The following is a 144,179-nucleotide window of genomic DNA, read 5'->3' as shown; positions in this document are numbered from 1 at the left end:
ACTTAATTGATGAGGAAGACTTGGATTCAAGTCCTGGCTCTTCCATTGACCAGCTATATAACTTGTCACTTGTCATTTAGCTTCAATCATTTTTGTTTTCCTTAAGTGTTAAATGGGTATGCTGGTCATGTCAATTTCACAGGGTTATTTTACAGGTCAAGTGAAGTGACATGTTACTATACATTGCCTGTAAAGTACTATATACTATATATTTTAAATGAAATTATTGAGGCCCAAGAAAGCAGAGTGCCTTATTGCTTGCTAAAATATCAAAGGGTACTCTGGGAAACAACAAAGGTTCCATAACCAGATGAGTTGTGAACTTCTTTTCAGTCAAGTTAAAAATATTTACTTACTGCAGGACATGTTGGAGCCTTTGATATGCTAATATGTTATGAGTTTCCAAAACAGGGCAGAATCCAGGCAGAAACAGAGATCATATTCACTTAAAATATAGTTATGAGGTTTAAATAACAGATGTTAAAGTGCCTGGCACTTCGTAGGCACTCATTTAGTTTCCCCCCTTCCTTTCCTCCTTCCCACTGCTTTGTGCCTATGTTGAAGGTGGACAGTATAGACATGCCCTAGAGATACTCTTGTGATCCATTATTCTAGCCAGAAATAAAAAATGCCCTGAACCTGAAAATCTTGCCCATCAAAACCTATTATGCCTGAGAGTAGGAGAAAGTGAGTTCTGGACTCATTTACCTCCTGTGAATAGTTTTCCTAGCCATCAGAGACTTGAAGTTCAAACCTGTCCTGCCTTAAGGGCATTTCTAGCTGGAGATCTTGAGAGTATTAAATTTATTCAGTCATGCTCTAAAAATTGTCCTGCTCTGTACAAATAACAAAAAAAAATTGAGTGCTTTCTATATGCCAAGCTCCACCTTAAGCACCCTGACATACATTGTCTCATTTAATCCTCAAAATAATCTATGAGGAGGCACATATTTTATTGTCATTTTCAAAATGAGGAAACAAGCCTAGAGAGGTAAATGATTTACTGAAGGTCCTATAGCAGTAAGTTACATCTTCCTATATTAAATTTCTTCTAAGATGGATTGTACATTGCCTCTGTTCTTACAGAGATTCCTGAGAGATGGGTAAGAGGAACAAATATTTGACAGACAAGTGCGATCAGAATTTCTTTGTCCTTAAACATCCCAACAATCCCCTCCTCACATCATATCTCACCCTTCCACATCCAAACACCAAACTGACTAACCTACCTGCCCTGCTACTCACACTTTTACCTTCCCTCATGTTGTTACACTGGATAAAATTTAACCTCTCCACCTATGCTCTGGATCTGATCTACTTTAACATTTCTCAAAATCTTCCTTTTTGCTGTAATCTTTTTACTTCTTATGGTTTTTCATACTAGATTATTTTCATCAACTATAAATATGCCTTATTATCTCCTCTTTGTATGACACCAGCAATATCTTGGCTACTTTTGGTCAATTATTTTTCTATGTAAAGGCATATAATCAGATGTGGAGTTACATTAAATAATTGGGTAAATTTTTATAGAAATTACATTTTTTTCTATATGTTAGATTGTGGATATTTGGCATACTTTATGAGAACTTCCACTTCAACTTAAGTAGCAATGACTGCCTGTGACAATGAATATGGTTATGTCTCTCAATTTATTGATATCTTCTGCAATGCCTTTCAATAAAGTTGCATATCTTTAAAATAATGGGCTTTCACATTTTTGTTAGATATTTTCTTCAGATGACTTAAATTTTTCTTGTTACTACTCTAAAAGATATATATTTTTTATTAAACTTCTTAAGATAATTGTAAATTCATATTCAGTTTTAGGAAATAATAGACATCCCATGTTCCATTTACTCAGTTTCCCCAATGATAACATCTTGAAAAATTACCATATAATATAACAACCAGGGTATTTACATTGATTCAACAAGATACATAAGAGTTCTAATACCACAAATTTCCCTCCTGTAGCCCTTTTATAGCTATACCCACCTTTCTCCCCACAACAGCCACCACCCCATTATCCCTAATGCTTGGAAACCACCAATCAGTCCTCTGTTTCTATAATTTTGTCAAGGATATTTTATAAATAGAATCATACAGTGTGTGACTTTTTGAGATTAGTTTTTTTCAGTCAGCATAGTTCTCTGAAGATTTCATCCAAGTCATGTGTCACTAGTTTGTGAGTTATTATTGCCAAATAATATTCAACTGTATGGATATATCACAGTTTGTTTAAGGACATCCAAGTTTTTTCAAGTTTTTGACTTTACAAATAAGGCTGCAGTGAACATTCATCTACAAGTTTTGTATGAACACAAGTTTTTATTTCTCTGGAATAAATCCTCAGAAGTGCAATTGCTCCATTGTATGTTAACTGTATGTTTATAAAGAAACTGCTAATTTTTTTTCCAGAGTGCTGTAGTATTGTATATTCCCAATAGCAATATGTTTGATCTAGTTTCTCCCTTACTATCAACAGAAGTCAATATTGTCAGTGGTTTTTAATTTAAGCCATTTTGGTAGGTGTGTAGTGGTGTGATTTTAATTTGCACTTTTTTAAAGCTAGCAATGTTTAACGTCTTTTCATGTGCTATTCTGCCAGTTGTATATCTGCTATAGTAAAGTGACAATGTCTTTTTCTCATTTTCTTATAGGATTGTTTATTTTTTTTAACTGAGAAGTTTTGAAACTTTTTTTTAACATTTTTTATTGATTTATAATCATTTTACAATGTTGTGTCAAATTCCAGTGTAGAGCACAGTTTTTCAGTTATACATGCCAAGACATGGAAACAGCCTAAATGTCCATCAACAGATGACTGGATAAAGAAGATGTGGTATATTTATACAATGGAGTACTACTCAGCCATAAAAACCGACAACGTAATGCCATTTGCAGCTACATGAAACTTCTTTATATAGCCTAGATACTAGTTATTTGTTGGATACATGGTTTGCCGGTATTTTCTTATAAGTCTGTAGCTTGCTTTCATCCTCTTTACAAAGCATTTCACAGAACAGAAATTTGTGGGTTTTTTTATCACAGGTTGAGGTCCTATCAAATTTTCCTTCTATGAGTCCTACTGTTGGTGTCAAGACTAAGAACTTTTTAAGTAACCCTAAATCCTGAAGATTTTGTCCTATTTTGTTTCCTAAAAGTTTTATATCTTTGTTTCTTATTTAAGTCTGTGACATACTTTGAGTTACTTTTCATTATTAGGTTATTAGCCTTAGGTTCACGTTCTTTTCTTATACCTATATATATTCAATTGTCCCAGCAACATATACCAATTTGTGTAATTGTTGAATTATTTTTGCATTTTTTAAACATCAGTTTGTGATACTGGTGTGGGTTTATTTCTAGATTCTGTATTCTGTTCCAATGATTTATGTATCTATACCTCCAAAAATATCACACTGTAATGATTACTATAGCTGTATATTGTGTCTTAATACGAGTTAGAGTGATCCCAACCTTTATTTTTCTTTGTCAACATTGTCTTACCTATTCTAAATCTTTTGCCTCTCCACAGAAATTTTACATTAAACTTGTCTATGACTATAAAAACCTTGCTGGAATTGAAAATAATTTAATTAAAACTATAAATCTCTTTGGGGAGAGAGCTAACATCTTTACTATGTTAAATCTTGGAATTCTTGAACATGGTATACCTCACCATTTATGTAGATCTTTTTTTGATTTCTTTAATCAGTGTTTCATAGTTTTCAGCATACATATCCTGTACGTGTTTTGTTAAGTTTATACTTAAGCATTTCATTTTCTTTGGAATGATTTTAAACGCTATTTTATTTTTAATTTATTTCCACCTGTTCATTAGTATATAGAAATGTGAATGATTTTTGCCATGCTGGTCTTATATCCTGCAATCTTGCTGAACTCACTTATTAGTTATAGGAGGGTTTTTATAAATTCCTTAGGATTTTCTATATAGACAATCATATCCGCAATTAGGGACAGTTTGATTTCTTTCTTTCCAACCTCTATGTCTTATATAAAATGGAATTTTTAAAATAAACAGTAGTTCCTTATTTTTTTCCTTGATGATTTTCCAAAATGCAATTGATTTTTGTGTAGAGATTTTACATCAGGAATCCTTAGGTCTCTTTTCAATTTTGATAATGTGTCAAAGAGTTTCCTTGGATTTTCTCTGTGGACAGTTGTATAGTCTGCAAATAGTAACCATATTTTCTTTACTTTCCAATTCCTATTAGTTTTTTTTTTTCTTGTTCTATTATTCTGGTAAGGACTTTCAGGTCAGGAAGAAATAAGTGATAATAGTAGTACCTCTTGTCCTATTCTTAATTTTAAAAGAGATATTTTTAATTTTTTTAAATTGTTATGATATTTTAGTAGATATTTCCCTGGATATCCTTTATCAAGTTGAGAAAATTCCCTATTACTCTTTTTTTGCTAATAATTTGTTATCAGAAAGAGATACTGAATTTTACTAAGTTTGTTTTTTACTCAATGAGATAGATAATCATATGGCTTCCTCCCTTAAACTGTTAATGTGGAAAATTACATTGATTTTTCTAATGCTGAACGCACTTGCATTTCTAATATAAATCCAACATTGTGGGGGAGGGTATAGCTCAGTGGTAGAGTGTGTGCTTAGCATGCATGAGGTCTTGAGTTCAATCCCAACAGTACTTCCATTAAAATAAATAAACCTAAGTACCTCACCCCCCCAAAAAAAAAATCCAACATGATTTACTTTTGAGTGATTAGTTATATTCTGTTTTTTAAAAAATATATTCATTATTGAAAATGGCTGCAAAATTCCCTAAAAATTTTTTAACTATTGTATTTTTTGTATGATAGCTATTTTAGACTCATAAAACGAGTTGAGGAATATACCTTCTTTATTCTGTTTTTGGTTCATGTAAAATAGGAATGGTTTATTCCTTAAATTTTTGATAGAATTCGCCTATAAAATCATTTGAATCTGATATTTCTTAGAAGGAAAAATTTCAACTACACATCCTGTTTGTTAAATTGTCATAGAAACATTCAAATTTCTATTTAGTCTATTTTTATCTATCCTTTTCTAAGAATTTGTCCATTTCACTTAAATTTTCAAGTGTTTGGCATATTTTCATAATATAATATTATTGTTTTAATCTCACTTGCCTCTGTACCTATGGCTTCTTTTGATTCCCAATATTATTTATTTGTGCCTTCTCTTTTTTCATGTATAAATTTAGTAGAGGCTTGTCAATTTTCAGTAGCTGTTGTAAAGAAACAACTTCTGATTTGATTGTTCCACTATTGTGCCTTTGTTTTTATTTCATTAATGTCTATTCTTATATTTATTATTTCTTCACTTTCTTTTAATTTATTATTTTTGACAAATGAATAAAGGCTGAAAAATAATAAGCAAGCATTAGATTTAACACTTAATTTAGATTTATACCTAAATATTTTAAATCTAATGTTTAGATCGCTTTTTTCAGTCTTTACTCATTTCTAATATCAGAGATTATGGCTATAAATTTCAAACTAAGTACTGCTGTAGCTGCATTACACATATTTTTATAAGTTTATTTTCATTATTGTTCAATGAACTTATAATTTTCATTTAATTTCTTCATTGGCTTTTGATTTATTTGGAAGTGTGTTTTTTAAACCTCAAATGTAAATTAAGTAATTTGAACTTATCCATTTATTTTTGATTTCTAATTTCACTACATAATCAGAAAAGGTAGTCTGCATGATTCTAATCTGATATATATTAAAAACACTTTTATGGCCTAGTATGTACCAAACATTTGTAAATGTTGCATGTAAGCCTAGAAAGAATACATATATTCTGCAATTCTTGCACTCAATGTTCTATATATGTTCAATAAATCAAACTTGTCAGCTGTGTGGATCAAAACTTCTGTATTCTTAGTTATTTTTTAAAATATATTTTTAATTGAGTTAGTCAGTTTACAATGCTCTGTCAATTTCTGGTGTACAGCACACTACTTCAGTCCTATAGGAACATACATATATTCCTTTTCATATTCTTTTTCACAGTAAGTTACTACAAGATATTGAATATAGATCCCTGTACTATACAGTATAAACTTGTTGTTTATCTATTTTACATATAGTAGTTAGTATCTGCAAATCTCAAACTCCCAATTTTTCCCTTCCCACCCCCTTTCCACTCTGGTAAACATAAGTCTATTATCTATGTCTGTGACTCTGTTTCTGTTTTGTAAATGAGTTTATTTGTCTTTTGTTTGTTTGTTTGTTTGTTTTAGATTCCACACAAGTGCTGTCATATGGTATTTTTCTTTGTCTGGTTTACTTCACTTAGAATGACGATCTCCTGGTCCAACCACGTTGCTGCAAATGGCATTATTTTATTCTCTTTTGTGGCATAATAGTATTCCATTGTATAAATATACCACTATTTCTTTATCCAGTCATCTGTCGATGGGCATTTATGTTGTTTCCATGTCTTGGCTATTATAAGTAGTGCTGCTATGAACATTGGGGTGCATGTGTATTTTTCAATTAAGGTTCCCTCTAGATATATGTTTAGAAGTGGGATTCCTGGACCATATGGTAAATCTATTTTCAGTTCTTCAGGAATCTCCATACTGTTTTCCATAATGGCTGCACTAAACTAAATTACCACCAACAGTGTAGCAGAGTTTCCTTTTCTCCTCACGCTCTGCAGCATTTATCATTTGTAGACTTTTGAATGATGGTCATTCTGACTGTTGTGAGGTGATTCCTCATTGTAGTTTTGATTTGCCTTTCTCTGATAATTAGTAATATTGAGCATTTTTAATGTGCCAATAAGCCGTTTATATGTCTTCATTGCAGAATTTCTTGTATAGGACTTCTGCCCATTTTTCGATTGGGTTATTTTTTTTTTTCTTACTAAGTTGTATGAACTGTTTATATATTCTGGAGATTAAGCTCTTGTCAGTCTCATCTTTTGCAAATACTTTCTCCTATTCCATAGGTTGTCTTTTTGTTTTTGCTATGGTTTCCTTTGCTGTGCAGAAGCTTGTAAGTTTAATTAGGTCCCATTTGTTTATTTTTGCTTTTATTTCTATTGCTTGGGTAGACTGCCTTAGGAAACTTTGCTAAGAATTTATGTCTGATGTTTTGCCTGTTTTCTTCTAAGGGATTTATAGTGTCTTCTCTTATGTTTACATCTTTAAGATGTTTTGAGTTTATTTTTGTGTATGGTATAAGGAAATATTCTCACTTCACTGATTTACATACAGCTGTCAAGTTTTCCCAACACCATTTGCTGAAGAGACTGGCTTTACTCCATTATATGCTCTTCCCTCCTTTGTCAAAGATTAATTGACTAAAAGTTTGTGGGTTTATTTCTGAGCTCTCCATTCTGTTCCATTGATCCCTGTGTCTGTTTTTGTACCAATAACCTGCTGTTTTGATGATTATTGTAGCTCTGTAGTATTGTGGGAAGTCTGGGAGGGTTATTCCTCCAGCTTCATTCTTTTTCTTCAGTACTGCTTTGACAATTCTGGATCTTTTGTGATTTCATACAAATTTTAGGATTATTTGTTCTAATTCTGTGAAAAATGGCTTCAGCAATTTTATAGGGATCACATTAAATCTGTATATTGCTTTTGGGACTATGGCAATTTTAACAATATTAATTCTTCTAATCCAAGAACGTGGGATCACTTTCCATTTCTTTAGGTCATTTTTAATTTCCTTAGTCAATGGTTTATTGTTCTTTCTACATAAGTCTTTCAGTTCCTGGGTCAGATTTATTCATAAGTACTTTTTTTTGGGTACAATTTAAAAAAAGGAATTGTTTCTTTACTTTCCTTTTCTGATATTTCATTGTTAGTGTAAAGAAATGCCATTTATTTCTGTATGTAAATCTTGTATCCTGCTACCTTGCCAATTTCTCTTCTTAGTTCTAGTTCTTTTTGTGTAGAGCCTTTAGGGTTTTCTATATATAATATCATGTCCTCCACATATAATGAAAATGTTACCTATTCTCTTCCAATTTGGGACCCTTTTATTTCTTCTTCTTGTCTGATTGCTATGGCTAGGACTTCTAATACTATATTGAATAGAAGTGGTGAGAGTGGGCATCCTTGTCTTTTTTCTGAATTTAGCAAGAAGGATTTCAAATTTTCACTGGTGAATATTATGCTAGCTATAGGTTGGTCATAAATAGCTTTTTTTATGTTGAGATATGTTTCCTCTATACCTACTTTGGTAAAACATTTTATCATAAATGATTGTTGAATGTTATCAAGTGCCTCTTCTGCATCTATTGAGATGATCATGTGATTTTTGGCCTTTATCTTGATATGGTATATCACGTTGATTGATTTCTGTTTGTTGAAACATACTTGTGTCCCTGGAATGAAACAAACTTGATCATGGTGTTTGATCTTTTTTGTATGTTGTAGGGTTCTGTTTGCTAAGATTTTGTTGCAGATTTTGCATCTATGTTCATCAACGATATTGGCCTATAGCTTTCTATTTTGGTAGTGTCTTTGTCAGGCTTTGGTATCAGGGAGATGGTGGCTTCATAGAATGAGTTTGGGAATATTCCCTCCTCTTCAATCTTTTGGAAGAGTTTGAGAAGTGTTGGTATGAGCTCTTCTTGTTATGATTAAGATAATTCCTCAGTAAAGTCATCTGTTCCTGTTTTGTTTGCAGGGAGATATTTTACTGCTGATGGTATTTCACTTCTAGTGATTAGTCTAATCAATGCTCTATCTCATATTGATTCAATTTTGGTGGACTGTACCTTTCTAGAAACTTGTCCATTTCTTCTAGATTGTCCATTTTATTGCAATAGAGAAATTCAAAATATTCTCTTATGATTTTTTGTATTTCTGTGGTGTTAGTAGTAATCTCTCCATCTTCATTTCTTATTTTGTTTATTAGTGTGTTCTCTCTTTTCTTCTTGGTGATCCTGGCCAGAGGTTTGTCAATTTTGTTTACTCTTTCATAATACCAGCTCTTGGTTTGATTGATTTTTCTATTGTTTTTTAAATCTCTATTTTATTTATTTCCTCTCTGATATTTATTGTTTCCTTCTGCTGATTTTAGGTTTTATTTGTTCTTCTTTTACTAATTTTATGAGGTGGTAGTTTAGGTTGTTTATTTCAGATTGTTCATTTTTTTTAAACATTTTTTATTGATTTATAATCACTTTACAATGTTGTGTCAAATTCCAGTGTAGAGCAAAATTTTTCAGTTATACATGAACATATATATATTCATTGTCACATTTTTTTCTTTGTGAGCTACCATAAGATCTTGTATACATTTCCCTGTGCTATACAGTACAATCTTGTTTATCTATTCTACAATTTTGAAATCCAAGTCTATCTCTTCCCACCCCCCAACCACCTTGGCAACCACAAGTTTGTATTCTATGAATGTGAATCTATTTCTGTTTTGTATTTATGCTTTGTTTTCATTTTTGTTTTTGTTTAGATTCCACATATGAGCGATCTCATATGGTATTTTTCTTTCTCTTTCTGGCTTACTTCACTTAGAATGACATTCTCCAGGAGCATCCATGTTGCTGCAGATGGCATTATGTTGTCGGTTTTTATGGCTGAGTAGTATTCCATTGTATAAATATACCACTTCTTCTTTATCCAGTCACCTGTTGATGGACATTTAGGCTGTTTCCATGTCTTGGCTATTGTAAATAATGCTGCTATGAACATTGCGGTGCAGGTGTCATACTGAAGTAGGGTTCTTTCTGGATATAAGCCCAGGAGCGGGATTCCTGGATCATATGGTAAGTCTATTCCTAGTTTTTTGAGGAATCTCCATACTGTTTTCCACAGTGGCTGCACCAAACTGCAGTCCCACCAGCAGTGTAGGAGGGTTTGCTTTTCTCCACAGCCTCTCCAGCATTTGTCATTTGTGGATTTTTGAATGATGGCCATTCTGAATGGTGTGAGGTGATACCTCATTGTAGTTTTGATTTGCATTTCTCTGATAATTAGTGATATGGAGCATTTTTTCGTGTGCCTATTGATCATTTGTATGTCTTCCTTGGAGAATTGCTTGTTTAGGTCTTTTGCCAATGTTTGGATTGGATTGGATTTGGTTGTTTCTTATTAAGTCTTATGAGCTGCTTATATATATTCTGGAAATCAAGCCTTTGTCAGTTTCATTTGCAAAAATTTTCTCCCATTCCGTTTGTTGTCCTTTTGTTTTACTTATGGTTTCCTTTGCTGTGTAGAAGCTTATAAGTTTCATTAGGTCCCATTTGTTTATTCTTGCTTTTATTTCTATTGCTTGAGTAGACTGTTCTAAGAGAACATTTTTGAGATGTATGTCAGATAATGTTTTCCCTATATTTTCTTCCAGGAGGTTTATTGTATCCTGTCTTATGTTTAAGTCTTTGATCCATTTTGAGTTGATTTTTGTGTATGGTGTAAGGGAGGGTTCTAGCTTCATTGCTTTACATGCTGCTGTCCAGTTTTCCCAACACCATTTGCTGAAGAGACTGTCTTTATTCCATTGTATATTCTTGCCTCCTTTGTCGAAGATTAGTTGACCAAAAGTTTGTGGGTTCATTTCTGGGCTCTCTATTCTGTTCCATTGCTCCATATGTCAGTTTTTGTAACAACACCATACAGTCTTAGTGACTGTAGCTCTATAGTATTGTCTGAAGTCTGGGAGGGTTATTCCTCCAGCCTCTTTCTTTCTCTTCAGTAATGTTTTGGCAATTCTAGGTCTTTGATGGTTCCATATAAATTTTATTATAAGTTGTTCTAATTCTGTGAAATATGTCCTGGATAATAGATAGGAATTGCATTAAATCTGTAGATTGCCTTGTGCAATGTGACCATTTTAACCATATTGATTCTTCCAATCCAAGAGCATTGGGTATCCTTCCACTGTTTAAAGTCTTCTTTAATTTCCTTTGTCAGTGGTATATAGTTTCCTGTGTATAAGTCTTTCACCTCCTTGGTTAGGTTTATTCCTAGGTATTTTATTACTTTGGGTGCTATTTTAAAGGTGATTGATTCTTTGCTGTCTTTTTCTGTTCATTTCTCATTAGTGTAAAGAAATGCAACTGATTTTTGAATGTTAATCTTGTAACCTGCTACCTTGCTGAATTCTTCGATCAGCTCTAGTAGTTTTTGTGTGGACCTTTTAGGGTTTTCTATATATAGTAACATGTCATCAGCATATACTGAAACTTTTACCTCTTCTTTTCTAGTTTGGATCCCTTTTATTTCCTGTCTTGTCTGATTGCTGTGGCTAGGACTTTCAGGACTATTTTGAATAGGACTGGCGACAGTGGGCATTCTTGTCTTGTCCCAGATTTTAGTGGGAAGCTTTTGAGTTTTTCACCATTGTGTACTATACTGGCTGTACGTTTGTCATATATAGCTTTCATTATGTTGAGATATGTTCCCTCCATATCCTCTTTGGTGAGAGATTTTATCATAAATGTGTGTTGAATATTATCAGATGTTTTTTCTGCATGTATTGAGATGATCATGTGGTTTTTGTCCTTTCTCTTGTTGATGTGATGTATTACATTGATTGATTTGCGTATGTTGAACCACCCTTGTGTCCCTGGGATGAACGCCACTTGGTCATGATGTATAATCTTTTTTATGTGTTGTTGGAGTCTATTTGCTTATATTTTGGTGAGGATTTTGGCGTCTATGTTCATCAGTGATATTGGCCTATAATTCTCTTTTTTTGGTAGAGTCTTTGCCTGATCTTGATATCAGGGTGATGGTGGCTTCATAGAATGAGTTTGGAAGTATTCCCTCCTTTTCAATCTTCTGGAAGAGTCTGAGAAGTACTGGTATGAGTTCTTCTTTATATGTTTGGTAGAAATCCCCTGTGAAGCTGTCCAGTAGTGGACTTTTATATATAGGGAGGTTTTTAATTCCTATTTCTATTTCATTTCTAGTAATCTGTTTGTTCAAGTGGTCAGTTTCTTCTTGGTTCAGTCTTGGTGGACAGTATGTTTCCAAAAACTTGTCCATCTCCTCTAGGTTATCCATTTTGCTTCCATATAGTTTTTCCTAATATTATCATATGATATTCTGTATTTCTATTTTATTTGTTGTAATTTCTCCATTTTCCTTTCTTTTTTTGCTAATTTGTGCTCTCTCTTTTCTCTTCTTTGTGGGTTTGGCCAGAGGTTTGTTGATTTTATTTACTTTTTCAAAAAAACAGTTTTTCATTTGATTGATTTTTCCTATGGTCTTTTTAATCTCTCTTTAATTTATTTACTCTCTAATCTTTATAATTTCCTTCCTTCTGCTGCCTTTTGGCATTTTTTGTTCTTCTTTTTCTAATTCTCTCAACTGGTGGGTTAAATTGTTTATTTGAGATTATTCTTCTTTTTTGAGGAAGGCCTGCATCACCATAAGCTTCCCTCTTAGTACTCCTTTTGCTGTGTCACATAAATTTTGTGTGGTTGTGCTTTCATTTTCATTTGTCTCAAGGTATTTTTTTTAATTTCAGGTTTGATTTCCTCATTGACCCATTGGTTTCTTAATAACAAATTTTTTAATCTCCATGGTTTACTTTTGTTCTCCATTGTTTCTCTGTTGTTGATTTGTAGTTTCATGGCATTGTGGTCAGTAAAGATGCTTGGGATAATTTCTTTCTTCTTAAAATTGGTGAGGTTTCTTTTGTGCCCAAGTACATGGTCAATCCTGGAAAATGTTCCATGTGCACTTGAAAAGAATGTATATCCTATTTTTGGGGGTGTAATGCTTTGAAAATATCTACCAAATCTAGTTTTTCTATTGTATTATTTAATTTCTCTGTTGCCTTGTTTATTTTCTGTCTGGAACATCTGTCTAGTGATGCTAATGCAGTGTAAAATCTCCAACTAAAATTGTATTCCCATCAATATCCCTTTTTACCTCTGTAAGTAATTCTTGTATGTACTTAGGTGCTCCTATATTGGGCACATATATATTAACAAGTATTATATCCTCATCTTGTATCACTCCTTTAATCATTATGAAATATCCTTCTTTATCTTTCTATAAGGCCTTTGTTTTAAAGTCTATTTTGTCTGAAATCAGTACTGCAACACCTGCTTTTTTGGCTTTTCCATTTGCATGGAATATCCTTTTCCATCCATTCACTCTTAATCTATATGTGTCCTTCTCCCTTAAGTTGGTCTCTTATGTGCAGCATATTGAAGGTTCTTGCTTTATTATCCAGTCTGCCACTCTATGTCTTTTGACTGGAGCATTTAGTTCATTAACATTTACAGTAATTAATGATAGATGTGTGTTTATTGCCATTTTGAACTTATCTTTGCAGTTGAATTGGTATTTCTGCTTTGTTCCTTTCTTCTTCCTTTTGTGGTTTGGTAATTTTCCTTTGTATTATAATCAATTTTATTTAGCTTTTGTGACTCCCTTGTAATTTTTTGGACAGTGATTACCCTTTTTTGTAAGTCTATTAGCCCATTAGTAGAATGTTTTTATTAAACTGATAATAATGTGATCTCAAGCCCATCCTACAGAGAACAAAAGATTTAAAAAAGAAAGAAAAAAATTATATTTTTCTGCCTCCGTCTCCCACTCTCAATGATTTGTATGTCTTCTTTTATAATTTTGTGTTCATTTTATTTGTAATTCATGAGTTATCACCTTTTCAGTTGTGAGTTTCCCATTTCTGTATCATCCTGCTGCTTTTCTATTTAGAGTAGACCTTTCAATATTTCTTTTTAGCATGGATTTAGTGTTGCTAAACTCTTTTAGATTTTCTTGTCTGTGAATTTCTCTATGTCTCCTTCTATCCTAAAGGACAGACTTGCTGGATAAAGTATCCTAGTCTGCATCTTTTTGTCATTCAAGACTTTGAATATATCTTGCCACTCCCTTCTGGCCTGTCGTGTTTGTGTAGAGAAATCAGCTGAGAGCCTTATGGGGGTTCCCTTGTAACTCACTCTTTGATTTTTCTCTTGCTACCTTTAGGATCATTTTTTTATCCTTGACTCTGACCATCTTGATTATGATATTTCTTGTTGTGAGTCTATTTAGTTTCTTCATGTTTGGGACCCTCTGAGCTTCCCCTACTTGGATATCTGATTCCTTCTTTAAGTTTGGGAAGTTTTCAGTCATGATTTCTTCAAAAACCTTTTCAATTACCTTTGATCTTTCTTCCCCTTCTGGGATACCTATTATGTGAAGTTTGTCACGCTTTATATTTTCCCATAGTTCCCTAATGCAATTTGCATTTGTTTTTATTTGTTTATCTTGTAGCTGTTCTGATTGGGTGCTTTCTATTGTCTGGTCTTCTATGTTACTAATTCGTTCCTCTGCATTATGTAGTCTGCTTTGCGCAGCCTTTAGATCATTCATCATCTCGGCCAATGAGTTTACCAATTCTACTTGGCTCTTCTTTCTAGCTTCAGATTCATTTTTGACATACTTTATATCTCTAAATGCTATCTCTTTTAGTTCCTTCAGTATTTTGATCACTCCTTCTTTGAAATCTTGATCTAGTAGGCTATCAATGTCTATTTCATTGGTTATTATTTCAGGGGATTTCTCTTGTTCTTTTAGTTGGAAATGGTTTCTCTGCTTCTTCATCTTGCTCATACCTCTCTGGCACTGTGTTTTATGGAGTATCAGTTATCTATTGTGGTCCTTAAGGAGTTTATCTATCTAATGCTTATGTAGGAATAAAACTTAGAAGAGAGAGAGAGAGAGAATTTTAAAAGAAGGGAGAAAAATGTTTTGAAAACAGTATATAGAAGACGGAGAAGATGGCGGAGTAGAAGGACACTAGCAGGTCACCCTCTCCCACAAATACACCAAGACCCACATCTACAAACCCACTCAGCCAACCAGAGCACCTGTGGAACTCCGACAGAACATCACACTCTTCAAAAGATAAAGACGCCAAAAATCTGGTAGGAGAAAAGGAAAAAAGAAAGAACAAAAGGCAAAGCAGTGCAGGACAGGTCCCGCGGGGAGGGAGCGGCAAAGGAGGACTGGCGCTGGCTCTCTGGGTCTCCCCTCTCCAACTGAGAGGCCAGCGGGACGGAGGGGGAGCCTCCGAGTTACAGATCTGTACAGAGCAGCCCTTGACTAACAGAACTAAGTTAAACGGGGACAGAGCGTCCCCCCGACACCCAGCCTGAGACACGGGCCGGCAGCCGCGGGCAGGGCCAGGCTGCACAAGCCGGGCGGAGGACAGAAGTGGCTGCACGGAGGCAGCCCTGGGGGAACGCAAGGAGCTGCGCGCCGTGGCTGTGGGTGCACAGGGCAGAACAACCTGGGCCCTCCATAAAACAGCAAGGTTGATGTGCTCTCGGGGGAAGGGTGCACACCCCCATCTCTGAAAACCCGCGGAAAGTTTTTGGGGGAAGAGAGGTGGGGCTCAGGCACAGCCGCCATATCCTCCACGCTGAGCACTCAGGCGGGGGCTGGGGCAAAACCTGCATCTGCACCAAAGGGCTTAGCAGCCTCAAAGGCCAGACTGAGACTGGCCTGCACCCCGGGGCAGATAGGATCCTTCCATTCTGGACCCTCAGAGAACTTGCTCCACAAAGACAAACAAGGAGCTGGGTTTTGGCTCGGAGCAGGGACAGGGCTGTCCCTCGGTCTTCCCTGAGCCCACCTGCCGAGCGCCGACCAGGGCAGAGCGCCAACCAGGGCTGAGTGTGCAGCCGCACAGAGCAGCGGAGCTACCGGCGGCGGCACAGGTAGAGCCAGAGCGGCCCCCCGCCTTTCGGGCAGGAACACAGCCCCTGACTGAGGTGCTGGGAGGGGGCACGTCCCGCCCTCCTACCCGGACATTCTGCAACATCTGACTGCAGCATCCGGAGAGGCAGCGACCCGCCCGCCCACAGCAGAGAGCTGCACCTGACCCAGTGTTAGGAGGAGGTGCAATCTGCTTGCCTACAGGTGCTGGGAGCAACACAGAAGTGGGAGCCAATGGAGGGCCTCTGAAAACAGCAAGCTGAGCTTCCAAAACAGGATGAAGACAGAAAGACTTCACATTAAAAGCACACAGACTCCAGGAGAACACTGACAAACCCCCCCCCTTTTTTTTTAATCTGTTTTTACCTGTTCTATTTTCTATTACTCTCTTAATCTTTACTTCTTAATTCATTTCTATTTCTCTTGGGTTTTGATGTCCTGCTATTGATTAGACACAGGTTTCAAATACATCTATTCATCTCCCCCCCCCATTTTTTTGTAAAGATTTCAAAAGGACGTCTCAACCCGATTAATACTCTGCTTCAACTCACTCTTCTATTATTCATTATACACTGTTTTCAAACCCTCTTTTTCCGTTCTTTTAAAATTGTCTCTCTCTCTTTTTTTTTTCTTTTTTTCCTAAGTTCTATTCCTAAATAGGCTTCAGATAGATAAAATCCTTAAGCACCAAAATAAACAACTGATACTCCATAAACCACAGTGCCAAAGAGGTATGAGCAAGATGAAGAAGCAGAGAAACCTTTCCCAATTAAAAGAACAAGAGAAATCCCGTGAAAGAAAGATCAACAAAATAGACATCGATAGCCTACTAGATCAAGATTTCAAAAAAGGAGTGATCGAATTGCTGAAGGAATTAAAAGAGATAGTGTATAGAGATACAAAATATGTCAAAAATGAAATTGAAGCTATAAACAAGAGCCAAGTAGAATGGGTAAACTCATTGACAGAGATGAGGAATGATCTAATAGCTGTGCAAAGCCGACTAGATAATGCAGAGGAATGAATTAGTGATCTAGAAGACAGGGCAATAGAAAGCACCCATTCAGAAGAACTACAAGAGAAGCAAATAAAAAATAATGAAAATAGCATAAGGGACCTATGGGATAATATAAAGCGTCCGAATCTTCGCATAATAGGGGTCCCAGAAGGAGAAGAAAGATCAAAGGGGATTGAAAAGGTTTTTGAAGAAATCATGACTGGAAACTTCCCAAACTTAAAGAAGGAATCAGATATCCAAGTACAGGAAGCTCAGAGGGTCCGAAACAGGAAGAACCCAAATAGACCCAAAGCAAGAAATATCATAATCAAGATGGCCAGAGTCAAGGATAAAGAAATGATTCTAAAGGCAGCAAGAGAAAAGCAAAGAGTAAGTTACAAGGGAACACCCATAAGGCTCTCAGCTGATTTCTCTACACAAACACTACAGGCCAGAAGGGAGTGGCAAGATATATTCAAAGCCCTGAATGAAAAAAAGATACAGCCTAAGATCCTTTATCCAGCAAGGCTATCCGTGAGGATAGAAGGATAAATAAAGAGTTTCACAGACAAAAAGAAGCTGCAGGAGTTTAGTAACACTAAACCCATGCAAAAAGAAATATTGAAAGGGCTATACTAAATAGAAAAGCAGCAGGATGTTACAGAAATGAGAAACACACAACTGGAAAGGTGATAACTAATGAATTACAAATAAAGTAAACATGAAATTATAAAAGAAGACATACAAATCACTGAGAGTGGGAGAGGGAGGCAGGGAAATATAGAATATTTTTTTCCTCATTTTTAAATTTTTTTAACAGTAGGATGGGTTTGAGATCATGTTACTATCAGTTTAACAAAAACAGTTATAGTAATGGGTTGATAGATTTACAAAAAAGGGCAACCACAAGCCAAAAAATTACAAGGGAGTCACAAAAATTAAATAAAATCCATTATAATACAAAGGAAAATTACCAAACCACAAAAGGAAGAAGAAAGGAACAAAGACGATATTCCAATTCAACTGCAAAGATAAGTTCAAAATGGCAATAAACACACATCTATCATTAATTACTGTAAATGTTAATGGACTAAATGCTCCAGTCAAAAGATACAGAGTGACAGACTGGATAATAAAGCAAGAACCTTCAATATGCTGCATACAAGAGACCCACTTTAGGGAGAAGGACACATATAGATTGAGAGTGAAAGGATGGAAAAGGATATTCCATGCAAATGGAAAAGCCAAAAAAGCAGGTGTTGCAGTACTGATTTCAGACAAAATAGACTTTAAAACAAAGGCCTTATAGAAAGATAAAGAAGGATATTTCATAATGATTAAAGGAGTGATGCAAGAGGAGGATATTACACTCATTAATATATATGCACCCAAAATAGGAGCACCTAAGTACATACAAGAATTACTAACAGAGATAAAGGAGAATATTGATGGGAATACAATCATAGTTGGAGATTTTAACACTGCATTAACATCACTAGACAGATCTTCCAGACAGAAAATAAACAAGGCAACAGAGAAATTAAATACTACAATAGAAAAACTTGATTTCGTGGATATTTTCAGAGCATTACACCCCCCAAAAATAGGATATACATTCTTTTCAAGTGCACATGGAACATTTTCCAGGATCGATCATGTACTTGGGCACAAAAGAAACCTCAACAATTTTAAGAAGATAGAAATTACCTCAAGCATCTTTACTGACCACAATGCCATGAAACTGGAAATCAACAAGAGAGAAACAAAGGAGAAAAAAAGGAAAGCATGGAGATTAAACAATATGTTATTGAGAAAACAATGGATCAATGAGGAAATCAAAGCTGAAATTAAAAAATACCTTGACACAAATGATAATGAAAGCACAACCACTCAAAACCTATGGGACACAGCAAAGGCAGTGCTAAGAGTGTAGTTTTTAGGAATGCAGGCCATCCTCAAAAAAAGAAGAACAATCTCAAATAAACAATTTAACCCACCACCTGAATGAATTAGAAAAAGAAGAACAAGAAACCCCAAAAAGCAGCAGAAGGAAGCAAATAATAAAGATCAGAGAGGAATTAAATACAATAGAGATTAACAAAACCATAGAAAAAAAATCAACCAAACCAAAAGCTGGTTTTTTGAAAAAGTAAATAAAATCGACAAACCTCTGGCCAAACTCACAAAGAAGAAAAAAGAGAGAGCACAAATTAGCAAAATAAGAAAGGAAAATGGAGAAATTACAACAAACAAAATGGAAATACAGAATATCATACGAGAATATTATGAAAAAATATATGGAACCAAACTGGATAACCTAGAGGAGATGGACAAGTTTCTGGAAACATACTGTCCCCCAAAACTGAATCAAGAAGAATCTGAATGCTTGAACAATCTGATCACTAGAAAGGAAATAGATATAGCAATTAAAAACCTCCCTACAAATAAAAGTCCAGGACCAGACGGCTTCACCAGAAAATTCTACCAAACATACAAAGAAGAACTCATACCAGTCCTTCTCAAATTCTTCCAAACGATTGAAAAGGAGGGATTACTCCCAAACCCATTCTATGAAGCCACCATCACCCTGATACCAAAACCAGCCAAAGACACTACAAAAAAAGAGAATTACAGGCCAATATCACTGATGAACATAGACGCCAAAATTCTCATCAAAATTTTAGCAAATAGAATCCAACAACACATAAAAAGATTATACATCATGAACAAGTAGGGTTCATCCCAGGGACACAAGGCTGCTTCAACATACGCAAATCAATCAGTGTAATACATCACATCAACAAGAGAAAGGACAAAAACCACAAGATCATCTCAATCGATGCAGAAAAAGCATTTGATAAAATTCAACACCCATTTATGATAAAAAATCTCGCCAAAGTGGGTATAGAGGGAACATATCTCAACATAATTAAAGCTATATATGACAAACCTACAGCCAGCATAGTACTCAATGGTGAAAAACTCAAAAGTTTCCCACCAAAATCTGGGACAAGACAAGGATGCCCACTATCACCACTCCTATTCAACATAGTCCTGGAACTCCTAGCCACAGCACTCAGGCAAGAGAAAGAAATAAAAGGGATCCAAATTGGAAAAGAAGAGGTAAAAGTGTCATTATATGCTGATGACATGTTACCATATATAGAAAACCCTAAAAGGTCCATACAAAAGCTTCTAGAGCTGATTGAAGAATTCAGCAAGGTAGCAGGTTACAAAATTAACGTTCAAAAATCAGTTGCATTTCTTTACACTAATGATAAATCAACAGAAGAAGGAAGTAAAGAAACAATCCTCTTTAAAATAGCACCCAAAATAATAAAATATCTGGGAATAAATCTAACCAAGTAGGTGAAAGATTTATACGCAGAAAACTATAAACCGTTGATGAAGGAAATTAAAGAAGACTTTAAAAAATGGAAAGATATTCGATGCTGTTCGATTGGAAGAATCAATATGGTTAAAATGGTCACACTGCCCAAGGCAATCTACAGATTTAATGCAATCCCTATCCAATTACCCAGGACATATTTCACAGAACCAGTACAAATCATAATAAAATTCATATGGAACCATCAAAGACCTAGAATTGCCAAAGCATTACTGAAGAGAAAGAAGGAGGCTGGAGGAATAACCCTCCCAGACTTCAGACAATACTATAGAGCTACAGTCATCAAGACAGCATGGTATTGGTACCAAAACAGACATATAGACCAATGGAACAGAATAGAGAGCCTAGAAATGAACCCTCAATCTTTTGGTCAACTCATCTTTGACAAAGGAGGCAAGAATATACATTGGAATAAAGACAGTCTCTTCAGCAAATGGTGTTGGGAAAACTGGACAGCAGCATGTAAAACAATGAAGCTAGAACACTCCCTTACACCATATACAAAAATCAACTTAAAATGGATTAAAGTCTTAAACATAAGACAAGATACAATAAACCTCCTAGAGGAAAACATAGGCAAAACATTATCTGACATACATTTAGAAAATTTTCTCCTAGAATAAATAAAAGCAAGAATAAACAAATGGGACCTAATGATACTTACAAGCTTCTGCACAGCAAAGGAAACCAGAAGTAAAACAAGAAGGAAACCTACGGAATGGGAGAAAATTTTTGCAAATGAGACCGACAAAGGCTTGATCTCCAAAATATATAAGCAGCTCATAAGACTCAATAAGAAAAAAATAAACAACCCAATCCAAAAATGGGCAGAAGTCCTAAACAAGCAATTCTTCAAGGAAGACATACAAATGATCAAAAAGCACATGAAAAAGTGCTCAATATCACTAATTATGTGAGAAATGCAAATCAAAACTATAATGAGATATCACCACACACCAGTCAGAATGGCCGTCATTCAAAAATCCACAAATGACAAATGCTGGAGAGGCTGTGGAGGAAGGGGAACCCTCCTACACTGCTGGTGGGAATGCAGTTTGGTGCAGCCACTATGGAAAAGAGTGTGGAGATTCCTCAAATGACTAGGAATAGACTTACCCTATGACCCAGGAATCCCACTCCTGGGCTTGTATCCAGAAGGAAATCTACTTCAGGATGACACCTGCACCCCAGTGTTCATAGCAGCACTATTTACAATAGCCAAAACATGGAAATAGCCTAAATGTCCATCAACAGGTGACTGGATAAGGAAGATATGGTATATTTATACAATGGAATACTACTCAGCCATAAAAATTTACAACATAATGCCATTTGCAGCAACATGGATGCTCCTGGAGAATGTCATTCTAAGTGAAGTAAGCCAGAAAGAGAAAGAAAAATACCATATGAGATCGCTCATATGTGGAATCTAAAAAACAAAAACAAAAACAAACAAACAAAAACAAAGCATAAATAAAGGACAGAAATAGACTCACAGACAGACAATACAGACATGTGGTTACCAGGGGGGTGGAGGGTTGGAAGGGATAGACTGGGATTTCAAAATTGTTGAATAGACTACACTGTATAGCACAGGGAAATATAAACAAAATGTTACGATAACTAACAGAGAAAAAAATGTGACAATGAGTGTGTATATGTCCATGAGTAACTGAAAAATTGTGCTGAACACTGGAATTTGACACAACATTGTAAAATGATTATAAATCAATAAAAACTGTTAAAAAAAAAAAGAAAACAGTATATAAAGAATAATAGAAGAGCAAATTGAAGCTGAATAGCAATCAGGTTGAGACGTCCTTTAAAATGCTTTAAGAGGAGAAAAGAGGAAAAAAATGTATTTGAAATCTGTGTATAATCAATAACAGGATATCAAACCCAAGAGAAATAAAAATGAAATTACGTGGATTTTTAAAAATAATAATAATAAAAATATTTTTTTAAAAATTTGAAAGGGATTAAAAGTGGGTGTATATATAATTGTTTCAGAAATAAAAAGTTGTGGAAAACAGTATGGAGATTTCTCAAAAGACCAAGAATAGACTTACCATATCATCCAGGAATCCCACTTGTGGGCTTATATCCAGAAGGAACCCTACTTCAAAATGACACCTGCACCCCAATGTTCAAAGCAGCATTATGTACAATAGCCAAGACATGGAAACAGCCTAAATGTCCATCAACATGTGAATGGATAAAGAAGAATTGGTATATTTATACAATGGAATACTACTCAGCCATAAAACCCGACAACATAACGCCATTTGCACCAACATGGATGCTCCTGGAGAATGTCATTCTAAGTGAAGTAAGCCAGAGAGAGAAAGAAAAATACCATATGAGATCGCTCATATGTGGAAGCTAAAAAACAAAAAAACAAACAAAAAAACCAAACAAACAAAGCATAAATACAGAACAGGCATAGACTCATAGACATAGAATACAGACTTATGGTTGCCAAGAGGATGGGGGTTGGGAAGGGACAGGGACAGACTGTGATTTCAAATTTGTAGAATAGATAAGCAAGATTATACTGTATAACACAGGGAAATATATACAACATCTTATGGTAGCTCACAGAGAAAAGAATGTGGCAATGAATATAATATGTTCATGTATAATTGAAAAATTGTGTCCTACACTGGAATTTGACACAACATTGTAAAATGATTATAAATCAATAGAAAAATGTTAAAAAATAAAATAAAAGGGTAATAGAAAATAGAACAGGTCAAAGCAGATTTAATAAAAAAAGAAAACATAGTTTTGGGATTGGTGTTCTCCTGGATTCTGTGTTCTTTTAATACGTAGTCTTTCTGTCTTTGTCCTCATTTGGAAGCTCAACTTGTTGTTTCCAGAGGCCCTGCATTGGCGCCCTCATCTGTGCTCCTCCCAGTGCTTTTCAGCAAGCAGATTGCACCTCCTCCCAACAGTGGGTCAGGTGCAGCTCTCCTTTGTTTTGGGCGGGCAGGTCTCTACCCCTTCCGATGCTGTAGTCAGATGTTGCAGACTGGCCAGGTAGGAGGGTGGGTCGAGCCCCCTCCCAGCACAGCGATCAGGGGCTGCATTCCTGCCCGAAAGGCTGGGGGCTGCTCGCCCTCTCCCAGCACCGCTCGCTCCACTGCTCTGTGCTTCTGTGCCCTCGGCCTCGGGTCGGCACTCCACAGGTGGCCTCGGGGAAGAGGGAGGAACAGTCCTGTCCCTGCTCCAGGCCATAACCCAGCTCCCTGTTTGTCTAGGCAGAGAAATTTCTTTGAGGGACCAGGACGGAAGGATCCTATCTGCCTTGGGCTGTAGACTAGTCTCCGTCTGGCCTTTGAGGCTGCTAAGTCCTTATGTGTGGATGCAGGTTTCGCCCCTGCCTGGGTGCTAAGCGCCAGAGGATATAACGGCTGTGCCTGAGCCCCGCCTCTCTTCACCTGAAAACTTTCCAAGCTTTTTCAGAGATGGGGGTATGCACCCTTCCCCCCAGGGCACATCAGCCATGTTGTTTTATGGAGGGCCCAGATTGTTCTGCCTTGTGCACCCACAGCTATGGCACTCAGCCCCTTGCAGTCCCCCAGGGCTGCCTCACTGCAGCTGTCCCAGTCCTCCGCCCGTCTTGGGCAGCCTGGTCCTGGCCCCAGCTTCTGGGCTGCATCTCAGGCTGGGTGTTGTGGCGACCCTCTGTGCCCATTTAACTTAGTTCTGTCAGTCAAGAGCTGCTCTGTACAGATCCGAGCCTTGGACACTTCCCCTCCATCCCGCTGGCCTCTCAGTTGGAGAGGGGAGACCTAGCGAAAAACACCAGTCCTCCTTTGCCGCTCCCTCTCCACGGGACCTGTCCCACTCTGTTTTGCCTTTTCTTCTTTCTTATTTCCTTTTCTCCTACCAGATTTTTGGCGTCTCTATCTTTTGAAGAGGACAATGTTCTGTTGGAGTTCCACATGTGCTCTGGTTGGCTGAGTGGTCTGTGGATATCAGTCTTGGTGTATTTGTGGGAGAGGGTGAGCTATGAACGTCCTTCTACTCCACCATTTTGGCCTCCTTTGTTCTTTTTTTTTGATGAAGGCCTATTTCACTATGAATTTCTCTCTTAATACTACTTTTGCTCCATCCCATAGATTTTAAGTGGTTATGTTTTCATTGTCATTTGTCTCAAGGTATTTTTTTAATTTCTTCATTGATTTTAACATTGATCATTTTTTTTTAGCATGTCGTTTAGTCTCCATGCTGTTTGTTATTTTGTCTCATTTGTTTTTCTGTGGTTGATACCTGGTTACATGGCATTATGATCAGAGAAGTTGCTTGAAATAATTTCTATCCTTTTAAATTTGTTGAGGTTCTTTTGTGCCAGAGAATCTGGTCTATCCTAGAGAATGTTCCATAGGCACTTGAAAAGAATATATATTCTGTTTTTTAGGGATGTAATATCCTAAAAATATCAGCCAAATCCAACTGTTCTATTGTATAATTTAGTATCTCCCTTACCTTATGATATTCTGTATGGAAGACCTGTTCAGTGATGTTAGTGGTATGTTAAAGTCTCCTACTTGTTTTCCTATGAATTTCTCCCTTTATGTGTGTATGTCTTTTATATATTTAGCTGCTCCTATATTGAGTGCATATATGTTAATGAGTGTAATATCTTCATCTTTTATTTTTCCTTTGATCATTATATACTATCCTTCTTTATCTCTCTTTGTTGCCTTTGTTTTAAAATCTATTTTATCTGATATGAGTATTGCTACTCGCACTTCACTGACATTTCCATTTGCATGAAATTTCTTTTTTTCCATCTTCTCACTTTCAATCTATTTGTGTCCTTCACTCTAAAGTGGATCTCTTGTTTCCAGCATATTGTAAGATTTTATTATCCAATCTGCACTCTATGTCTTTTGGTTGGAGCATTTAGTCCATTGACATTTATACTAATTTTTGATACGTATGTTTTTATTGCCATTTTGAATTTTGTTTTCCAGTTTATTTGTTATTTGTTTTTATTCCTTTTTTTTTCTTTTTTTGTGGTTTGATAACTTTCTTTGGTTTTAGCTTGGTTTGTTTTTGGCTTTTATGACTCTGTTGTATGCATTTAACTTGTGGTTACTTTGTTTTTCAAGTATGCTAACCCCTTACTATATCTGTTTGCTTTAGACTCATAATCATGTAGGCTCAAACACATCCTAAAAAGAATGAAGAAAAAAAAGAAAGAAAAGAAGAGAGATAAAAAAGAATCTATATTTTCTTGCTCAATTCTCCCACCTTTAATGGTTTTGGTATTTTTAATTTTTTATTTATTTTTTTACATCTCCATGTTTATTCTATTACAATTCACTCTAGTTATCACATTTCCACTTATGGTTTTCTCATTTGTATAGCTTCCTTTTTCTTTTCTATTTAGAGTAGACATTTCTATGTTTCTTTTAGCATAGTGTTAGTATTGTTGAATTCTTTTAGTTTTTGCTTCTTGTTCAATTCTTTATCTCTCATTCTACTCTAAAATGTAGTCTTGCTGTATATAGTATTTAAGTTGCATCTTTTCTCATTCAGGACTTTGATATATCTTACTTCTCCCTTCTGGCCAGCAGTGTTTGTGTAGAGAAATCAGCTGAAAGCCTCATGGGGTTCTCATGTAAGTATTTGTTTTCTTGTTGCTGCCTTTAGATTCCTCTCTTTTTCTTTACCTTTGGCCATGTTAATTACAATATGCCTTGGTGTAGGTCTCTTTGGGGTCTTCTTGTTTGAGACTGTATGTGCTTTCTGTACTTGGATATCTGTTTCCTTCTTTAAGTTTGGAAAGTTTTCAGTCCCAATTTCTTAAAATACTTTTTCAGTCCCCTTTGCTCTTTCTTCTCCTTCTGAGACTCCTATTACGAACAGTTTGGCACACTTCATATTATCCCATAGGTCTCTTATCTTGCTTTCATTGGTTTTTATTTGCTTTTCTGTCTGTTTTCTGATTTGGGGACTTCTATTATCTTGTCTTTTAAGTTACTTATTCTTCCCTCTTCATTATTTAGTCTGTTTTAGACTGCCTTCAGCTCAGCTCTTATCTCAGCAACTGAGTTTTCTGATTTTAATTTGCTCTTCTTTATAGTTTTAACTTCCTTCTTAAAGTATTCTCTGTCTCTATTCATAGTCTCCTTTAGTTCCTTCAATACATTGATCATTTCCTTTTTGAAGTCATGATCTAGTAGACTATTGAGGTCTGTTTCATTAATAGTTCTTTCAGGGGATTTCTCTTGTTCTTTATTTGGGAGTAGTTTCTCTGTTTCTTCATTTTACATATATTTCTCTGGCTTTATGAATTTAGGAGTATCAATTGTCTACTGTGGTTTGAAAGGTTGTTTTTTTTTTTGTCTTTATTTAAAGTAGGAGTGTTCCTTTGTAGTTGTGTGTATCTAATAGTTTTGTTGTGATTGTTCTTATTATGTTGGTTGCCACATCTTTCTTCCATGAGTGTTGGGTGTTATCCCTTTGATTGGGGATGTGGTTTGTGTTGTGGTCTTCAGAGCCTACCCTGATCATTGTTGTTGATCCAGCCTCCATTTTGTTCTGTAGTTGTCACAGACTTGACAGGGGCCAGGAATAGAGGCTTCTAGATCCATTTCTGAGCTGTGGTGTGTAGTAGGCAGGGTTGAAATTCTTCACCTGGGAAGAAGAATAGGCAGAAGTTGTCCACCTGGACGTGCCCTCAGTGGTATTGTCTGTCACTTGTTATGTGGGCTTACAAAGTACTTTTTGTTGAGGCTGCCTTTATCCCCACATTAGCTATGGGAATGTTGGCCACCTGCCCTGTTGTCTCCCAGGTTCTGAGCCCCAGGAACCACCAGTGAAGATCCACCAATGTCAGGTGTTTGGACCTGCCATAGCATGCATGCAAACACCTCAATTTGTAGTATGCCACAGGTCAGTGTAGACACCAGCCCTGGCTCTGCATACATTACAGTACCCAGGCCTATGGTAAATACCCATACTTGGCCCTGCCATGTGTCAACTCCCTGTTTGTCACAGAGGCATGGGTCCACAAAGTGTCCAGAGAGAGCAAATCTACCCTCTCTGCCTGGGGCTGTAAACAAATATGTCCCACCTATGGAGTTGCAGAGCTGCTGAGTCTGGATTCAGCATTCAGCCCTACCTCCATGCAGCAGTGATGACTATAATCAACCCCTACCTCTTTTCTGATGAAAATACACCAACAATGGAGCCAGCTGGAGAAAGTGGCTATGGCACAGCTGTGTTGTGCCACTCCCCCCCCCCCACACCAACAGTGGTGCTTTTTTATGATAGTCTCAGGCTGTTATGTCCACAAACACCCCCAGCGAGGGCTCATACTGCCCCCCAATCCCCTGAGGCAGCCTCTGTGCAGTGGGCCCAAGCCCTCTGCCTGGGCTCCTCATTGATCTCCAGCCGCCAGTCCTGGCTCATCCCTTCCAGCTTGTTTTTAGGGCTAGGGATAACAGTAACCCTTTGAGGCAATTTCCCTTAGTTCTGTCTGCCAAGCATTGGCCACTTTCTCCTCTGAGCCTCAGAAGCTCTGCTTCTGTCCCCACTGACCTCCTGGCTAGATGGAAAGGGGGATTCCCAGCATGATGGTGCCTTTTTCCTATTTCACTCACTCCCTACAGGACTGTTCCTGCACTGATATTTCCTTCTTCCTTTTTTTTTTTTTTCCTCTTACCAGATTTTGTGAGAATCCTTCTGTATTTGAAATGAGAGATATTCTGCTGGAGTTCAATAGGTGTTCTGTGCAATTCAGAGGGAATGTAAATGTAATTCTTGGTGTATTTGTAGGAGACGGTGAGTTGTGAGTCTCTCTACTCTATCATATTGGCTCAACCCCTGTATCATTACTTTTTATCCATTACTTTTACATTTAAATTATTGAAAAAAAAGTACTTGTAGACTTTAAAATTTTTTGTGTGTGTTCCTGTCAATTCTTATACTGTATATTTGAAAGGAATATTAATACATTTATAAAATTTTAGAATTTTCATTTTGGTGAATTTCAAATTCCTCTAATATGTCATGACCATCTTTATCTCTGGTAATACTTCTAGTGTTAAAATCTAGTCTACCTAATGTCAGTAGTGTTATCACTCTTAATAGCATTTTCCTAGTACATTTTTTCGATCCTTTGCCTTTTAAACTTTCTGTGTCTTCATGTCTTAGGTGTTTCTTTTGTAAATATCATGAATTTTAAAAATATGATATCTGAAAATTGTACTTGGAATAAAATTTATTTCAAAATGAAATTTATTTCTTCTCTGTTCTTGAAAGATGCCTTCTTTTGGTATACAATGCTAAGTTGACAATTTTCTCTTGCCACCTCTTGTAGCTTCTTTTGTTGGCCTTATGAAGACAGTTATTAGTCTAACATCCATTGCTTTCTAGGTAATCTGTCTTTTCTCTCTGGAGGTTTTTCAGATTTTCCCTTATTTCTTAGGGTTTTTTAAATTTCATTACAATGTGTCTAGTTGTGGCTTTCATTTATTTATCCTGTTTGAATTTGTGTGTGTGTGTGTGTGTTGTAGAGGGAGTTTTCTGAATCATTAGATCGATATCTTCATAAATTTTAGTATGTTCCCATTTATGATCTCTGCAAAAATTGTCCCTTTCTCATTCTCTGTATTCCCCCCTCAGAACTGTGACTAGATATGTGGCAGACCTTTCAGTCTATCCACCATGCTTTTAAATTTATCTTACTTTTATTTTATATCTCAGTTTTTGTGATGAATTTTGGATAATTCATGTGTAACTCCCAGTTAACCAATTTTTTTTTTCAGTTTTGTCAATGATTTCTCATTTTAGTGAAAATTTTTCCCTTAGAGCTTCTATTTTCTTTTTAGTAATGTCTGCTCATTTTTGATAGCCTCTTGTTTTATCATTTTTTATTTCTTTAGACATATTAAATTTACTTATTTTCCATTTTATTTCTAGTAAGTCTAGTATTTAACATCTTTATGAGCTTGTTGCCTATAGTTTATTGTTTCTACTGACTCTTGCTCATGGTAGTTTTTATGCCTCTGAGTTTTATGATGTTTTTTGAAAACCAAGATCTAATGTTCCTTATAACTTGCTTGCTAATGTGAATTCTTTGAGACCAGATTAAAAAGAGTGTTTTTTAAATAGAATTTACATTTGATTTTGCAGGTACAACTTGCTGAGAATAAAAGGGAAGAGACATGGTGAGGGTCATGAAATTGTCAATTATGGTTTTAGTCATTCAGGCATGAATTTGGTCACACAGGTATACGGTATATGAGGGTATAGTCAAGACAGTAAAATTTTTACTGAAAGTGAGACGTGGCTGAGTTACAACCATTAACATGCTTGATAACTCTCTGCTGCTTTCAATGTCATATATTTGCAAATTAAGATTACAAACTCTTACATACATTAAAGGCAAGAAAAGGAATAATGTAGTTAGTGAACTTGTATGCCAAATGAGTGTGGTTTTATGTTTTAGTTTGCTAATGGTAAAATAAGAAATAAAACCTAGACTCAAGAATCATGTTAAGGAGATCGGCCAAGATGGCAGAGTAGAAGGACACTCATAGCTCACCCTCTCCCAAAAATACACCAAAACTCACATCCATGGACCCACCCAGCCAACCAGAGAACTTACTAAACTCCAACAGAACATCACCCACTTCAATAGGCAAAGACACTATGAATCTGGTAAGAGAAAAGGAAAAAAGAAGAAAAAGCAAAACAGTGCAGGACTGGTCCCAAGGGGAGGAAGCAGCAAAGGAGGAATAGCGCTCTTCCATGGGTCTCCCCCTCTCCAACAGAGAGGTCAGCAAGATGGAGGGGGATCCTCTGAGGCTCAGATCTGTATGAAGCAGACCTTGACCAACTGAGCTAAGTTAAATAGGCATAGAAGGTCTCTGCAACATCCAGCCCTAGAGGGAAAGAATCAGGTGGTGGGATGGGAAAGGCTGCCTGAGCAGGGTGGAGGACTGGGCCAGGCTTCACAGAGGCAACCCTGGGGGACTGCAGGGTGCTGCATGCCATGGATGAGTGGGTACACAGGGCAAAACAACCTGGGCCTGCATAAAATAACATGGCTGATGTGCCCTGGGGGGAAAGGTGCCATACCTCCTATCTCTGAACACTCACTGAAGGTTTTCAAGTGAAGAGAGGTGGAGCTCAGACACAGCTGCCATATCCTCTTGTGCTTAGTACCCAGGCAGGGGCAGGATCGAAACCTGAATCCATACCTAAGGGCTTAGCAGCCTAAAAGGTGAGATGAAGACTAGTTTACAGCCCAAAGCAGATAGAATCATTTGGCCCTGGTAAATCTGAGAACTTGTGCCTCCAAGACAAACAAACAAGGAGCTAGGTTTTGACATGGAGCAGGGGCAGGGCTGTTCTGCCATCTTCCCTGAGCCCGCCTATGGAGATAGGACCTGAGGTACAGTGGGCATCTGCACAGAGCAGGGGAGAGACTAGTACCAGGAGAGAGTGGGTGGCCACCAACCTTCCTAGCAGGAGCACAGCACCTGACTGTGGTGCTGGGACGGGGCACGATCTGCCCGCCTACCTTGTGTTAGTGCAACATCTGACCACAGCATCAGAAGGGGGAGTGACCCCCTAGCTTACCATGCTGTTGGGAGAAGGCACAACCTGCCTCTCTACCCTATGCGACTGCATCATCAGGAAGAGGCGTGACCCACCTGCCCACCTCGTAAGAGCACAGCACCTGACTGCAGTGTTTGGAAGGAGTGTGATCTGCTTACCATCCTGCACTGGGAGCAGCACAGACCAGTACACCAATGGAGGGACTCTGGAAGCAGCGAGCTGAGTTCATACAGCAGGACAAGGACAGAAAGACCCCTCAATAAAATCATTAAGAGCATACAGCCTCCACAAAAACACATCCCCCTTTTTTTTTCTGTTTTTTTTTAAATCTGCCATATTTTTAATTAACTTTTTAATTTTTACTTTTTAAGCAATTGTATATGTCTCCAGTTTTAATCCCCTTTAAATTTTTCTTATAAGATATTTTTATTATTATTGTTTTTTAAAATCCACCTCATTTCATTTTTATTTCTCTTGGTTTTGATCTCCTGTTATTGATTACACTCAGGCTTCAATTTTTTTTTTGTTCTTTTCTCTTTTTGTTAAGGTTTTTTGCTTCAACTTGTTCTTCTGTTACTGATTATACACTGTTTTCAAGAATTTTTTTCTCTCCCTTCTTTTAAAATTCTCTCTTTTTTAAGCTTTATTCCTGAATAGGCTTTAGATAGATAAATAAATAAACTCCTTAAGTACCATAAGAGATTACGGATACACCGTAAGCCACAGTGCCAGAGATATGATCAGGATGACGAAGCAGAGGAACCATTCACAACTAAAACAACAAGAGAAATCCTCTGAATGAACAATCAATGAATTAGACATTGACAGCATATTAGATCAAAATTTTAAAAAAGGAGTGATCAAAGTACTGAACAAACAAAAAGAGATAGTGTTTAGAGATATAAAATATGTCAAAATTGAAATTGTAGCTATAATAGGTCAATGATGAAATCAAAGTTGAAATTAAATATAAAAACCTAGAGACAAATGAAAATGAAAACACAACCACACAAAATTTATGGGATGCTGCAATGGCAGTGCTAAGAGGGAAGTTTATAGCAATATAAGCCTTCCTCAAACAAGAATAATCTCAAATAAAAATCTAAACTACCAGCTAAAAAACTAGAAAAAGAAGAACAAAATCTCCCAAAAATCAACAAAAGGAAGAAAAGGATAAAGATCAGGGAGAAAATAAATAAAACAGAGATTAAAAGAACAATAGAAAAAATCAATCAAACCAAAAGCTGGTTTTTTGAAAAAGTAAATAAAATCGACACACCTTTAGCCAAACTCACAAAGAAGAAAACAGAGAGAGCACAAATTAGCAAAAAAAGAAAGGACAATGGAGAAATTACAACAAATAAAATAGAAATACAGAATATCATATAAGAATATTAGGAAAAACTATATGGAAGCAAAATGGATAACCTAGAGGAGATGGACAAGTTTTTGGAAACATACTGTCCACCAAGACTCAATCAAGAAGAAACTGACCACTTGAACAAAGCAATCACTAGAAGTGAAATCAAATTAGCAATAAAAAATATCCCTACAAATGAAGGTCCAGGACCAGATGACTTCACTGTGGAATTCTACCAAACATACAAAGAAGAACTGATACCAGTACTTCTCAAACTCCTCCATAAGATTGAAAAGGAGGGAATACTTCCAAACTCATTCTATGAAGCCACCATCACCCTGATATCAAGATCAGGCAAAGACTCTACCAAAAAAAGAGAATTATAGGCCAATATCACTGATGAACATAGACGCCAAAATCCTCACCGAAATGTAAGCAAATAGACTCCAACAACACATAAAAAAGATTATACAACATGACAAAGTGGCGTTCATCCCAGGGACACAAGGGTGGTTCAACATACGCAAATCAATCAATGTAATACATCACATCAACAAGTGAAAGGACAAAAACCACATGATCATCTCAATACATGCAGAAAAAACATCTGATAATATTCAACACCATTTATGATAAAAAAAGTCACCAAAGTGGGTATAGAGGGAACATATCTCAACTTAGTAAAAGCTATATATGACAAATCTACAGCCAGCATAGTACTCAACAGTGAAAAACTCAAAGGTTTCCCACTAAAATCTGGGAAAAGACAAGGCTGTCCAATATCACTGCTCCCATTCAACATAGTCTTGGAAGTCCTAGCCACAGCAATCAGGCAAGAGAGAGAAATAAAAGGGATCCAAACTGGAAAAGAAGAGATAAAAGTCTCACTATATGCATATGACATGATACTATATATAGAAACCCTAAAAGGTCCACACAAAAACTACTAGAGCTGATCAAAGAATTCAGCAAGGTAGCAGATTACAAGATTAATGTTCAAAAATCAGTTGCATTTCTTTACACTAATGAGAAATGAACAGAAAAAGAAAGTAAAGACTCAATCCACTTTAAAATAGCACCCAAATAATAAAATACCTAGGAATAAATCTAACCAAGGAGATGAAAGTCTTATACACAGAAAACTACAAACCACTGACAAAGGGAATTAAAGAAGACTTTAAAAAATGGAATGATATCCCATGCTCTTGGATTGGAAGAATCAATACTGTTAAAATGGTTACATTGCCCAAGGCAATCTACAGATTTAATGCAATCCCTATCAAATTACCAAGGACATATTTCACAGAACTAGAACAAATCATAATAAAATTTATATGGAACCATCAAAGACATAGAATTGCAAAGCGTTACTGAAGAAGAAGAAAGAGGCAGGAGGAATAACTCTCCCAGACTTCAGACAATACTATAGAGCTACAGTCATCAAGAAAGCATGGTATTGGTCCAAAAACAGACATATAGACCAATGGAACACAACAGAGAGCCCAGAAATGAACCCACAAACTTTGGTCAACTAATCTTTGATGAAGGAGGCATGAATATACAATGGAATAAAGACAGTCTCTTCAGCAAATGGTGTTGGGAAAACTGGACAGCAGCATGTAAAACAATGAAGCTAGAACCCTCCCTTACACCATACACAAAAATCAACTCAAAATGGATCAAAGACTTAAACATAAGACAAGATACAATAAACCTCGTAGAAGAAAATATAGGCAAAATATTATTTCACATACATCTCAGAAATGTTCCCCTAGGGCATTCTACCCAAGCAATAGAAATAAAAACAAGAATAAACAAATGAGACCTAATGAAACTTACAAGCTTCTACACAGCAAAGGAAACCGTAAGTAAAACAAAAAGACAACCTACAGAATGGGAGAAAATTTTTGCAAATGATGAAACTGACAAAGGCTTGATCTCCAGAATATATAAGAAGCTCATACGACTTAAAAAGAAAAAAAACAAACAACCCAATCCAAACGTGGGCAGAAGATCTAAACAAGAAATTCTCCAGGGAAGACATACAAATGATCAATAGACACATGAAAAAATGCTCCATATCACTAATTATCAGAGAAATGCAAATCAAAACTATGATGAAGTATCACCTCACACCAGGCAGAATTGTCATCATTCAAAAGTCCACAAATGACAAATGCTGGAGTGGCTGTGGAGAAAAGGGAACCTTCCTACACTGCTGGTGGGAATGCAGTTTGGTGCAGCCACTGTGGAAAACAGTATGGAGATTCCTCAAAGGACTAAGAATAGACTTACCATATGACCCAGGAATCCCACTCCTGGGCTTATATCCAGAAGGAACCCTACTTCAAAATGACACCTGCACCCCAATGTTCAAAGCAGCATTATGTACAATAGCCAAGACGTGGAAACAGCCTAAATGTCCATCAACATGTGAATGGATAAAGAAGAACTGGTATATTTATACAATGGAATACTACTCAGCCATAAAAACTGACAACATAACGCCATTTGCAGCAACATGGATGCTCCTGGAGAATGTCATTGTAAGTGAAGTAAGCAAGAAAGAGAAAGAAAAATACCATATGAGATCGCTGATATATGGAATCTAAATAAATAAATAAAGAAAGAAAGAACATAAATACAGAACAGAAACAGACTCATAGACATAGAATACAAATTTGTGGTTGCCAAGGGGGCAGTGGTGGGGAAGGGATAGTCTAGGAGTTCGAAATTTGTAGGTACTGACAGTCATATACTGTATAGCACAGGGAAATATATACAATATCTTGTGGTAGCTCACAGTGAAAAACATCTGGCAATGAGTATATGTATGTTCATGTATAACTGGAAAATTGTGTTCTACACTGAAAATTGACACAACTTTGTAAACTGACTATAACTCAATAAAAAAGTTAAAAAAAGAATCATTTTAAGATAAGTATTTATTATTATAATTTGAGATTATTATTTTTGCATATTGATATTACTTTCAGATTAAAAATTATCATTTATACATATACAATTTATATCTTAATATGCCATGATAAATTGAAAGATTTATTTTAATTTTCTAAAACTGGCTTTTGTCAAACTCATTTTCATCTTTGAAGACTTTCATATATATAACTCAAAACTCTCGTTTCTTTTGGAAGTGTACCACAAGCACTAAATATTTGGGGAACAGTAACCAAAGGACAGTTTGAGATCCCTCAGCGTGTTTCATATTTCACCTTTATCTTTGTGTTGAGGAAGATGTGAACAAGGGAGGTAAGTGCCCCCAGCCTCCACCTAGCATAATGTCATTTAACACTGACCATGAAAATATTTAATTATTAACATTCTATTGATGCAGAAACAGAATCAGAAAGAAAAGGTGGAGTCAGTATTTGTACCAAGTTCTAAAATTCAGGTGAATTTGTGGTGAGGAGTGAAGAATAGGAATATAAAGAAGTGTTGTGTATCACTGGAGCATCCAGCTAACATTCCTCTAAATTATTGCTAGTATTTCTATCAACCACTGCTAAGAATTTAAAAATTAAACTGAAAATGAAATGGCCCTGTGAGTGTCCAGGAGAATTAATAAAATAGAGTTTATTCTCAAACTAGCAAACCTAGGAGGTTTGCTTAGTCAGTGTCATTGCTGTTCAAGAGGCAGCATACTGTAGCATTACTTAGAGCAGAGGCTTTGGAATAAGCCATCCACTGTTGGAATTCCAGCTCTGCCTCTTATCCTTGCATGAAGGGCCTTGAATAAATTAATCAGTCTCTGTACCTTAATGTTCTTATCTATAAAATTTGCTAATAAAGTACTTACCTCAGAGTTACTGTGAATATTAAATAAGATAACACATTTAAAGCAGAATACTTGCCATGTTTTAAGTATTCACTAGCTGTAACCTGCCTTTATTACTAAGAAAATGATAATAATGATGATTATCATTATGAAAATGGACACCCAATTTCTGGTGTCATTATAGTGACAATGGACAAGTCAACTACTGGGCAAAATAATTATAGATGAAATTCAGGATTCAGCCTCTGGTATGGGGGAAAAAGCATACAACTTACTGAAGAGGCCAGCATTTGAATCCTGGACTAAATGAGGTCAATACTGAGATTCTATGAATCTCTGGATTTCCTTCTATTCACAACTCTCATCTTTGTGAAGGCGTGAAACCTGGTATAGAAAGGACTGAGGCCCAGAAGAGGATGGATCATCCTATTGCATCAGGATCTGGGGCCCAAGTTGAAGAAAAGTGAGAATTTAAGAATGAATTAACACAGACAAATAATCAAATGTTCTTTGTACAAATTACCTGGTTTATTCACACCCATTAACTAATTTAATTCCTCTCAATAGTTCTCTAAGGTGAAGATAATGACCACCATTTTATTTCTTTAGAAACATTCTTCTTATTGCTATTATTACTATTTGTGTGATATATAGCTCAAGAACATATTCCATGGCTAATTCTAAACTAGGCAAAATTATTTTCCTACAGGTGTATATTTTCATTCTTAAGATATAGTTATGAATAGTATTGCTTTGATTAAACTTACAAGAAAGAGGAGAAAATAGGAGGAAAACTACTCTGATTTCATCACCTTATTATGATTACTGTTAGCATAGAGATATACTTTTCCCAGTTCACTAGTCTGAATATTTTCACATAGTTTCAATCATAGATACCACTTTGAGTCTCACTTTTAATAAATTCAGCATAGTAAGTATTTTCCCATTCTGATAGTTTTCATATTTATAATATTAATGGCTGAAGAGAATTTCAGTGAGAGCTAATGTTGAGTTCTTTTTTTTAACCTTTTTTAGTAATTTTCATTAGCCCCACTTACTGTAAAGATGAGGACAATGAGGTTCAAAAAAGTCAATCAATGTGCCAAAGGTCACATAGATAGTGATAAAGTTACAACACAAAACCAGATGTTTATTTCAAATATTGTTTTCTTTCCAATAGGCCTCTCTGCCTCTCTTTTACACAAAATCAAGGAATGAGAAACTGTGAATAAACCTTCATGTTATCCTACAAAAAGGACAGAGGGAAAGTGTAGAGAAGCAAAGCTTGGTACAGAACAATGTTCAAGGCACCCATCTTGCCAAAGTTTCTCGATTTTCATCTACAGTTGATGCGTGTATTATTACATTTATCCCCTGATATGATAGTTTTGGTTTGGAAAACAACATGGAATCCAATATATGCACAAGTGTCACTTCTTCTTTCCTCTCTTTTATGGGAAGATTATAGTCATATTCTTGTTCTTTGACAGTCAGTGCTTAGTCCCACTAATCCTCTTTGGCTGTACCAAGCTTGTCTATTGAATTTCATGAACTGATTGCCCTGAAATCTTGGAATAGGTAGAATTTTAGGGTAGAGGAGTCCTAGGATAGAAATTCCAGTTCATCCTAAGGGTGGAAATGATCAAAGATCAGACTCTGGATCCAATTTACTGGGTAGAACCCATTAAGAGGGAGTAAGGATACTGGAGGAAGGATCAAGATGGCAAAGAAGGAAGACCCTGAGTTCATCATGAACATATCAAAACTACAACACCATATAGAGGATCTCTTGCTGAGAATGACCTGAAGACTAGCAGAACAGCTTGTCCACAACTAAGACTGTAAATAATGACATGGAAATAGTAGGAGAGGAGAAGAAGTGATCTAGTTGGGTCCCACACCCGTAGTGTGTGACCCAGAAAAGGAAGGGAAAAGACCGGCTCAGGAATCCTCCCTCTGGAGTGAGGGGATTGAGCCCCATATTAAGCATCCCAGCCCTGGATCTGACACTAGGAAGACAAGTCCCATTAGTTGGTTTGAAAACCAGTGGGGCTTACCTGAGGGCTGTAAGAAAATGAGACTCTACTCTTGAAAAGAAGACACACTGACTTGTTTGCTCCCAGTTCCAGCATAGAGACAACAGACTGAAATCTGCCTGATGCTCTGGAGGGCTGCCAGTACCATCCCAGTGCACTCTTCAGCCCACACCAAGTGTCTGCTCCAGCACCTTCTACTCTTCTTTTGCTTCCCACTTAGGCAGAATCTGCCACTACTGATGTGTATTCATGCACTGAGGAAAGAGCAGAGTTAGCTCAGGCACTGGTCCTGCCTCTCGCCAGGGTAGAGACTGCCATTGTCATCATGTGCACATGCATGCACCAGGGAAGGAGAAGAGCCAGCCCAGTAGTGCATCTCCAATCCCTTTGGCTCCAGCCCTGCCTCTACATAAAATGCATATGTCTGGAAAAAAAGTAGAGCCTGCTTATAAGTGCAGCCCCGAGCTCTCAGGCCCAGTCAAGGCACTCAGACAAGGCAGAAACTTCTCTTCATTGTCCTGGAGAGAAACCCAATTCCTTCAGGGCTCCTACTTCAGTCCCTTAGGCCCTGACCCCAACCCCAGTAGAGCAGTGATTGCCATGGAGACTAGGAGAAAACTCAACAGACACCTGGCTCTTTCTTTAACCCATCTGATTTTATCTCTCCCTCTCTCCAAGGCAGTGGCTGCCAGTGCACCCCAGGAGAATATGTGGCCTATACTCACTTTACATCTAGCTCTCTCACCAAAGCCACTGGGCACATGCAGTCTGCTAGGGATGCTTCCACACAAGGACACACTTTTAACATCTCAATAGGTAATTATTTCACCTAATTTCATAGAGACAGAGAATGTTAAACAAAATGAGAAAAATAGGAATATATTTCATGTGAAAGAACAAAATAAAACCCCAGAAAAACCCTAATAAAACAAAATTTGAAAATTTACCTGATAAAGAGTTCAAAGCAATAGTAATAAAAATGCAAACTGAAGGAAAAGAATAGATGAACACAGAAAGAAATTCAACAAATAACTAGGAAATATAAAAAAGGACCAGCCAGACATGAAGAATTCAAAAACTGAAAATAAACATACACTAGCAGGAATTAACAGATTAGTGGATACAGAAGAATGCATAAGTAACATGGAAGATAAAATAAAGGAAATAACCAAATTAGAACAGCATAAGGAAAAAAATTTAATGAAGATAGTTTAAGGGACCTCCAGGACAACATCAAGGATTACAATATTTGCATCACAAGGGTCCCAGAAGGAGAAGAGAAAGATAAATGGATAGAAAATGTATTTGATAAAATTATAGATGAAAACTTCCCTAACCTGAAGAAGGAAAAAAAATCCAGGTCCAGAAAGTTGAGAATCCTAAACAAGATGAACCCGAAGAGACCCACACAAAGGTGTATCATAATTGAATTGACAACAGTTAAAGAGAGAATTTTAAAGGCAGCAAGAGAAAAAAAATAAAGAGTCACATACAAGGAAACCCCCATAAGGTTATTAGCTGATTTTTCAGCAGAAACTTTGCAGGGCAGAAGGAAGTGGCATGATATATTTAAAGTGCTGAAAGGAAAAAAAAGCCTACAATCTAGAATACTCTACCCAGCAAGGTTATCATTAGAATTCAAAGAGACATTAAGAATTCCCTGGACAAGCAAAAACTAAAAGAGTTCATGACCATTTAACTGACCTTACATGAAATGTTAAATGATCTTCTTTAAGTGAAAATGTAAAGATTATGACAAGAAATAAGAAAATATGAGAAAGGAAAATTAAAATTATAAGGCAGTGGGCTTTGCTATATCATCCCAATGAAAAATCTAGAGAGTGGGAGGAGACTCAGAAATAAAACCCCACCCCAGTACAAGCCTTTCTTAGGGCACTGACTGACTTCTGTGAGGAAAATCTAAGACTGTCTCAGCAACTTGACCACAAACTCCTGCAGTGATTGTTGTAGGAATAGCTTGAATAGGAAGAACTTTTGAGTTTAATGCTCAAGATGCTTCTACAGACTTTTCTAAAATTCTAACCCCAAAGAATCCCCCCAAAATGCTTATTGATCTGAGAGATTCACAATCAGACATGAGAAGACCGTTCCATATCAAGCTTCAGGATTTTCCTTCTGGGCAATTGTTCTTAGAGTCTCAAGAGATAGTTCAACAATATCTTTCATCTCAGGGCCAGGCAGCCTGGCTGGGGAGAATATCAGGGGCAGATGCAACAGGCCTAACTATCCATATCCCAATATCAGCAGCTGCTGCAGGGCCAGAGAGAACAATAGGGGCAGATCCTATATGCCTGCCTGCCCACATTCTGGTATTGGTAGAAGTCTCAGGGCCAGCAGCCCGGCTGGATTAACTATCAGAGGCAGATGCTTCAGGCCTATCTGCCCCTATTCCAGTATCAGCAGCAGCCACAGGGTCAGCCTGGTTAGGGAGAACAGCAGGGACAGATGTCACAGGCTTACTTGTCCATATTCCAGTATCAGCAGCAGTTGCAGGGCTGACATCCTCGTTATACAGAATAAAGACAGATGCTACAGGCTTATCTGCCCATATCCCAAAGAATCATCAGAATCCCCAAGGCCTGGTCTGTTGCAGGAGCAGCAGCAGTAGCCTAAATTGGACAAGCAGGAGTCAGAAATGCGATAGGCCTATATGCCTACATGTCAGTAACTGAAGAAGCACAACTGAGAAGTCCAGCAGTCCCTGGGAACTGCAAACCCATCATCTTCCTTCCCAGGGCAGCGAGCAAGGCAAGGTAAGGCTGCTGCCAATTTTTCAGTAGCTTCTGATACTGGAGAACCTGATGTAATTCTATTATCAATACATCCTAAATTAGCAGTCCTTTTGGAGACTATCCTCCAGATACATAAACTTCCTCACATGAACATCTCCATTAATTTCTGCCACTGCAAGAATCAGAGGAGCACTTATAATCTCTAAAATTGTGAAGGAATTGCCTATTCTGGAAATTCTAAAGTCACTTTAACAAACTCAGAAGTAGATTTACACTCTCTCCAAATCTGATGTCTCAAGCATAAGATGGCTAAGTTCCTTCACATGCAAGGTTCTAGATGGCATACTGAAGCAATTATTGGTAAAGGAGTTTCCAAAGAAAGGCATGTCCTGCTGCCATGGTCAGCCGTCCACAATATTGAGAGTGCTAAGGTCGTCCAAGGTCAGTGTCAATCTGAAGTGCTTCTAACTAAGATCTAAATATTAGGTTCAAGTGATTCACAGCTATATAAGGGACAGCTGTCTCTGGTTCCCACAACCTCACAACTGCATCTGTAGGGATGGTTGGACACACTTCACCTCTATGGGGCCTGTCACTACTGAGGTTTCTATCATTTAATTGTTCCACAAATTAACTATGAAGAACAAATGGAGAGGAATAGACCCCACACAATGCTCTTCTACTTACATATATTGTTCAATACAGGACACAGGTCTAAATTATTATCCTAACATATGTGAAAAAACACTATTTAAAATCTTATTTCCAGGAGAAATCGTTGATAACAGTTATCTTTACACATAAGGAGAACACCAGTATTTAAACTTAAGAACCATAATCTATGCTAAAGGGTTTAGCCTAGACGATGGATACTAGTTAACTTGTAGCTGTATTTTTCTACTAGATCTCTGAAATTGTTATACTTATGTTTTTTTAAAGAATACCTATCCTGCTCAAAATGTTCCAAAAATTAAAGAGGAGGTAACACTTCCAAACTCATTCTATGAGGATATCATTACCATGATATGAAAAAAAAGACACTAAAAAAGAAGAAATTACAGATCAATATTTCTTTTTTTTACATTTTTTACTGAGTTATAATCAGTTTACAATGTTGTGTCAAATTCCAGTGTAGAGCACAATTTTTCAGTTATACATGAACATACATGTATTCATTGTCACATTTTTTTCACTGTGAGCTACCACAAGATCTTGTATATATTTCCCTGTGCTATACAGTATAATCTTGTTTATCTATTCTGCATATGCCTGTCAGTATCTACAAATTTTGAAATCCCAGTCTGTCCCTTCCCACACCCTGCCCCCTTGACAACCACAAGTTTGTATTCTATGTCTATGAGTCTATTTCTGTTTTGTATTTCTGTTCATTTTATTTTTAGATTCCACATATGAGTGATCTCATATGGTATTTTTCTTTCTCTTTCTGGCTTACTTCATTTAGAATGACATTCTCCAGGGACATCCATGTTGCTGCAAATGGTGTTATGTTGTTGGTTTTATGACTGAATAGTATTCCATTGTATAAATATACCCTATCTTCTTTATCCAGTCATCTGTTGATGGACATTTAGGCTATTTCCATGTCTTGACTATTGTAAATAGTGCTGCTATGAACATTGGGGTGCAGGTGTCTTTTTGAAGTAGGGTTCCTTCTGGATGCATGCCCAGGGGCAAGATTACTGGGTCATATGGTAAGTCTATTCCTAGTCCTTTGAGGAATCTCCATACTGTTTTCCACAGTGGCTGCACCAAACTGCATTCCCACCAGCAGTGTAGGAAGGTTTGCTTTTCTCCACAGCCTCTCCAGCATTTGTCATTTGTAGACTATTGAATGATGGCCATTCTGGCTGATGTGAGGTGATACCTCATTGTAGTTTTGATTTGCATTTCTCTGATAATTAGTGATATTGAGCATTTTTTTTTCATGTGCCTACTGATCATTTGTATTTCTTCCTTGGAGAATTGCTTGTTTAGGTCTTCTGCCCATTTTTGGATTGGGCTGTTTGTTTTTTTTTTCTTATTAAGTCATATGAGCTGCTTATATATTCTGGAGATTAAGCCTTTGTCAGTCTCATCATTTGCAAAAATTTTCTCCCATTCCATTGGTTGTCGTTTTGTTTTACTTATGTTTCCTTTGCTGTGCAGAAGCTTGTAAGTTTCATTAGGTCCCATTTGTTTATTCTTGCTTTTATTTCTATTGCTTGTGTAGACTGCCCTAGGAGAACATTTTTGAGATGTATGTGAAGTGTTTTGCCTATATTTTCTTCTAGGAGGTTTATTGTATCCTGTCTTATGTTTAAGTCTTTGATCCATTTTTAGTTTCTTTTTGTGTATGGTGTAAGGGAGGGTTCTAGCTTCATTGGTTTACATGCTGCTGTCTAGTTTTCCCAACACCATTTGCTGAAGAGACTGTCTTTATTCCATTGTATATTCTTGCCTCCTTTGTTGAAGATTAGTTGGTCAAAAGTTTGTGGGTTCATTTCTGGGCTCTCTATTCTGTTCCATTGGTTCATATGTGCAGACCAATATTTCTAGTGAACATAGGAGCAAAAAATATAAACAACTCAATAAATTGTTAGAAAACCAAATTGAAAAACACATCAAAAGGATCATATACCATGATCAAGTTGAATTTATTCCAGTGATATGTGTGGTTGGATATTCACAAATCAATCAATGTGATACACTGCTTTAAATAAAACAAGAATAAAAATCACATGCTCATATCAGTAGATGCAAAGAAAGCATTAGACAAAATTCAACATCCATTCATGATTAAAGCTGTCAACAAAATCATTATAGAGGGAAAATAAAAGGCCATTTATGAGAAACCCACAGCTAACATCATACTCAATGTTGAAAAACTGAAAGCTTTTCCTCTAAGATCAGGAACAAGACACAGGTGCCCACTCTCACAATTACCGCTTAACAAACTATTGGAAGTCCTAACACAGCAATCAGATAAAAAAAAGAAATGTATTTTATCCAATTTATACAAATTTGAAAGGAGGAAGTAAAACACAATTTTCATATTTCATAAGGCTATATATAGAAATCACTAAAGACTTCACCAAAAAGCCATCAGAACTAATATGAACACACTGAAGTTGCAAGGTACAATATCATCATACAGAAATCTGTTGTTTTTCTATGCACTAATAATGAACAATCAGAAAAACAAATCAAGAAAACAATCCCATTTACAATCACATCAAAAAGAAGAAAATGCCTAGGAATAAAGTCAACTAAAGAGGTGAAAAATCTATATTCTGAAATAAAATACATTGATGAAGGAAATTATAGATGATGCAAATAAATACCTTGTGTTCATGGATTGGAAGGATTAGTATTGTTAAAATATCCTTACTGCCCATAAAAATCTGCAGGTTTAATGGAATCCCTACCAAAGTATCCATGACATATTTCACAGAACTAGAATAAATAATCCTAATATTTGTATGGAAACACAAAAGACCACTAATAGCCAAATGAATCTTGAGAAAAAAAGAAAAGAACACAGCTGGAGGTATCACACTTTCTGATTTCAGACTGTACCACAAACTACAATAATCAACACTGTAGGGTACTGGCATAAAAACATACACATGTATCAATGGAACAGAATAAAGATTCCAGAAATAAACTCATTCACATAAGGTCAATTGCTCTATAACAACGTAGACAAGAAAATACAATGGAGAATAGACAGTTTCTTCAATAAGTGGTATTGGGAAGCTGTTCAGCTACATGTAAATGATAAAATTAGAATATTTTCTCACACCATATACTAAAATAAACTCAAAATGGATTAAATATGTAAATGTAAGTTCTAAAACCATAATACTCCTAGAAGAACACATGGGCAATACATTCTTTGACACAGAGCTCACCAATTTTTTTTTGGATCAGTCTCCTCAGGCAATGTAAACAAAAGAAAAAAATAAACAAATGTGACCTAATTAAACTTGAAAACTTTTGCACAGCTAAGGAAACCATCAACAAAACAAAATAGCAACCTATAGTATAGGGGGAGATATTTTCAAATAATATGTTTCATAAGTGTTTAATATCCAAAATATGTTTTTTGAAAACTCAAAAAGCTCAGTATCAGAAAAAAAAAAATGCCAAACAACCCAAGTAAAATATGAGCAGAGGACCTCAATAGGCAGTTTTCCAAAGAAGACATACATATGTCCTTCATGCACATGAAAATATGCTGAACATCTCTAATAATCAGAAAAATGCACATCAAAAACACAATGAGATATTGCCTCATACCTGTCAGAATGACTATTGTCAAAAATGCATGAAATTACAAGTGTTGAAGAGGATGTGGAGTAAAGGGAATCCTAGTACACATTTGGCAGGAATTTAAATTGGTAAGTCACTATGGAAAACAGTACAGGGTTTTCTCAAAAAATTAAAAAATGGATCTACCATATGGTTTAGCAATTCGACTCCTGGATATATGTCTGAAAAAAACAATTAGAAAAAATATATGTATTCCAATGTTCATAGCAGCTTTATTTACAATACCCAGGATATGGAAGCAACCTAAGTATCAACAAGTAAAAAGGTAAAGAAAATATTATATATAAACTATATATATTTGCTTTTGTTTCCCTCACCTGATGAAACTGATGGAAAACAACAACAACAACAAAACGTGGCTAAGCCTTATGTCAAAGAATGTACTGCTCAAGCTTTCTTCCAGGAGTTTTGTGGGTTCAGATCTTACATTTATGTATTTAATCCATTTTGAGTTTATTTTTGTATATAGTGTGAGAAAATATTCTAATTTCATCTTTTACATGTAGCTGAACAGTTTTCCAACACCACTTATTGAAGAGACTGTCTATTCCCCGTTATATGTGTGGGGGTGTATGTGTATAAATATATATATATATATATATTACTCAGCCATTAAAAATTGATGACATTTCACATTTGCAACAACATAGATGAACCTGGAGGGTATTATACTTAGTGAAATAAGTCAAACGAAGAAAGAAAAATACTGTATGTTTTAACTTATATGTGGAATCTAAAAAAAAAAAACACATAAATATATATAACATAATAGACTCATAGGTACAGAGCACAAACACTGGGACAGTGTTGCAGGCAAGGGCATGATAGAAGAAGGGGATTAAGAGGTACAACTACTAGGTATAAAATAAATAAGATACAAGGATATAATTACAGCACAATGAATATAATCAACATTTTATAATAACTTTATATGGAGTATAATATATAAAAATATCAAATCACTTTCTTGTACTCCTGAAACTGATATGATATTGTAAGTCAACCATACTTCAATAAAAACAATAAATAAATTATAATAATAGAAGGTGTGAGGATTTTGTTCAAAGAGCACTTGCTCTTGTTGGGCTAGGCCAAGCCACTCCTCTCTGCTCCTGGGACAATGCGAATTAGGCAGAGAAAAAATCTTGGGTCTGAAACTTCTGCTTTGTTTTGAGCAAATATATACAGTCTTGCAAACAACTACTTGTTCTTTACTCAGCCAATACAAATGTGTTCTCAGCAGGGGGTAGGAAAGGAATAAATTCTGCAGTCTTCCTACTGGGAATCCCAAAACATCAGTGTTTACAGAACTCTCTGAAGCCATCCAGTTTTTACCCTTCATGTTACATATGGGGAGACTGAAGAAAAGACTAGAAAGTCACTTGTCTAACATCACAGAATGAGCTCGTCTCAGAGTTAAGAGTATAATTGAAAAGTCCTGAATATTAGTCCAGTGTTTTTTATATTATACCATAGTTTCATTCTTGATGTATCTAAGTGGAGTAGGTTGGTAGGCAAGAGAGAAGCAAAACATACTCACTTCATACATGCTTACAACATTACATATATGATCTCTTGCCATTGCCACAACCTATCACTTTTAAGTAGGATAATAATGTCTACTTCAGAGTTATTGTCAGACGTAAATGACTTAATATTTGAAAAGTATTAAGAAAGAGAATGATGTCAGCAAAATGGTGTACTGTAAAGCTCCAATTTCTTGTACCTCCACAGAAAAAGTGAATAACCAGAACTGTCTGAATCAACTTTATGGGCGATCTGAAAAATGCTAAAATGTTTACACTAACCAAGCAAACCCTCAGTCAAGAAAAAGCCATCTTTGAAATGGTAGGAATGCCTTATTATTTAGTTATTTGTCCTTGCTTAACCCTGTCCCCAATTCAGAAATCTTAGTCTTGAGCAGGTGGCATCTAGGTTTCCAGTTCCCTCCCTGGAGCCAGAGGGTACAGAGTGGCATTTCATCTGTTTTAACAATTCTGGAGAATATACAAATAATAATTAAAGGTACTTGTCTCTGTTTTGCTTATTCAGAAAATCAGTATGAAAAGCTTTAGGTACTGTTCATGAAAGATACAAGTCATACTGAAAAGCCATAGACACTTGGAGCAAGAGATTGTAGTTAGGGACAAACAAACAATGGACCATCTAATACCTGTAGAAGAAGCCAAGATGAAATCCTTTGGGTAATTAGGACATTCAACAACAGCCATATATATGGGGGAATTTAGAAAACCAGGAACATATCACAAAGAGATGTGTTCACAGAAAAGTCCTTAGAAGATCTTAAACTTTCACCTCAGGCTGATTCTCAGGCTCATAGAAAGCCTAACTAAGTAGTAAAGGAATGCCATTGGAGTCTGTAGACTAGGAAAGTTGTTTTCTCCATTTTGTTGTTTCCTTGCTTGTTTTATTTCCTTAGATTTCAAGGAAATCTCTGTCAAAACAGGACCTGAAATAAGCTAAAGGAACAGACATTTCAGTTGTTACATATGGCAAGGGATAATCTTTGAAAACAAGTTGGAAAAAATATCAAAACAAGAAAGCTACTACAGTTTTAAACAATAAAAATAGAAAACAATGGGGAGTCATGGGAAATTGGTTTCAATTGTTGCCACATTATAATGGTCAAATGTCTAATTTGAAAAACAAGAAAAAATTACAAGGCATACAAACAAAAAAAAACCAAACAAACAAAAAATGCTCATCCAGAGGTACAAATACATTGATAAAAATATCCTTGAAAAAGCCCAGACAGTAGAGTTTCTAGTCAAAGACTTTTAAAAAATTGTCTTAAATATGCTTAAATTGCTAACGGACAACATGGACAGAGAAATAAAACAAACCTGGAAGATGATATAGGAACAAAATTAGAATATCAGGAATGATTTAGAAATCTTTTTAAAAAGCAAGCAAAAATACTGGAGCTGAAAAATTTAATAACTGAAATAAAAATATTTAGTATAGAAGGTCAACAGAAGATATAAACAAACAAAAGAAAGAAACAGTAAACTTATTTATAGGATGATTGAAATTATTGAGTCTGAGAAGAAGAAAGAAAAATAGAATGAAGAACGTGAACAGAGCCTAAGGGATTTGGGGAAAATCATTAAGGGAAAACCATTATGGGAGTCCCAGAAGGGAAGGAAAAAGAGAAATGGGCAAAAGTAATATCTGAAGAGTTAGTGGCTAAAAACTATACAAATTCGTTGAAACACATGAAACTACAAATCCAAGAAATTCATCAAAATCTGTGTAGCATAATTCCAAAAAAGAGCCATACAGAAACACATTATAATCAAACTGTCAAAAGCCAAAGCCAAAGCGAAAGAAAGAATATTGAAAGTAGCAGGAGAGAAGTGAATAATCCTGTATAAGGGATCCTCAATAGGCTTATTATCAATTTTCTTATCAGAAACCTAGGAGATCAGAAGGAAGTAGAATGACAAATTTGAAATGCTAAAAGAGGAGTTTCAGTCAAGATGGTGGAGTGGTAGGACTACGAGCTCGCCTCTCCTCATGACTACAATGAAACCAAAACTGAATACTAAACAACCATCAAAAAAAGACAGGAAACTAGCAAAAAAAAGATCTTCTTCTGCAACTGGAAACATAAAGAGGGAACCACATCAGGATGGTAGGAGGGGCATGCTTGTGATATATTTGGGCCCCATACCCCCTAGTTGGGCAACCCACAAGCTAAAGATTCGTTAAATTGCAGAGGCCCTCCCACAGGAGAGAGAACTCTAAGCCCCACGTCAGGCTCTCCAGCTCGGGTGCTGGCATCAGGAAGAGAAAGATACCCCAGGACATCTGTTTTGAAGGCCAAGGGGCTTGGCTCTTGAAGCCTCACAGGACTGAGAGAAACAGAGACTCCATTCACTTGAGAAGCATACTCGGAAACTCATATGCACCAGGTCCAAGGGCAGAGGCAATTACTTCATAGGATCCTGTGACAGATCTGCCTGCTGGATTTGGAGGGTCTCCTGGGGACATGGGGGACGGCTGTGGCTCAACCAGGGACAAAAAACCTGGTGGTGGACATTCCAGGAGTATTAATCTACATGAGCTTTCCTGGAGGCTGACATCTTGATTGGATCATTAGCACCAAGACCTAGCCCCACCCAACATCCTGTAGGGAAGCCTCAGGCCAAAGAACATATAGGGTGGGAACACAGACACACCCATCATCCGACTTCATAAGCTACAACTGCCTCTAGACACAGCCCTACCCACCAGGGTTCCAGGACCAAACTTCACTTAGCAGTGGGCAGGCATTGGCTCTTCCTGCCAGAAAACCTGCATAAGCCTCTAGTCCAGCCTCATCCAACAGAGGAAGATACTAGAAATAAGAAAAGAATAATCCCAAAGCCTGTGGAAGGAATCCACAAACACATAGAAAAATAGATGATATGAGGAAGCAAAAGAATATCTCCCAGGCCAAGGCACAAGGTAAAATCCCAGAAGAAGTAATAAGTGATGAGAAGATAGGCAATTTATCTGAGAGAGAGTTTAAAGTAATGATGGTGAAGATGTTCAGTGAACTCAAGAGGAGTATAGATGCACAGAGTGAAGTTTTTAGCAAAGAATTGGAAAACATAAAGAATACCCAAACAGAGTTGAAGAATAAAATCACTGAAATGAACAATACACTAGAAGGAACCAAGAATAGCCTAAATGAGGCAGAAGAACAGATCAGTGAGCTAGAAAATAGATTAGTGGATATCACTACTTCAGAAGAGAAAAAAGAAAAAAAAGGAATAAAGATAGTTTAAGAGAACTCTGGGACAACGTGAAGCACACTAATATTCGCATTATAGAGGTCCCAGAATGAGGAGAGAGAGAAAGGACCTGAGCAAAATTTTGGAGAGATAATCACTGAAAAATTCCCCAACTTGAAAAAGGAAACAGTCACCCATGTCCTGGAAGTGCAAAGAGTACCACACAGAATCAACCCAAAAAGGAACACATCAAGGCACATAGTCATCAAATTGACAACAATTAAGGATAAGGAGAAAATATTACAATTAGCAAGAGAAAAGCAACAAATAACATACAAGGGAACTCCCATAAGATTATCAGCTGATTCTTCAGCAGAAACTACAGGCCAGAAGGGAGTGGCACAATATATTTAAAGTGATGCAAAGGGGAAGCTTACAACCAAGAATACTCTATCCAGCAAGGCTCTTGTTCAGACCTGGAGAAATCAAAAGCTTCACAGATAAACAAAAACTAAATATTTCAGCACCACCAAACCAGCTTTACAACAAATGTTAAAGGGCCTTCTCTAGTCATCAAAACATAAGAAAAGAGAACAAAAAGAAGGAAGAGGAAACAAAAGAGACCTACAAAAGATTGCTTTGGCTGTTTGGGGTCTTTTGTGGTTCCTTATAAATTTTGGAATTGTTTGTTCTAGTTCTGTGAGGAATTTTGTGAAAATTTTGATGGGAGTTGCACTGGATCTGTGGATTGCTTTGGGTAGTGTGGTCACTTTGATAGTGTTGATTCTTCCACTCCAAGAGCACAAGAAATCTTTCAATTTCTTTGTGTCACTTTGGTTTTCAGAGTGTAGGTATCCTCCCTGGTTAAGTTTATTTCTAGGTATTTTGTTGTTTTTGATATAATGGAAATGTCTCTGCCAGTTATAGAATTCTGGCTTCTGAAGTGAAAAAAAAGTGAATGAAGGGCCGCAAATGGCAAAATATCCCTCTTTTTTATGGGTGAGTTGTATTCCATTCCATATATATATATTGCATCTCCATTATCTATTCAACTATTGATGTGCACTTAGGATGCTTCCATATCTTGGCAATTATAAATAATGTTGCTGTTAATAGCAGGGTGTATGTATTTTTGAGTTAATTCTTATTTTATGGTTGGCTTTATTCCTTTGGTAACTATGGAAGTTTAAAAACCTAAAGCTCTAAATGTTCTTAGAGACAATGAATTCATATACATAAATTTAAAAATATATATGCATTAAGAAAATGATATACCAAGCCAGGGAAGAAATAGAGGAAACTTAAAAGACAGATTACTAAATGAAGGAAGTCAGTCTGAAAAGGCTACAAACTGTACGATTCCAACCAAATGACATTCTGGAAAAGGCAAAGCTGCAGAAACAATAAAAAGATCATGGTTTCCAGGGGTTTGGTGAGAGGGAGGGATAGAGGAATGAATAAATGAAGCACAAGGGATTTTTAGGGCAATAAAATTATTCTGCATGATACTATAGTGGTGGCTATATGTCATTATGCATTTGTCAAAACCCATAGAACTTACAACATCAAGCGTGAACCCTAATGTAAACTGTACTCTTGGTTGATAATAGTGTGCCCATGTTGGTTCATTGATTGTACCAAATATGCCACACTGATAAGGGATATTGAGGGTAGGGGACTATATATGTGTGGGTGGGGAGGGCTATGTGGCAACTCTATTTTCTGCTCAGTTCTGCTGTAAACCTGAAACTGTTATAAAAATACAGTCTATTTTTTTAAAAGATAAAATGCTAAAAGAACAAAAGGTATCAACTAATAATTCTATGTCCAAAAATAACTTGTCCTTCAAAATGATGGAGAAATTATGACTTTTAAAAGTAGCAAGAGCTGATGAAATTCAATACAATTAGATCTACTCTATATGAAATACTAAAGAGGGGTCCTTCAGGTTGAAATAAAAAAAAAAAAAAACTCAAAGATATAGGGAGACAAAAACATCTCCAGTAAAGTTAAATATATGGGCAAATATAAATGGCAATATTAAGGTAATTTTGGTTTGTAACTCCACGTATTTTCTACAGGGTTTAAAAGATAAGTGCATGAAAATAATTAAAATATACGTTATTATTTATACAACATATAAAGATGTAATTGGTAACATCAATAACCTAAAAGAAGGACAGAAATGTATAGGTGTATAGCTTTTTAAACAAATGAAATTAAATTGGTATCAATTTAAATTAAATTTTTATAACTCTAGCATGTTATATATAATCTCACTTGGAACCAGAAAATATCTATAGAATATACACAAATGAATGAAAAGAGAAGCAAATATATCACTATAGAATGATCAAAGTACAAAATTATACAGTAATGGAGGAAATAAATGACCAAAAACATCTATAAGACATAGAGAAACAAATTGCAAAATGGCAGTATAAATCCTACCATATCAGAAATTACTTTAAATCTAAATGGGTTAAACTTTCAATTAAAAGGGATAGATTGGCAGGATGGATGAAAAAACATAATACAACTATATGCTGTATACAGGGAGTTCTCCAAGTTGAAATGAAAGAACATTTACTAATAATGTGAAGTTATGTGAAAATATAAAACTCACTGGTTAAGGTAAATATATAGACAGAATACCCCAATATTTTAATAGTTATGCATACATCATTTTTAACTCTAATATACAAATTCAAAGACAAAATTATTAATTATAGTTATAACTACAATAATTAGATAATGGATACACAATATAAAATACATGAGTTGTGACATAACATCAAGTGTGAGTAGGGGACTCAAAGTGTAGAGTTTCTGTGTGAGAGAGGAATTAATTTGATACCTTAAAATAGACTATTATATTTTTGTGATCCCTATAATAATTACAAAGGGAAAAGTCCTTGTAGTTGATATACAGATATAAAGGGAAAAAGATAAAGCCATATCCCTACAAAATAATCAATAAATTACAAAAGACAATAAGAGCAAAAAAAGGGACAAAAGAACCATAGAACATACCAAAAATTGAACAAAATGACAATAGTACATACTTACCTATCAATAATTACCTAAAAGTTTTAACAATTTCTTTTACTCAATATATTTAAAATATTATTATTTCAACATGTAATCAACGTTAAGAAATTATAAATGAAATATTTTACAATTTTGTTTTTCATACTGTTTTTGAAATCTGGTGTGCAAACTAAAAGCTCGTCACAATGCAGAAGCCAAATTTTCTTTTCTCTTTCAGTGTAGATTAAGGAGTTTAATTGTATAAATAAAATCTATATATTTAAAGTTCACAACATTATGACTATATATATATATATATATATATAATTTATATGTTATATATAATATATAATGTCACAGCATTATGACTTTATATATTTATAGTATATATTTTACATATAAATAATTATACTACCATTAGGAGTATTAACATATCTTGTCTTCACAGTTACCTTTTTTGTATGTGCAATGAGACCTCCTGAAATCCACACACAGCAAATTTCCAGTATTCAATACAGTATTATTAGCCACAGTCATCATGCTGTACATGACATCTCTAGATTTTTCATCCTATGTAACCATAATTTTGTAGCCTTTGATGAACAACTCCTCATTTCCCTCACCACATGACCCTGGTAACTACTGTTCTACTTTGTCTCTATGTATTTGACTTTTAGATTGCACATATAAATGATAGCAGTATTATTTTTTCTTTTGGCAAGAAACGTATTTCACTTCGCATGATAACTTACAGGTTCATTCATGTTTTTCCAAATGGAGGAAATATTTTTAATACTTAAATAATATTCCTTTTTAATGTATATACACTAGTTTCCTTATCCTTCTATCTGTTCTCAAATACTTCATCTGTTTCCATGCCTCGGCTATTGTAAATAATGTTGTAATATATATGGGAGTTCATATTTTTTTTCAAGGTACTAATTTCCATTCCTTTGGCTATATATCCAGAATAGTGAATGCTGGATCATATGATAGTTCTATCTTTAGGATTTTGCTTGTTTGTTTTTCAAAATCTGAATACTGTTTTCCATCATAGTTGTACAAATTTACTTTCACACCAACAGTGTGCAAGGGTTCCTCTTTTCTCACATCCTTGTTAACAGTTGATATCTTTAATTTTTTTGATAATAGCATCTTAACAGCTGTAAAATGATATCTCATTGCTTTTATTTGCATATCCTTGATGATAAGTGATGTTGAGCACTTTTAATACACCTATTGGCTATTTATATCCTTTTTTTGGAAACGTAAATACTCAGATCCTTTACCCATTTTTAAAAGAGTTACATAAATCAACAGCAAGAATTCAAACTGTTTTACTGTTTAAGTTCTTATGTTTAAGTATTTAATATATTTAGGTTGATTTTTGTGTATGGTGTAAGATAAAGGTTCAATTTATTTATTTTGCATTCCAATACCATTTGTTGAAGAGACTATATTCTCTCTCCATTGTGTATCCTTGGCATCCTTGTAAAAAAATTAGTAACTATTTATGCTTTAGTTTATTTCTAGGCTCTCTATTCTGTTCCATTGATTCATGTGTCTGTTTTTATACTAGTTCAATACATTTTTGGTTACTATAGCTTTGGAACATGATTCAAAATCAGGAAGTGTGATGCCTCCAACTCTATTCTTCGTTTTCAAAATTATTTGGTCTTTTGCTTTTATTTGGGGTTCCATACACATTTTGAATTTTTTTTTAAATTTCTGCAAAAAATGTCTTGAATTTTGAAATAGTGTTGAAGTTGTTGATTCCTTTGGGGAATATAGATATTTTAACAATATTCATTCCTCGAATCCATGATCATGAGGTATTTTTTCATTTATCTGTCTTCAATATCTTTCATTAATGTTTTATAGTTTTGAGTATACAGATATTCCATATCCTTGGTTAAATTTATTCCTAAATATATTATTCTTTACTTATGATTTTTTTTTCTTGATTTTCTTTTCAGAGAGATCACTGTTGGTGTAAAGGAATATAACTGATATTTGTATGTAAATTTTATATTCTTGAACTTTACTCAATTCACTTATTCTCACAGGTTTTTGGTGGAGTCTTTATGGTTTCCTATATGTTATCTACAAACAGAGATCATTTTACTCCTTTCTTTCTGAATTGGATGAATTTTATTTATTTTTCTTGTCTGACTGCTGTTAATAGCACTTCCATTACTATGTCGAATAGAGTGGTAAGAGTAGAATTCTTACCTTGCACTAGATCTTAGAGGAAAATATTTCAGTTTTCTCCTATTGGTTATGATGTTAGCTGTGGGCTCTTCATAAATGGCTTTACTGGGTTGAGGAAATTTCCTTTCTCTAAATAATTTGCTGATAATATTTTTCAAAAATGGATGTTGAACTTTGTCAAATTGTTTGTCTACATCTATTAAGATGATTATGTAATTTTTCACTTTTATTTTGTTAATGTGGAGTATCACATTGATTTGTATATGTTGAATTATCTTACATCCCAGGAAAAAATTCCATTTGGTAATGCTGTATAAATTTTTAAGATGCTGTTAAGATAAGTTTCTTGAATTCATAGAAGATTTTTGCATCTAGGTTTATCAAAGATACTATTCTTTAGTTTTCTTGTGGTGTCTGTGTCTAGCTTTGGTATCAGGGTGCTGCTGGCCTCATAAAATATTTTGGAAGTATTCTCTATACTTCAATATTTGTGAAGGATTTAAGAAGGACTGGTGTTTATTCTTCCACTATTTGTTAAATATCAACCATGAAGACATCTGGCCCTGGACATTTTTTTAGATGTTTTTGATTACTGCTTCAATCTCCTCATTTGTTTTTGGTCTGTTGAGGCTTTCTGTTACATCTTGATTCAATATTGGTAGGTTGTATACTTACAGGAATTTATTTCTCCAAAGTTATCCTATTTGTTTACCTTAACTGTTCGTAATAGTACTTTATGATCTTTTTCATTTTTGAGGCATCCTTTGTAATTTTCTCCTTTCATTTCTTATTTTATTTATATGTGATATTTCTATTTTTTCTTGTTAGGCTAGGTGACAATTTGTTGATATATATTTATACGTATATGTGTATATATATATACATATATACATATAATTGAAATATAGTAGACATACAATATTACATGTTACAGGTGTAAAATATAGTGATTCAGAATTTTAAAGATAATATTCCATTTATAGTTATCATAAAATATTTTCTATATCCCTCATGCTGTACAATATATCCTTATAGCTTATTTTATACCTAATAGTTTGTACCCTTTAATCTCCTACTTCTATATTTCCCCTCTCCCACTACTCTCTCTCTACTGGTACCACTAGTTCATTCTCTATATCTGTGTGTCTACTTCTTTTTTGTTATATTCACTAGTTAGTTGTATTTTATGGACTCCACATATAAGTAATATCATGCAGTATTTGTCTTTCTCTGTCTGACTTATTTCACTTAACAATATGCCCTCCAAGTCCATCCATCTTGCTGCAAAGGCAAAATGTCATTTGTTTATAGGCTTAGTAGTATTCCATTGTGTGTGTGTGTGTGTGTGTTTGTGTGTGTTTGTGTGAGTGTCCATCATATTTAACCCATTCATCTGTCATGGGCATTTAGGTTGCTTCTATATCTTGGCAATTGTAAATAATGCTGCTATGACCATTGGGATACATGTGTGTTTTTGAATTAGAGTTTTTGTTTTTTCAGATATATACCCATGAGTGGAATTGCTGGGTCATATAGTAATTTTATGTTTAGTTTATTGAGAGACCTCCATACTATTTTTGAGAATGTTTCCATCAATTTGTATTCCCAATAACGGTATACAAGGATTCCCATTTGTCTACAAAATTGCCACCTTTTAAAAATGATGTAGAGTCAGCTTACAATGTTGTGTAAATTTTTGGTGTACAATATAATAGTTCAGTTATACATGTACATATGTATATTTGTATTCATATTCTTTTACAATATAGATTACTACAAGATATTGAATATAGTTCCCTGTGCTATACAGTATAAATTTGTTATTTATCTATTTTACATATAGTAGTTAGTATCTTCAAATCTCAAAATCCCAATTTATCCCTTCCCACCCTCTTCTCCCTGGTAACCATAAGTTTGTTTTCTATGTCTGTCACTCTGTTTCTGTTTTGTACATAAGTTCATTTGTCTTTTTGTTTTTCAGATTCCACTTATAAGTAATATCACATGGTATTTTTATTTCTTTATGACACTTATTTCACTTAGAATGACAATCTCCAGGTAAATCTATGTTGCTGAAAATAACATTATTTTATTATTTTCTTTATCATTGAACAGTATTCCACCGTATAAATATGCCACAACTTCTTTATCAGTCATCTGTTAATGGATATTCAGGTTGATTCCATGTCTTGGCTATTGTAAATAGTGCTGCTTGAATATTAGAGTTCATATATACTTTCTTTTTTTTAAACCATTTTTTAAAACTGAGTTATAGTCATTTTACAATGTTGTGTCAAATTCCAGTTTACAGCACAATTTTTCAGTTACACATGAACATACATATATTCATTGTCACATGTTTTTCACTGTGAGCTAGCACAGGATCTTGTATATATTTCCCTGTGCTATAAAGTGTAATTTTGTTTATGTATTCTGCATATGCCTGTCAGTATCTACAAATGTTGAACTCCCAGTCTATCCCTTCCAATCCCCCACCCCCTTAGCAACCACAAGTTTGTATTCTATGAGTCTGTTTCTTTTTTGTATTTATGTTCTTTTATTTTTTTAGATTCCAAATATGACTAATCTCATATGGTACTTTTCTTTCTCTTTCTGGCTTACTTCACTTAGAATGACATTCTCCAGGGACATCCATGTTGCTGCAAATGGCATTATGTTGTCAGTTTTTATGGCTGAATAGCTTTTCATTGCATAAATATACCACCACTTCTTCATCCAGTCATCTGTTGATGGACATTTAGGCTGTTTCCATGTCTTCGCTTTTGTAAATAGTGCTGCTATGAACCTTGGGGTGCAGGTGTCCTTTTGAGGTAGGGTTCCTTCTGAATATATGCCCAGGAGCAGGATTACTGGGTCATATGATAAGTCTATTCCTAGTCTTTTGAGGAATCTCCATACAATTTTCCACAGTGGCTGCACCAAACTGCATTCCCACCAGCAGTGTAGGAAGGTTCCCTTTTCTCCACAGCCTCTCCAGCATTTGTCATTTGTAGACTTTTGAATGATGGCCATTCTGGCTGATGTGAGATGATACCTCATTGTAGTTTTGATTTGCGTTTCTTTGATAATTAGTGATACTGAGCATTTTTTCATGTGCCTACTGATCATTTGTATTTCTTCCTTGGAGAATTGCTTGTTTAGGTCTTCTGCCCATTTTTGGATTAGGTTGTTTGTTTTTTTTTTCTTATTAAGTCATATGAGCTGCTTATATATTCTGGAGATCAAGCCTTTGTCAGTTTCATCATTTGCAAAAATTTTCTCCCATTCCATTGGTTGTCGTTTTGTTTTACTTATGGTTTCCTTTGCTGTTCAGAAGCTTGTAAGTTTCATTAGGTCCCATTTGTTTATCCTGCTTTTATTTCTATTGCTTGGGTAGAATGCCCTAGGGAACATTTCTGAGATGTATGCCATATAATGTTTTGCCTATATTTTCTTCTAGGAGGTTTATAGTGTCTTGTCTTATGTTTAAGTCTTTGATCCATTTTGAGTTTCTTTTTGTGTATGGAGTGAGGGAGTATTCTAACTTCATTGATTTACATGCAGCTGTCCAGTTTTCCCAACACCAATTGTTGAAGAGAATGTCTTCACTCCATTGTATGTTCTTGCCTCCTTTGTCAAATATTAATTGATGAAACGTTTGTGGGTTTAGTTTTAGGCCCTCTCTTCTGTTCCATTGATCCATATGTCTGTTTTTGTACCAACACCATGCTGTTTTTATTACTGTAGATCTGTAGTATTGTATGAAGTTTGGAAGAGTTATTCCTCCAGCTTCATTCTTTTTCTTTTTCTTGGCATTGCTTTGGCAATTCTGGGTCTTTTGTGATTCCATATAAATTTTAGGATTTCTTGTTCTAGTTTTGTGAAAAATATCCTTGATAATTTGATAGAAATCACATTAAATCTGTAGATAACTTTGGGTAGTATGGTCATTTTAACAACATCAATTCTTCCAATCCAAGAACATGGGATATCATTCCATTTCTCTAAGTCAACTTTAATTTCCTTAGTTAATGTTTTACAGTTCTCCACATATAAGTTTTCCACTTCCTTAGTCAGATTTATTCCTATGTATTTTATTCCTTTGGATGGGATTTTAAAAGACATTGCTTCTTTATGTTCCTTTTCTATCAATTCATTGTTCAAAAAAAGAAATACCTTTGATTTTTGTATGTTTAATATTGTATCCCAATACCTTGTTGAATTATTTTATCAGCTCTGGTAGTTTTTGTGTGGAATTTAGAGTTTTCTATATATAATATCATATAATCCACATATAGTGACAATTTTTCCTCTCCTCTTCCAAATTGGATCCCCTTTATTTCTTTTTCTTGTCTAATTGCTATAGCTAGGACTTCCAATACTATATTAATTGAAATAGTGAGAGTGAGCATCCTTTCCTTCTTTCTGGTTTTAGCAGGAAGCATTTCAAATTTTCACTGGTACTATGCTGGCTGTAGGTTTATCATAAATAGCTTTTATTAGGTTGAGATGTGTTTCCTGTATTCTCACTTTCATTAGACTTTTTACCATAAGTAGGTGTTGAATTTTATCAAATGCTTTTTCTGCTTTTATTTAGGTGATCATGAGATTTTGGCCTTTCTCTTATTGATGTGGTATATCACATTGATTGATATGCATATATTGAGCCATTCTTATGTCCCTAGGATCAACCCAACTTGATCGTGGTGTATAATTTTTTATGTGATGTTGCATTCTGTTGGCAAATATTTTATTGAAAATTTTTATATGTATGTTAATCAATGGTATTGGCCTATAACTTTCCTTTTTTATAGTGTCTTTTTCTGACTTTGTTATCACGGTAATGTTGCCTTTATAGAATGACTTTGGGAGTATTTCCTAGTCTTCAGTGTTTTGGAAAATTTTGACAAAGATTGGTATGAGCTCTTCTTTGTATGTCTGATAGAATTCCCCAATGAATCCATCTTATCTTGGACTTTTGTGTGCAGGGAGTTTTTTTTTTTTTATTGCTAATTCCATTTCACTTCTAGTTATTAGTCTATTAAAATAATCTATTTCTTTTTGATTCAGTTTAGAGGACTGTATGTTTCTAGGAACTTGTCCATTTCTTCTAGTTTGTGCAAATTATTGCCATATTGTTGTTCATAGTATTCTTTTTTTTTTTGGTATTTATGTGGTGTTGGCTGTAATTTCTCCATTTTCATTTCTTATTTTGTTTATTCATATCCTCTCTCTTTTCTTCTTGGTGAACCTGGAAAGAGTTTTCTCAATTTTGTTTAGTCTTTCAAAAACCCTGTGCTTGGTTTGATTGAATTTTTCTATTTTCCATTTTATATATTTTCTACCTGATTTTTATTATTTCTTTCCTTCTGCTGACTTTAGATTTTGTTCTTCTTTTCCTAATCTTTTACGTGGTAGGTTAGGTTGCTTATTTGAGACTGTTGTTTTTTGAAGAAGACCTGTATTGCCATGAACTTCCACCTCAGGATTTCTTTTGCTGTATACCATAGATTTTATGTGATTGTGTTTTCATTGTCATTTGTCTCAAAGTATTTTTTAATTCATTTCATCGTTGAACTATTTGTATTTTAGTAGTGTGTTGTTTAGTCTCTGTGCAGTTGGTTTTTTCTCATTTGTTATTCTGTAGTTGATTTCCAGTTTCATGCCACTGTGGTCAAAAATATGCTTGAAATAATTTCTATCCTCTTGAATTTATTGAGGCTTTTCTTGTGCCTGAGTATGTGGTCTATCCCAGAGAATGTTTCATAAGCACTTGAAAAGAATATATATTTAGGTTTTTTAGATTGTAATGTTCTTAAAATATCAACCAAGTCCAACTGTTCTATTTTATCATTTAGTATCTCCATTGCTTTATTGATTTTCTGTCTGGAAGACCTGCCAATGATATTAGTGGTGTGTGAAACTCTCCTATTTTTATTTTGTTCCCATCAACTTCTCCTTTTCATCTGTTAGTATTTGTTTTCTATATTTAAGTGCTCCTATATTGGCTGTATATATGTTAAAGAGTATAGTATGTTCATCTTATATTTCTCCTTTGATCATTATATAGTGTCTATCTTTACCTTTCTTTATGGATTGTGTTTAAAGTCTATTTTGTTTGATATGAGGATTGCTACTCCCATTTTCTTATTTCTATTTGCATGAAATATTTTTTCCACCCTCTCACTTTCAATCTATGTATGTCCTCCACCCTAAAGTGGCTCTCTTGTAGACAACATATTGTAGGCTTTTGTTTTATTATCCAATCTGCCACTCTATGTCTTTTGATTGGAGTATTTTTCCACTGACATTTACAGTAGTTATAGATAGATATGTATTTATTGCCATTTTGAACTTTGTTTCCCAATTGATTTGGTATTTCTTCTTTGTTTCTTTCTTTTCCTTTTTGTTTTTCTTTTTGTGGTTAGATAATTTTCTTTGGCTTGGTTTCCTTTTGTTTTTTGTGACTCTTATACACTTTTGATTTGTGATTATCCTGTGTTTTAAGTATTTTAACCCATTAGTATATCTGTTTACTTTAGGCTGGTAGTCATGTAGGCTCAAACACATCCTATAAAGAATGAAGGCAATAGAAGGAGAAAAAAATCTATATTTTCTTGCTCCTCTCTCCCACCTTTTATGATTTTTATATTCCTTATTTTTATTCATTTATTTTTTTACATCTTCATGTTTATTCTTTTGCAATTCAATGTAGATTTTCCAACTTTTGATTTTCTCATTTCTATAGTTTCCTGTTTCTTTTCTATTTAGAGTACACCTTTCGATATTTCTTTTAGGATAGTTTTAATTTTGATAAACTCTTTTAATTTTTGCTTGTCTGTGAAATTCTTTATCCCTCCTTCTATTCTAAAGGAAAGTCTTGCTGGATAGAGTATCCTAGGTTGCAACTTTTTCTCATTCAGAACTTTGAATATATCTTGCCACTCCCATATGGCCAGCAGTGTATGTATAAAGAAATCAGCTGAAAGTCTTATATGGGTTGCTTTGTAACTAACTCTGTTCTTCTCTTGCTGCCTTTAGAGTCATTTCTTTATTTTTAACTTTGGTCATCTTAATTATATATGTCTTGGTATAGGTCTATTTTGAGTTCTTCTTGTTTGGGACCCTCTGTGCTTCCTGTTCTTGGATATCTGTTTCCTTCTTTAGGTTTGGGAAATTTTCCGTCATGATTTCTTCAAATACCTTTCCGACCTCTCTTTCTATTTCTTCTCCTTCAGACCCCTATTAAGTAAGACTGGCACACTTTATATTATCCCATAGAGCCCTTATATTGCTTTAATTGTTTTTTACTTGCTTTATTGCCTGCTGTTTTAATTGGTTGACTTCTGCTTTCCTGTTTTCTAAATCTCTTATTCATTTCTCTGCATTATCTTGCCTGCTTTGAGTGCCTTTAGCTTTGCTTTAATCTCTGCTATTGAGTTTTCTGCTTTTTAATTGGCTCCTCTTTATGTTATTCTCTGTCTCTGTTGAGGCTCTCTTATTTCCTTCAGTGTTTTTATCATCCTCTTTTTGAAGTCATGATCTAGTAGGTTTTTAGGGTATATCTCATTGTTCACTCTTTTAGGGGACTTCTGTTGTTTTTTTAATTGGGAGTGGTTCCTCTGCCTCTTCATTTAACATACATTTCTCTGGCTCTATGGATTTAGGAGTATCAATTATTTACTGTGGTCTTGAAGGTCTATATAAAATTTTTGGTATTTAAAGTGGGAGTCTTCCTATGTAGATTGTGAATGTCTAATCTTTTCATGAGGGTTCTTAGTATGGATGGTTATCATGTCTTTCTTCCATATGAGTTGGCTGTTATCCCTTTGATTGGGGAAATGGTTGGTGTTGTGGTACTCATAGCCTGCCCTGATTGTTGTTGTTGAGCTGGACCTCCTTTTATGTTCTGTGGTTGTCACAGCCCTGACAAGGGACAGGTCTGCTCCCCTGCTATCGAAATAGAGGCTTTCAGATATGTTTCTGAGTTGCAATGTGTGGTAGGCTGGGATGGAGCACTTCAGCTGGGAAGAACTGTTGAGTATACCTTTATGGGAGATGTCCACCAGGCAGTGCCCTCTGTGGTGTTGTCTGTCACTTGTTATGTGAGCTTACAAAGCTCTATTTGTTGATACTTCTCTTGTCCCTACCTTAGCCATGGGAATGTCAGCCACTTGCTCTTGTGATCCATAGGTTCTGCGCCCATCAAGCCATCAGTGCAGATCCACCAATGTCCGGCACTAGGACCTGCTGTAGTGAGCATGCAGTCATGCATCTGAATTTGTGGTGTGCCACAAGGTCAGTGCAGACCCCAGGCCTGCTTCTGCATATGGTAAGGTATGCTGGCCTGTTACAAATGCTGGACCTTACCCTCCCACTTTGTGTGCCAGAACTCTGCTTGCTACTTGTTTGACTCAGAGACACTGGTCCACAAAGGCATTAGTGGAGCAAATCTGCCCCATCTGCCTGAGGTTGTAAATAAATCTTAGTCCTGCCTGTGAAATTGTAGGGTCCCTGGATATGTCCTCAAGTTTTAGCCCCGCTTCTGCCCTGGAGATATGAAGCAGGGATGTGATGACTGCAACCAAACCCCACCTCTCTTCTCATGGGTATATACCAACAATTGGGCCAAGCAGGGATAGCAGCTATGGTACAGCTGTATTACACCCCTCCCTCACATATGCACAGCAGTGATGTTGTTCTGTGAGGATCCCAGTCTGTTCTTTTCTGCACACACTCCTAGCCACAGCTCACACCACTCTCCAGTCCTCTGAGGCTGCCTCTGTGCAGTGGGCCCCAGCCCTCTCCCCAGGCTCATCACTGATCTCCAGAACCCAGTCCCAGCCCATCCCCCCTGGCTTGAATCTAGGGCTGGGAATTACAGAGACTGCCCTGCCAGTTTTGTCTGCCAAGGGGTGGCTATTTTCTCCTATGAGTTTCGGAAGCTACACTTCTCTCCCTCCTGACTTCCAGGCTAGAGGAGTGGTGTCTCTAAGTGAGGGTGCCTTTCTTTCTTTGCCACTCCATTCCCACAGGACCAATCCTGGACCAATTTTCTTTTTCTTATTTTTTTCTTTCTTTGTGAGGAATCCTTCTATAATTGCAAGTGAGAGACACTGTCAAAGTTCAGTTGTTGTTCTGTGTGATTCAATTTGTCTGTAGATGCAATTTTTGGTGTATTTGTGGGAGGGGACAAGCTGTGAGTCCTTCTACTCTGCTATCTTTGCACCATTCTGCCAATATTTGTTATTTGTGTTCTTTTTGATGCTAGCCTTTCTGACAAGTGTACTGTGGCATCTCACTGTAATTTTGATTTGCATTTCCCTTATAATTTGTGATATTGAATATATTTTCTTGTGCCTGTTAACCTTCTTCATTTCTATAGTGGAAGACTGTCTATTTAATATTTCTGCTCATTTTGAATTAGGTTGCTTGTTTTTTGACTTTGAATTGTATGAGCATTCATATATATTGGATATTATCTCCTTATTAGTCATAACATTTGCAAATATTTTCTTTTTCATTACATTATAGTCAGTTTACTACCTTGTGTCAATTTCTGGTGTACAGCACAATTCTTCAATCATACATGAATATACATATACATTTTCTTTTTCTTTTTCACCATAAGCTACTACAAGATATTGAATATATTAGTCTGTGCTGTACATTACAAACTTGTTTATCTATTTTTATATACCTGTAAGTGTCTTCAAATCTCGAACTCCCTGTTTATGCAAATATTTTCTAATATTCAATAGGTTGTCTCTTCATTTTGCTGATGGCTTCCTTTGTAGTGTAAAATTCTTTAAGTTTAATTCAGTTACATTTGTTTACTTTCGCTTTTATTTCTTTTGTTTTGGGAGATGGATTTAAAAATATTGTTGTGATAAATGTCAAAGAATGTTCTGCTAATGTTTTACTCTTGAAGATTTATGACATCCAATCTTACATTTAGGTCTAATCCATCTTGGGTCTACTTTTGCATATGGTATTTGAGAATGTTCTAACTTCATTTTTTTACGTATAACTCTCCAGATTTCTGAGAGAAGAGACTCTCTTTTCTCCATTCTATATTCTTGCCTCCTTTGTCACAGACTAATTGATCGTATGTCCATGGGTTTATTTCTGGGCTTTCTAGCCTATTCCATTGAGCTGTGTGTCACTTTCTCTGCCAGTATCATACTGTTTTGATTACTGTAGCTTTCTAGTATAATCAGAAGTCAGGAAGCATATTTGCCTCAGCTCTGTTCTTCTTTCTCAATATTGTTTTGACAATTTTGGGTCTTTTGTATTGAAATACAAATTTATAATTTATTTGTTCTAATTCTATGAAAAATGCCATTGGTATTTTGATAGTGATTGCATTGAATCTGTAGATTCCCTTGGTTAGTGTGGTCATTTTAACAATATTAATTCTTCCAATTCAAGAACACGGTATATCTTTCTTTCTATTTGCATCATCTTCAGTTTCTTTCATCAGTGTCTGATTTTTTTCTGAGTACAAATTTTTTACCTACTTAGGTAGATTTATTGTTAGGCGTTTTATTCTTTTTAACACAATGGTAAATGTTATTATTTCCTTAATTTCTCTTTCCCATACTATGTTGTTTGTGTATTGAAATGCAACAGATTTCTGTAAACTAATTTTTGTATCCTGCAACTTTACCAAGTTCATTGATGAGCTCTAATAGTTTTCTGGTGGCATTTTTCAGATTTTCTATGGATAGTATCAAGTTATCTGCAAATAGTGAGAGTTTAACCTCTTCCTTTCCAATTTAGATTCCTTTCATTTATTTTTTTCTTCTCTAATTGCTGTGGCTAGGACTTCAAATAATATTTTAAATAGAAGGAGAGAGTGAGCATCCTTGTCTTGTTTCTGATCTTAGAGAAAATATTTTCTGCTTTGTATCACTGAGTATGATGTCATATATGGCCTTTATTATGTTGATAAGAGTTCATTTTTTGCCCACTTTCTGGAGAGATTTTATCATAAATAGGTATGGAGTTTTATCAAAAGCTTTTTATGTATCTATTCAGATGATTATATGGCTTTTATTATTCAATTTGCTAATGTAGTGTATCACATTAATTGATTTGCTGGTATTGAAAAATCCTTACATCACTGGGATAAATCCCCCCTGATCATTTCTGGGATCCTTTTAATGTATTGTTGGATTGGGATTGTTAATATTTAATTGAAGATTTTGGACCTATATTTATTAGTGATATTGTACTTTAATTTTTTCTTTTTTGTGTGGTGTCTCTGTCTAGGTTTGGTATCAGGGTGTTGCTGGCCTTATTGGATAAGTTTAGAAGTGTATCTTCCTCTGTAATTTTTGGAATACTTTCAGAAGGATAGGTGTTAACTCTTCTCTAAGTATCTCCTAGAATTCAACTGTGCAGTCATATGGTCAAGGACTTTTGTCTATTGAGAGTTTAAATTACTGATTCAATTTTATTACTGGAAAATTGTTCATATTTTCTATTTCTTCCTGGTTCAATTTCAGGAGTTTGTACCTTTGTAAGAATGTGTCCATTTCTTCTAGGTTGTCCATTTTATTGGCATATAGTTGTTCATAGCAGTCTCTTAAGATACTTTGTATTTCTGTGCTTAACGTAGTTTGTAACTTCTTTTTCATTTCTGATTTTATTCATTTGAGCCCTCTCCCTATTTTTTTTTCAATGATTCTGGTTAAATGTTGATCAACTTTGTATATCTTTTCAAACAAGCAGCTTTTAGTTTTATTGATTTTTTTTCTATTTTTTCTATCTCTTTCATTTATTCTGCTCTAATCTCTATAATTTCTTTCCTTCTACTAAATTTGGGTTGTATTTGTTCATCTTTCTCTAGTTCCTTTAGGTGTAAGGTTAAGTTGTTTATTTGAGATTTTTCTTGTTTTTGAGATAAGCTTGTATCAGTGTAAATTTCCTCTTATAACTGCTTCTGCTGTGTCCCATAGGTTTTTGGATTATTGTGTTTTCATTTTCTTTTTCCTCTAGGTATTTTTTGAATTCCTCTTTGATTTCTTCAGTAATGCATTTGTTGTTTAGTAGCAGCATATTATTTAGCATCCACATATTTGTGTTCTTTGTATTTTTTTTTTCTTGTAGTTGATTTCTGGTCTCATAGCTTTGTTATTGGAAAAGATGCTTGATATGATTTCAATTTTCTTAAATTTACCAAAGTTTATGTGTATGTGTGCATGTGGATCTATCCTGGATTATATTCTATGTACACTTGGAAAGAATGTGTATTCTTCTGCTTTTAGATGGCATGCTCTACATATATCAAGAATGTTCATCTGTTCTATTGTGTCATTTAAAGCCAGTGTTTCCTTATTGATTTTCTTTCTGAATTATCTATCCATTGATGTAAGTAGGGTGTTAATGTTCCCTACTATTATTGTGTTAATGTTGATTTCTCTACTTATGTCCATTAATATTTGCCTTATATATTAGGTGTTCCTATGTTGGGTGCATATATGTTTATAATTGTTATATTTTCTTGGATTGAATCCTTGATCATTGTGTAGTGTCCTTATTTGCCTCTTGCAACAGCCTTTATTTTAAAGTCCATTTTGTCTGATGTATGTATTGCTATTGTGGCTTGTGTGATTTCCATTTGAATGGAATATCTTTTTCCATCCCCTCACTTTCAGTCTGTGTTTCTCTAGATATGAAGTGAGCCTCTTGTAGGCAGCGTATATATGGGTCTTGTTCTTGTCTCCGTTCATCCACTCTGTGTCTTTTCTTTGGACCATTTAGTCCATTTACATTTAAGGCAATTATTGATATGTATGTTCTTATTGCCATTTCATTCATTGTTTATTTGTAGGTCTTTTTTTCCCCTTTTGCCTTCTATTGTTCTCTTCTTTTGTGATTTGATGACTGTCATTAGTGTTGCATTTGGATTTCTTTTTCATTTTTATGTATATCTATTATAGATTCTTGGGCTTGGTTAACATACATTTTTTAAATAGCAGTTTCTCTCTCTGTCTCTGTCTCTGTCTCTCTGTCTCTCTCTCTACATATATATATGATTTTCTTGTTTTTGATCTCTTAATACATTACATTTAATACAAATACATTTTAAAAATCATACATTTGTACTCTTATCCTTTCATGATTACCATTTCTGATTGTATAGCTTACACCTAATTGTTTTGTGTATCTACTAACTGCTTATTGTGGACATAGATGATTTTTACTACTTTTGTCTTTTAACCCCACTATTAGCTTTGTGTGTGGATGATTTCCTACCTTTACTATATGTTTGCATTTATCACTGAGCTTTTTAATTTCTTAACTTTCTTGTTTCTAGCTGTGGCCTTTTCTTTTTTACCCAGAGAATTTCCTTTAACTTTTGTGTAAATCTAGTTTGGTGCTGCTGAACTTGTTTAGTTTTTGCTTATTTTGTAACATTTTAATCTCTCCATAAATCTGAATAAGAGCCTTCTTAGGTAGAGTATTCTTGGTTGTAGGTTTTTCCTTTTCATCATTTATAATATATTGTACCCTCCCTTCCGGTCTGTAGCTTCTGCTGAAAAAAAATGTTACTTTTCCATTGCTGCTTTTATTATTCTCTCTTTATCTTTAATTTTTGTCACTTTGATTACAATGTGTCTTGGTGTATTCTTCTTTGGGTTCAACCAGTATAGGACTTTCTGCACTTTCTGAAATTGGGTGACTATTTCCTTTTCCAGGTTCAGGATGTTTTCAGCTATTACATTTTCAAATATGTGCTCAGTCCCTTTCTCTCTCTACTTTCCTGGGACCTCTATAATGCAAATATTAGTGTATTTGATGATGTCCCAGAGCTCTCTTAAACTATCATCATTTCTTTCCATTCTTTTTTTCTGTTCAGTGGCAGTGATATCCACTATTCTACTACTCAGTGATAGCCAGATCACTGATCTGTACCTGTGTATCATTTAGTCTACTATTGATTCCTTATAGTGTATTTTTTTTATTTCAGTTATTGTATTCTTCATCTCTGTTTGGTTGTACTTTATATATTTCTAATTCTTTGTTGAAAGCTCCTAAGTTCTCTCTCTGTGAATCCATTCTTCTCCCAAGTTCTTTTATCATCTTTATGCTCATTAATATGAACTCTTTCTTGGGTAAATTGCCTATCTCCATTTCACTTAGTTCTGGGGTTTTATCTTGTTCTTTCATCTGAAACATGTTCCTCTGCTGCCTCACTTTATCTATGTTGCTATTGTATGTTATATACATGATGTGGTATGTTAGTTACTTTTCTAGACCTTGAATCAGTGGTTTCTGTAGGGGAATTCCTTTGCATCCCAGCAGCACACTCCCCTCTTGTTACTCAAACTATGTGTTCTAGGTATTCCCACTAATAGGGCTGTGTGGGTCATTCTGTTTTGGTGGGCTTACTATATGGGCAGTCTGTTAGATTTGGTTGGCCCCTGGCCTATTTTGTTACCCGGTTCTGCCTTTTGTGGATGCTGCTGTCTGCTGGTTAGTGGGGCTGTTCACAAGGTGGCTGACTTCAGAATCCCAGGTGAACTTGGGGTTAGTGCTGTATCACTGGTGGGCAGAGTCAGGATTCAGAAAGCTCCAAGGCTGTTGTTCCTCCACCAGTGGCTGAACTTATGTCCTGAAGTTAGTGCCAGACTACTGGCAGGTATAGACAGATTCTGGAGTCTTTCTGTAGGGTTCAGAGACCCCAGAACTGAAGTCAGAGTACTAGAAGGGTGTGGTTCTTGTCACAGTTAGATATAGGTCAAGGGTATCCCAAAGCTTGTGCTGATCTGCCAGTGGACAGGGCCAGGGTCCAGGTGGTCCCATGCTAGGGTCTGTCCTGCTGTGTGCAGGCTGTGTTTACAAGCTGCAGCTTTGTGGTTTTCCTTCATCTGTGACCAATTCTACCCACTCTTGGCTGTTTCATGACTAGAGGTTAGTGCAAGCTTCCTGGAGGGCAGGGCCAGTGCCTTCTCACTGATGGGTGGAGGCTTATTCTGGGCAGTGCCGTGTATGGAGGGAGGTCTAGGGGCAGCTATGGGCTCAGGAAGGCTTTGGGTAGCCTATTTGCTGATGGTTGGGGCTGTGTCACAACCCAGTTAGTTGTTTGGCTTGAAATGTCCCAGCACTGGAGCCTACAGTCTGTTGGAAGGGATCAGGTCTTGTTAAAGATCTACAGAGAGTGGTCCACAATGGTGCCTGCCAGCGCTGGCTTCAGCATTGTGGAATGAGCTCTAGAATATGGTTGTTATCAGTGTTTGTGTTCACATGGTGAGCTGCAATCACCCACTGCCTCTCCAGGAGACTCCCCAGGAAAAGCCGGTAGGTCTGGGCTAGGCTACTATCAAATTGTGACTTTTGCACTGTCCTGGTGCTCATAAGATTTTGTGTGTGCCCTTTAAGAATAAAGTCTCTAATTCCCACAGTCCTCTGGGACTCCTGAAATTAAGACTCGCTGGCCATGAAAGTCAAATGCTGTGGGAGCTCATCTTCCCACCAGGCTGGGAAGCCTGACATAAGGCTCAGAACTCTCACTCCTGTGGTAGAACTTCTGCACTATAATTATTCTCCATTTGTGGGTCTCACCTACTCTGGGTTATGGGACTTGATTATATCATGAATCTGCCCCCTCCTAGTCATATTGTTGTGGTTCCTTATTTATGTCTTTAGTTGTACATCTTTTCTAGTAGGTTCTGGTCTTTTTCATAAGTGGTTGTTATGCAGATAATTGTGATTTTGCTGTGCTCATGAGAGGACGTGAGCTCAGTATCTTTCTACTCTGACATATTTCCATTGTTTCCTTATTATTATTTGCTTTTAAAGAAATCATTTAGTTTTGACTTTTCCATTGCTTTTCTATTTTTTATTTGATTTTTTCCTGCTCTGGTCTATTTATTTCCTTCCTTCTGCCAAATTTGTGTTTAGTTTTTTCTTTTTATAATTTTGAGGTGAAAGTTAAGTTTTGTATTTCAGATATTTCTTCTTATTTAATGTAGGATAGTTTTTCTTTGTATAATGTTATTGGTGGGCATTCTTTCTTATTTCAGAGCTTGAATCTATCAGTCCACTCCTTTCTGATCAGTCAGATTTTGCTCAAATATTTTACTTTTAATATTATGGGGTGTATCCTTGTATTTAATAAGTTGTTTCTTCTTGCTGCTTTCTAAAATATCTGTCTTTAACTTTTTGCTTTCTTCTCACTGCTTTCAAAAACATCTCTCTTAACTTTTGACAATGTGATTATATGTCTTTGTGTCAGTATTTCGGGGTTCTTATTTGTTCTTTGTTCGGTTTCTGGAGTTGGATATCTATTTCATTCCTCATGCTTGGTAATTTTAGAGTCACTCTTTCTTTGAATAAGCTTTCTGACACTTTCCCTCTTCTTACGGTTTTCTTATAAAACATATATTTGATGTTATTCCATAAGTTGCTTCCTATCTTCACTCTTTTTAATTATTTTTATTCTGTTTCTATAATTAATTTATTTATATAGATTTATCTTCAAGTTCAATGATGCTTTTTTACTTAGTTATAGTAAATTTACAATGTTGTGTCAAACTTGTGTACAGCAAAATTCTTTGGTCATACATGAATATACATATGTTCTGTTCCATATTCTTCTTCATCAGGTGCTACTACAAGATATTGAATATATTTCCTTGTGATATACTATATAAATTTATCTATTTTATATATAGCAGTCAGTATCTGCAAATCTCGAACTCCCAGTTTATCCCTTCCTCCTCAATCCCCATTGGTAACCACAAGTCTGTATTCTATGTCTGTGAGACTGTTTCTGTTTTATATATAACTTCATTTGTCCATTTTTTTTAGATTACACATATTAGTGATATCATATGGCATTTTTCTTTCTCTTTCTGGCTTACTTCACTTAGAATGACATTCTCCAGTGTCATCCATGTTGCTGCAACTGGCATTATGTTGTCATTTTTATGACTGAGTAGTATTCCATTGTATAACTATACCTAAGATTCTTTATCCAGTCTTCTGTTGATGGACATTTAGGCTGTTTCCATGTCTTGGCTATTGTAAATATTGCTGCTATAAATATTGGGGTGTAGGTGCATTTTTGAAGTAGGGTTCCCTCTGCATATATGCCCAGGAGTCAGATTGCTGGATCATATGGTAAGTCTATTTTTATTCCTATGAGGAATTGCCATACTGTTTTCCACAGTGCTGCACCAAACTGCATTTTCACCAACAGTGTAGGAGGGTTCCTTTTCCTCCACAGTCTTTCCAGCACTTATCATTTGTGGACTTTTAAATAATCGCCAATCTCTGTCTGGTGTGAGGTGATACCTCATCATAGTTTTGCTTTGCATTTCTCTGATAATTAGCGATATTGAGCATTTTTTAATGTGCCTATAGGCCATTTGTATTTCTTCATTGGAGAATTGCTTGTTTAGGCCTTCTGCTCATTTTTGGATTTTTTTTGTTATTAAGCCATATGAGCTGTTTATATATTCTGGAAATCAAGCTCTTGTCAGTTTCATCTTTTGCAAATATTTTCTCCTATTCTGTATTTTGTCAAGTTTTTTGTTTTGTTTTGTTTTGTTTTGTTTGTTTGTTTGTTTGTTTTGCTTATGGATTCCTTTGCTGTGCAAAAACCTGTAAGTTTAATGAGGTACTATTTGTTTATTTTTGCTTTTATTTCTATTGCTTGGACAGAATGCCCTAGAAGAACAATGCTGAGATGTATGTGAGATAATGTCTTGCCTATGTTTTCTTCTAGGAGGTTTATTGTGTCTTGTCTTATGTTTAAGAATTTAAACCAATTTGAGTTTATTTTTGTGTATGGTGTGAGGGAGTATTCTAATTTCATTGATTTACTTGCTGCTGTCCAGTTTTCCCAACATCATCCACTGAAGAGACTGTCTTTATTCCACTGTATGTTCTTGCCTCCTTTGTCAAAGTTTAACTGACCAAATTTTTTTGGGTTCCTTTCTGGTTTCTTTATCTGTTCCATTGATCCATATGTCTGTTTTTGCATGAATACCATGTTTTGTTGTTGTTGTTGGTTGTTGTTGTTGTTGTTGTTTATTAATGTGGCTCTTTAGTATTGTCTGAAGCCTGAGAGGGTTATTCCTCCAGCTCATTCTTTCTCTTAAGTAATGCTTTGGCAATTCTGGGTGTTTTCTTATTCCATATACATTTTATTATGATTTGTTCTATGTCTTTGAAATATGTCCTGGGTAATTTGATAGGGGTTACATTAATTCTGTAGATTGCCTTGGGCAATATGATCATTTTAACATTATTGATTCTTCCAATCCAGAAGCATGGGATATCTTTCTATCTTAAAAAGTCTTCTTTAACTTCCTTAATTGATATTTTTTAGTTCTCCTTTGTAGTCTTTCACCTCCTTGGTTAGATTTATTCCTAAGTATTTTATTACTTTGGGTGCTATATTAAGGTAATTGTTTCTTTATTTTCTTTTCCTGTTGACTCATCCTTAGTGTAAAGAAATGCAACTGATTTTTGTACATTAATCTTTTATCCTGATACCTTGCTGAATTGTTTGATTAGTTCTAGTATTTTTCATGTGGCGCTTTTAAGGTTTATCTATATATAGTATCATGTTATCTGCATATTGTGACAATTTTACCTCTTCTTTTCCAATTTGGATCTGTTTTATTTCTTTTTTTTGCTTGATTGCTATGGATAGTACTTCAAGACTATGTTGAATAGAAGTGGTGAGAGTGGGAAACCTTTTCTTGTCCCAGATTTTAGTGGGAACATTTTCAGTTTTTCACCATAGAGTACTATACTAGCTATAGGTTTGTCATAAATAGCTTTTGTTTTGTTGAGATATGTTCCCTCTATACTCATTTTGGTGAAAGTTTTTATCATAAACAAGTGTTGAATTTTATCAAATGCTTTTTCTGCATCTGTTGAGATGATCATGTGATTTTTGTCCTTTCTCTTGATGTTGACTACTACATTGATTGATTTGTGTATCTTGAAACATCCATGTGCTCTGGGGATGAACCCCACTCGATCATGGGGTATGATCTATTTATTTGTTGTTTGATTATTTTTTGCTAATATTTTGTTGAGGATTTTTGCATCTATATTCATCAGTGATATTGGTCTGTAATTTTCTTTTTTGGTAGTGTCTTTGTCTGGTTTTGGTATCAAGGTGATGGTGGCTTCATAGAATGAGTTTGGGAATACTTCCTCCTTTTCAATCTTCTGGAAGAATTTGAGGACTTGAACGAGTTCTTCTTTGTATGTTTGGTAGAATTCCCCAGTGAGCCCATCCAGTTCTGGACTTCTGTTTGCAGGGTTTTTTTTTTTTTTTTTAATTGTTAATTTGATTTCATTTCTAGTGATCAGTTTGTTCAAGTGGTCAATTTCTTCTTGATTCAGTGTTGGTGGACTGTATGTTTACACAAACTTATCCATTGCTTCTAGGTTATCCATTTTATTTCCATATAGTTGTTCATAGTATTCTTATATAATTTTTTGTATTTCTGTGGTACTCTTTTTAATTTCTCCATTTTCCTTTCTTATTTTGTTTATTTGTGCTATCTCTTTTCTCTTCTTTGTGAGCTTGGCTAGAGGTTTGTCAATTTTGTTTACTCTTTCAAGAAACAAACTTCTTTTGATCGGCGTTTTGTATTGTTTTTTAACCTCTATTTTATTTATTTCCTCCTTCACCCTTTTTATTTCCTTCCTTCTGCTAACTTTTTGTTTTATTTGCTCTTAGTTTCCTAACTCTTTTAGTTTGTATGTTAGATTGTTTATTTGAGATTGTTCTTCTTTTTTGAGAAAAGCCTGTATTGCTATGAATATTCCTCTTAGGACTGCTTTTGCTGCATTACTCAGATTCTGTGTGATTTTATTTTCATTGTTGCTTGTCTCAAATTACTTTTTAATTTCTTCTTTGATTTCATCATCGACCCATTGGTTTTTTAATACCGTGTTGTTTAATCTCCATGCTGTCATTTTTTTCTCCTTTGTTTTTCTATAATTGATTTCTACTTTCATGGCATTGTGGTCAGAAAAGATGCTTGAAATAATTTCTATCTTCTTAAATTTGTTGAGACTTCTTTTTTTCCTGAGTACATGATCTATCCTAGAAAATGTTCCTTGTGCACTTGAAAAGAATGTATATTCTCTCTTGTGGGGGATGTAATGCTCTGAAAATATCAACCAAGTCTAATTGTTCTATTGTATCATTTAATTTCTATTTTGCCTATTTATTTTTGTCTGGAAAGTCTTTCCAGTGTTGTCAATGTGACATTAAAGTCTCCTGCTGTGATTGTATTTCCATCAGTTTCTCCCTTTATATCTGTTAGTATTTCCTTCGTGTATTTAGATGGTCCCTTATTGGGTGTATATATTTTAGTGACTGTATTATCTTCACCTTTTATTGCTCTTTTAACCATTATATAATGTCCTTCTTTATATTTCTTTATGGCCTTTGTTTTAAAGTCTAGTTTGTCTGAAATTAGTATTGCTACTCCTACTTTATTGTCATTTCCATTTGTATGGAATATCTTTTTCCTTCCTCTCACTTTCAATCTATGTGTGTCCTTCTCCCTAAAGTTGTATGCAGCATATTGTAGGTTCTTGTTTTATTACCCAGTCTGCCACTCTATGTCTTTTTGTTGGAGAATTTAGTTCATTGGCATTTACAGTAAATATTGATAGATGTGTGTTTATTGCCTTTTTGAACTTAACTTTGCAGTTGATTTGGTATTTCCTCTTTGTTCATTTTATCCCCTATTTGTGGTTTTATAACTTTTCCTTTGTATTTTCTTGGTTTCTTTTTAGTTTTTGTGACTCTGGTGTAAGCTTTTGGCTTGTGGTTACCCTGTTTTGTATATATATTAATCCATTACTTTATCTGTTTGCTTTAAACAGATAGTAATATAAGCTCAAACCCACCCTACTGAGAACAAATAGTTAAAAAAACAAAAGAAAAATAAAAACTCTATATATTTTTGCTCCCCCTCCCACCCTTAATGATATTGATATCCTATTTTACAATTTCATGTTTGTTCTGTTGTAATTCATGGCAGTTATCACCTTTCCAATATCATTTCCTCCTTTCTGTAGCACCCTGCTTCTTTTCTATTTAGAGTGGATCTTTCAGTATTTCTTTTAGCATAGGCTTAGTGTTGCTAAATTGTTTTAGGTCTTGCTTGTCTGTAACATTCTTTATCTCTCCTTCAATCGTAAATGATAGCCTTGCTGGATAACGTATCCTAGGCTGCATCTATTTTTCATTCAGGACTTGGAATATATCTTGCCACTCCCTCTGGCCTGCAGTGTTTGTGAAGAGAAGTCAACTGAAAGCCTTATTGAGGTTCTCTTATAACTAACTCTTTGATTTTCTCTTGCTGACTTTAGAATCATTTCTTTATCCTTAACCCTGGCCATCCTGATTATAATATGCCTTGGTGTGTGTCTGTTTGATTTCTTCTTGTTTGGTATCTTTTGTGCTTCCTGTACTTGGATATCTTATTTCCTTTTTAGATTTGGGAAGTTTTCATTCATGATTTCTTCAAATACCTTTTCAAACCCTTTTGCTCTATCTTCTCCTTCTGGGACTCCTATTATGTGTAGATTGGCACACTTTATATTATTCCATAGGTCCCTTATGTTGTTTTCTTTGACTTTTATTTGTTTTACTCTCAGTTGTTCTGATTGGACTATTTCTGTTTTCGTGTCGCCTAAGTCAGTTGTTCATTCCTCTGCATTATCTAGACTACATTTTACTGCCTTCCACTCAGCTCTCATTTCAGCAAATGAGTTTTCCAATTCTACTTGGCTCTTCTTTATAGTTTCAATTTCCTTTTTGACATGCTCTCTGTCTTTATTAGCAATCTCTTTTATTCCCTTCAGTACTTTGATCACTTCTTTTTTAAAATCATGATCTAGTAGACTATCAAGGTCTATTTCATTGATCATTCTTTCAGAGCATTTCTATTTTTCTCTTAATTGTGAGTGGTTCCTATGATTCTTCATTTACTTATATCTTTCTGGCACTATGGATTATGGAGTGTCAGTTATCTACTGTGGTCCTGAAGGTGTCTATCTATCTATCTAAAGTGGATGCAAAAATAAAACTTAAAAATAGAAATTTTCAAAAGAAGAAAAACAATTGAAAACAGTATAATCATTAACAAATCAAACAAAAATAAAAATTGAGTTGAGACAAATTTTAAAAAATTTAAAAAAAGATTTTATTTTTTATTTTTTTATCTGTTAAAATGAATTTATTCTTTTTTTAACATTTTTTATTGATTTATAATCATTTTACAATGTGTCAAATTCCAGTGTTCAGCACAATTTTTCAGTCATTCATGGACATATACACACTCATTGTCACATTTTTTTCTCTGTGAGTTATCATAACATTTTGTGTATATTTCCCTCTGCTATACAGTGTAATCTTGTTTATCTATTCTACAATTTTGAAATCCCAGGCTATCCCTTCCCACCCTCCACCCCCCGGTAACCACAAGTCTGTATTCTCTGTCTGTGAGTCTATTTCTGTCCTGTATTTGGAACCCTCCTACACTGCTGGTGGGAATGCAGTTTGGTGCAGCCACTATGGAAAGCAGTGTGGAGATTCCTCAAAAGACTAGGAATAGACTTACCATATGACCCAGGAATCCCACTCCTGGGCTTGTATCCAGAAGGAAATCTACTTCAGGATGACACCTGCACCCCAATGTTCATAGCAGCACTATTTACAATAGCCAAAACATGGAAACAGCCTAAATGTCCATCAGGAGGTGACTGGATAAAGAATTGGTGGTATATTTATACAATGGAATACTACTCAGCCATAAAAACCGACAACATAATGCCATTTGCAGCAACATGGATGCTCCTGGAGAATGTCATTCTAAGTGAAGTAAGCCAGAAAGAGAAAGAAAAATACCATATGAGATCACTCATATGTGGAATCTAAAAAACAAAAACAAAAACAAACAAATAAAAAAAGATTTTAAAATGGAGTATAATCAATAACAGAAGAAAACAAAGAGAAATAGAAATCAAATTGAGACAGATTTTAAAAAATTTAAAAGAAGAAAAAATGTTTGAAAACAAAGTATAATTGATAACAGAACAAAACAAAGAGAAATAAAAATCTTATTGAGACAAATTAAAAATAATTAATATAAATATTTTAAAAGAAAATTTAAAAATGATTAAAAATAGAAACATTAAACTTTTTTAAATGGAAGATTAAAAAAAAGAAAGATAAAAGAAAAAAAAAGTAGATGTGTTCCCATGGAGACTGTACACTCTTAATAATTGTGTGAAAATTTCCTTCTTAATTATGACTGTTTTCCAAGTCTTCCTTTAGTGCCTTTTGCTTGTTGTCCCTTTGACTGGGGTGTGGCCAGTGTTCTGGTGGCCAGAACCTGCCCTGGCTATTGAACATGGCCTCCTTTTTGTTCTGTGGTTGTCACTGCTCCTGCCCTCTCCCTGCTGTACAAACTCTACTCACTGGTTCCAGAGGTCCTCTGTCATGCCCCCGATCTGTGCTGCTCCAACTGCTGTTAGGTGGGTGTGTTGCATCAACTCTTGATGCCCCAGTTTGGAGCCAAGCTCCTGCATGTAGTTGGGCGGGTCACTCCTCAGTTCAGTGCCGCTCCCTGTGTCACATCAGGTCCATGCTCCATAGGCGGGCTTGGAGAAAATGGCCACACCAGCCCTAGCCCCTGCTCTGTGCCAGACTTCTGCTCCTTGTTCATTTGTATTAGAGGAAAGAGTTCTCAGAGGCAACAGGACAGAATATTTCCCTCTGCCTGTGGCTGTAAAGAAATCCCAGTCCCACCTATGTGGTTGTGTAGCCCCTAGGTATGGATTCAGGTTTCAACTTCACCTCTGCCTGGGAGCTGCACACTGGAGAATTTGGTTGCTGTGTCTGAGCCCCACCTATCTTCTCCCAAGAAGCATCAGTAATGGTGTGGTGGGTCTTTGGAGACAAAGGCTAAGGCACCCTTCTCCCCAGGGTACACCAGCAGTGTTGCTTTGCTTTATTTATTTATTTTTTGTATTTTATGGGGGACATAGGCTGTTCTGGTCTATATACCCTCCCATCAATAGTGCACAGCACAGTTCAGTCCCCTAAGGTTGCCTCTGTATAGTCAGCCCGAGTCCTCAGGCTACTCAGGTGGCTCAGGCAACCTGTTCCATCCCACCCCTGCCTGTTTGCATCTAGGCCTGGGGGTTGTGGGGACCCTTTGTGCCCATTTAACTTAGTTCTGTCAGTCAAGGGCTATTCCATAAAGATCTGAGCCTTGGAGGTTCCCCCTACTTCCCTCTATCCTCTCCCTGGAGAGGGGTAGACACAGTGAATGAGCACTGTCACTTCTTTGCTTCTCCCTCCCTGTGAGACTGGTCCTGCACTATTTTCCTTTTTTTCCCTTCATTTTTCTTTTCTCTTACCAGATTAATAGCATATTTTATCTTTTGAAGAAGGCCATGTTCTGTCAAAGTTCCGCAGGTGTTCTGATTGGATGGGTGGGTCCATGGGTGTCACTATTAATGTATTCATGGGGAGGGTGAGCTATGAGCATCCTTCTACTCTGTTGTCTTGGACCTTCTGATTCTATTTTTTTTTTTTATTTAATCTGATCTCCTCTAGAATCCCTTTACTGAATTTTTATTTTAGTTATTATTTTCTTAGTTCTATGATTTCTATTTGGTACTCTTTTTATGTTTTCTATCTCTTTGTTGAACTTCTCACTTTGTTCTTGCATATGTCTCCTGACCTTAGTGAGCATTTATAGAGCCATTATTTTGAGTCCTTTGTCAGATAAATCACATCTTTATTCTAGTAGGGTCAGTTTCTAGTTTTTTATCTTGTCCTATTATTTGGAATATATTTCCCTGTTTATTCACTTTTACTAATTCCTTGTGTTGGTTTCTTCACATTGAAAACACAGCAACTTTTCCCAGTTTTCACTGACTGGCTTCATGTAGAAGATGAAACTCATCAATCATCCTGACCAGAGATTCTCAGGGTTTCAAAACTTTGTGTTTATCCAAACTGTTCTTTGTTTTAGTGGCCTTCAGGCAATTGGCATATGTCTAGTCTAGTCAGTGACCCAAAGGTGAGTGAAATACCTGCACACTGGTACAGGATCCTGGAGGAGTACTAATTTCTTGTTCCATCAGCTCCCTGACACAGGTTAACTGTAAGCCTGATCTTCAGGCAACATTTGGGAAATTCATGACATCGTATAAGAGACCTATTCCCTTTCAACTGGGAACTGGAATCCAAGTGGTTTTGCCTACTCACTCTGTGCTGAACCAGAAGGAACAGCCACTGGGAGTGCTTGTGCATCCATTTAAAACAGTTTCTTTATTCTTTGCAGTCCCAGGGGACATATAATTCTTGACCCTCATCAGCTCCAGAGCTAGCTAATTTAGGAGCCAATCACTTGTGTGGCAGCTATAAAAGTTGAGGTGCTAGATATGTGGACAAATTGTTTCCAGGGAGATCTTGGAGAATTGGTTTTGTTGCTGTCATGAGCCTGGGGAGAGAAGGTGATGGAATTGCCTCCTGCCTACATAAGCTCTCAGGGAATTAACTATTACCTGCTCTGTCAGTCTCAGATGACAGCTAATTGGAAGTATGACCTTTGCATACAGGTTGAAAAAGTATGCATTTGAACTACTTCAGGGAGAAACTGAGAGCTGTACATTTTTGTCAGGCTCCTCTCTACTAAGTCCAAAGTTATAGCCATAGGAAGTGCTCATGCATCCATTTAAATCTTCATTTTTGTCTTCTATAGTATCAGTGGAAATAAGAATGCTGAGCTTCATGAGATCTCATAAGCTAGATGATTTGGGATCCAGTGTATAGGGTGGCAGCCATAAAAGCTGAAAGTGTGAACAAGCCTTCCATGAACTAGCTGAAGTTTTGGTATTATCATTGTATTGATCCAGAGGGAGATACTTTAGAAGTTCCCATAAGCTCTTTCAGGATCCCAGAAGAGCATTGTCAGTTTCCAGATGCATAGTGATTAGAAGTCTGATCTCAGGTAGCAGCTAAGAAAGTATGCAGTCAAACTTCTTCCAGGGAGAACCTAGAATCTGGGAATTTTTGCCTGCTCCCTCTGTGCTGAGCCCAGGGGAAAGTTGCAGGATGTGCTCTTGCATTGGTTTAAAAGCACTACTTTGTTTTCTGTGCTCCTGAGTGACTCATAAATGCTGAACCTTGTTGTCCCTCAGATACAGGGTATATGGGAGCAAGTAACTTGGGCTGCAGCTGTAAAAATTAAGGTTCTGAAGGGTCTAAACCCTTCACTTTTCATAGAGAAACTTGAAGTTGGAGGTTTCCTCCCAATTATAACAGTACCATGGTTGGGGTTTATGGTGAAATTGTGTGTTAGCTTTTCCTACCCATTTGTATGTAGGTATTTTCACCCAGTGTGTCATAATCTCTCAATTAGTTCCTGGGTTTCTGTCAAAGGGAATTAATCCATGTGCAGATGTTTATTCAGTGCATCTGTGAGAAGAGATAAGTCAGGAGCCTCCTATTCTGCCAACTAGCTGACATTTCCTCACTTATGTTAAAAGTAAGTGGACTAAATTTTTCAGTCAAAAGAAATAAGGTGGCTGAATGGATAAAAAAATAATTTAACTGTCTTCTGTCTACAAGAAACTCACTTTAAGAATGTACAGAGACTGAAAGTGAAGGGATGAAAAAATATATTCAATTCAAATAGTAACCAAAAGAAAGCAAGTGTGTCCATACCTATATCTGAGAAGGTAGACTTTAAATAAAAAACTGTCACAAGAGATCATGAAGTTTAAATAATGATAAAAAGGTCAATTTATTAGGAATATATAACAATTATAATTATAAAAGTATCCAACATCAGAATACCTTAATAAGTAAAGAAAATATTAGCAGAACTAAGGAAAAAATAAATGACAATTTGATTTAGATCAAAGGACACAGGTATGTTGAAAATGAAATAATGGAATATTATTCCATAAAATAATATCTGAAAGACAGTAGGGACAGTTATAAGAATATCAGACAAAATAGACTTTAAGTAAAAAAGTCTTGCAAAAGACAAGAACATTATATGTTGATGAAAGTGTCAATTCACCAAGAAAATGTAACAATTATGGAGATATATGTACCAAACCACAGATCTCCCAAACATATGGAGAAATCATTGACAATATTATCAGGAAAAATAGTTTTACAGTAATAGTATGAGACTTCAACATATCATATTAAGTTATGGATAGAAAAGCAAGACAGAAGAACAATTAGGAAATAGAGGACTTGAAGAACACCATAAACCAATTAGACCTAACATATATATATAGAGCTCTTGACAACTCTCAACACCCAACAACAGCCTGCTATATCCACTTTATACAACATTCTACTGGAAATTCTAGATATAACAACTTGGCAAGAAAAATAAATAAAAGACATCCAAATTGGAAAGGAAGAAATAACATTTTCTTTGTTACCAGTTCACATGATCTTATATGTGAAAAACCTAAGGAAACTACAGAAAAAGAACTTAGAGTTAATAAACTAGTTTAGCAATGTTCCAGAATACAAAATCAACACAAAATTTTACCTCTCTGTCAATAAATATGAACAATCATAAAAGTAAATTAAGGAAACAATTAAGTTTGTAATAGTATTTAAAGAATAAATTGCTTAGGAAAATTTTAACAAAGGATGTTAGAAACTTGTAAAACAAAAACAAAAACAAACAAACAAAAACAAAGTGTAAATACAGGACAGAAATAGACTCACAGACAGAGAATACAGACTTGTGGTTACCAGGGGGGTGGAGGGTGGGAAGGGATAGACTGGGATTTCAAAATTGTAGAATAGATAAACAAGATTACACTGTATAGCACAGGGAAATATACACAAAATGTTATGATAACTCACAGAGAAAAAAATGTGACAATGAGTGTATATATGTCGATGAATGACTGAAAAATTGTGCTGAACACTGGAATTTGACACAACATTGTAAAATGATTATAAATCAATAAAAAATGTTAAAAAAAAAAACCCTACAAACTATTCTGGAAAAAAAGCACTAAAATAAATGGAAAGACTTCTCATCTTAATGTGCTAGAATAATTAATTTTTTGCATGACAATACTTAATTAAATACTATATAGGAATTCAGTGCAATCCCTATCAATATATCTACAGTGTCTTCACACAAATAAAAAAAAATCTCAATCTAAGAATTTTATGTAATGTAAAGGAACCTCAGGTAGACAAAACAACCTCGCAAAAGAATAATAATTTTGTTGGACTCATAATTTCTGATTTCAAATCATACTACAAAACTACAGTAATAAAAACAATATAGTATTGGCATAAGGACAGATATACAGACTAATGAAATAAAAGAGAGCCCCAAAATAATCCATCATATATACGGTCAATTAACTTTCAACAAGGATGTCAATACCATTCAATGGGGAAAGAAGAGTCTTATAAACAAACATATTGGGAAAACTAAATATCAACATTCAACAGAATTAAATTTTATCTTTTACTTTCATCATGTACAAAAATTAACTCAAAATAGATCAAGTAGCTAAATGTTAGAACTTAAACTCCAGAACTGCTAGAAGAAAATTTAGGGTAAAATCTTCATGATATTGGGCTTGGCAAAGATTTCTTGGACATGACACCAAAGCGCAAGTAACAAAAGAATTAAAAAACAGATTGAATTTTATCAAAGTTAAAAACCTCTGTGCATTAAAAATCACCATGAAGAAAGTGAATAATTACCTGTAGAATGAAAGAAGCTATTTGCAAGTCAGATATCTGATAAGGGCTTATTATTTGGGATGTATAAGGAACTCTTACAACCCTACAACAAATAATCAAACAACCCAATTCATAAATGGAAAACTTACTTGAATAGACAGTTCTCCAAAGAAGATACACAAATACCTCCAAAACACATAAAAAGATACTAAACATCATTAATCAAATGTGGTAAAACTAGAGCCCTGATGCATTGCTACTGTGCGTATAACACAGCACAGCCATTGAGGAAAATTTATTGGGGTTTCTCAAAAAGTTAAACATAGAATTACTATATGAACCAGGATTTCCATTTCCATTTTTACATCCCAAAGTATTAAAAATAGAAACTCAAATATAGTCCTGCACAACAATGTTCATAGCAGCATTATTTACAATAGTCAAAATGTGTAAATAACACAAATATCCATCAGCAGATAAATGGATAAAAATATAGTATATACATTGTTTGGAACACTATTAAGTATTAAAAAGAAATTCTTTTACATATGCCAACATGAACCTTAAGGATGTTATTCTATATTAAATAAGCCAGTTACAAAGAAACAAATAATGTATGATTCTACTTATATGAGGTACCTATGGTAGTCAGATTCAAAGGGGAAAGTGGTAGAATAGTGATTGCCAGGAACTGGGAGGGAAGAATGGGAAGTTCCATTTTAATGGGTACAGAGTTTCTTCCTGGGATGATTAAAAATCTTTTCGAGATGTGTAGTGGTAATAGTTGCAGAACAATGCAAATGTACTTAATTCCATTAAAAAATACACTTAAAATTGTTAAAATGGGAAATAGTTCATATAAGTTACTGCAATAAAAATGTAGAGTGAAATAGTATTCATGGAACGCTGCCATTTGAGTGGAAAAAATAATAATACATACTTTAAAAATAAATAACTTGCAAAAACATGACCATTATAAAATCATTATAAAGCATTCATAAAATATATTTTAAAAAGATAATAAAAATTATAAGTAATTCCCCAGTAAGAAATAATCACTCAATTAGTGATATTGAGCATTTTTTCATGTGTCTTTTGATCATTTGTATGTCTTCCTTGAAGAATTGCTTGTTTAGGTCTTCTGCCCAATTTGGATTGGGTTGTTTATTTTTTTCTTATTGAGTTATATGAGCTGCTTATATATTCTGGAGATCAAGCCTTTGTCGGTTTCCTTTGCAAAAATTTTCTCCCATTCCGTTGGTTGTCTTCTTGTTTTACTTCTGGTTTCCTTTGCTGTACAGAAGCTTGTAAGTTTCATTAGGTCCCATTTGCTTATTCTTGCTTTTATTTCTTCTCGGAGAAAATTTTTGAAATATATGTCAGATAATGTTTTGCCTATGTTTTCCTCTAGGAGGTTTATTGTATCTTGTCTTATGTTTAAGTCTTTGATCCATTTTGAGTTGATTTTTGTGTATGGTGTAAGGGAGTGTTCTAGCTTCATTGTTTTACATGCTGCTGTCCAGTTTTCCCAACACCATTTGATGAAAAGACTGTCTGTATTCCATTGTATATTCTTGCCTCCTTTGTCGATGATTAGTTGACCAAAAGTTTGTGGGTTCATTTCTGGGCTCTCTATTGTGTTCCATTGGTCTATATGTCTGTTTTGGTACCAATACCATGCTGTCTTGATGACTGTAGCTCTATAGTACTGTCTGAAGTCTGGGAGAGTTATTCCTCCAGCCTCTTTCTTTCTCTTCAGTAATGCTTTGGCAATTCTAGGTCTTTGATGGTTCCATATAAATTTTATTATGATTTGTTCTAGTTCTGTGAAATATGTCCTGGGTCATTTGATAGGGATTGCATTAAATCTGTAGATTTCCCTGGATAGTGTGACCATTTTAACAATATTGATTCTTCCAATCCAAGAGCATGGAATATCTTTCCATTTTTTAAAGTCTTCTTTAATTTCCTTCATCAATGGTTTATAGTTTTCTGTGTATAATTCCTTCACCTCCTTTGTTAGACTTATTCCCAGATATTTTATTACTTTGAGAGATAAATGCAAATCAAAACTACAATGAGGTATCACCTCACACCAGTCAGAATGGCCATCATTCAAAAATCCACAAATGACAAATGCTGGAGAGTCTGTGGAGAAAGGGGAACCCTCCTAAACTGCTGGTGGGACTGCAGTTTGGTGCAGCCACTGTGGAAAACAGTATGGAGATTCCTCAAAAAACTAGGAATAGACTTACCATATGATCCAAGAATCCCACTCCTAGGCTTATATCCAGAAAGAACCCTACTTCAGTATGACACCTGCACCGAAATGTTCATAGCAGCATTATTTACAATAGCCAAGACATGGAAACAGCCTAAATGTCCATCAACAGGTGACTGGATAAAGAAGAATTGGTATATTTATACAATGGAATACTACTCAGCCATAAAAATCGACAACATAACGCCATTTGCAGCAACATGGATGCTGTCATTCTAAGCGAAGTAAGCCAGAAAGAGAAAGAAAAATACCATATGAGATCGCTCATATGTGGAATCTAAAAAACAAAAACAAAGAAACAAACAAAAACAAAGCATAAATACAGGACAGAAATAGACTCACAGACAGAGAATACAGACTTGTGGTTGCCAGGGTGGTGGAGGGTGGGAAGGGATAGACTGTGTTTTCAAAATTGTAGAATAGATAAACAAGATTACACTGTGTAGCACAGGGAAATATACACAAAATGTTATGATAACTCACAGAGAAAAAAATGTGACAATGATTGTGTATATGTCCATGAATGACTGAAACATTGTGCTGAACACTGGAATTTGACACAACATTGTAAAATGATTATAAATCAATAAAAAATGTTAAAAAAAAGAAATAATCACTCAAAATGTTGATATATATCCTTTTAGAATTTTTTAATATATTTACACATACATGCAAGCTTATGCTATGGAGGCAGGATTATAAATTTTAAATCTACATATTATCATTTTTCCATGTCAATGTATAAAGATCCATATCATGATTTTAAAGAGACCATAATATTCCATTGAATGGATATGGTATATTTATTCAACCTGTCCCTCACATTTTAATAACAGCTTTAATAAAATATGTTCCAAAAATAGTATTTTAAAGTGTACAATTCTGTGGTTTTGGCTATATTTACAGATTGTTCACCCACAGCCACAATTGCAGAACATTTTCTTCACCCCCAAAAGAACCCTCATTCCCATGAGTGATCGCTTCCCATTTTTACCTAACCATCCCCAACACTAGGCAACCAATAAGCTATTTTCTGTCTGTATAGATTACCCTATTATGGACAATTCATATAAGTGAAATCGTAAATATGTGATCTTTTGTAACTGGCTTTTTTAACTTAACATACTATTTCCAAGATTTATCTATGTTGTAATATATATCAGCACCTTATTCCTTTTTATGGTTGAATAATACTTGATTATTTTATTTTAAAAATCTATTCATCAATGGAAGGATATTCAATTTGCTTCTATTTTTATCTATTTTTTATATTCTGCTATTAAACATTCATGCAAAATTTTTGTGTTCATGTTTTGAATTTTCTTGAGTACATACTAGAAGTGGAATTTCTGGCTCATATGGTAACTCTATGTGTAACTTTTTTAGAAACTGCCAAGCTGTTTTCCAAAGACTGCAACATTGTATATTTCCACCAGAAGTATATGAGCATTCCTATTTCTCCACAATATCACTTTTTATTATCTCACCTTTTGATTATAGCCACCTTAGTGGATATGAAGGGTATAGCACTGTGGGCTTGATTTGAATTTTCCTGGTGCCTAAAGATATTGAGCTATTTCCATGTATTTATTGTTTATTTATATATCTACTTTGGAGAAATGTCTATTATGATGCTTGCCCTTTGTAAGTTAGGTTTTGGTCTTTTTATTATTAAACATAATAGTACCTTACATACTCTAGATGTAAGTTCCATATCAGATATATGATTTGCAACAGTTTCTCTCATTCTGTGAGATATCTTTTTATTTTCTTGATGCTGCCTTTTGAAGAATTTTTTTCAAATTTTCATTATTCTAGTTTAACTATTTCTTCTTTAGTTGAGTGTGTTTCCTGTTTCATATCTAAGAAACAATTACCTAATCTGAGGTCACAGATGTTGAGACACCTAAGTTATTTCCTAGCAGTTTTATAGTTTTTGCTATTACAGCTAGGTATTTGATGCATTTATTTATTTTTAAACGGTATACAGTAAGGGTTCAACTTCATTCTTTTGCATGTGGTTACACAATTGGCATAGTCTTTGTATTGGCACCCTTGTTAAAAATCAACTAACTGTAAATGTGAGGATTTCTAGACTCTCAGTTCTATTCCATTAATTTATGTTTAGCTTTTACCAGTAAAACACAGTCTTGATTACCACTGTTTTCCAGTAAATGTTAAAATCTGGAAGTGTTTGTTCTCCAACATTGTCTTCTTTTTCAAGTTTACTTTGGTAATTCTTGGTTCCTTGCATTTCTATAAGAATTTTAGTATCAGCTTTAGATTTCTGCAATTAAATTGATATGGATTGCCTTAAATCAATAGGTGAATTTTAGAAACATTACCATCTTAGCAAAATCATCTTTCAACCCATGAACATGGGATGTTTTCCCCATTTATTCTATTTATTTAGTGATTTTGTTTCAAAAGTGTTTTGTAGTTTTCAAAGTACAAGTATTGCATAGCTTTTATGAAAGTTATTCTTAAATATTCTATTCACTGTGATCCAATTGTAATGGAATAATTTTCTTAAATTCATTTTTGGTTTCTTCATTGATAGTGTTAAAAATGCAGTTTATTTTTATATATAGTTCTTGGATCCTGAAATCTTCCATAAACATTCATCAGTTCTAATGCATTTTGTTTGATTTCTTAGAATTTTTATATAAAAATCATGTCATCTGCAAAAAGAGATGGTTTTGCTTTTTCCCTATCCAATCTGGATGATCTTATTTTTCATTTTCTTGTACAACTACACTGACTAGAACTTCCAGTACAACGTCTAACAGAAGTGACAAGAAGCAAAGCCTTAATCTTTCACCATTAAGTTTACTATATCAGCTTTGGTTTTTCATAGATAGTTTTTATCATGTTGAGGAAATTCCTTTTGGGGCTGTTTATTAAGCTCTTTTTCAAGAAGGAGGTGTTGAATTTGGTCAAATGTTTTTTCCTGCATATATTGAAATGGTTGTGTGATTTTTGGCTTTTATTTTATTCATGTGGTGTATTATATCAGTGGTTGTTTATGTTAAGTCAAATTGCATTTCCAGGATAAATTCCACTTGGTAATGATGTATATATTTTTATATTGCTGGATTTAGTTGCTAGTATTTTGTTGAAAATTTTTGAATCTATATACATAAAAGTGATTGGTTTGTAGTTTTCTTCTGATGTCTTTGTTAGATTTGGTATGAGGGTAATATTGACCTCATAGAATAATCTGGATAGTGTTTCTCCCATCCAAGTACTAACCAGGCCCGATGCTGCTTAGCTTCTGAGGTCAGACGAAATTGGGCGCATTCAGGGTGGTATGGCCGTAGACTGGATAGTGTTTCTTTCTCTTCTATAATTTGGAAAACTTCATGAAGAGTTAATCTTAATTCTTATTCAACTGTTTGGTAGAGTTTGCCAGTGTATCCATCTGATCCTTTCTTTGCTTTGAGGGAATATTTCTGATTACTAACCTGATCCCTATATTTATTATAGATTTCCTTAAATTGTCAGTTTCTTCTTGAGTGACTTTCAATATTTCGTGTCTTCCAATTTGACAATTTTTTAATATATGTCATTAATTTTCTAGCATATAGGAAATTAAAATTTCTACTCCAGTGAAAATATGATTTTAAAAAGTGAAACAGCCTTATTACTGATATGGAGAAAGTTTGAATGATCTGGATTGACCAAACTAGCCACAATATTTCCTTTAGCCAAAGCCTAATCTTATTTACAAAACAGATACAGGCCTTAATTTTCTTCAATTCTATGAAGGGTGAGAAAGGTGAAGAAGCTAGAGAAGAAAAATTTGAACCTAGAAGTGGTCTGTTCAAGAGGTTTAAGAAGCCATGTCCATAACATGAAGTGTAAGGTGAAGAAGTAAGTGGTGATGTAGAAGCTGCATCAAGTTACCCAGATCTAGCTAAGATAATAAAGAAGGCTACTACACTGAACAACATATTTTTAATGTAGATGAAATAGCCTTATATTAGAAGAAGATGCCATACAAACCTCAGCTAGAGAGTAAAAGTCAATGCTTGGCTTCAAAGCTTCAAAGGAAAGGCTGACTCTTTTGTTAGGGACTAATGCAAGTGGTAAATTTAAGATGAAGCCAGTGCTCATCTACCATTCCAAAAATCCTAGGGCTCTAAGATTTATGCTAAATCTACTCTACCTGTGCCTTCCAATGGGAAAACAAAACTTGGATGACAGCACATCTGTTTATAATATGGTTTACTATTTTTTTATTATTTTAATTGAGGTATAGTTGATTTAAATGTTGTGTTAGTTTCTGTTGTGCAGCATAGTGATTCAGAAATATATATATTTATTTCTATAAATAAATAAATAAATAAATAAATAAATATTTATTTATTTATTTATTTATTTATTTATTTATTTATTTATTTATTTATTTATTATAGGTTGTTACAAGATATTGAATATAGGTCTGTGCGCTATAAAGTAGGACCTTGTTTATTATCCATTTTGTTTATAGTAGTTTGTAATCCCAAACTCCTAATTTATCCCTCTCACCTCCTTTCCCCTTTGGTAACCATAAGTTTGATATCTATATCTGTTAGTCTGTTTCTGTTTTGTAGATAATTTCCTTTGTAAAATTTTTATATTCCACGTATAAGTGATATATTAAGTTTCTCTTTCTCTATCTCACTTAATTTAGCATGATAATATCTAGGTCCATCCATGTTGCTGCAAATGGCATAATTTCACTGTTTTTTAAGTGGCTGATTATGATTCCAACACATATATTCCATCTTTATCCAATCATCTATCAATGGAAATTTAGGATGATTCTATATCTTGGCTATTGCAAATAGTGCAGATATGAACAGTAGGGTGCATGTATTTTTCCCATTAGAATTTTTCCTGGATATACAACAAGGCTTGGGATTCTTGGATCATGCTAACTTTAATTTTTGATTTTTAAGGAATTTTCATACTGTTTTCCACAGTGGCTGCACCAATTTACATTCCCACCAACAGTGTAGGAGGGTTTCCTTTTCCTCACACCCTCTCCAGCATTTATCATTGGTAGACTTTTCAGTGATGGCCATTTTGAACAGTGTGAGGTGATAACTCATTGTAGTTTTGATATGTATTTCTCTGATAATTAATGATATTGAGCATCTTTTCATGTGTTTATTGGCCATCTGTATGTCTTCTTTGAAGAAATGTCTACTTAGGTCTTCTGCCCATTTTTTTGTTGTTGTTATTTTTGCTGTTATTTAGTTGTATGAGATGTTTGCATATTCTGGAGAGTAAGCTCTTGTTAGTTGCATGATTTAGAAATATTGTATTCCAGTCCATGGTTGTCTTTTCATTTTGTTTATGACTTCCTTTCCTGTGCAAAAACTTATAAATTTAATTAGGTCCCATTTGTTTATTTTTGCTTTTATTTATACTGTTTTGGGGACCTAGGGAAAAATCACTATGATTTATGTCAAAGAATGTTTTGCCTATGTTCTGCTGTAGAAAATGTATGGTGTCCTGTCTTATGTTTCAGTCTTTATGCCATTTTGAGTTACCTTTTGCGCATGGTGTGAAGGACTGATCTAATTTCAAAGATTTATATGTGGCTGTCTGGCTTTCCCAACACCACTTATTGAAGAGAATGTCGTTTCCCCAGTGTATATTCTTGCCTCCTTTGTTGAAAATTAATTGACCATGTGTGGATTTATTTCTGAGCTCTCTATTTTGTTCCATTCATCCATGTCTGTTTTTGTGCCAATTCCGTGTTGTTTTAAATACTGTAGCTTTGTAGTACTGTCCAAAGTTTGGGAGGGTTATGCTTCTAGGTTTGTTCTTTTTTCCCTCACATTGCTTTGGAAATTCTGGGGTTGTTTTTGCAATTCTATATAAGTTTTAGGGTTGTTCTAGTTTTGTGAAAAATGTCCAAGGTAACTTGACAGAGATTACATTAAATCTGTACATTGCTTTGGGTAGTATGGCCACTTTAGCAACATTAATTCTTCCATTCCAAGAGCATAGGATTTCTTTCAAATTCTCTAAATCATCTTGAATTTCCTTTAACAATATTTTATCATTTTCAGCATATAAGTATTTCACCTCCTTGGTCAGGTTTTTTCCTAAGTACTATTTGATGCACTTTTAAAGGGGATTTTTAACATTTTACTTTTCTAGTATGTCATGGCAGTGCGAAAAAATGCAACAGATTACTGTATGTTAATCTTGTACCCTGCTACCTTGATTAATTTATCAGTTCTAGTAGTTTTATTGTGGTATCTTTAGGGTTTTATATATATGGTATCATGTCATCCACATATAGTGACAATTTTACCTCTTCCTTTCCAATTTGGATTTCTTTTTTTTTTAATTTTTTACTGATTTATAATCATTTTACAATGCTGTACCAAATTCCAGTGTAGAGCAAAACTTTTCAGTTATACATGAACATATATATATTCATTGTCACATTTTTTTCTCCGTGGGCTACCATAAGATTTTGTATATATTTCACTGTGCTATGCATTATAAACTTCTTTATCTATTCTACAATTTTGAAATCTCAGTCTATCCCTTCCCACCCTCGGCCCCCTTGGCAACCACAAGATTGTATTCTATATCTATGAGTCTATTCCTGTTTTGTATTTATGTTTTGTTTTTTGTTTGTTTTTGTTTTGTTTTGTTGTTTATTTTAGATTCCACATATGAGAAATCTCATACGGAATTTTTCTTTCTTTTTATGGCTTACTTCATTTAGAATGACATTATCCAGGAGCTGTTTACATGTCTTGGCTATTGTAAACAGTGCTTCTATGAACATTGGGGTGCAGGTGTCATCCTGAAGTAAGGTTCCTTCTGGATATATGCCCAGGAGTGGGATACCTGGGTCATGTGATAAGTCTATTCCTAGTCTTTTGAGGAATCTCCATACTGTTTTCCACAGGGGCTGTACAAAACTGCATTCCCACTAGCAGTGTATGAGGGTTCCCTTTTCTCCACAGCCTCTCCAGCATTTGTCATTTGTGGATTTTTGAATGATGGCCATTCTGACGGGTGTGAGGTGATACCTCATTTTAGTTTTGATTTGCATTTCTCTAGTAATTGGTGATACTGAGCATTTTTTCATGTGCTTATTGATCATTTGTATGTCTTCCTTGGAGAATTGCTTGTTTAGGTCTTTTGCCGATGTTTGGATTGGAATGGATTTGGTTGTTTCTTATTAAGTCTTATGAGCTGCTTATATATATTCTGGAGATCAAGCCTTTGTCGGTTTCATTTGCAAAAATTTTCTCTAATTCCATATGTTGTTTTTTTGTTTTACTTACGGTTTCCTTGCTGTGCAGAAGCTTGTAAGTTTCATTAGGTCCCATTTGTTTATTCTTGCTTTTATTTCTAATGCTTGAGTAGACTGTTATAAGACAACATTTTTGAGATGTATGTCAGATAATGTTTTGCGTATATTTTCTTCCAGGAGGTTTATTGTATCTTGTCTTATGTTTAAGTCTTTGATCCATTTTGAGTTTATGTTTGTTATGGTGTAAGAGAGTGTTCTAGCTTCATTGCTTTACATGCTACTGTCCAGCTTTCCCAACACTATTTGCTGAAGAGACTGTCTTTATTACATTGCATATTCTTGCCTCCTTTATCGAAGATTAGTTGACCAAAAGTTTGTGGGTTCATTTCTGGGCTCTCTATTCTGTTCCATTGGTCCATATGTCGGTTTGTGTAACAATACCATGCTGTCTTGATGACTGTAGCTCTATAGTATTGTCTGAAGTCTGGGAGAGTTATTCCTCCAGCCTCTTTCTTTCTCTTCAGTAATGCTTCGGCAATTCTAGGTCTTTGATGGTTCCATATAAATTTTATTATGATTTGTTCTAGTTCTGTGAAATATGCCCTGGGTAATTGGATAGGGATTGCATTAAATCTGTAGATTGCCTTGGGCACTGTGACCATTTTAACCATATTGATTCTTCCAATCCAAGAGCATGGGATATCATTCCATTTTTTTAAGTCTTCTTTAATTTCCTTCATCAATGGTTTATAGTTTTCTGTATATAATATTTCACCTCCTTGGTTAGAGTTATTCCTAGGTATTTTATTTTTGGGGGTGCTATTTTAAAGGGGATTGTTTCTCTACTTTCTTTTTCTGTTGATTCATCATTAGTGTAAAGAAATGCAACTGATTTTTGAACGTTAATCTTGTAATCTGCTACCTTGCTGAATTTTTCGATCAGCTCTAGTAGTTTTTGTGTGGACCTTTTAGGGTTTTCTGTGTATAGTAACATGTCATCAGCATACAGTGACACTTTTACCTCTTCTTTTCCAATTTGGATCCCTTTTATTTCTCTCTCTTGCCTGCTCGCTATGGCTAGGACTTCCAAGACTATTTAGAATAGGAGTGGTGACAGTGGGAAGCCTTGTCTTGTCCCAGATTTTAGTAGGAAGCTTTTGAGTTTTTCACCATTGTGTACTATGCTGGCTGTAGGTTTGTCATATATAGCTTTTATTATGTTGAGATATGTTCCCTCTATACCCACTTAGGTGAGAGTTTTTGTCATAAATGGGTGTTGAATTTTATCAAATGCTTTTTCTGCATGTATTGAGATGATCATGTGGTTTTTGTCATTTTTCTTGTTGATGTGATATATTACATTGATTGATTAGTGTATGTTGAACCACCCTTGTGTCCCTGAGATGAACCCCACTTGGTCATGATGTATAATCTTTTTTATCTGTTGTTGGATTCTATTTGCTAATATTTTGGTTAGGATTTTGGCATCTATGTTCATCAGTGATATTGTCCTATAATTCTCTTTTTTGGTAGTGTCTTTGCCTGGTTTTGGTATCAGGGTGCTGGTGGCTTCATAGAATGAGTTTGGGAGTACTCCCTTATTTTCAATCTTCTGGAAGAGTTTGAAAAGGACTGGTATGGATTTTTCTTTGTATGTTTGGTAGAATTCCCTGGTGAAGCCGTCCAGTCCTGGAATTTTATTTGTAGGGAGGTTTTTTTTTTTGCTATTTTGATTTCATTTCTAGTGATTTGTTTGTTCAAGTGGTCAGTTTCCTCTTGATTCAGTCTTGGTGGACAGTATGTTTCCAGAAACTTGCCCATCACCTCTAGGTTATCCAGTTTGGTTCCATATTGTTTTTTATAATATTCTTGTATGATATTCTGTATTTCTAATTTATTTTTTGTAATTTCTCGATTTTCGTTTCTTATTTTGCTAATTTGTTTTCTTTTTTCTTCTTTGTGAGTTTGGCCAGAGGTTTCTCGAATTTATTTACTTTTTCAAAAAACCAGCTTTTGGTTTGATTGACTTTTTATATGGATTTTTTAATCTCTTTTTTATGTATTTCCTTCCTAGTCTTTATAATTTCCTTCCTTCTGCTGCCTTTTGGGTTTTTTTGTTCTTCTTCTAGTTCTCTAATCTGGTAGGTTAAATTGTTTATTTGAGATTGTTCTTCTTTTTTGAAGAAGGCCTGTATCGCTATAAACTTCCCTCTTAGCACTGCCTTTGCTGTGTCCCATCATTTTGTGTGTTTGTGCTTTCATTTTCATTTGTCTCAAGGGAATTTTGAATTTCAGCTTTGATTTCCTCATTGACCCATTGGCTTTTTAATATCATATTGTTCAATCTCCAAGCTTTCCTTTTGTTCTCCTTTGTTTCTCTGTTGTTGATTTCTAGTTTCATGGCATTGTGGTCAGTAAAGATGCTTGAGATAATTTCTATCTTCTTAAAATTGTTGAGGTTTCTTTTGTGCCCGAGTACATGGTCAATCCTGGAAAATGTTCCATGTGCACTTGAAAAGAATGTATATCCTATTTTTGAGGGGTGTAATGCTCTGAAAATATCCACCAAATCTAATTTTTCTATTGTATTATTTAACTTCTCTGTTGCCGTATGTATGTTCTGTCTGGAAGCTCTTTCTAGTGTTGTTAATTCAGTGTTAAAATCTCCAACTATAATTGTATTCCCATCAATATCCCTTTTTACCTCTGTTAGTATTTGTTTTATGTACTTAGGTGCTCCTATTTTGGGTGCATATATATTAAAGTGTGTAATATCCTCATCTTGCATCACTCCTCTAATCATTATGAAATGTCTTTCTTTATCTTTCTTTATGGCCTTTGTTTAAAGTGTTTTCTGTCTGAAATTGGTACTGCAGCACCTGCTTTTTTGGCTTTTCCATTTGCATGGAATATCCTTTCCCATCCATTCACTCTCAATCTATATGTGTCCTTCTCCCTTAAGTGGGTCTGTTGTATGCAGCATATTGAAGGTTCTTGCTTTATTATCCAGTCTGCCACTCTATGTCTTTTGACTGGAGCATTTAGTCCATTAACATTTACAGTAATTAATGATAGATGTGTGTTTATTGCCATTTTGAACTTATCTTTGCAATTGAATTGGTATTTCTTCTTTGTTCTTTTCTTCTTCCTTCTGTGGTATAGTAATTTTCCTTTGTATTATCATGGATTTTATTTAGATTGTGTGACTCTCTTGTAAGTTTTTGGCTTGTGGTTACCCTTTTTTGTTAGTCTGTTAGCCCATTATTATAACTGTTTTTATTAAACTGATAGTAACATGATCTCAAACCCATCCTACAGAGAACAAAAGATTTAAAAAAGAAAGAAAAAATTCTATATTTTTCCACCTCCCTCTCCCACTCTCAATGATCTATATGTCTTCTTTTATAATTTCGTGTTTATTTTATTTGTAATTCATGTGTTATCACCTTTCCACTTGTGAGTTTCTCATTTCTGTAGCATCCTGCTGCTTTTCTATTCAGAGTTGACCTCTCAGTATTTCATTTAGTATGGGTTTAGTGTTGCAAAACACTTGTAGTTTTTCTTTTCTGTAAATTTCTTTATGTCTCCTTCTATCCTAAAGGATAGCCTTGCTGGATAAAGCATTCTAGGCTGCATCTTTTTTTCATTCAGGACTTTGTATATATCTTGCCACTCCCTTCTGGCCTGTAGTGTTTTTGTGGAGAAATCAGCTGAGAGCCTTATGGGGGTTCCCTTGTGACTCACTCTTTACTTTTCTCTTGCTGCCTTTTGAATCATTTCTTTACACTTGACTCTGGCCATCTTGATTATAATATGTCTTGACTTGGGTCTATTTGAGTTCTTCCTGTTTGGGACCCTCTGAGCTTCCTGTACTTGGATATCTGATTCCTTCTTTAAGTTTGGGAAGTTTTCAGTCATGATATCTTCCAATACCTTTTCAATCCCCTTTGATCTTTCTTCCCCTTCTAGGACCCCTATTATGAGAAGACTGGCATGCTTTATATTATCCCATATATCACTTATGCTATTTTCATTTGTTTTTATTTGTTTATCTTGTAGCTGTTCTGATTGGGTGCTTTCTGTTTTCCTGTCTTCTATGTCACTAATTCATTCCTCTGCATTATCTAGTCAGTTTGCACAGCCTTTAGATCTGTTCTCATCTCAGCCAATGAGTTTACCAATTCTGCTTTGCTCTTCTTTCTACCTTCAATTTTATTTTTGACATATTTTATATCTCTAAACACTATCTCTTTTAGTTCCTTCAGTACTTTGATCACTCCTTTTTTGAAATCTTGATCTAGTAGGCTATCGATGTCTATTTCATTGATAGTTCTTTCAGGGGATTTCTCTTGTCCTTTTAATTGGGAATGGTTTCTCTGCTTCTTCATCTTGCTCATACCTCTCTGGCACTGTGGTTTATGGAGTATCAGTTATATATTGTGGTCCTTAAGGAGTTTATTTATTTATCTATCTAATGCCTATGTAGGAATAACACTTAAAAAAAGAGAGAGAGAGAAGGATAATTTTAAAAGAAGGGAGAAAAAAGTTTTGAAAACTGTGTAATGAATAATAGAAGAGCAAGTTGAAGTAGAATAACAATCGGGTGGAGATGTCTTTTAAAAACCTTTTAAAAAGGAGAAAAGAGGGAAAAACTGTATTTGAAACCTGTGTATAATCAATAACAGAACATCAAAACCAAAAAATAAAAATGAAACGATGTGGATTTTTAAAAATAATAATAAAAATATTTTTTAAAAATTTAAAATGGATTAAAACTGGGATTATATATAATTGTTTAAGAAGTAAATATTAAAAGGATAATAGAAAATAGAACAGGTAAAAGCATCTTTAAAAAAAAAGAAAAAAAATTGGGTGGTGTTCTCCTGGAGACTGTGTGCTCTTTATGTGAGGTCTTTCTGTCTTTGACCTGTTTTGGAAGCTCAGCTTGCTGTTTCCAGAGGCCCTCTGTAGGCGCCTTCATCTGTGCTGCTCCCAGTGCCTGTCAGCAAGCAGATCGCGCGCCGTCCCATCACTGGGTCAGGTGCAGCTTTCCTTTGCTGTGGGTGGGTGGGTCACTGCCCCTTCCGATGCTGCAGTCAGATGTTGCAGAGTGGCCAGGTAGGAAGGCGGGTTGCACCCCCTCCCAGCACCGCGGTCAGGGGCTGTTTTCCTCCTGAAAAGGCACGGTGCCACCCACCGTCTCCAGGCGCCAGTTGCTACACAGCTCTGTGCCACTGCACCTTCCATGGCGGACTAGGGGAAGACTGAGAAACAGCCCCATCCCTGCTCCTGGCCAAAACCCAGATCCTTGTTTGTCTTGGTGGAGCAAGTTCTCTGAGGGACCAGGACAGAAGGATCCTATGTGCCTTGGGCTGTAGACTAGTCTCCGTCTGGACTTTGAGGCTGCTAAGTCCTTAGGTGTGGATGCAGGTTTCACCCCAGCCCCTGCTTGGGTGCTAAGCACCGGAGGATATGGCAGTTGTGCCTGAACCCCGCCTCTCTTCCCCCAAAAACTTTCCAAGGGTTTTCAGAGATGGGGGTATGCACCCTTCCCCTCAGGGCACATCAGCCTTGTTTTTTTATGGAGGGCCCAGTTTGTTCTACCCTGTGTACCCACACCAATGGCATGCAGCTCCCTGCAGTCCCCTGGGGTTGCCTCAGTGCAGCTGTCCCCGTCCTCCGCCCAGCTCGGGCAGCCTGGCCCTGCTCCCAGCTCTTGGCCCGCATCTTGGGCTGGGTGTCGCGGGGACCCTCTGTGCCCATTTAACTTAGTTCTGTCAGTCAAGGGCTGCTCTGTACAGATCCGAGCCTCGGAGGCTCACCCTCCATCCTGCTGGCCCCTTGGTTGGAGAGGGGAGACCCAGCGAACGTGCGCCAGTCCTCCTTTGCCACTCCCTCCACTTGGGACCCATCCCACACTGTTTTGCCTTTTCTTCTTTCTTTTTTCCTTTTCTCTTACCAGATTTTTGTTGTTTCTGTCTTTTGAAGAGGACGCTGTTCTGTCAGAGTTCCGCAGGTGCTCTGGTTGGCTGAGTGTGTCTGTGGATGTGAGTCTTGGTTTATCTGTGGAAGAGGGTGAGCTACAGGCGTCCTTCTACTTCACCATCTTGGCCTTTTCTATCTCTCTCTCTTTTTTTTTTTCTTGTCTAATTCTATGGCTAGGACTTCCAATATTATATTGAATAGAAGTTGTGAGAGTAGGGATCCTTGATTTTTCCAGATTTTAGTAGGAAGTCTTTCAACTTTTCACTGTTGAGCATTATGTTGGCAGTAGGTTTTTGATAAATAGCTTTTGTTATATTGACAAATGTTCCCTCTATACACACTTTGGTAAGAGTTTTTATGATGAATGGATGCTGAATTTTATCAAATGTCTTTTATGCATCCATTGATATTATCTTGTGTTTTTTGGCCTTTCTTTTTTGATGTGGTGTATAACATTGATTGATTTGTGTACATTGAAACATCTTTGTGACCCTGGGATGAATTTAATTTGATGGTAGAATATGATCATTTTTATGTGCCGTTGGATTCAGTTTGCTAATATTTTGCTGACAATATTTGCATCTATATTCATTAGAGGTAATTGCCTGTGATTTTCTCTTTTGGTAGTGTTTTTGTCTTGTTCTGGTATCATGTTGATGGTGGCTTTATAGAATGAGTTTAGTTGTATTCCCTTCTCTTCAATATTTTGGAAGAGTTTGAGATGGGTCAGTATAAGGATTTCCTTTTTAATGTTTATTAGAATTTACCAGTGAAACCTGGAATTTTGTTTAAAGGATGTATTGTTTTATCTTGTTTTCTTTGTTTGTTTTACAAATTCTATTTCACTTCTAGTGATTGAAATGTTCAAATTATCTATTTCTTTTTTATTCAGTTTTAGTGGTCTGTATGTTTATAGAAACTTGTCTGTTTCTTCTGGGTTGTCCGTTTTGTTGCCGTATACATTTTCATAGTATTCTCGCCCTTTTTTTTTTTTTTTTGCCTTATCTGTGTTATCAGTTGTTATTTCTCCTCTTTCATTTTTATTTTGTTCATTTGAGTCTTCTCTCTTTTCAGTGAGCCTGGCCAGAGGTTTGTTTATTTTGTTTATTTTTTTCAAAAAGATAGATCTTGGTTTGATTGGTTTTTCTATTGTTTATTTCATCTCTAATTTATTTATCCCCTCACTGACCTTTATTATTTCTTTCCTTCTGCTGACTTTAGGTTTTGTTTGTTCATCATTTTCTAATTCATTTAGATGGTAGTTTATGTTCTTTATTTGAGATTTTCCTTGTGTTTTGAAGAAGGCCTGTATCACTATGAACGTCCCTCTTAGGACTGCCTTTGCTGCATCCCATATATTTTGTGTGGTTGTTTTTTCATTGTAATTTGTCTCAAGGTATTTTAAAATTTCCTCTTCAATTTTGTCATTGACTTGTTGGCTTTTTAAAAGCATGTTGCTTAGTCTCCATTCGATGATTTTTCTAATTTCTCTTTCTGTTGTTGATTTCAACTTTCATGCTGTTGTGGTTTGAAATAATGCTTGAAATTATTTCTATCTTCTTAAATTTATTGAAGCTTGTTTTGTGTCCTATAATGTGGTTTCTCTTAGAGAATGATCCATGTGGACTTGAAAAGAATGTTTATTCTGTTTTTTTGTGGATATAAAATCCTGAAAATATCACTTAAGTCTAAGTTTTATATTGTGTCACTTAGGATGTCTGTTGCCTTATTAATTTTTTTTGTCTGAATCATTTTATTGGGGGTTAACGTCTCCTACTATTATTGTATTCTCATCAGTTTTTCCCTTGACGTCTGCTACTGTTTGTTTTATGTATTTAGGTGCTCCTATATTGGGTGCACATATGGTGATGACCGTAATATCCTCTTCTTGCATTGTATCTTTTATCATTATATAGTGCTCTTCTTTATCTTTTTTATGGTCTTTGTTTTAATGTCTATGTTGTCTGATATGAGTATTACAACCCTCCCTTTCTTGTCAGTTCCATTTGCATGTGATATCTTTTTTCCATTTCCTCACTTTCAATATATGTTTGTCCTGTGCCCTACAGTGTATCTCTTGTAGGCAATATATTGTAGGATCTTTTCTTAATATTCCATCTGCACTCTGTGCTTTTTGATTGGGGCATTTAGACCATTAACATGTAAGGTAACTATTGACAGATATATATTTATTGCCATTTTAAACGTTGTTTTCTGTTTGATTTATATGTTCTTTTTGTTCCTTTCTTTTTCTTTTCGATTTTTCTTTTGTGGTTTGATGGTTTTCTTCAGTTTTATGCTTTATTTCTATTCTTTATGTTCGTGTGCGTGCGTGTGTGTGTGTGTGTGTGTGTGTGTGTGTGTGAATCCATTGTATGTTTCTGATTTGTAGCTTCCCATTTTTTCAGGTATGTTAACCCATTACTATATCTACTTGCTTTAGACTGGTAGTCATATATACTCAAAACATTCTGAAGAAAATCTAGACTTTCCTACTCCCCTACCACATATTTTATGATTTTTATACCCCCTTTTACATTTTCATATTTATTCTTTTGCTATTCATTATAGTTGTCATTACATTTACCGTTGTGATTTTCTGTTTTCTAGACTTTTTCTTCTTTTCTATTTAGAGAAGACTTCAATATTTATTTTTGGATAGGTTTAGTATTGCTAAATTTTTTAGTTTTTGCTTGTCTAAAAAGTTCATTATCTCCTCTTCTGTTTGAAATAGTAATTTTGCTGGGTAGATTATCCTAGGTTGCAGGTTTTCCCCTCTCAGGACTTTGAATATATCTTTCCACTCCCTTATGGCCTGCAAAGTTTCTGTAGAGAAGTAAGCTGATAGCCTCATAGGGTTTCTCTTGTAAATAATTTTTTTCTTGCTGCCTTTAGAATCCTCTCTTTAACTTTTGTCATTGTAATTATAATGTGTCTTGGCATAGGTCTTTTTGAGTTTATCTTTTTTAGGACCTTGTATGTTTCCTGTACCTGGATATTTGTTTCCTTCTTTAGATCTGGGAATTTTTCAGCCATAATTTATCCAAATACATTATCAGTCCCCTTTTCCCCTTTCTCCTCCTTCTAGGACCTCTATTATATGTAGATTGACATGCTTTATATTATCCCATATGTCTCTTATATTGCTTTTATTATTTTTGTCTTTCTGTCTGCTGTTCTGATTGGGTAATTTTTATTATTCTATCAATAAGATCACTTATTAATTCATCTTTATTACTTAGTTTGCTATTTATTGCCTTTAACTTAGCTTTTGTATCAGCAGATAAGTTCTCTAATTTTAATTGGCTCCTCATTATAGTTTTTGTTTCTCTGTTACTGTGATCTCATTTTTATCAATATTCTTTATTAATTCCTTAAAAATGTTTATTATCTCAGTTTTGAATTCAGGGTCTGTTAGAATGGAAAGTTCTGTTTTATTGTTTGTTATTTTAGGGAATTTCTCTTGTTCTTTTAATTGGGAGTGGTTCTTCAGCTTCATCTTATTATATTTCTCTGTCTCTGTGAATTTTGGAGTAACATTTATCTACTATGATCTTGAAGGGCTGTTTTTATGTGGAAGAGTCCCTGTATAGACTTCATGAGTCTAATGTTTTTATTGTGAGGGCTGTTGTTGTATGGATGCCTGCTATGCATTTCTTCCTTGTGTGATGCTTATTATCCCCTTGATAGAGGGTGTGATTGGTGTTGTGTTGAACAGAGTCTACACTGAATGTTGAGCAGGATCTCCTCTTTGCTCTGTGGTTGTTGCAGCCCTGTTTTGGTCCAAGTGTGCTCCCCAGTTGTTGGAGTAGAAGCCCCCGACCTGTTTCTGTGCTATAGTGTGTTGTAGCAGGACCACAGCACTTCTTCTAGGAGAAGAGTTATTGGGTATTCCTCCACAGGTGTTGTCCACTGGGAAGTGAACTCTGTCATGTCACCTGACACCCTTTGTGCAGGCTTACAAAGTACATTCTTATTTGCACTTCCCTCATCCCCATGTCAGCTGTGGAATCCAGGCAATCTGAGTGTCCCTCAGGTGCTGTGGTCACAAAGCCAGCAGGTCACACCCACTGAAGTCAGGCACCAGGACCCTTCATATTCACATGTTGTCATGCACTTGTACCTGTTATGGGAACTATGAGGTAAACCCAGACACCAGCACTACCTCCATGTGCACACACCTGCAAAGCACCTAGCTACTAATACTGTAACTTCCTCAGCCACACATCATAACTTGCTAAGATGTCCCACCATCACTGAGTTTTCAAAGTTACCAGTGGTGTAAATTCATGAAAGTTGCCTGGGGCATGTCTCAGATTTCAGTACCGCCTCCATTTGGGGGCAACTTTCCAGCACTTGTCTGCTCCCAGAGCTCATAGATGCTGAGCCACACCAGCTGTGAGCAAGCTAATAAATAAGCTGCTATGGTAGTGTCACACCACTCACTATGCACACATTAACAATGGGTCTTTTTGTCGTGAACCCAGTCATCATTACACAAACTCCCAGTCGCAGATGATACCATACAATTTAAGTTGATTCCATGTCTTGCCTATTGTAAGTAGTGCTGCTATGAACAATGGGATGCATAAACTCTTCAGATTAGAGTTTCCTCCATATATATACCCATGAGTGGGATTGCTGGATTTTATGGTAAGTATATTTCTAGTTTTTTTTTTTTTTAAGGAATATCCATACTGTTTTCAGTAAAGGCTGTACCAAACTGCATTCTCACCAAGAGTGTAGGAGTGTTCCCTTTTCTCCACACCCTCTTCAGCATTTATGGACTTTGAATGATGGCAATTCTGACTGGTGTGAGGTGATATCTCATTGTAGTTTTAATTTGCAGTTCTCTGATAACTAGCAAAATTAAGCTTTTTTTTTCATGTCCCTATTAGCCATTTGTATGTCTTCATTGGAGATTTGTTTGTTTAGCTCCTCTGCCCATTTTTAGATTGGGTCATTTGTTTATGTTGTTGTTGTTGTTGTTGTTGTTGTTGTTGTTGTTATTGTTGTTGTTAACTTGTATAAGGTGTTTATATATTCTGGAGACTAAGCCCTTGTCAGCTGTATCATTTGCAAATACTTTTTTCTGATTCTGTACATTGGCCTTTTTATTTTGTTTACAGTTTGCTTTGCAAAAGATAAGTTTAATTAGGTCCTATTTGTTTATTTTTGCTTTTATTTCTATTGCCTGAGTAGATTGCCTTAGGAGAACATTGCTGAGACTTATGTCATAGAATGTTTTGACTATGTTTTCTTCTAGGAGGTTTATAGTGTCTTATATTTAAGTCTTTAAGTCATTTTGAGTTAATTTTTGTTTATGATGTTCTAAATTCACTGATCTACAAATCGCTATCCAATCATCCATCAGTCTGTTTCTGCAAGAATATCATATTGTTTTAATTAATGTAATTTTGTAGTACTGTCCAAGTTTGGGAGGGTTATGCTTCCAGCTTTGTTCTTTTTTCCTCAGTATTGATTTGGAACTCCTGGGTATTTTTCAGTTCTACATAAATTTTAGGGTTATTTATTCTAGTTATGTGAAAAATTCCCCGGATAATTTGACAGGGATCACATCAAGTCTGTAGATTGCTTTGGGCAGTATGACCACTTTAAAAATATTAATTTTTCCAATCCAAGAGCATAGGCTATCTCTCTATTACTCTAAATCATCTTCAATTTCCTTTATCTATGTTTTATAGTTCTCAGAATATTAGTCTTTCTCCTCCTTGGCCAGGCTTATTCTTAGGTATTTTTTAACTTTTTTTTAGTGAGTTATATTCATTTTATAATGTTGTGTCAATTTCCAGTGTAGAGCACAATTTTTCAGCTATACGTGAACATACATATATTCATTGCCACATTCTTTTTTGCTGTGAGCTACCACAAGATCTTCTATACATTTCCTCGTGTTATACAGTATAATCTTGTTTATTTGTTCTACATATGCCTGTCAGTATCTACAAATTTCAAACTCCCAGTCTGTCCCTTCCCAGCTCCTCCCCCTTGGCAACCACAAGTTTGTATTCTATGTCTATGAATCTGTTTCTCTTTTGTATTTATGTTCATTTTTGTTTGTTTGTTTTAGATCTCACATACGAGCAATCACATATGGTATTTTTCTTTCTCTTTCTGGCTTACTTCACTTAGAATGACATTCTCCAGGGACATCCATATTGCTGCAAATGGCATTATGTTGTCGGTTTTATGGCTGAATAGTATTCCATTGTATAAATATACTCTATCTTCTTTATCCAGTCATCTGTTGATGGATATTTAGGCTGTTTCCATGTCTTGGCTATTGTAAATAGTGCTGCTATGAACATTGTGGAGTAGGTGTCTTTTTGAAGTAGGGTTCCGTCTTTATATATGCCCAGGAGTGGGATTCCTGGGTCATATGGTAAGTCTATTCCCAGTCTTTTGAGGAATCTCCATACTGTCTTCCACAGTGGCTGCCAAACTGCATTCCCACCAGCAGTGAAGGAGGGTTCCCCTTTCTCCACAGCCTCTCCAGCATTTGTCATTTGTGGAGTTTTGAATGATGTCCATTCTGACTGGTGTGAGGTGATACCTCTTTGTAGTTTTGACTTACATCTCTCTGATAATTAGTGATACTGAGCATTTTTTCATGTGACTGTTGATAATTTGTATTTCTTCCTTGGAGAATTGCTTGTTTAGGTCTTCTACCCATTTTTGGATTGGGTTGTTTGGTTGTTTCTTATTAAGTCATATGAACTGCTTATATATTCTGGAGATTAAGCCTTTGTTAGTTTCCTGTATGTGTATTTTTGATGTTTTTGTCAGAGGAGGTGAACACCACATCCTTTTATTCCACTATCTTGATCTCCCTTTTGGTTTACTGAATATTTTAAGCCCCCTGTTGGGACCTACTGCTCAGAAAAGAAAAAGATCCCTTTAAAAATATTTCTGCTCATTGACAAATTACCTGGTCCCCCAAGAGCTCTGATGTACATGTACAATGAGAATAATGTTTTCATGCTTGCTAACACAACATCCTTTTTGCAACTAATGGATCAAGGACTGATTTTTGACTTTCAAATCTTATTATTTAAGAAATACATTTTATACGCTATGGCTGCCATAGATAATATTTCCTCTGATAGATCAGGACAAAGTAAATTGAAAAATTGCTGGAAATTATTCATTATTCTAGATGCCATTGAGAACATTCATGGTCCATGGGAAGTCAAATATCATCATTAACAGGAGTTTGGAAGAAGATTTCAATCCTCATGGATGACTTTGAGGGTTCAAGACCTTAGTGAAAGAAACAACTGCTGATGTGGTGTAAATAACAAGAGAATTAGAATTAGAAGTGGAACCTGAAGATATGACTGAACTGCTGCTTTCTCATGATAAAGTTTAATGGTTGAGGGGTTGCTTCTTCTGGATGAGCAAAGAAAATGGTTTCTTGAGAAAGAATCTACTCCTGGTGAAGTTGCTATTTAAGATTGTTGAAATTATATATATTAAAAAACATTCAGAGTATTACATAAACCTAGGTGATAAAACATTGGCAAAGTTTGAGAGGATTGAGTCCAATTTTGATAGAAATTCTACAGTGGGTAAAATGCTATCAAACAGCATTGTGTGATACAGAGAAATCATGAAAGGGAAAGTCAATTTATGAGGCAAATTGCATTCTGTCTTATGTCAATAAATTTCCACAGCAACCCTGGTCTTCAGTAACCACCACTATGATAATTCAGCAGCCATAAACATTGAGGAAAGTCCCTCCACAAGCAAAAAGTGTACAACTTTCTCAAGGCTCAGATTTAATTAGAATTTTTAATGATAAAGTGTTTTTAATTAAGGTATGCACATTGTGGTGGTTTTTTTTTTTTGGCATAATGCCATTGCAACCTGAATAATCTACAGTATAGTATAAACATAACTTTTAAATTTACTAGGAAACCAAATATCTTGTGTTTATCACTTTATTGTGATATTCCCCTTATTGTTGTTTGGAACTGAGCCCACAATATCTCCAAGAAATATCTGTACCATTAAAAAAAATCTCATTATTTTCCCTTTTCCCACCTCAATCCCTGGTAACCACCACCCATTCTACTTACTCCCTTACTCTCTGTTTCTATGAGTTCAGGGCTTTATTTTTTGTTGTTTTATTTTTAGATTCCACATATAAGTGAGATCATACAGTGTTTTTCTGTGTCTCACTTTTTTCACTTAACATTAATGTCTTTTAGGTTTATCAGTGTTGCAAATGGTAGGATTTTATTATTTAAGGGTGAATAACATTTCATTAATATTTCATTGCATATATATAGTGTATGTTTATATGTATATACACATACACAAACACACACACACACACACACACACACACACACACACATATATATATATATAAACTTTTTTGTATTTTTTTTTGCTTTTTTTGCTTTTGTATCCTGTGTTTTTTGGTGTCAAATGTAAAAAAAATAATTGCCAAGATTATTGACAAAGAGAGTTTTTTTTCCTATGTTTCCTTCCAATAGTTTTATGGTTGCAGGTCTTATGTTTAACTCTTTAATACTTAGTGAGTTGATTTCTGTGGATAATATATGATGAGGGTCTAATTTTACTCTTCTACATGTTGATATCCAGTTTTACCAACACCATTTGTTGAAGACAGTGTCTTCCCCCTACTGTGTATTTTTGATGCTTTTGCTGAAGTTTAGTTGACCATATGTGCAGGTTTATTTCTGGGCTCTCTAATCTGTTCTGTTGGGCTATGTGTCTGTTTTTATGCCAGTACCCTACTATTTTGATTACTATACCTTTGTAATATAGTTTGAAATCAGAGCATGTGATGCCTCCTGCTTTGTTTTACTTTATTAAAATTGCTTTGTCTATTTATGGTCTTTTGTGGTTCCATACAATTTGTAGGATTGTATTTTCTATTTCTCTGAAATTACCATTGGAATGTTGATATGGATTGCATTGAATTTGTATATCACTTTAAGAAGTATGTACATTTAAACAATATTAATTCTTTCAATTCATGAACACAGAATATCTTTCCAATTATTTGTATTTTCTTCAATTTAATTCACATTCTTGGTTATATTACTAAGTATTTTATTTTTTGATGTTATTTTAAATAGTATTATCTTCTTAATTTCTTTCTTAGCTAGTTCATTATTAATGTATATAAATACAAGAGATTTTTGTATGTTGATTTTGTATCCTGCAACTTTACTGAATTTATTTATTAGAATTTTAACATTTTTATGGAATATCTAGATTTTTCTATGTGAAAGATTATGTCATCTGCAAACAGAAACAATGTTACTTCTTCATTTCTGATTTGGATGTCTTTTATATCTTTTTTCCCTTAATTTCTCTGGCTAGAACTTCCAGTACCATGTTGAACAAAAGTGTCAAGAGTGGGCATCCTTGTCTTGTTCCTGCTCAGAGGAAAAGCTTTCAACTTTTCAGCATTGAATATGATGTTAGCTGAGGATCTGTTGTATATGTCCTTTATTATGTTGAGGTACATTCATTCTGTAACTAATTTGTTGAGGGTTTTTATCATGAAAAAACATTGAATTTTGTACAATGTTTTTTTCTGCATCTTTTGAGATGACCATACAATTTTTATCTTTCATTCTGTTAATATGATATATCACATTTACTTATTTGCATATGTAGAACAGTCCCAAGGATAAATCTCATTTGATCATGATGTATGATCTTTTTAATGTGTTGTTGAATTAGGTTTACTAAAATTTTGTTGAGGATTTGTTTTATCTATGCTCATCAGGGATATTGGCCTGTAATTTTCTTTTCTATGAATGACCTTGTCTGATTTTGGTGTGAAGGTAAGTTTTGATTTGTAAAATGAGTTTGGAAGTCCTTCTCTTGAAGTTTTGGGAAGTGAAGCCATTTGGTAGTCAGCCTTTATTATTGGGAGTTTTGGAGTACTGACTGAATTACATTAATTATTGGTCTGTTAAATTTTATATTTATTCATGAATCAATCTTGGCACACTGTATGTTTGTAGCAATTTATCCATTTCTTCTGGGTTGTCCAATTCGTTGGCATATACTTATTCATAGTAGTGTTTTATAATGCTTTGCATTCTGTCATATTAAATATAATATCTGTTCTTGTAGTTCTGATTTTATTAATTTAAGTCTTCTCTCCTTTTTCTCAATCCAGATAAAGGTTTGTCAATTTTATCTCTCAAAAACCCTACTCCCAATTTACTTTATCTTTTCTATTGTTTTTCTAGTCTCTTTCATTTATTTATTCTCTAATATTTTAAATTTTGTTTTCTTTGCCTAGTCTTTTTCTCTATTTTCTAATTTCCTGAGGTATAAAAGTTAGGTGATTAATTTGACTTTTTTGAATAAAGTGTCCTTTACTATAAAATTTCCTATTAGAACTGATTTTGCTGCATTTTATAAGTTTTCATATGTTGTGTTTCCATTTTTTTGTATCAAGCTATTTTTATTTCTTTTTAAGATTTTTTGACTCATTGTTTGTTCAGGAATGTACTACTTAAATTCTATATATTTGTGAATGCCTTGATTTTTCTCATTTTACTGGTTTCTACTTCCATAACATTGTGTCAAAAAAGATACTTGATATGATTTCATTTTTAAATTTGTTAAGATATGTGTGTGTGTGTGTATATATATATACACATATATATATATATATATTATATATATATAATCTATCCTGGAGAATATTCCCTGTGCAATTGAGAAAAATTTGTATATTGCTGTTAGATGAAATTTTCTTTTTGTATCTATTACATCCTTTTGATTTAAAGTGTAGTTCAAGCCCAATATTTCCGTATTGATTTTCCATCTGTATGATCAATATATCATTGAAAGTAGGGTGTTGAATTTCACTACTATTATTTTGTTTTTGTCTATTTCTCCCTTCATTTATATTAATATTTTCTTTACATACTTAGATGCTTCCCTATTGGATGCACATGTATTTACAATAATTATATCCTCTTGATAAATGATATAATTGTCATTACATAATTTTTTGTCTCTTTTGACAATTTTTGTATTAAATACTTTTGTCTTATGTATGGCTTACTCCTGCTCCCTTTGGCTTACTCTTTGCATGGGATATCTTTTTCCATTCCTTCACTTTCAGCCTATGTGTGTGTTCAAATTTGTAGTGAGCCTTTTATATGCAGTGTATAGTAGAGTCGTGCTTTAGCCATTCATCCCTATGTCTTTTGTTTGAAGAATATAATCCACTTACATTTAAAGTAATTATTGATAGGTAAAGAAATACTACTGCCGTTTTATTTTATGTTTATTTTGTACTTCCTGTGTATCTTTCTTTCTATCTTGTTGTCTTCTCTTGTGATTTTATTTTTTTTCACAATAGTATGCTTTAATTCCCATCTCTTTTTTGTATCTACTATAGATTTTTTCTTGTGGTTACCATGAGGCTTACATAAAACATCTTATACTTAAAACGGTTGATTTCAAGCTGATAACAGCTTAATTTTGATAACACACTGAAATTAACATTTTACTTTCTTCCTCATATATTTTATTTTATTTTTAATGTCACAAGGTACATGTTTTTATATTGTGTATCTATTAACAAATTATTGTAGCTTGATTACTTCTAATATTTTGTGTTTTAACATTTATATAAGAATTAAAAGTGATTTACACACCACCATTACAGTATTCAAGTACTCTGAATTTGACTATACACTTAACTTTACTGGTGAGTTTTTGTTTCCATATGTTTTATTAGCATCCTCTCAAGTCAGCTTGAACCACTCACTTTAACATTTCTAGTAAAGCAAGTCTAGTAATGTTGAAGTCTCTTAGCTTTTATTTGTCTAGGAAAACTTTTATTTTTCCTTCATTTCTGAAGGATAGCTTTGCCAGTTAAAATTTTCTTTTTATGCATTTATTTTTTCTTTTGGTGATTGAGTATTATCCTGATCTCTCCTGGTCTGCAAAGTTTCTGCTGAGAAATTATGGATAAATTATAGGAGTTCCCTTGTATGCAACAAGTCTCTTTAATCTTAGTAATTTCAAAATTCTCTTTTCTTTTAATTTTTAAATAATTTGATTATAATGTGCCTCAGAGAAGGCATCTTTGGGTTGAACCTCTTTAGGTGGTCTCTGAAATTTATAAAGCTAGATGTTCATATCTCTCCACACATTTGGGAAAATTTTAGCCGTTATTTATCTAAATAAGCTTTATACTCCTTCTCTTTGTCTCATCTCCTCACAAAGTCCCATAATACATGTATTAGGAATTTTTTTATATTGTCCCATTAATACCATAGGCTTTCTCCATTTCTTTTCATAGCTTTTTTCTTCTCCTTGATCAAGTCTATTGTTGATATTCTATATGGAATTTTTCATTTCATTCATTTTATTCTTTAGCTCCAGAATTTCTGTGTGGTTCCTTTTCATGATGTCTATTTTTTACTGAACTTATCATTTTGTTCATGTATTGTTTCCTTGATTTCACTGAATTATATAACTGTGTTCTGTTGTAGTTATTTAACCTTCTTTAACATAATTGTTTTGAATTCTTTGTCAGGCAATTTGTAGATCTCCATTTCTTTGGGGTTGGTTACTAGAAAATTATTATGTTCCTTTGGTAGAGTTATCTGTCCTTGATTGTTTTATGTTCCTGAAGTCTTTTGTTACTGTCTTTGCATTTGTAGAAGCAGTCAACTCCTCCAGTCTTCACTGACTGCCTTTAGGAAAATAGAACTTCATCAATCATTCTGATTAGACATTCTGAGGCTCTGTCAGACATATTCTATGGATGTGCCTGCTCCACACATCTTATTTTCTCTTGGAGATTAATTAGTATTGGATACCCCTTTTTGATTACACAAAGCCAGGCTGGATGCTAAGAATCTCCTTTCTGTTTTCCATAGTGTGATGTCTTGAAATGCTTATGTTTGTGTGCCTTTTCCAAATCCCAGAATCGGGCTGGCTTTTTGTGCATACTTCTGGACAATTTGCAAAGGCTTGCATTTAATATCTGTAGGGTTGCACACAGGAACCAGCCAAAGAAGAGTACATGAAATGTACAAAACATTAGGGGCACACATGGGTTAGTTGGTGGGATTTGCAGGTTAAGTGTCTCAAAAAGTTCATGAGTTGGTTTCTTGAGGGAGTTCATGAAGCAGTTAGGAGAATCCAAAGCCCTTTGATAAGTTCTGAGCCCTCTTTGCTGTGCTCCCATGATCTCCCAATCCTTTGGCCATGCTGATTGCCTCAGTATTCTGCATGAGAGGAGAAAGAATTGGGCTCTTGAGCCACATACTACATGGCTGGGGAAGCCAGGCATTCACTCACAGTGCTATTCTTTTCTCCTATGGGAGGAATCATGGGCCAAGGAGGTCTATGTTGGAACTCAGCTGTGCCACCTTTGGGGAAGAGTGTTGTGATTAAAGTAAAACTGTTCTTTTTACCAACTTCAACACATCTATTCTTGGATATTTTTCTCCAACAGTGTGCTAGAACTTTTCCAATGAAACCCTGGACTCCCACAAAGGTACTCTCACAAAGGAGTAATCACAGTCAATGTTCTATGGGGGGATGATTGTAGAAAACTATTCTACCATCTTGCTGATGTCATGTGGACCCCTACCTCAAATTTTAACTGAATGTAATCTAAGGTCTATGATAATATACTGAGATGATTTTGTAAATGTGAGATCTGAAAATGTTTTGAAATTTAAAAATGCATCTCAGACAGATGTGGCTTGTGTTCTTTATTTAAGAAGCTGGCATTGAGCTCACAGCAATTGTCTGCTCCATTCAAACTTGTGCAAGTCAAGGGAAATTCTTAGGCTAAATAGAAAAATGGAGTTCTGTGAAGCTCAAGGACTTGATAAGGGTAGTGACATAGGAAACAATAACTGAACTGAACCTAGTCAGATACCAAGAGATGATAGATGGCATGCCAATCAGCCAGTTAATGAGGGAATAATCAAGAGGAGAACTGAGATTAGGCATCAAATCAGATTCCAAGTGAAAAAAAATCTAAGATTCAAACTGGCAGGGGTAATTTTAGAATAAAGGCCCTAGAATATGAAGTTAAACTATTCTGTAGTTACAGAAATTCTTTAGAAGACCAGGATTCTCACCTACCTAGGCAACTTTCCACTAGTTTTAAGGGCATAGTACATTGAATCCATAATTTGACAGTCAAAATTCACTCATTCCACAAATATTTTTGAGTTCCTACTATGTGTATACATAGCAGGCACAACAGTCTACAAGACAGACTTGATCTATTCCTGGTGGAGGATATAATCTGGCAAGAGAACTTAAGACACTGAACAAGTAATTATGAATGCAATCACAGTTAAGTGCAGGGTGTCATATGATCGAATAAGTGGGAGGATCTTACTCTATCATAGAGAATAGGTGGCAAGGAAGCCTTCCCAGAGGAAGTGTGTGTGTGTGTGTGTGTGTGTACATGCAAGTAGATCAGGAAGATAATCTTTCTGAAGGAATTGTATCCTCACATTGTGAAAATTTTGGATTGAGCTGAGATCATTCTAGGAGAAAGGATTAACATAAGTAAACTTTAGAAATAGTAATGCATTTGGAAACTTTCAAGGATTAAATAAATCCAGCTTTGTTTTAGAGAACAGTAGCCTGCATATGGCAGGAAGTCCAAACAACATGGTAGTTAAGGCCTCTACTATTATGGACAAGTTATGTAACTGCTGAACCTCCTTTCTTTCATTTATAAAATGAGAATCATTTGTGCACTGTGAAGATTAAAATTAAATTGGATAATTTATGTAAAGTAGTCAACTCAGTTATACACAGCAAACGGTAATGATTTTGATGATGTTAATAATAATGATGATGATGGCTAACAGTAGGAGATGATGTTTGGGCCCATGAAAGTGAATTTGAGAGTTTAGAGTATGATTCTGTCAGCTTGGGGAACCACTAGAAAGTTTAAACAAATGCAATCTGACAAAAATTTCTAAACTGCAATGCCATTTAGAATAGGCTGGGTATAAGAAGAGTTTCCAGGCTTCCAAACTTAAGAACAAAATTGTCACACACACACACACACACAAACAACTGATCTATGATTTTTGCCCAAGATCTAGATCTCTATAAAAACCCATCCTGTCCAAAACCCTCCCTCTGGTTCAAAGGACCTGTAGTAGGCCTTATCTGTTAACTACTTAGTATCTTTTCTCCCCTTTCTACACATTTGGTGTTCTTTCAGTATCCATCTCTGCCCCCAAGCATTCCTATGCCTCACAGGAAGCCAGCCCAACCTCAGATCCCAGCTCATTCTCAACCTCAGCACCAGGGCTTGGATAGACTTGTCTATGGGTATTATCCCCCTTGACACAATAGTTGATTCAGAACCCCAAGCTTAAGCCAGTAAATTTATGCCATTATCCTAGCCATAGTGGTTGGCTCAGTAATGAACATGTGACCCAATTCAGGCCAATGAAATGTGAGGAGAGGTTTATTGCAGAATTTTAGGAAAAGAAAAAAAAAATCCAGCAATGATTACACCCTCACTTTTTCTGGACATCTCAGCATGTGCTGGGAAGTGTTACAACTTATTGCCACCATGAGAAAATTCAGATTGAAGAGCGGATCAACATACAGAAGATATTCAGCTAAGGGGCATACTGGAGAAACAGAAAAGATTCCGAAAAGCCCCCAAAGTTTCTAGCTTAAGTGACTGTGTTTTTGGTGGCAAGAATGGGAAAAGGTGGGCTTAGGGTATATTTGGATGAAAGATGGTTAATAAGATTTTGGGCATATTGAATTTAAAGAAATCATCATTATCAAATTTATATTAACTTATTTATTTAAGAGCAGTACCTAAGACTTGATAAAGCCAACCCTGAGTTCAACCCTCTCTACTTAAATTTATACAAACCCATAGAGGTCTTTAATTTAGCTTCTTTGAGTCTATTTTCTATTTCTTGCAGCCAAAGCATTTTAACTATTACATTGTCCCACATCCAATTCCTTTCTTTAGATTATTACATGGTCTCCAGGAATTTAAGGGTTCAGCATCATGTTGTGCTGCTATTATTGCCAACCTGCACAAACACCAGTACCTAGAGAAGCCACTTAATATGGTAAGATATTCTTTCTGCACCTACTTCATAGGTCTTTCTTTTTGTTCTAACAGCCCCTGTATTGAAGAGAAGAAATTCTCTTTCCCACTAGTTGAACATTTGAAACCCAAGCACAGAACCATGCTTCACACCCTTTCTGATCAGATATATACGATAAAGGAAAGGAATGATTCTAAAAATGCTCAAAAATTCTGACCCTAAATGATAGAGTGATTAGTGCTGCTACTGACAAAAATGAGGAAGGTGAGAGGGAGAATATAATGGGAAGGAAAATGATGGATATAGTTTGGAGCATGCTGCATTAGAAACAAATAACCAAAATAGTCAAACCCAGAAAAAGATGCTGCAGAGGAGAAATGAGGAGATGATGGCTAAAGGGTACAAACTTTCAGTTATGCAAGATAAATAAGTTCTGGAGATCTATTATGCAGCATGGTGCCTATAGATAATAATACCGTATTGTATACTTACAACTTACTTTAAGAGTCATAAATGTTCTTAATAAGTGCTCTTACTACGTGTTCTTACTACAAAGAAATAAAAATAGTAATAATAAAGGGAGTAAGATGTAGCTTTGATGGCTATGTCTATGGCATTGATGCTGGTATTGGTTTCACTGGTATTTATCCTTAAACTCATCAAGTTGTATATATTAAATATGTACAGCTTTTTGAATGTTAATCATGCTTCAATAAAGTGATTTAAAAATAAAATTCACCATTCTTAACAAAAAATAAATAATCACATTTTTATTAGCTAGCATTTATTGTATGTCTACAATGGGTCAGGCAGTGCTACCCAACATTTGAGGCCATGTTCTAGTCTTCTTCTATGTGCAATCTTCCCCACAGAGAAAAGATTGTATGAGGCCAAGGGGATATGCCTACCAAGAACCTACACTTCCTTTTTCAGACCATATTCCAGAGGCCCACACACATGCACATGAAAGGCCTTTCTCAATATAGAGCAGAGCTAATCATGGGAAGAATGTACAGAAGGTTGAGAGATAGCTCTCCTATATCCCAGCACATTTTGGCATGGAACTATAAGAAGTAGAAGAATTCTACATTCAAATCTGGTCTTCAAAGTTGTTCTAGAGATGTATTTGTCAAAGTAGGAGATTAACATTTCATTTAACAATCAATTTGATTGATAACATGTACATATTTAGACATATGACATATGAGATTTAATTATTTAATTTGTATTCTTGCCCCAGGCTCTATAAATGTTAAAGGCACAACCTCTGTGTTATCAGAGCCCATGCATATATATGATTTCATTTAAGACTCATAGCCAACCTTCCTGTGTAGCCAAGAGTTACTAACCAAATTTACATTTTATAAGGGAGGATATTTTAAAAGACAAGGGTTAGCCTCAACTATTGCAAAGGACTAGAAGAGAAAGAATATCAAAAAAAGATACTGAAATTTGGCAAGAAAATCTTTAAAGAGCACAAGTGGTGCGAAAAAGAGATATTGAGTTGAGGCTTCTCTTTGAAGTTTGACAGTAAATAGAGGAAGTACATATGCTTATTATAGAGGAGACCAAATCATGGGTGAAGTCAAAGGATCAAGAGTCAGTTTGAGGAGAATAAGTGAAGACACTGGAGGAAATAGAGATGAATAGTAGGAGATGATGTATCTTAGCAGAGTGGGAGAGTGTTCAGCAGACCCTGAATGCCTTATTTTATCCAGGCTATGGGGCTTCTGGAGATGTGCACATGAATGACATGGTCCTAGATATTAAGGGTAGTTGTAAATATACAAGTCACTTGGGAAAATGCCAAGTAAATAAACAATTACATTTCAGGTTAATGATTGTTTTAATGGAGGTAAGCAAGAATAAGAGGTGAGTGAGTTGACTCAGCTGGTATTACAGCTCATAAGTAGACTACTCCACCAAGGTAATGCTTGTTCATAGAAAAATAATGTATCTTACATTTTGTTACCAAGTTGAGAAGTTGAGGAAACAGTGGTAGTGTTGAGGTGGAACACTGAATGGCCAAATTTGTTAAGTTCTTATGACACAAATCATGTCATTGTAGGTAATATTCTACAAAGCAGAAGCAGCAGATTAAATTTCAAGATTCTTTTATAATTTTATGCATATCCTCAATAAATATTTGCTGAGTCAGATCCTGTGTGAGGGTTTATCCTTCACTGGGGCAAAAGGCAGGCTAAGAAAAAGAAGATAACCAAATAGTATGATCAGTTCCCTGAGAGAGAGGAGCTCAGGACACTGGGAGACTAGAGACTTGTAGAGCCCTGGCACTTATATTTCTCCTCATCTACTTTTACCTAGCTGAGGTAAGTTAAACAAGTCTTTTCATACTTAAAACCTCTATTCCTTGAAAGAAGCCAAGCACAATTGCTTGAGAATATTTCCTGAGTTGGCCCTTGAGATGATGGCTACTAGGCTGTGATCTCAGTTTTCCATGGATAACATATCCTGGAGAGCTACAATAATCAGGAAATAGAATACACCTACCTCTTGGGGATCTGAGTGGTAATTCCAACAACAGCTGGATTGTATAGAGTTTCTGTATTCAAAATCAGTGATAAGAGTTACAAATCAGGATCAGATCTTTGAGTATTAGATTCCTTACTTGTAAAATGGCAGGGGAGAGGTAGAGCACAGTCCTCAACCTACCTACTGCAGAGATCTTTATGGATGTTGAGATAATGAGAGTGAAAGGACTTTTTAAAACAACACAAATTAGACCATATCTCTCCCCTGCTGAAAATCCTCTAGTGAGGATAATTTCACCTTCCCGCCAAAGTAAGTATTCCTTCCTATTTCTACCCACCAGCCTGTTCTGTTAGGCCTACCTCTAAAGTATGTACTGAGTCTGAATACTTCTTTCCATCTTTTCCCCCACCTCTCTGGTCTATTACTGCAGTATCCTGGTTTGTCTCTCTGCTTCTACTTTTGCCCACTCCCAATACACTTTCCAAATATTTCCTAAAACCTCCAATGACTTCCCATTTTAATAAGAGTGATATCCAAGCTCTTTTTAATGACCTATAAAACTCTGCCTGATATGATTTCCCACCCAATACTCTATCTTGCTTTCTTCAAAGCATATATTACCACTAAAATTTTAAAAACTTTTTCTTACCTATCTACTTCCCTAGAATGTAAGCTCCATGAAGACAAGCTGTTGCCCTACAACCTAAAACAGTGACTGGTAGATAGGTGTTTATTAAATTATTGAATAAAAGAATAAGTGAATGAATGACTGTGTCTCCTCATAACTGCCTGAGAAAATTAAACCCATCTTTTAGACCCAAGTCAAATACCATCTCTTTCATGAAGTTATTCCTGATTTTTCTGCTAAAAGTTATCTCCCCCTCTCCTAAATGCCCATGGGCCTTTGTTTTCATTGAAGGGGTTGTATGCCATGATAACTAGGCTCCTAGGAGGTCTTGACATGTTACAAGTGTAAATTCAGAGACTTTTGTTGGTGTCATTTCAATGCAGCCAGATTAATTTATTTTGATAAAGTAATAAGGGCTCATTTGTCTGAAATTATTGCTTTGTATAAGCCTTATGCTGTCACTGTATTTTGCAGAATAATGTATACCAGCCTCTTACTGAAGCTGTTTTTCGTCTAATTGTGAGTGTAAGTAAAACACACATTAAATTTTGCAGTACCTGAGACTAGTCAGTAGAAATCACAAGATATTCATATCACATTACCATTGTTGCACACATATTGGAATTATAATAGCTATTAAACATTCCATTAGATCTTGTTATTTAATTTATTAAGAAGTACATGTATTTCTTGGATTTTTGTATAATTTGATAAACGTATTTCAATACAATTGGTTTCCACTGCAATCTTCTATGTATTATTTTACGCATTTTAAATATTATTCTAAGAAGGTCAGCAGGCTTCACCACACCTCTGAAAGTGTACATGACACTAAATAACTAAGGAAATTAGTTAATAGCTTGATGCTCTTCCCATGGTGAGGAGAAAAAAGCAAATGCTCAAAGGAAATGATAGAAAATAGAATAGGCTGATACTAAAATTACTTTTAGTTCATCGTCCAAACTTTCTCCCTTTTCCACTAGTACTTAATTGCCTTCATGATGCCAAAAGATGTCTTCACCCAGCCATGGTTGTATACAGTAGATGTCTATGGAAGAAAAGGGGAAAAGAATAGAAGCATATATCAGGTACCTACTATGTGCCAAACACTTTCACAGATACTATGTGTGTCAATTAATCTTTTCAACATCTCTGAGAGGAAGTGTGATTTCCACCATTTTACAGTTGATGAGGCTGAGATATTTTATGGATTCTGTACAATATTACACAGCTACTAAAATGACTGGGCTGAGGTTAGAGATTAGAAACTGCTATCTCCCAATTCCAAAGCCTTTTCAGTGTATTTAGGCTGTATTTGAATTCCTTAAAAATATCACTTGACCATTAGTAAATTGTATTAAAATACATTCTCTCACTGAACATTCCCCAACACCTCTGAAAGGTCAACATTTTGGACTCCATTTTACACATTCAGAAACTGGAGATGATTTGCAATGTGATTAGCATGTAAAGACTTGAATCGTGGTTTAAGACAACTTCTCCAATTCCCATCATCACATATATATTCTAACCAGCAGAAGATGGTACCATCTAGAAGCTACTTATGCCATTTCTGTTCATACCTACTTGCCAGTTATTACTCATATAGCAACACCTATGTCCAAGGAAGGCTGGGAAATCTAGAATGTATCTAAGTGACTATGTACCTACTAAAATTCTACTATATAATCAGAGAAATATTAGGGGACAATTAGAAGTCTCTGATGGATAACATTAATCTATTTCACAGATGTGGAAACTGAAGTTCAGAGAATTGACATAGCTTGCTCAAGGTCTCTTAACTAGTAAATGGGATTCCAATCCTAGTCTGAATGACTCTGAAGTTTCTGTCTTTCACCACTTCTCCATACAAACTGAAGATCTTGATTCAGAAAGAATGACTGGACCACCAGGTAGTAGTTGTAGAAAAGTCTTGGGTTGATTAGGCTAAAATATGAGTCCGAGCCTGGGCTTGGACCTAAATGTGGATGAGTGTGTGTAGAGGGTCCCAGTTTTGCTGCCTTCCCCTGTTTAAGAGTATAATTGTGAGCCTGAAGAACAGAAGACTAAAGTGGAACAAGGTCTGTGTCTTCAGACTTCTGAGGAGATTTCACAGAGCAAAGCAACAAACAAGATCTATATAGCCTTAAGAGGCAGACCTGAGACCAATAGGTAGAAGACACAGGGAAACAAATTTCAGCCCAAAGAAAGAAGTTATGAAGAGTCAATTTTCTTGATATGGCAGAAGTGGCCTCAAGAAGAAGTGATAAGGAAACCAATGCTAATTGATCACCAAGACATGATACAGTAAAAGGGACTCAAGCCTCAGATTGGGGCAGGTCCCCTGCAACCTTGGCACCTTGTGAAAGACAAGATAATTTCTCTCTGCATGTGTATTATCTGGGACTCTCACTTCTTTCCCTTGGCTCAGTTCCATCTAAACTTTTGTAGTCAAACTGAAACAGGGTAGGGTTGGGGCCAGGATCAGGTGGATGTGAAAGTGGAGTGTGTCTGTGATTGTTAGGTATATGTGTGTACATTTAAAATTTCATAGAAGGAGTTTTCTAAATGTCTGATTTTTTAAATCATTGGTGCAATAAGCCATGGGATGTTTTTTCCTAGAACCTAAAATGATTATATCATAAAAGTAAAAATCTTTTAGAGATATTTTCAAAATTCTAAATATGAGGCAGCACTAAAACTGTGAAAATATATTCAGCACTTAGCATCTGCAAAGTTAGAAGTGACAAATGCAAGTAATAGTTGAAAACATGTCTTCCTAGCCTGGTTCACCTGTTATTTGCTTCAAGACAACGAACTGAAACTTGGTTTCTCAATGACAAAATGGGAATAACAGCAATGGTTATTTTGCAAAATTGCAATGAGGGTAAAGAAATGCTGATGCAGTGTTCTTGGCACATGGCAAGGTATGGTACAGGTATCAGTTTATTATGTGGGAAAACTTGCTAAGTGAGTCCTTCTTATATTTTGTTGCAAATGATTCTGTTTTCTTCCTTGTCATCTTGCTATTTCACACTTTCTCTGCTCTGTGTCTGATTCTGTGGATTTCTGGTGGGCAGGTACTTATTCTTACTCATCTCTATATTTATCTCTAAAAGTAATGAATAAATGGCTGCAAATGTGAACCTAAGAATTAGAAGTTCTATCCACAGGTTGTCGCACTTAATTTATGCAACAATTCAGTATGGGAATTTTAATTTCTGAGACTCAGTTTTCTCATCCATGAAATAAGGCCATAATCCCCAACTTGCAAGGCTGCCATAAGGACCAGGGGAGATGGGAGATTATGGATGTAAAGGGTCTAGCACAGTTCTCAGCACAAAATAGCCACTCAAGAAATGCTAGTTCTTGTGATAGCTACTCTCCTTCTACCCATCTAAATTCCCTGTGTGTTCTCCATATGTCTCTGTACCCTGTGAAACTGACTCATACGGACTAGGTCAACTGAACTTCCTTGATTTTTGTCTCCTTTTAGGATTAATCAATGGGAGATAATATTATAAGAGTGGGAGGAGAGAGAGATCAAGGTCTTTATTCTTTTAGCTCCCTCCCCGCCAGGCTGCATATTGGCAGTGATTACTTTTATTTAAGAAGGCCACAATTCTGGCAGGATGGTGCCTTTTTATAGCTACTCTCTCTCTCTCACCTCTCCACTTTCTTTTTGACTCTATCTTGTGTGTATGTGTGTGTGTGTGCGCGCACATATCTGTATGCCTGAGTGTGTGTCTCTGCATGTCTGTTGCTTTTTGTTATGGTTACTATTCTACACCTTCTCCTAGAAGTGATAAAAGCAACCGTTTCTAGCCCCAGAGTATTTCACCATTCCTTGTTGCTTCTCTTTACCTTGCCCACGACTTTGAAAATAGAACTTCTATTAAACTCTCATCAATTATCCAGTTTGCCACAACATTGTAAAATGATTATAAATCAATAAAAATTTTTAAAAAAATTATCCAGTTTGAGTGAGCTATCCATGTCTTGCATCTGCATATTTTAAATAAGAAAACCTGATCCTTATACAGGTGAAATAATTGTCCAAGTCCACACAGATTCACCCTTGTGGTCAAAAAAGGCTCATCTTAACAAATAAGAAGTCAATGTTTCTTTCAGAAGGACTGGTGGCTACAGGTTTTATAACTGTTATAACTGCCTCTTTATTCATCTCACAACAAGACTGATTGTTGACCCAGGGAGGCATCTACTTGGGAGTTCTAAAGAGCTTATAAAGGCACCACTTGCCTTTGTAGAAGCTGTCATCTCTAAGAAAGTTTAATGAAATGAAAAATGGGATTTAGAACTACTTCAAAATTCAGCTTGGGGAAGACAAAAGTGAGAGGGACTCGGTAATAAGCTTCCAGTATAATGGAATCATTATGATAAAGACAACAAGTTGTATCTCTCCACTGACCTTCAATGAAAAGTGAAGGTTTCATACTTTGATATATAGCAAAATGAATTAAAATCTGCTATAAAGAACATTTTCTCTAGTGCCAGTTGTTAATAGTAATTTTATAATTATAATAAATTTCATTTACTGAATGTTTACTAAGTGCCTGGTAACGTTCCAAGTGCTTTGCTTACATTCTCTTATTTAATCCTCACAAGGACTTTCAGGATAACCATCATGATCCCCATTTGAAGAGGGGGGATGCTGGGGCTCAGAGAGATTCAATAACTTGCCTAAGGCCACAAAGTTGGTAAGTGGTACTGAGATGAGACCCTAAAACCCATTCTCACAATCAATCCATTAGCGTCAAGCAAAAGAAAGAGCAATGAATAAGGGATTGTTTAGCTGATTTAGGCACTAGTGTCAGTGAAGCCACAGTGGTGAGTTTCCTCATTCAACAGGACGTTTTACCCAGCATTCCCTCCAAATGAACCCCCGTACTGAAGATCTCTAACAGTCATGCTATCCTGTAGATGTGTTAGCCATAAGACAGACTAGGTAAGAGGGCATGTTCAAGTCACTAGTCAGCCCCCTGTTGGAAACACAGAACCTGATATGTGCCATACTGGTGCACCAACAAGAAACCCTCCCCTGGGCCTCAAAGTCAGCCTCTCTCTCCTCCATGCCCAAGCTATTCTGCCATTTATTTCAATACTGCCATGAAGGAAGCTGGAATTGGAGAAGGTACTGAACTCTGGGCTGGAAACCTTTGGTATCCTAGCATGGTCGCTTGTATATCTCTTCATTCTCTAGGCTTCGGTGAGGAGACTGGGGCTAAAGAATCTATAATATACACTGCTTCTCTGACATTTATGTGATTCTCTAGTATTTACATCTGGCCACCCTGGTTACTAGACTCAAAGACTAGAATTATCTGCCATAGGGACAGAAGTAAAGCCCATCTACATCTCTACTTTTATACTTATATCTTTACCTATACCTATACCTAGTTTATACCTACCAAGATTTTTTTTGAATCCTAGCTCTGCAACTTATAAGCTAAGTGACTGGTGTGAGTTATTTTATTGCTCTGGGCTTTCATTTACTTACCACAAAAAGGGAAAGAAGAAGGAGTTGTTAAGGCAAAGTAAACTTACATAAAACTCTCAGTGCAAGTCTCAATACTTGGTAGCTTCTTTACCTTAGGGCAGTGGGAAAAGGATTGAGAAGAGAGGAGTTATCAGGGAGAACTAAGTCTAACCACAGTAAAACAATGAAGTGCTTTACTCCCTACCACCCTGGGAATCTTCCTGGAATCCATACAGCACAAACTTTGTGTGTAGTAATGCAAAAAATAACAGCATATCACATTTATTTCACTCTTACTTCAAAAGTTCCTCCTGCTCACATGACTATCTGACAAAAATTAAAAAAAAAAAATTAGCTATTAAGCCAGATACCATATTAAGTACTATGACCTACACTATCTTATTTAATAATTACAACAACACTGTGAGATCACTACAGATAAGAAAATTCATTTTACAAGTAAGGAAACTGAGGCTCAGAGGGGTTTGTCAACCTGGCCAAGGATCCACAGTTAGTAAAGAGAACTAGGAAATAATTCAAGTCCATCCAATTCTAGAAGTCCATATTTTCTCTATAAGGTATTGCAAAGTATTTTTTTGAATGCTTTGAAGTTCTAACAGAACTTAGAAAGGGGAAATCTATTTTGAACTTGGATAACAAAGACTTTTTTTATAAGAGATGGAATTTGAGTTAGGCATTAGATTATGGGTCAGAAGTTTAGTTAGTTTCCCAGGCAAATATAATTTCTTCTAGCTGTTTCTATATCAATTGCATACCTGGCTATTTATTTTCATTTATTCTACGCATATTTACTGAGCACCTAAATCAAATAAAATCCAGGAGATGACTCAGGATGGTAACAAGTGATACTGATCCTGCCAAATCACACATACACACACACACACACACACAAAATTCTGGATCTTTCTGGAACTCTTTTATTGCTCTTATGTAAATGCTATACTCTACAAAATATTGAGAACTCATAAGATAGAATGTACTCTCCAAAAGCAAACACTTTGAATTTGAAAGCAAAAGTTACATTGGTCAACTGGCTTGCTTTTCACATTCCCTAATAATTATCATGCTGCTTTCTATAGAATATCAATTATACATGAGGAAGTTTAACTGGTAGAAAGGTAGAACTATGAGGGGGTTGTAAAATATTTCAACTGGATAAAATAATAAAATCAGTTATATATGCCTTCAGAAGCAAATAGTATATTGTTATCTCTAGTATATCTTTTGAATTGTGGTTGAAATACCCAGAGCTTATTGACACAATTTTTGTCGGATTATTATGCCAAAAAATTACTCTAGCAAGTGGCTTTTGCAGAATGACGGACTAGAAAACTCCAAGTTTCTCATTCTCCCATAGAAGCACTGAAATTATTATTATTATTATTATTATTAATAAATAATAATAATAATAATAATAATAATAATAAAACAGTAGGCATCTGAGCAAATTTTTAAGAACTCCAGAAAACAATCAAAGGTTACAGCTACTATTCAAATTCCCAAACAAGGGAAGGCTATTTTCTAAACTGTAGGAAAATCTTTTGGCTTTCTCCTTTCCCCCTCCACAGCCTCCATGATGTGATGAAGATGTTGGTCTTGAGCAGCAGCAGCTCAGTTTCTAGTTTTTTCCCTCAAACCAGAGAGAAAAAGTCAGACCTAATTTGTAATTTATTGTGTTCAACTGTTCTACCTGTCTGGGAGCTAACAGAAGGATTGACTTTTTGGTTTCTATCTTGTAAAAATCAAACAATGGCGGGGGAGGTGCCAAGATGACAGAATAGAGAGACTAACAGATTGCTCTGTCCCACAAATACAACAAAATTACATCTACAAATCCATTGGATCACACAGAACACCTACTGAACACTGGCAGAAGGTCTCGTGCTTCAAAATATAGGAAGACTTTGACAAAATCCAGTAAGAGAAAAAAGAAAAATAAAATCAGTGCAGGACAGGTACTGTAGGGATGGAGTGGCAAAATAACAAAATCACACTCACACTGGGACACCCCCTCTCCAGCTGGGACATCAGTAGGGACAGAAGCAGAGATTCAAAGGGTCAGAGGAGAAACTGGCAGCCGCTGGGCAGACAGAAGTAAGAGAAACTGGAACAGAGGGTCCCTGTGATCCCGTCCTAAATGTGAGCCAGATGCTACTCTTAGGGACAAGCTGGGACTGGCTGCTAGAGATCAGTGATGAGCCTTGGGAGAGGGCTGGGACCCACTGCATAGAGGCAACCTGAGGGGACTGGAGGGCAGTGTTTGCTCTGGCTGAAGGTATGTGTGGAACAGAACAGACTGGGATACCCATAAAAAAAACACTGCTGGTGTGTGTGGTGGGGGGAAGGTTGCAATCAGCCACACAATAGCCCCTATCTCAACTTTGCTCCAGTGTTGATGTGTTCTAATGAGAAGAGACGTGTGACTCTATCATAGTCACTGTGGCTGCCAGAGGTGGGATTGAAAGCTGAATACATACCTAAGGGCCCTGCAATTTCACAGGCAGTAGTGAGATTTCTTTACAGCCCCTGGCAAAGAGGGTGATTTGCTCCACTGGTGCCTTTGTGAACCTGTGCCTCTGGGACAAACAGGCAGTGAGTGGAATTCTGGCAAACAGGGGGGGTTACTATGTGTATTTACAACAGACCAGCATACTATACCATATGTGGAGTTCAGGCTGGGTTTATCACTGACCCTTTGGCACAGCACAGATTCAGGTGTGTGACTGCATGCTTGCTATGGTGGGTCATAGTGCTTGACATTAGCAGACCTGTGTTGGTGGATCCTGGGGCCCAGAATCAGGGGACCCCAGAGCTGGTGGCTTACATTCCTGCAACTAAGACAGGGACAAAGGAAGCATCAAAAAAGAGTACTTTGTAAGCCAGCATAAAAAGTGACAGACAACACCACAGAGGGTATTGCCCAGTGGGCAACTCCTGCAGAGGTATACTTAGAACACATTCCCAGAAGAAACACTCCAACCCTTACTACCACATGCCACAGCTCAGAAACTGGTATATAAGCCTTTATTCCAGCAACAGGGAAGCAGACCTAGGCCCTAACAAGGCTATGACAACCACAGAATAAAAACGGAGGCTCCACTCAACAACAATAAGAGCAGGCACTGATAACCATGACACCAACCACACTCTCAATCAAAGGATTAAGAACCAATACACATGGAAGAAAGATGGGACAACTATCCATACTAAGGACAGCCTTTGCAGCAAAACTATTAGACAAACACAGTCTAAACAGGAATTCTCCCAATTTAAATAAAAGCAAACAAAAAAAAAACTCTTCAAGACCAGAGTAGATAATAGATACTCCTAAACCCATAGAGCCAGAGAAATAAAAGTAAAATGAGGAAGCAGAGAAACTACTCTAAATTAAATGAACAAGAGAAGTCCATGGAAGAATGAACAATGAGATAGACCTCAACAGTTTACTAGATCATAACTTCAAAAAGGGGGTGATAAAAACACTGAAGGAAATAAGAGACACTATGAATAGAGACAGAGAATACTATAAAAAGGAAATAAATACTATATAGAGAAGCCAATTAAAAACAGAAAACTCAATGGTTGAGATAAGAGCCAAGCTAAAAGCAGTCAAAAGCAGATTACATAATGCAAAGGAATGAATAAGTGACTTAGAAGACAGGATAACTGTAGTCACCCAATCAGAACAGCAAGCAGAAAAGCAAGTAAAAACTAATGAAAGCAATATAAGGGATCTATGGGATAATATAAAATGTGCTAGTTTATACATAATAGGGGTCCTAGAAGGAAAAGAAAGAGAAAAAGGGACTGAAAAGGTATTTGAAAAAATCATAAGTGAAAGCTTTCCAAACTTAAAGAAGGAAACAGATACCCAAGTACAGGGGGATCCCAAACAAGAAAAATCCAAACAGACCTACATCAAGACATATAATTAAGATGACCAAAGTTAAAAAATAAAGAAATAATTCTAAACACAACAATAAAAAACAGTTACAAAGGAAGCCACGTAATGATTTCAGCTGAATTCTCTACATTAACACTGATGGTCAGAAGAGAGTGGCAAGATATTCAAAGTCCTGAATGAAAAAAAGCTGCAACCTAGGATCTCTATCCAGCAAGACTATCCTTTAGGGCAGAAGGAGAAATAAAGTATTTCACAGACAAGCAGAAACTAAAAGAATTCAGCTATAATAAACATATCCTAAAAGAAATATTGAAATGTCTACTCTAAATAGAAAACAAGCAGGAAGTTATAGAAAGGAGAAAACCATAATTGAAAATGTGGTAAGAAAATGAATTACAAAAGAATAAACATGAAAATGTAAAAATTAAAAAAAAAAAAAAAGATATTTCGGTGTAGCCACTGTGGAAAACAGTATGGAGATTTCTCAAAAGACTAGGAATAGACTTAACATAGGATCCAGTAATCCTGCTCCTGGGCTAATATCCAGAAGGAAGTCTACTTCAAAAAGACACCTGCACCCCAATGTTCATAGCAGCACTATTTACAATAGCCAAGACATGGAAACAGCTTAAATGTCCATTAACAGATAACTGGATAAAGAAGATGTGGTATATTTATACAATGGAATGCTATTCAGTCATAAAAAATGACAACATAATGCCATTTGCAGCAACATGGATGCTCCTGGAGAATGTCATTCTAATTGAAGTAAGCCAGAAAGAGAAAGAAAAATATCATATGAGATCACTCATATATGGAATCCAAAAAAAAAAAAATACAAAACAGAAACAGACTCATAGACATAGAATACAAACTTGTGGTTGCCAAGGTGGGGTGGTGGGAAGGGACAGACTGGGATTCCAAAATTTGTAGATACTGACAGGCATATGCCAAATAAATAAACAAGATTATACTGTATAGCACAGGGGAATATATACAAGCTCTTGTGGTAGCTCACAGTGAAAGAAAATGTGACAATGAATATATGTATGTTCATGTATAACTGAAAAATTGTGCTGTACACTGGAATTTGACACAACATTTTAAAATGACTATAACTCAATAAAAAAGTTTAAAAAAGATATTAAAATAGCAAAAGGTGTTAGAAGGGAGCAAGAAAATATAGATTTTTTTCTTTCTCTTCTTTTTTTTCCCTTCATTCTTTTTAGGTTGTGCTTGAGCCTACATGACTAACAGTCTAAAGCTAACAGATATAGTAATGGGTTAACATATTTGAAAAACAGGGTAATTACAAACCAAAAATATGCAATAGAATCAAAAAAACAAAAACAAACCAAGCTAATACAAAGAAAATTATCAAACCACAAAAAGAAAAACAAAAAGGAAAAGAAAGGAACAAAGAAGAAATACCAAATCAACTGGAAAACGAAGTTCAAAATGGCAATAAACACACATCTATCAATAATACAATAAATGTTCCAACCAAAAGACATAGAGTGGCAGATTAGCTAATAAGACAAAAATTTAACAATATGCTGCTTACAAGAGACACACTTTAGAGTGAAGGACACACATTGTTTGAAAGTGAGAGGATGGAAAATGATATTTCATGCAAATGGAAATGACAAGGAAGAGGGAGTGGGAATGCTCATAGCACACAAAATAGACTTTAAAAGAAAATCCCTAAAGAAAGATAAAGAAGGACACTATATAACTATTAAAGGAGCAATAAAAGTTGAGGATATTACATTTGTTAACATATATTCTCCCAATATGGGAGAACCTAAATATTAAAAAAAAAATACTAACAGACATAAAGGAAGGAACTGATGGCAATACCATCATATTGGGAGACTTTAACACCCCACTGAAATAATTGGAAATGTCTTCTGGGCAGAAATGGAGATGCTAAAAGACACAGTAGAAAAGTTGGACATGGTTGATATTTTTAATACATTACACCACCCCCAAAACAGAATATACATTCTTTCCAAGTGCTTATGGAACATTCTCTAGGAGAAACCACATATTCAAGTACAAAATAAGCCTCAAATATTTAAGAGGATAGAAATTATTTCAAGCATTTTCTCTGACTCCAATGGCATGAAACTAGAAGTCAAACACAGAAAAACAAATGAGAAAAAAAAAGACTGCATGGAGACTAAAGGACATGCTACTAAAAACCAATGGGTCAGTGATGAAATCAAATAATAAATTAAACAAATACCTTGAGACAAATGACAATGAAAACACAACCACACAAGATCTATGAGATGCAGCAAAGGCGGTGATAAGAGGGAATTTTATAGCAACACAGGTCTTCCTCAAAATACAAGAACAATCTTAAGTAAACCACCTAACTTACCACCTAAAAGAATTAGAAAGAGAAGAATAAAGAAAACCTAAAGTCAGCAGAAGGAAAGAAATAATAAAGATCAAGGAGGATATAAATAAAATAGAGATAAAAATAGAAAAAAAAATCAAACAAACAGCTGTTCTTAATTTTGAAAAAGTAAATAAAAGTGACAATCCTCTGGCCAGGCTGAACAAGAAGAAAAGAGAGAGGACATGGATAAACAAAAGAAGAAATGAAAATGGAGAAATTACAACCAATACCCCAGAGATATAAAAAAATCATAAGAGAATACTATGAACAATTATATGGAAACAAAATTGATAACCTAGAAGAAATGGATATGTTTCTAGAAACTTAAAGTCCACCAAAACTAAATTAAGAAGAAATTAATCATTTGAACAGACCAATCACTAAAAATGAAATCGAATTAGCAATAAAAAACCTTCCTACAAAGAAAAGCCCAGGACCAGATGACTTCACTGGAGAATTCTACCAAACATACAAAGAAGAATTCATACTGGTTCTTCTCAAACTCTTTCAGAAGATTGAAAAGAAGGAAGTACTCCCAAACTCATTCTATGAAACAACTATCACCCTGATACCAAAAGCAAAGACACTACCAAAAAAGAAAATTACAGGCCAATGTCACTGGTGAGTATAGATGCAAATATCAATAAAATACTAGCAAATAAAATCCAACAGCACATAAAAAAGATCATATACCATGATCAAGTTGGATTCATCCCAGGAACACAAGGGTGGTTCAACATATGCAAATCAGCCAATGTAATACATTACATCAACAAGAGAAAGGGCAAAAACCACATGATCACCTCAATAGATGCAGAAAAAGCATTTGATAAAATTCAACACCCATTTATGATAAAAACTCTCACCAAAGTGGGTATAGATGGAACTTGTCTCAACATAATAAAACCTATTTATGACAAACCTACAGCCAGCATAGCACTCAATGGTGAAAAGCTGAAAACCTTCCCACTAAAATCTGGGACAAAATGAGGTTGCCCACTCTCATCACTTCTATTCAACATAGTCTTGGAAGTCTTAGCCATAGCAATCAGGCAAGAAAAAGAAATAAAAGGGATCCAAATTGGAAAAGAAGAGGTAAAATTGTCACTATATGCAGATGACATAATACTATATATAGAAAACCCTAAAAGCTTCACACAAAAACTACTAGAACTAATAAAAGAATTTGGCAAGGTAGCAGGATACAAGATTAATGTACAAATATCAGTTATATTTCTTTATATTAATGATGAATCACCAGGAAAAGAAAATAAAGAAACAATCCCTGTAAAAATAGCACCCAAAGTAATAAAATACCTAGGAATAAATCTAACCAAGGAGGTGAAAGATTTATACGTGGAGAACTACAAAACATTGATTATGCAAATTAAAGATGACAAAAAAATGGAAAAAATATCCCATGCTTCTGGATTGGAAGAATCAATTTTGTTAAAAAGGTCATACTGCCCAAGGCAATCTACAGATTTAATGCAATCCCTATCAAATTAACCATGACATATTTCACAGAACTAGAACAAAACATATTAAAATTTATATGCAATTACAAAAGACTTAGAATTGCCAAAGCATTACTGAAGAAAAAGAATGAGGCTGCAAGAATAACCCTCCCAAACTTCAGACAATACTCTAGAGCTACAGTAATCAAAACAGCATGGCATTGGTACAAAAACGGACATATGGATCAATGGAACAGAAATGAGAGCCCACAAATAAACCCACAAATTTTGGTCAATTAATATTTGACAAGGGAGGCAAGAATATACAATGAAGTAAAGACAGTCTCTTCAGCAAATTGTGTTGGACAAAGTGTACAGTAGCATGTAAATCAATGAAGTTAGAATACTCACACCATACACAAAAATTAACTCAAAATGGCTTAAAGACTTAAACATAAGACAAGACACAATAAACCTAGATGAAAACATGGCCAAACCATTATCTCACATACATCTCAGCAATGTTCTCCTAAGACAATCTACCCAAGCAATAGAAATAAAAGCAAAAATAAATAAATGGGACCTAATTAAACTTATAAGCTTTTGCACAGCAAAGGAAACCATAAGCAAAACAAGAAGACAAAATACAGAATGGTAGAAAATATTTGCAAAATATGAGACTGACAAGGGCTTGATTTCCAGAATATATAAACAGCTCATACAACTTAATTACAAAAACAAACAAGCAAACAACTCAATCCAAAAATGAGCAAAAGACCTAAATAATCAATTCACCAATGAAGACATTCAAATGGACAATATGCACATGAAAAAAATGCTAAATATTGCTAATTATCAGAGAAATGCAAATCAAAATTCCAGTGAGGTATCACCTCACACCAGTAAGTATGGCTGTCATTGAAATTTCCACAAATGATAAATGCCAGATAGGGTGTGGAGAAAAGGAAGCCCTCCTACACTGTTTTTGGGAATGTAACGTGGTGCAGCTGTAATGGAAAATGATATGGAGATTCCTCAAAAGACTAATTAACTTTACCATATGATCCACCAATCCCAGTCCTTGGCTTATATATGGAGGGAATTTTAATTGAAAAAATATACATGCACTCCAGTATTCATAGCAGCACTATTTACAATAGCCAAGAAATGGTAACAACTTAAGTGTCCATTGACAGATGACTGGATAAGGAATCTTTGGTATATTTCTACAATGGAATATCATTCAGCCATAGAAATAATGAAATAATGCCATTTGCAGCAACATGGATGGACCCAGAGATTTTCCTTCTTAGTAAAGTAAGCCAGAAAGGGAAAGAAAAATACCATTTGATATCAATTATTTGTATAATATTTAAAAAATGATAAAGGATGTTATTTACAAGAAAGAAACAGACTCAGAGATGAATAAAACAAACTTATGGTTATTGGAGCAGTATGGGGTGGGAAGGGATAAATTTGGATTTTGATACAGATACTAACTAAATACATATAATAGATAAAAAACAAGTTTATACTGTATAGCACAGGGAACTGTATTCAATGTGTTGTAGCAACTTATGTTGAAAAAGTATATGAAAATGAATATATGTATGTTCTTGTATGACTGGAGCATTATGCTGTACACCAGAAATTGATACAACATTGTAAACTGACTATAGTTCAATTGAAAAAAAAATATATGTATACTAAAATTTTCAAATTTAAAAAATAATTAAATAAAGGAATTTTAAAAATACTCATTGATGGGAACTGACAGGCATTGCTTGTAAAAGCTGCAAGGGGGCTACAAATCCATAGACACTTGGTCAAGGAAGTATAGGTGGAGACATACAATAGAATATTTGAAGCCTTGAGAAGAAACAGAGGTGAGACTCTTTAGAAATTTAAGACATTCAAAAGCAGTAATGTATATAAGGGAATTTAGAAATCCATGTGCATGTCTAAATAAGTCACATGCTCAGAGAAGACTTGAAAATACTTTAAACTTTCACTTCAGTCTGATCCCTGGGCTCATAGTAAGTCTAGCTAGTTGGTGAAGGACAGGCCCAGCACAGAGCCATTCTGCAAAGACTGGGCAATTTGAGTGTCCTCTCTTTTTGTTTGTTTAATTTTTTCATCTTTGTTTGAGCTCCTAGCATGCAAGATAATCTCTGTCAGAACACTAACTGAACATGAGATAAAAGAACATAATGTTGGTGGGCACACATTACAAGGAATAGTTTTTGTAAAAACCATTTGAAACAGTCTCAAAATAAATGGACTACTACAGACTGAAATAATTAAATATCAAATGGAGGGAAGGGAATTTAATTTTCAGTTACTTTTTTTATAATATTGAAGTGCCCAGTTTTCAACAAAAATTATAAGGTAGACAAAGAGACAAGGAAAACATGGCACATTCAAAGGAAAAAGAATTGACAGAAATAATGCACATGGACCCAGACAATTGACTTACTACACAAAAATTTTAAAACCATCATCTTAAATATATTCAAAGTACTAAGTGAAAACACAGAAAAATAAAGAAACTCCACAAAACAACACATGAAGTAAGAATATCAACAAATAGAAATTATAATAAGTAACCTAACAGAAATGCCAATGCCAAAAAGCAATAATTAAAATAAAACTTCCACTAGAGGAATTTAACAGCAGGTCTGAGCAATCAGAAAAAAAAGAATCAGTTAACTCAAAGAAAGGACAGTTGAAATTTTATCAGATTAGAGGAGCACAGAATAAAAGAATTAAGGAAAAGTAAAAGAGGCAAAAAAAAAAAAACTTGTGGGACATCATCAAGCAGACAAAAGTTTGTCACAGAAGAAGAAAGAGAAAAGGGCAAAGATGTTACTTGAAGAAATAATGGCTGAAAACTTTCCAACTTTGAAAAAATATGAGTCTACAAGTTCAAAATGCTCAATAAGCTCCATGTAGGCTAAAGCTAAGACAATCACACAAAGATATATTATAAATAAACTTTTGAATCTTGAAAACAACAAGAAAGTAATGACTCATCACATATGAGGGATTCTCAATAAGATTATTTCAAAATTTTTCATCAGAAACCTTGTGGTCAGAAGGTGCAGAGATTATATATTTAAAGAGCTAGAAAATAAATCCCTCCCCACAAAAACAAACAAACGAACAAACAAAGAAAACCCTGTCAGCTGAGAATACTAAATATGACAAGATAGTCCTTCTTTTACTTATAGCTTTAGGATGTTATATGGACTCCCCAAGGTATCCAGAAAGAAAATATAGAATTACACAAAAGGAAACAAGAAGGGGAATCAAAACATGTCACCACAAAAATATCACATATTATAACAGTGATGAACCTTGAAGACATTATGATAATTAAATAAGCCAGTCACAAATGAACAATTACTGTATGGTTCCACTTATATGAGGCACCTTAGAGTAGCCAAATTCACCAAGAAAATATAACAATTGTAAATATATATACACCATCTTAAGCATTACAAAATATATGAAGCAAACACTGACATTATTAAAGGGAGAAACAGACAGTTGAGCAATAATGTGGGAGACTTCAATATATCACTTTCAATGATGGATAGAAAGTCAGACAGAAGATCATTAAAATAATAGAGGACTTAGACAACATCATAAACCAATTGAACCTAAAAGACATATATTGAACACTCCACAACCAAACTACACATTTTTCTAAAGTACACATAGAACATTCTTCAGGATAGACAATGTGTTGGGTCAAAAAACAAATCTTAAGATTGGAATTATATAAAGAATCTTATCTGATCATAATGGATTGAAGCTAAAAATCAACAACAGATGAAAAACTAGAAAATTAAAAGTTATTTTGAAATAAATAAAAGTGAAACTACAACATACCAAAATTTATAGGTGAAACATAGTAGTGCTAAGGGGGAAATTTAGAGTTGGAAACATATACATTAAAAAAGTAAAAAGTATCTGAAGTTTATACTTAATTTTGCACATTAAGGAATAAAATAAAGAATAATCCAAAGCTAGCAGAAGGAAGGCAATAATACAGATTGGAATGGAGAAAAAAGCTGAGAATAGAAAACAATAGAAAAAAATCAATGAAGCCAAATGTGGTCTTTTTGATAATACCAAACAAAATGGACAAACTTTTAGTTAGACTGACTAAGGAAAAAAGAGACAGGGCTCAAATTACTCAAATCAGAAATAAAATTGAGGACACTAATACTGATATTACAGAAATAAAAGGAATTATAGTAGAATGCTATGAATAATTGTACACCAACATATTGGATAGGCTAGTGGAAATGGACAAATTCCTGAAAATATGCAATCTACCAAAACTGAATCATGAAGAAATAGAAAATCAGAATGATCAGTAACTATTAAGGAGGTTGAATCAGTAATCAAAAACTGCTCAATAATAACAACAAAATGCTCAAGACCAGATGGCTTCCCTGGTGAATTCTATTAAGTATTTAATGCATCAAAACCAATCTTTCTCAAACTCTTTCAAAAAATGAAGAGAATCCTCCCAAACCCATTCTATGAGGCCAAGCATTACCTTGATATCAAAGCCAAACAAAGATATTACAAGAAAAGAAAACTACAAACCAATATTTCTTATAGATATTGATTAGAGAATCCTTAACAAAATACTGCAAACCAAATTCAACATCATATTAAAAGGATTCTACACCATGAACAAGTGGTACTTATTCCTGGACTGCAAGAATGTTTCAACATGTGAATGTTGAACAATATAATACACCACATTAATAGAATTAAGAGGAAAAAATAACATGATCATTTCAATTGATGAAGAAAGTGCATTTGACAAAAGTAAACACTCTTTCAATAATGGCTGTACCAAACTGCACTCCCACCAACAGTGTAGGAGGGTTCCCTTTTCACCACAGCCTCTCCAGCATTTGTCATTTTTGGACTTTTGAATGATGACCATTCTAACTGGAGTGAGGTGATAACACATTGTAGTTTTGATTTGCATTTCTCTGATACTTAGCGATATTACACATTTTTTCATGTTTGTATTGGCCATTTGTATGTCTTAATACTAACTACTATATATAAAATGGACAACAGGTTTATACTGTATAACACAGGGAATTATATTCAATATTTTGTAGTAACATAATAATAATGAATATGAGAAGGGAGGATATAGCTTAAGTGGTAGAGTGTATGATCAGCATGCACAAGGTCCCGGGTTCAATCCCCAGTACCTCCTCAAAAAATAAATAAATCTAATCACCTCCCCACACACACAGAAAAAAGAAAGAAAGAAAGAAAAAGAATATGAAAACAAATATATGTATTTATATGTATGATTTAACTATTATGCTGTACACCAGAAGTTGACACAATATTGTAAACTGACTATACTTCAATATAAAGAAACGGACTCAATCATTCAAAATAAAAACCTTTCAAGATAAAAACCCTCAATAAACTAGGAATAGTATGAAACTTGTCTCAACATGATGAAGGCTATATATGTAAAGCCCACAGCTAACATTATACTCAAGGGTGAAAGACAAAGATTTTCCTCTAAGATCAATAGTAAAGCAAGGATGCCCTCTTTAGCCACTTCTATTCAGCATATTACTGGAAGTTTTATCCAGAGCAATTAGGCAAGAAAAAGAAAGAAACATACAAATTGTTTTCAGATGGTATTATCTTATACATAGAAATCCTAAATATTACACTCACACACACACACAACCTGTTAGCACTAATAAAGGAATTCAGCAAGTTGTAGGATAAAAACACAATACACAGTAACTTTTAATGGTGTATAACCTGTAAAAATACTGAATCACTGTGCTGTATACCTGAAATGAATATAATATTGTGAACTACACTTCAATTAAAAAACAGTTTCATTTATATTTATTAACAATGAAAGTATTAAAAGAAATTTAAGAAAATAATCTGCTTGTGATAGCTTCAGAAAGGACAAAATATTTAGGAATGAATTTAATCAAAGAGGAAAAAAGGGGGAGGATATAGCTCAAGTGGTAAAGTTCATGCTTAGCATGCACAAGGTCCTGGGTTCAATCCCCAGTACCTCCTCAGAAAGTAAATAAATAAATCGAATCACCTCCCCCACCATAAAAAAAAAGAGAAAAAAAATTGTACACTGAAAACTATAAAACGTTTTTGAAAGAGATTAAGGAAGACATAAAAAAGGAAAGACCTCTTATATATTCACGAATTGGAAGACTTAATATTGTTAAGGTGACAAAACTATCCAAAGTGATCTGTAGGAATAATGCAATCCCTATAAAATCCCAATGACATTTTTACAGAAATAGAAAAATTCATCCTAACATTTATATTAATCTCAAGAGTTCACTAAAAGTCTTGAAAAAGAAAAGCAAAGTTGGAGAATGCAAAATTCCTGATTTCAAACCTTACTACGAAGGTAGAGTAATCAAAGCAGTGTAGTTATGCCATAAAAGTAGACATATAGATCAATGGAATAGAATGGAGAGCCCCAAAATAACCCCTGGCATATATGATCAACTGATTTTTGACAAAGAAGCTAAGACCATTCAATGGGGAAAGGAGAGTCTTTTCCACAAATAGTACTTGGAAAATAAATATAGACAAGAAAAAAAAAAGAATGAAATTGGACCCTTACCTTACCCCATGTACACATATTAACTCAAAATGGACAAAATAGCTAAGCATAAGAAATAAAACTGTAAAATTCTAACTAAGTAGAAGATATAGGGTAAAATTTTCATGACAGTGGATCTGGCAAAGGATATTTGGACTATGACACCAAACACATAAGCAACAAAGGAAAAATGGGAAAAAAAATGGACTTCATCAAATTAAAAGAAAAAACTTTTATCATATCAAATGAAACCATCTTACCAACACAGTAATAAGACAACCTGCAGACCAAGAGAAAATATTTGCAAATCATACATCTCATAAGGGATTAACACCTAGAAAATATAAATGACTCTTAAAATTCAAAATAAAAAGCAAAAAACTTAATTCATAAATAGGCAAATGACTGCAGTAGACAATCTCCTAAGAAGAATACAAGTTGCCAATAAGCACATAAAAGTGAAGTTACTGAACTTCAATAGTTTTGAGGGGGATGCAATTCAAAACCACAATAAGATATCATTTCATGCACATTAGGGTGGCTATTATAAAATAGGAATATTGATGAGGATTTGGAGAAACTGAAGCCATTGTGTCTTGCTGGTGGGAATTTAAAAATGTGGCAACCACTATGGAAAACAGTACTGCAATTCCTCCAGAAGTCAAACATAAAATTTCCATATGATCCTGCAATTCTACTTTAGGTATATAACCAAAATATTTGAAAGTAGGAGCTCAGATACTTGCACACTGATTTTATTAGCAGTAATATTCACAATAGCCAAAAAGTAGAAAAAAAACACATTTTCTATCAACAGATGAACTGATAAACAAAATGTGATTTATATATATATGTATATATATACAAGGAAATATTCAGTCTTAAAAAGGAAGGAAATTCTGACACATATTCAACATGAATGAGCCTAGAAAGCATTATCCTTATTGAAATAAGCCAGACATAAAAGGGCAAATACTGTACAATTCCACTTATACGAGGCATCTCAAATATGCAAATTAATAACGACTGAAAATAAGAAAGAGGTTACCAGATTTCAGAGAGGGAGGAATGGGGGCTTATTAATTGATGAGTACAGAATTTGTTTGGGGTGATGGAAAATTCTGGAAATGGATAGTGGTAATGCTTGCATATCATTGTGAATGCACTTAATGCCACTAAATTTTGAATGGTAAAGCTTGTTACATATATTTTGCCATAATAAAGTACACCCTAAGATTCTGCAAGTTGAATGACTTTCAATCTTCTCTGCATTATCCTAGGTTCTCAAAGAATCATACTTACATAAGACTGAGGTCCAGACTACATTTTGGTCCAGGTGCCCTTTGAAGCAGCTGGATCACATGCAGAAAAGACCTTGAGAGATAAACGGTTTCATTAACAGAGGCAGTTACAAGAACAGTGGTTCAACCAGAAAAAAGCTCATTTGGATGACAGAAATTAGTCCCAGTGTGCCAGGTTTCCCTCTTGAAGTCTTCTGAAATCATAGGATCTTCAAATTAGATTTTTCTTTCCTTTCTGTGCAATAAGAATGTACTACCTATGTATCCTGTTCCCTTCCATGACATCAGCATTGACTAAAGTCAATAGAACACAATTGTAATTCCTCGCTCAATAAATCTTGGTTTGAAAAGCACTCTTGGAAAGCCAAACATCCAGGTTACAGAGGAAAACACATAAGTCAACAAGAATCAAACAAACCTGTGTTTGAAATCAAGTTCTGTCTATTATTGGTCAGGTGACCTTAGACCAGAAAATTTCTGTTTTGAGCTTCAGTTTTTTTAATTTGTAAATTGGGCATTAATAAGAATAATTACTACCCTATAGTTTCTGTGAAGATTAAATAAGATAATGATTGTAAAATGTCTGTCATACTATAAGCACTTAAAAATAGCATCTTTTATTAGTATAAATTATAATGTAAAGTGACTGGAAATTATAGAACCATAGTAGGTGTTCAATACATCTTAGTTTCCCTGCCTTCTTTTCCCAATATCACTACAGATATCCAGGTACTCATTGGGACTCCCATAGAATAGGCTTCCTTGCTCTACCAAGCCTCTGTTCACGGTAAATAACCTTAAAGACAATGCTGAAGACAGAGAAAAGAAGGATATTATGACCATGCAATAAGTTGTATTTGTCTGAAAAACAATGATGACTGATGAATCAAAGTTAGTACAATGTATGACCATCATATAGAGCGTCTTCAACTGCCCTTTGAACCCTAAGGCAGTCTTTAAATGTACTTTATTTCTTCCTCTCCCCACATATTTCCTCTTCTCTTTTATGGAGAGACTATATCCTCGTAACCTTATGCTAAACAGATGTAAAGCCTCTGTTAACAGTAAGCACAAAGAGGCAATGCCCTAAAGCATTGTTCACACAAGAACCAAATATCAAACCATTATCTGATACTAAATCAGAAAATGAAGTTGATTTTTAGCCAAATTCTCATTGTCTCATAACAAAGCAGTAAAAATGAGAAAGTGACAAAGAGCCTTAACTAGGAGATTAAACTAAGTTCAGGCTGATGGCCTAGTCAAGAATCATTCTTACAGAAGCCAGAGGCTATAGTTAGCAGGAGTCCTCAATGCAGAGCCTGAAGAAGTGTGTACTAGTTCTCACTTTGAAGTTAGTAACATTCGTAGTGCCACCAGCTAGGTGACTGTGGGTAATTCCTTCCTCTCTTTTTATTTGTTACCTCATTTTTAATAGATACCAAAGAGATTGCACTTAGTGACTTCAAAGGGCCTTGCCAGATCTGAAAGAATGATTCTATGTTCTTGATTTTCCCTCAATCAACTTGTCAGGCTGGATAATATAGAATGGCAGAACTGAACTGAAAGGATCCTTGGACACCATCCACTGTAACAACAACACATTACAGATCCAATGTGAAGCTGAAGAGAGCAACAGACTGGGTCATGGTCACATAGCCAGTCAATGGCAACTCCTGGAAAGAACCTATTTCCTGACCCCATGTCCAGTGGTTGTTCATCAGCCCTTCTACTGGGCTCTTTTCTTGGGAAGGTATTTTTGTGTCTTTATTTGACTACCAGCTCCCAAGCTTAGATCTTGTGGTATCTTCCAGGTTGTAGCGTCTGCCTCTTCCACATACTCAACTTTGATATGGACTACTCAATTCAGCAATGAATTCCTGTTGTGTATGAGGCTGCCAAGTGTGAAGCCCTATCATCTTTCAATGATGACACAACACTGATTGCTGAACAACTTCCATCCTCAAGGCCTTTACTGGATTCCTGATGTAAGATGCTTGCTATTAAGGATTGGCATTAGTGCAGTCAACAAGGCAAGATGGTAAAAACCCTTTTGGTAAGAGTAAAGTTCCCAAGTGCTTGTTATATACCTCCATGTGTGAAGTACTCTCATATGTGCTTTCTTCATTGGAGCCCCGTAGCCCAAATTCTACAAATCAGGACTACTAGATAGGTAGTAGAAGCAGGACAGTATCATAAAAAATATCAAAATATGTTTACTCTCCAGAAAGTATTTATAAGTGCTTATTTTGTACAAAGCACCCTATTAGACAGCATGAGCTATTGCAGAGAAAAAAATGACACATAGTTACAGATCTTGAAGGAGCCTGGAGTCTAGTTCTCGCTCTCTCTCTTTCTTTCTCTATCTCTACTCCCTATTTCCTGGTCTTAATACCTTCTTGAATATGAAGGTTTATAATTTTTGTCACATTTGGGAAAATTTTAGCCATTAAGTCCTTAAATTTTTTTTTCATCCCGCACTATTTCTGTTCTCTCTCTGGGACTCCATTATATAAGTGCTATATTTATCTATTATTGTCCCAAAGGTTCCTGAGGCACTGTCCATTTTATTTTATTTTACTTTTTAATCTAGAGCCTCTCTATGATTCAGTTTGGTTTCTATCTATCTCTCTTCATGTTCACTGACTCGTTCATCTACCATTTTCATTATGTTATTGAGCCCTTTCAGTGAGGTATTACTTGATTATTTTATTATTTAGACAAAATTACCATTATATCTTTACAGAGAATTTCTGTTTTTTTCACTTGTTTCAAACATTTTTGTAATTTCTTTTTTTTAACATTTTTTATTGATTTATAATCATTTTACAATGTTGTGTCAAATTCCAGTGTTCAGCACAATTTTTCAGTTATTCATGGACATATACACATTCATTGTCACATTTTTTTCTCTGTGAGATATCATAAAATTTTGTGTATATTTCCCTGTGCTATAAAGTGTAGTCTACTCTACAATTTTGAAATCACAGTCTATCCCTTCCCACCCTCCACCCCCCTGGTAACCACAAGTCTGTATTCTCTGTCTGTGAGTCTATTTCTGTCCTTTATTTATGCTTTGTTTTTGTTTGTTTGTTTGTTTTTGTTTTTGTTTTTTAGATTCCACATATGAGCGATCTCATATGGTATTTTTCTTTCCCTTTCTGGCTTACTTCACTTAGAATGACATTCTCCAGGAGCATCCATGTTGCTTCAAATGGCATTATGTTGTAAGTTTTTATGGCTGAGTAGTATTCCATTGTATAAGTATACCACTTCTTCTTTATCCAGTCACCTGTTAATGGACATTTAGTCTGTTTCCATGTTTTGGCTATTGTAAATAGTGCTGCTATGAACATTGGGGTGCAGGTGTCATCCTGAAGTAGATTTCCTTCAGGATAGAAGCCCAGGAGTGGAATTCCTGGGTCATATGGTAAGTCTATTCCTAGTCTTTTGAGGAATCTTCACACTGTTTTCCATAGTGGCTGCACCAAACTGCATTCCCACCAGCAGTGTAGAAGGGTTCCCCTTTCTCCACAGCCTCTCCACCATTTGTCATTTGTGGATTTTTGAATGACGGCCATTCTGACTGGTGTGAGGTGATACCTCATTGTAGTTTTGATTTGCATTTCTCTGATAATTAGTGATATTGAGCATTTTTTCATGTGCTTTTTGATCATTTGTATGTCTTCCTTGGAGAATTGCTTGTTTAGGTCTTCTGCCCATTTTTGGATTGGGTTGTTTATTTTTTTCTTATTGAGTCGTATGAGCTGCTTATATATTCTGGAGATCAAGATATTGTCGGTTTCACTTGCAAAAATTTTCTCCCATTCCGTAGATTTTCTTCTTGTTCTAATTCTGGTTTCCTTTGCTGTGCAGAAGCTTGTAAGTTTCATTAGGTCCCATTTGTTTATTCTTGCTTTTATTACTTTTAGGAGAAAATTTTCTAAATGTATCTCAGATAATGTTTTGCCTATGTTTTCCTCTAGGAGGTTTATTGTATCTTGTCCTATGTTTAAGTCTTTGATCCATATTGAGTTGATTTTTGTATATGGTGTAAGGGAGTGTTCTAGCTTCATTATTTTACATGCTGTCCAGTTTTCCCAACACCATTGGCTGAAGAGACTGTCTTTATTCCAATGTATATTCTTGCCTCCTTTGTCAAAGATGAGTTGACCAAAAGTTTGTGGGTTCATTTCTGGGCTCTCTATTCTGTTCCATTGGTCTATAAGTCTGTTTTGGTACCAGTACAATGCTGTCTTGATGACTGTAGCTCTATAGTATTGTCTGAAGTCTGGGAGAGTTATTCCTCCTGCCTCTTTCTTTCTCATCAGTAATGCTTTGGCAATTCTAGGTCTTTGATGGTTCCATATGAATTTTATTATGATTTGTTCTACTTCTGTGAAATATGTCCTGGGTAATAGGATAGGGATTGAATTAAAACTGTAGATTGCCTTGGGCAGTGTGACCATTTTAACAATATTG

This window comes from Camelus ferus, chromosome X (genome assembly GCF_009834535.1).
Source record: "Camelus ferus isolate YT-003-E chromosome X, BCGSAC_Cfer_1.0, whole genome shotgun sequence".
Classification (NCBI taxonomy): Eukaryota; Metazoa; Chordata; class Mammalia; order Artiodactyla; family Camelidae; genus Camelus; species Camelus ferus.
This window is presented reverse-complemented; position numbering follows the sequence as displayed.